Below are 144179 nucleotides of genomic sequence, written 5' to 3'. Positions count from 1 at the left end.
CTATTTTAACTTTTTCATAAAATGAAATTGCCTTCCCATTTTATCAATTGAAAAGGTCTATTTATGCATGTTGAGAACATATCTCTCAGGATGGAGATATGGGAATTAAGCAGATACAAGATTAAGACTCTTGTCTTGCATGTAGCCAACCCCAAAGGAAGTAGTCCCAGAACACTACTGGGTGTGCCCTCAGATACCTAAATGAATAAAAAGAATCTCTCACTGAGCAAATATTAACAACAATGAAGCTTTCCACACAAACATATCTGGTTTGTGACAAGCTATTTTCCTGCAGCATGTAATGAATTTTCCTGTTATGGGTAGTGTCATTTTACATGGAACATTCCCTTGACACTTTAAAGCAAATAGTTCGTCATTACTAATTCATTAAGCATTCACATAGATGTGATTAATCACAATGAACTAATGTGGTATTAATGGGTAGGTTATTAATCTGCAATTACATGCAGATTTCCTAATATACTCAAGTTGCCCAAGTTTTGGAAGAAGGCAAAGGAAAACAAAATGAATAAGTCTTTCAGAAAACAAATTAAGAGAAAGAAATCTCTGTGCTCTGTAAAACATTTAGAATTCTTGTTCCCCTTTTTATACTAAAACCTCTGCATTTGACCAATACCATAATGTTTGTAATATATTTTCATCAGGATTATCTTATAAATTAGCATAAAAAGCAGAATTTCTACAGCAATACACTATACCCTTAGATGTAGTAAAGCTGGCTAGCCAACATAGGTACCCCAGTAATTTGTCAGAGTACAAACTCACTTTGCAGATTTACTGACTCAGAATCTGCATTCTAGCAAGAATTACAGGTGACTCTGATACACATTAATGGTTGGGGGAGGGGCGGGAGCCATGGTACAACATTTCCCTTGCATGCTGCTGACCTGGGTTTGATCCCCGGCATCCCATATGGTCCCCTGAGTACTGTCAGGAGTAACACCTGAGCATTGCCAAGTGTGGCCAAAAACCAAATAAAATAAAATAAAGATTGGGGGAAGGTGCAGTTAGAGGAGGTGGTGGTTAGGGAGTCATTGTATGCTCCAGTCTAGATGTGCTAGGGAGAGAGCATGATGCAAAAATCACACTGAATGTGTTGAGAGCACCTAAGCAAGATGGCTATGGCATGTAGTTGAGCATCCTGGGTTATTCGAAGTACAATTTACATACCATACACCAATTATTTTTCACATCTCAGCATCTCTGAAATTGGAATCTATCTTGAAAGGGTCAGCCAGGCCCAGTCGGGAGTCACTGCCATTGTCTACCTATGCATCAGCTTGATCTAACAGTTCTCACAGTTGACACTCCAAGCAACTTGGTTATATGGCTGGTAAACAGTCACTGAAGTATCTTCAGAAAGATTTTATGACAATTTGTCAATGAAATGACAACTTACTGCATATTTCCAAAGGCAAGCTTGGAGAAAAATCTCTAATATAATTAGGAAGTAGGTTTTCAAGAAATGTCAAATCCCTGCTGTTCGTTGATGAGAAAGAGGGCAATATTAGGTTAGAAAACAAAAACATCGATGACTTGAAATCAAAAAGACTCTGTGACGGCCAGACATGTGGCTCAGTTGTACATGAAACCTGGGTATGTTCCCTGGCCCTGCAGGAAAAAAATAAAACTGCAAAGAAATTTTAGAAATACTTTCAACAATCCCTTTTTTCTTGCATTGTCCTGTTTAATGAATGATTGTCACAAAGCAATGTCTGATGAAAGTTAACATCTAAAAAACTATCTCAGTGAACATAAAAATTCCATGTGATAAGAATGCAGTGTAGAGGCTGGAGCAATAGCACCGAGGGTAGGGCATTTGCCTTGCACATGGCCGACCTGGGTTCGATTCCCACCATCCCATATGGTCCCCTGAGCACTGCCAGGGGTAATTCTTGAGTGCTGAGCCAGGAGTAACCCCTGTGCAGAGCCAGGTGTGACTCAAAAAAGAAAAAAAAAGAAGAATGTAGTGTAGCATAGACTTCAATGCAAACTTTAAACAATAGCATTTCTTCAGCTGACTTTTTTGGGGGTGGTGCCACACCTAATAGTTCTCAGGGCTTACTCCTAGCTCTGCACTCAGGGATAACCCCTGGCAGGGAGGCAGGGACAGGGGACCATATGTAGTATTGAGGGTTGATCCCAAGTCGGGTGCATTCAAGGCAAGTGCCCTACCCGCTATCCTATTACTCCGGTCCCTTCCAATTGATGTTTTTATTCAAGGAAATATGCTATTAATTTTTTAACTTTTTATTGAATCACTGTGAGATAGACCCTTACAAAAATGCTCATGTCTGGATTTCAGTCATACAGTGTTCCAACACCCATCCCTCCACCAGTGTACATTTCCCAGCACCAGTGTCCCCAGGTTCCCTCCCATCACCCCCACCCCCTCTATGGCAGGCCTCTCTCTCTCTCTCTCTCTCACACACACACACACACAAACACATTATGGTTTGCAATATTGATACTGAAAGGTTATCAAGAATATCCCTTATCTACTTTTAACCTCAGACCTTGTCCAGCATGATCAATCCCAGTTATTATTTTCATACTGGTCTCTTCTCTATCTTACCTACCCTCAGCCCCCGCACACTTGTGGTTAGTTCCAACCACTGACCAGTCCTCCTAACTGCTGTTTTCACTGGCCGTGGATATTCTTCTTCTACTATATATACGTCTATATGCCACAAATGAATGCAGTCATTCTCTATCTGTCCCTCTCCTTCTGACTCCTTTCACTCAGCATGATACTCTCCGTGTCCATCCATTTATAGGCAAATTTTATGACTTCATTTTCCCTGACAATGTGCTATTCATTTAGCTAAGGCTATGGGACACTCAGCAGTACTTGCATTCTCTGGCTGAAAATTAAGTCAAATAAATATAACCCCCAAATTACATATTAACTAGAGCCTTACCACTACAAAGAACCAATATTTTTCCATTCTGAGAAATAATAAATGTGTCCAGAATATTAAAGCCATATTTGGATTTCAATAAAAGAAGGCAAAACAAAAAGCGATTCCAAAAGACTCCAAAAGCCTTTTCAGGACAAACGCCCCTCCAGATGACAAGAGTCATTTTTAATTCTTAAATATTGGGTTTCACACACAGTCAGGTCCCAGGGGCAGAAACCCAAGCTGGGCCGAGAGGAGAGGCGGCGTGAGGCCACTGGTGAGGGCAGCTTCCTGGGGATCCTGCCGCCTGCAGACCTCAGGGCGAGCCACAATTGCCTCCTTTCCACACCCAGCTCTGCCCACGACTTCCCCACACAGACATGCTTCATCCTGGCAATGACCCACAGCTTCCAAAGCCCAGCTTCCCTCTCCACGGCATCCAGGCTCCACACGGACAAGCCCTGCGACCTCAGTTCAAAGAACAGAACTCTGGGTCTCCGTCTCCTGCCCCAGCTTGCCATCCAGGCTGGTGTGCCAATGAAGGCAAGGGGGGGCTGCATGCTCCTTTCTTAGCTGACAGGATTCTGGGACTGGGTCAAGCGCTGGGAAAAGGATCTCACTGGGGACATAGTAGAGGTTGGCCTTGCCCAACGGGAGGCCTCAATTTCAACCCCAGCACCAGCACTGGGAAACGGGTCCGGGAGACATCAAGGGCAGGAGCACAAGCTTTGCACGGGGGAGGCGCAGGTTAGATCCCAGGCATAGTTTGTTGACTATCACCCCCTTTGCTGAAGGGAGAAGGAGGGAGAGAGAGAAACTCGAGAAATGTAATTGAGAAAATTGGGTTAACTGAGAAAAAAATAAGATGTGAGGATATTTGAGCTGCAAAGCACGTGCTGTGCCGAGATTTCAAAGTGTTACACCACATGGCCCACAGGTATCACCCTAGAGGATTCTGAGCACCACCTGTGAGTCCCCTGTGCTTCTTCGTACCACAGGGCAAGAACACGGTTTGTCCAGTCAACTATCTTCAAGACTGGGTCCCAGGTCCCCTTAGCACTGCTTTGAGGCTCACGCACATGCATGCACACACACGCACACACACACACACACACACACACACTCACACCCTTAACAGACTACCTAGAACATTGCTTGGCACTCTTTAATGTCAACTAGGAAGCATACTGTTACAGTGATTATTATAATGGCTCTCCTCTCAGAAAACTCCCAGAAACTTCTCCCGAGACCATGGCTCTAGTACTCCGCTCTGTGCGTTAGGCATTGCCTGCAAAAAAGGTTCATATCCTGGACCTCTTATTAGAACTGTGGGCTGTGAAGGGTAAAAATACACAAGCCCAGACCACACCCCAGACCAAACTCATCAGAACGTCTGAGGACAGAGCCAGGCATCTGTACATTTTCAGCTCCCCTGTGTTTCATTGTGCTGAGAAGCTCTGCCTGAGAAGCTTCTGCTCCAAGAACAGGGGCCACACAAGGCCAGGGAGTGCGAGGAGTGTGGCTGAACGATGGAGGAGAGACGCTACACATGTAAGCAACATGAAAAGCACAATGACGTTATAGGAAAGAATGCCAAATGTCAGGCTGGATCGACAGCACAGTGGATAGGGCATTTGCTTTGCACACAGCCAACACGGGTTCGATTCCCAGCATCCCATATGATCCTGTGAGCACCACCAGGAGTAATCCCTGAGTGCATAAGCCAGGAGTAACCCCTGTGCAACGCTGGGTGTGACCCAAAAAGAAAAGAATGCCGAATGTCAAGCGAATTATTTTTTTCTTAGAGTAATTCTATCAAATGACAACATTTGGGATATGGTGAGTTATCTAATATATAATTCCAGCTATTTCCTTCCTACATTCTGAAGGGTGCCACCAGAATGAGTGCCACCAGGTTCTTGAAGGAGTCTTTGTAGGTGACCAGCTGGGTGAATGGGAGCAAAGGACACAGCCTCTTAAGCACTTAATTTGTACAACTGAGAAATGTGATGATACCACTTCCTAGTTTGGAGGGCTTTTATCAGGCAAGGAGGATCCAAGTATCTGAACTCTTTTCCCCTTTCACTTTGCTGTTATGATGACCAGGGGCCCGTACACACTTGTTTCTGGTTATGGAGCTCATGAGCGTTCGCACTCCTTGAGCTGCAGCACTTGCTGGCTGTTAGCACACAGCTTGCCACCTTGGCTCACCTTAGTTTGGGTGCTCACTCATGCCAAGCTGAGCACCGTAGATCACAGACTCTGTCACAGCCAAGGTCCCGACAGCTGGGCTGCTGAGGCTGAGAAGTGTGCTCAGCACACAGGGGCGGCACTAGTGATTGAACTCAAGGCCTGAAGTCTGAAAGACTTTTGCCATGACACCATCCCCCAGACCTCAAAATTATGGGAATTCTAGTCCTTGCTCCATCAACATTAGTTTTCTGATCTGGAGCTGACTGATATACTAACTAGTGCCTCTGTTTTCTCATCTGCAAACTTCAGATAAATCTCACACAGCAAAGGCTTGTTAGTTCAGATTCAAGAGTGCAACATGGTGACTAGGGGTATTAGTAAGCCAGCTCAGCTCTGCAGGGCACCTGACTTGCTAGGCCCTTGTCTGTGTGAGGCAATCTCACTAATGTTTTTGGAACATGTTAAAGTCTCCCTTCACAGTACTGAGTCAAAATGACCATTCATTGTCATACATGGAGGGAAAATGGAGGAAGTCTATTTTTATTTGTTTGGGGGCCATACCCCAAATGTGCTCAGGGCTGACTCCTGGCTCTGTGCTCAGGGGCCATTCCTGGCAGGGTTCCGAGACCATATCATGTGCCAGGGCTCAAACCTGAGTCAGCCGTTTGCGAGGCAAATGCCCTATCCATACGCTATCTCTCCAATCCCAGAAATAGGGATTTTGCCCCATGGAATATGGCAACTGTAGAGTTCCAAGAACTGACATGGCACGGAGAGGCACTCTCAGAAGGGAGCTTGGAAATGCGCTCTTGCATGCAAGCCACCTTTCCATTCTTCTAGCACCTGATATTTGCCATCCACTGATCCAGAGAAAAGGTAAGTGACTGAGGCATGTTTATGGAGAAGGTGTCAAGGCCCAGGACATTGGCCTCATCGACTCCATGGCCCCATCCGGATGAACCCTGGAAGTTCCTGGACAAACCCTGTCTTCTCCATTCCATTATTATTGTGGCCTCTGGCCACCGAGGGCAGGAGCATGTGGCGACTTGGAGGAGTTTCAGGAATCCTTACCACCAAGAGCTCACGTGGGCACGCCTTGGAGTTGGTACCACCAAAGCCAGCTAGATTTTTTCAGCCCTTTCCAAACAGGCATCCTTTGGGAGGAAGTGGCTTTTCAAAAATATGCAAGCCTTCTGAGCAACTGCACAGTAAAATACACTTCTATACCCCAACCATGCAAAACAGCGTGGGCCTGGGTGTGGGTTGCTAGAGAAGTGTCATCGTGGGTGGATGTATGTCTTTCTCAGGACGTGCATATCCTGTGTCATTAGTCGTGTCAAAGAACTTATATTTAGTCAAAAGAACCTAAATTTAGGTGGCAATCTTCTAAAGTAAAATGTTTCTTTCCTCCTACAATACTCAAGCTAACTCCCAGGAAACTTTTCATAACATGTTGCAATATTTACACTACCAAAATGCCCCCTCATCTGCTTTTCCGCTCTTTTTTTTTCAGTCCATATTCGCATGCATAGCATTTTCAGGCTATCACTCCCCTTCCAGAAACCTCAGCATCCTCAGCCACAAATCACAAATCTCACAAATGGATTTCGACATCCTTCACCCGCCCATTTCAATCCTGGCATCGCTCACTGACAGCCTTGTTCTTGCCTTCTTTCCAACAAAGCCAAGTTATATTGATTCGGTCTTCTCTTTTGGACCTTCCCTCACAGATCACTCATCTCCAGACTTCAAGTCCTCCCTCTCCTTCTCCAGCCACCTTTAATCAGGAGCCACAGACTTCAAGTTCAGATGATCAGAGAGCTCCTTCACATGCTACATAATGTGTACTTAGGAATAAAGACTCGACTTTCCATCTCTCTATTTCCTAGCATGTGTACAATGATCGGGAAAAAATTGACCTGCACCTTATCTCCTCTAGTTGGGCATTGGCCCTAACCTCTCCACTTCCATAATTGTCCTGTGGCAATGCTCACTAATTTCATCTAGCAATCGTGTTACTCCTTGGCACAAGTAATCACATAAAACTTGCACTTAATCAGTTCAAGGCACAAATCTCTAAACGCCAATCTCTGGTTTCATCTAATAACCTTATAAACACAGATTACCAGATGGTAATGTCCTCATTACCAGAGATGCTAAATAGGACCTATTCAAAGATTTTAGCAGGAGTAGACCCATGAGTTATATCATAGCCAACTCCTCTCAGAAGGCCTGCAACAAAAGGCTGGGGTTCAATAAACCTTACCTTCCTAATACCTGCCCCAGCAATCCTTCCGTAGGATGGGCAGTGATCTTAGTTTTTGTGTGTGCCCTACTATACTTGGACAATCCCTTTTTTTTGCTCCTTGGGTCACACCCAGAGATGTACAGGGATTATTCCTGGCTCATGCACTCAGGAATTACTCCTGGCAGTACTCTGGGGACCATATGAGATGCTGGGAATCAATCCTGGGTCGGCCACGTGCAAGGCAAACGCCCTACCCGCTGTGTTATCACTCCAGCCCCTACTTGGAGAATCTCTTAACACCTATAAGCCATTGTCAGAATAAATGTTTTTAATTTCTTAAACACAGGCTTAGGAGCAGAGAACAGTAGAGTTAAGGTGCATACCTTGCATGTGACTAACCTAGGTTCAATCCCTGACACTGTCTATAGTTCCCTGAGCACTAGTAGGAGTGAGCCCTGAGCACAGAGGCAGGAATGAGCCCTGAAAACTGCTGGGTGTGACCCAGAAGCAAAATAAACAAGTAAATAAAAACCCACAGGCTTCCAGTAGAAACCAGGAAATGGAGATATAGTAAAGCAGGTGAGGTGCTTGTCTTGCACACAGCTGACCCAGATTCAATCCCCAGCATCCCATAGGGTCCCAGAGTCAACCAGGAGTGACTCCTGAGTGCAGAGCCAGGAGTAAGCCCTGAGCACTGCCAAAAATACAATGTACAAAAATACAATGGGAATCAAATGTCTGAAATGGTTAATAAAACAACATTTTAATATTTGACATTATAATATCTGTGCTATTTTATCAACTCATTAGCATTGGGCCAATGATTTTTGGAATACTGATGTCTATAGATTGTATTTCCAGATATCTATAGTAAGACAGTAAAATAACTGATTTCCATTGAAAACAATGCCATGGGCACTACTAATGATACCAGACTTTGTTGCCTTCTTTCTTAAAGAAAAGGCTAAGGCCAAAGAGATAATACATCGGGTAAGGCATTTGCCTTGCACAGGGCTGACATGGGTTCGATCCCTTGCATCCCATTGGTCTCCCAAGCCCAGCCAGGAGTAATTCCTGAGAGTAGAACCAGGAGTAACCCCTGAGCGTTGCTGGGTATGACCCAAAAAGCAAAAAAGAAAAAAAAGAAAGGAAGAAAAGAAAAGGTTAATATTCTATCAGAGCTCAGTGAAAATAAGGTGCCTTTCCCCCCACTCAAGTAGTAAACTCTACCAACTGCTCTCGTAAGGGTCTATATTCCTAAGAATCCTTTAGGGGGCTGGAGAGACAGTCCAGGAAGTAAGGCACTTGCCTTGCTTGTGGTCATGGCTGTAGCAGCCATGAGCCTGGTTTTAATCCCCAGCACCAGACAGTCAAATAAGGACCACTAGGGGTCACTCCTGAGCACAGAGCCTGGAACAGCCCCTCTCAAATGTGACCAAAACAATATAAAAAATTAAAATTAAAAAACATACTAAAATTGGAACAATGAAAGTTAATATATTTCATATAAAATAAGTGTAATATTTAAAGAATACTTTTTGGGGGGGTCACACCCGGCGATGCACAGGAGTTACTCCTGGCTCATGCACTAAGATATTACTCCTGGCGGTACTCAGGGGACCATATGGGATGCTGGGATTTGAACCCGGGTTGGCCACGTGCAAGGCAAACGCGCTACCCACTATGCTATCACTCCAGCCCCTCAATATTTAAAGAATACTTTAACAATAAGAGGCAAAAAAGAGAATTTGGAAATAATGGGCACAAAATTTTTAAGTGGCCTTCAGACAGAATGAAATTATCTGGAATTATCCAGATCTAGAAAAATTTACGGTGACAATTTCCCCTAATCTTTCCTATGTCCCTCTCTTCGCCTCTCTTTTCCTGTAAGGGTGTGGGGGTGTTGAAAATCACACATTCCCCAAAGAATGTGTTGTCTGTCCCATTACATTATTCAGACTGTCCAGAATATGAGGTCCCTACCAGAGGTCTGGTAGTCAAAGCTGGAATGCTCTGGAATATCCTGAGCTAGTAGAAAAACTCAGGTTTTCTTCTTTCAGAATCAGCTTCCATATTTATAGTCATGATTGGACTCTCAGGGGGAAAAACCTGAGATTTATTTCAATAGTGCAGTTAAAGTTTTCATATCAATTAAAATTGTAATTTTTGTTTGGCTAGGGAAATTATATTTATTCTCTTTCGGGGAGGGCATCTTGGGACCACCCCCGATGGTACTCAAGGGCTATTTCTGGCTCTGTACTCGGGCGCTAAACCAGGACCTGCTACATGGAAGGCAAGCGCCTTAGTCTGCTCTCTCTCTCTCTCTCTCTCTCTCTCTCTCTCTCTCTCTCTCTCTCTCTCTCTCTCTCTCTCTCTCTCTGGCCTAGAAACTAACATTTCTAAGCATCTCAACATCCACTAGGGGCGGGGGGATATCTGTGATAAGTGACTGAAAGCAATCAAAGCCAAGCGTTTCTAGAATGTTAATTTGTAACTTCTCCCCCCTCCAAATTAACAGGAAAAAAATAGATAACATATTGTGGAATATACCTGATGCATCTCACTGAATGCATTCACCAAGTAATAAACAGTTGCAGGTGCTGGAGCAATAGCACAGTGGGTAGGGCGTTTGCCTTGAATGCAGCCGACCCACGTTTGATTCCCAGCATCCCATATGGTCCCCTGAGTACCGTCAGGAGTAATTCCTGAGTGCAAAGCCAGGAGTAACCCCTGAGCATGGCCGGGTGTGACCCAAAAAGCAGAAAAAATAAATAAAATAAACAGCTGCATATGGACATTGTTGGCTCACAGTCACAGTCAGTGGACTGTGGAAGAGTGCAAGAGTCCCTGTTACTCTTCCCGAGCCCAGACTCAAAGACCAGCGTGCAAATTACTTTCTTTGTATCTTGACAGGAAGTCTTGGGGCCCCAGAAAGGGCTCTGGTCAGCTTTACTGAATGTACCCTCTGCCTGCCCTGTCGTTTTAAAGCCTAGGACACCAAAAAGTGTCAGTAGTGACCTTTCTCTTCCCATCAGGGGTAAGCTCTGGCTGCATCGCAGGACTCTAGGTGACAGCACACATGGAGGGAGACACAGGACCAGAGAAAGCCCCAACTAGCCCCACACACAACCATTACACCCAGTTACGTGCAAAGGGAACTCCTTTCCTTTGTCCAAAAAATACTGTAGGCCAGGCATTGCTGTTGCACCACCATAGAGATCACAGGTCAAGGTTCTGTAGTCACAGAGTACACCATCCTCAGAGAGGGGGCAGTAAGAGGATGGATAAAGCAAACAAGCAAGCAACATGATCATTTCACAAAAGACACTAACTGAATAGCAGGATATAACAGGACTATATTTTAGTTTTAATTGAGGCATCACAGTGTTGAATAAGATTAAATCTGTTGGGTTTTTTTAATTGATTTATTTTTTACTTTTTGGGTCACACCCGACGATGCACAGGGGTTACCTCCTGGCTTTGCAACTCAGGAATTACTCCTGGCGGTGCTCGGGGGACCATATGGGATTCTGGGGATCGAACCTGGGTCGGCCACGTGCAAGGCAAACGCCCTACCCGCTGTGCTATTGCTCCAGCCCCAAATCTGTTGCTTTATAGCTATAGAGTACTACACTAATCCTTCCACTCAGGATAAAGTTATCCTCTGACCCTTCTCTTTCACTAAAATAACATATTAAACATGCTTATCTCATATTTGGTTTTTTTTGAATGATTTAAATATCCAGTTAGTGGGGCCAGGGAGATTTTCCAGTGGGCAGAGTGCTTGCCTTGCACATGTCTGACCCAGGTTTGATCCCTGGCACCCTATACGGTCCCCTGAGCACCTCCAGGAATAATCCCTCAGGGCCAAGTGTGAGCCCTGAGCACTGCCATGTGTGGCCCCAAAAACAAAGAAAAGAAAAAAACAGCATGGTCAGAAAAAACAAGGACTCTGGGACTGGAGCAATGCACAGTAGGTCGGGTGCTTGCCTTACATGTGGTCAACCTGGGATCGATTCCTGGTACCTCATAAGGTTCCCAAGCTCACCAGGAGTGCCCCCTGAGCACAGAGCCAGAAGTAAACCCTGAGCACCACCATGTGTGGCCCCAAACCCAAAAGGAGAAAAGGAGGAATCAGTGGGTGCACTCATATAACAGACTCACTAAGACTTACAGAGACTGAGCTCTCACCAATAATAAAAGTTCACCTCAATGGCTAATTGCACCCAAGCATGAGCGCACACAAACACTCACTCACTCACACACACACACACGCACATACACACACACACACAAAATCCCCATTTTGTTATTTCAGTCTGATATCCAGTCTGATCATTTGATTCAAATAATGATGACAAGTACTAAATTAGTACTTAATGATGTCAAGTACTAATTATTAGTCCATGGTAGGAGGAAAATGATACAATTCACTATGTCTTCAACAGTCTGAGCTTCCTAATGATCAAAATGATGTTTCAAAAGCTGAACTGAAGTCGTCATTTTTCCATTATCTCCCAAAGACGGTTTGGCAGGAATCATTTAGAGGGGGGTTATTATGGGGTATGGGGGAGCTATTTAATTAAGAGAACCATTTGAATTTCCGCCAGTAGGTATTTACAAATAAATAACTGACCCAGGAATCACAATGGTCTTTCTCGGCTCACTAATGCACGGGTCCTACTTCATCTTAAGGCTGGACTGGTGCTGTCTGTGCTTAAACATGACAATACACTGCATTTCTTTATGAAATGATGGCCAAAATCGCTATGGTATATCAGAGATGAGCTGGCACTACCTTAAGTCATCTGTCTTTTGCTTGACACAAGTGTTCTATCTCACTCATCACCTCACGTTTCGCAATTGCTCATTTGCAGATTTTTTTTATCTGCTTGTCCAGCAGCAACATTTGCTGTATCATCTTCATGGTCACATGAAGACAAATTTAGGAGGTTCCGTAGAAAGGGAAATTTAAGACTTTCAGGCATATAACTACATTTAGCTGTGGAAACAAAAAAAAATCCTGCTTCTTAGAAAGAGCAAGACATAATTGCATTTTCCACATAGAAATCTAAGTCCTATATGCCATTTAAAGATAAAATTCGTGAATCCAGGTTGCTGACTTGACTCGAGGGCAATTTTTCATCAGCCAGGTCTGTCAAATCCATTTTACTTCACAAATTGGACAGCCATATCTGTGTGTTCTCTATCAGCGATGAGAAAATGGCACTCTTCTGATCGGTAGTATTTGGATTTATTTTTAGATACTCTGTTTTTATCGAGGGTAAGGAAAAATATCTAGAGAGTATTGAATATTTTTGAAGGCATATGATATTTACAAAGGATAAGACCAAAATAAAACTTCAAGCATTTGCTAGATATTACTTCATGAGTCTAAGAAGTACCTTTGAAATGAAATGGAAGCACAAAGACAAATATCTACTGAGGGCCTGCTATGTGTCAGGAAAGAGCCGGACTGGACAACGTATATATGTCATCACCTTTAGTCCCCACAAATCCTATGAAATGGGTATGCTTTTTTGTGCCCTTGGAGAGATAAGAAAACTAAGGTAGGTTAGGCAAGTAATTGGCCAAAAGTGACAGAGGAGAAATTAAAAGGAAGCAGGAATCACATCTAGCTCAAAATGAGATGGCTCATGACTCAAAACACATGCTCTGAGTGTCTTACAATGTGGCAAAAATCTGGAAACAACCTAAATGGCAAAAAAATAATTCATTAATTAAATCCTACTAGATCCATATACAGCAGTCACATAAAGGATGTTCCGGATCTATTTTTATAGACATGAAAACATGTTAACATGTGAAGCATAAAGTTTATAAAGATAAAATATATTGTCCCTTCTTTTTATTTTTTTTTTGCTTTTTGGGTCACACCCAGCGATGCTCAGGGGTCACTCCTGGCTCTGCACTCAGGAATTACACCTGGCCATGCTCAGGGGACCATATGGGATGCTGGGAATCGAACCCGGGTTGGCCGCGTGCAAGGCAAACGCCCTACCCGCTGTGCTATTGCTCCAGCCCCTATATTGTTCCTTCTGAGATATGTATGCGTGTGCACATACATATGTATATATACACATTTATGCATAATTTAAAAGTTATCACTGGGTGGCAGATTTTGAAATAGGTTTCTTTTTGTTACCTATTCATAGTTGATCTACAATAAGCAAACAGAGGATTCTCAAAAAACTTTCCCACTTTTTGAAGTTTGTGCACAAATAGACACATGCATGTATGACTATGCACACATATGTGTCTGTGTATTTAGAATTGCTAGAGACCATAGGAGATGACTCCCCAGAGCCAACTTACATGTTCAAAGGAGTAATATAACAAAAACAAGATCAAAACTGAGGTCTAAACTTGAGGGGTTAACATTTTGTAAATTACGAAACTTCAGGATACCATGAGCAAGTGATGAAGTTTACTCTGAACACAACAAACCAATTAAGTACAGACTTCGTATCTGATATACTCTCAAATATATCAAAGGGTATTGGAGACAGTACAGTCGGGAAGGTTCTTGCCTTGCACACAATTGACCTGGGTTCAATCCCCAACACCACATATGGTCCCCTGAACACTGCAGGTGTGGCCATAAGACAAAAACAAAATAAAGGAAATATAACAACCTATACTAGGCTTGTGTTGAAATCGAGGAAACTAGAATTCTAACTTTTAAGCTTTTCTTTAAGCAAATCTTAGGAATGAACTTAGTCATGTTAAAATGACTAGAGACTGAACACAATGGCCACTCAACACCTTTATTGCAAACCACAACACCTAATTAGAGAGAGAGAACAAAAGGGAATACCCTGCCACAGTGGCAGGGTGGGGTGGGGGAGACGGGATTGGGGAGGGTGGGAGAGATGCTGGGTTTATTTGTGGTGGAGAATGGGCACTGGTGAAGGGATAGGTTCTCAAACTTTGTATGAGGGAAACATGAGCACAAAAATGTATAAATCTGTAACTGTACCCTCAAAAAAATAAATTTAAAAAAAAAAATTAAAAAGTGCAGTCATGGGGCTGGAGCAATAGCACAGCGGGTAGGGCATTTGCCTTGCACGCGGCCGACCCGGGTTCAATTCCCAGCGTCCCATATGGTCCCCTGAGCACCGCCAGGAGTGATTCCTGAGTGCAGAGCCAGGAGTAACCCCTGTGCATCGCCAGGTGTGACCCCAAAAGCAAAAAATAAAATAAAAAGTGCAGTCATGCTTCAAATCCCAAACTATGTGCTTCTCATCAACCACTGCTGTCTGTAGAGTGTATCACCAACCCCCAGCAGAAACTTACCTTTCAACTTGAGATCAACGTTATGTCTCAACCAAGGATAAACCCCATAGCTTGGCATGTCTTCAGGAATTGGATTATTGTTTATCCAACCATCACAAGCAAACCGGAAGAAATTATCACAGGGGTTCACAGACAAGTTTACTTTACTCAAGATGGCAGCAGCTATTTAGAAAGAAAATCACAGGATTAATGACAAGCACTGACTACTGTGTACCATTCCTTTCCAAATTAAACAACGATTTCCTATCAAACAGTTCCTGAGCCTTGGCTTTTACATTTCCCCTCAAATGACTCCCTGAATCAACTTCACTGTATTAAATTACGCCATTCAGAATGAGTGGGTAAAATTTTGGTATAATTGCTATTGGTTTTTACAGAACTGCTCCAAACATCTATGAGGCATGCAATAGAAATCCAAATAGTCAATTCTTTGCAAAGATACAAACAACATTTCCTTGCATCCCTTTCTTCCTTCTACAAAGTTGACTTTGCCACTCTTCTCATCGACCTGTATGATCTATTTTCACAGCCTTGAATCTGACTGGCCTTGGGACTTGATTGACCAATAGAATGTGAGTTTCAAGACCAGGCCTTGAAAGATCCTGCACCTTCCCTTTGAATGGAACCCTAAGAGTGCCCATTGAAGGAGCTGCCTAGTGTGAGGTCACATGGAGAAGAACTAAAGTCAGCACCAAACTAAGACAGGCATGAGGCCATCACTGACCTTCCAAGCCCCGTGACCCTCCACCTGATTGTAGCTGCATAAATGAGCCTCAGGCAATATCAGCGCACGCGTGTGTGTGCACACACACACATACACAAAACTATGGAACCATGACCTTCCCACCATAATTTTAGGCCTTGTGGTTTAGATGACTTGTCTCCCAGCAAAGATTAACTAAAACAGAGGCTCACATATCTACAATTCACCTTCCGAAAGACCTGGAAGGCCGGTTGTTAATTTTTTTTTAATTGAATCACTCTGAGATACACAGCTACAAAGCTGTCCATGGTCGGGTTTCAGTCATACAGTGTTCCAACACCCTTCCCTCCACCAGTGCACATTTCCCACCACCAATGTCTCCAGTTTCCCTCCCACCCTCAAGTCTGTCTCTACAGCAGTCTCTTTCTCCATCCCTCCCTTCCTCCCTCCCTTTTTTGGGGTTTGCAATACAGATACTGAGAGGTTATCATGTTTGTTCCTTTACCCATTTTCAGCACAGAGTTTTTATCCAAAGGGATCATTTCCAACTATCTTTGTCATAGTGGTCCCTTCTCTGTCAGTTGTTACTTCTTGAGCCCCCTGATATTCAGTAACATTCACAGATGAATGACTTCCTAGAAGAGATATCCACGGGCCCCTCTAGAAGGAAATTCTAGGGAGTTCAAGGAGAGAACTACAAGACTCAGCCCCACAGACTCCTTTCTAGGGAAGACACAATAGCATAGGGTAGAGTGGGGACACTTGTCAGGGGACAGGGGCAGAAATGAGTATTTGTATGAGCAAATAAGAAAATACAATACATCAACAATTTTCCCACTTATAAGCACACACACACAATCATCTGTGGAAGATAGTCCATAGACAAGAAGTTTTTGTGTCCATGAGCTATTTGAGAAATATAATTATTTACCACCTGAGATTCTGAATCTCTTCCAACTCTCATAAATAGCTGGCTACCATCTTACCACAAAGGTATGCACCAGTTGATTTTTTAAAGCAGCCAATGTTTTAATGGCATTGAAAAGATGACATACTGGGTCATTTTCATATTTAAATAAATGCCAGAATGCAGTTGTGTTTAAAGTAATGAAAATCCAAACACTTTTTTAATTAAATATGAATCATTTGCCACCCCCCCAAAGTACACTTTTTAAAATTTTTCATACATTTAGATACTGACTTATATGTCAGCTTGGTTACAAGTGTTGTTCCTCCAGGTTCTTAAGTTATGCTAGATAGTTCCCAAGTGTAGACTATGCCAATTTCCAACAACTTTCTGTCCACCACAGTGGACAAATATTCTCTCAGTAGAGAGTTCTTTAGAACACCCTAGAAATTCCAAACTCCACAATTTATACCCACCCCATGAAATGAATGCCAGGGCTTTGGTTTAGAATTTTGATCAATTTATCATCAACTCTAATCTTTCTCTTTCTGAACTCATGCCTTTTCTCAGACAACATACTTCCTGCTACTATGTTACCATTATTACTGTTATTACTCAATAAGCAAATATGCTAATGCAGCCTCAAACTCTTCACTGCCCTTTGTTTCCAGTTATTCTGCCTATGCAGCTATAAAAAAAAACAAATAAAGAACGAGGCTCAGACAAATCCCAGTCCTGCTCAATACTGAGTCACCCTGAGAAACACTTACACGCATTTGTATTCATGTGAGCATATTGTTTGCTGGCTGCCTGCCCAAGACGCCCCGACCCCCCTAATGCATCCTCACCAGTATTCTTGCAAGTTCCTCAAAAAACTGCAAGATCAGCTCTGACCTCAGTCCTGCTAGAAAGTCGTGGGGGGGGGCGGGGAGGAATGTCGCACTCACACAGAATTGGGGAGCCAGCCTGCTGAGTAGGGAAACAAGTTTCAGCTCCCTATTCATCACTCAGGAATCACAGCTGGACCCAGGGCTGCACATTCTGCGGGAGAACTGGGACTTCAAATTGCAGGGGACAAGCGCTTTCAAGACACTGTCACCCCTCTCCCCTTCCGCTCCGTGGAGAAAACCCAGACAGGCTTGTTCTAATTGAAGCAGTATGGGGAGGAAGAAAACCTGTAAAAGGCTTTGTCGCCACATCTACGGGAGACTGCTAAGTGTGTCCCACCGAGCAAGGGCGGAGGGCTGGATCTGGAAACAGCCACATGTTCCAGCCTGAGTTTGGAAGATCAGTCAGGGCTCAGGGGAGAGGGCAGTGGGCATTAATAACAAATGATAATCATCACCAGGTTATCCTGTGACACAGCGGTCAAGCGCATGGCTTGCATGAATGAGACATGGAGTTTTGATCCCCAGTAGTATGGGGAGGGGACACAAAGCCAGACATTTGTCACAGACGTTAGAGCCTTACCAAGGGGGGTTGAAGACGACAGGGAAGCAAGCAAAAATTATCGAAGCTTACACTGCTAACCTAACTTCCCTGTGCCTTCATGTCCTCATCTGTAAACTGGGGATTACAGAATCCCGAGGGATCTTCATGAGAATTAAATGAATAAATCCAGGGGATTCTTTAGAGCCAAGCAAACTGTCTTCCAAATTTTGTTGCCAGCTAGATTACAGCATACTTAGATATCATATAATGATATTTCATATAAATATAAATTTATATTTATAAACAACATCTCATACTCTATGCCACTGATGTACCAAAAGTAGCATGCCACATTTGATGGGGTGTAAAGTAGAAGGCAACTCATCTCAGGGAGAAAAATAGATATACATATATATGTAAGCACACAAGCACAAATATACATACATATACATATAAGCACACAAGGCTCAGCCTTTGGCGTGTTAGCAATCTCTTATACACGCGATTAATGGCTCCAGGGTGAAATACAACAGTCTTCACATACTTTCCTCTAAGGAAATTTGTTTGGATCATTTTTAGTGGATTATTCACAACAAGCAATACCAAAGATATTATTTAGGTATTTAGGTCCTGCTTTGGGGACAGGGTTTGGGGCTCAGGATGGGAACATTCAAAATATGGCGGTGGGAAGGTGTCATGGTGGTGGGATGGGTGTTTGAACATTAAATGTAACAAATTATTGTGAACAACATTCTAAAATTAAAATGACATTTATTGTTAATTTAGTTTACATTTAAATTAAATTATTTTAAAATAAATAGATTAAATTAATTAACATTAATTTATTTTAATTTCAATTAAATCTTGCTACCATTTTCCATATGGTGAAATGAAGGCTTGTCATGGTTATGTGGCCGCAGATCAAGTGGCCTGTAGGTAGTCTTTCCCCATTCATGATTTGGGGGGAAATTAGGAGTGAAGGAAACGGAAATGGAGGGCAAGAGAGGAAAGAAGAGGAGAGGAGGCAGCTCAGACATGGCTGGAATCTTCTCAGAAAACATCCAAAGCTCATCAGACACTTCCCTTCCCCTTTCCTTTCCCCCCCCCCCCCGCCTCTTCCCCACAACGGCTGTTGATGGTGATGACTCACAAAGAGAAGTGCTCTACCACTGAGCTATCCTCCCCTGCCTCACTCCCCTCTTGAACTTTGCTTGCCCCACACTCACATGCCACGCCCCCTTTTCCAGGCCTTCCCTTGGCACAATTCTCCCGTGATATCTGCTCCACAACTTCTCCACAGAACCCCCCCCCCACCACCACCACAACCACCACCACTACCTCTGACACAGGCTCGGGTTACACCACAGAGGGCTGTAGCTGGCAAGCTTTTTGCTACGGAAATAGCAAAGTCAGTTGTTTTTTTTTTCAACACAAGTCAGCCATTCACCAACGTGATAATGTAAAACAGGACAGCAAAGCAAAACACTAGTTGAGGGGAGGTGACATTACCAAATGTGACTGTGAACGTTCCAGGTCTGTGCTCTCATGAAGTGGCCCTCAGAAAAATGAGAGGTCTATGCTCCAACGGAATGGTGGCAGTTCAAAACTTCCCAATTCCCACGTCTCTCAGAACCGCAGCACAGCAGAAACACAGTGCGCCAGGAAGTTTGGAACCTGTGCTCTGAGAGTGCTCCCCGGTGCTCCAACCTGCTACGGACCATGCCCTCACCCCGGGAGAAAATGTCAGATCAACTGTCCTGGCTGGGCAGAAAGGGCCTGGGAACTCCTCAGCCTTTCTTATCCTTCCAGGGATGATCAAGAAGCTAAAGTATTGGGGCTGGAGCGATAGCACAGCGGGTAGGGCATTTTCCTTCCACGCGGCCAACCCGGGTTCAATTCCCAGCATCCCATATGGTCCCCTGAGCACCGCCAGGAGTAATTCCTGAGTGCAGAGCCAGGAGTAACCCCTGAGCGTTGCTGGGTGTGACTCAAAAAGCAAAAAAAAAAAAAAAGAAGCTAAAATATTGGTCCTGTGTCATATTATGAAAACCAAGCAAATCAATGAGATTCTCTCCTTGGCATCGTGGGACAGACGGAGAGGAGTCAGAGCACTTGATTCTTCACCAAGAACTGGAGTTGAGGTGGCTGGAGACACAGTACAGCAGGTCAGGTGCTTACCGGGCACACAGCTGATCTGGGTTCGATCCCTGCCAAAACATATGGACCCCAAGTCCATGAATACAGAGCTAGGAATATGCCTTGAGCACTGCTGGGTGTGGCCCCAAACAAAAACAAAACAAAACAAAACCTTGGAGTTGAAAGAAGTTGAAGCCAAGTGCTGCCGATAACCCAGGATGGCATGCTGGAAAGTCATTCTGCCTCTAGACGCCTGCCTTTCCCCACCCGCAAATGGGCCTGGTCACAGCACCAATTTCGTGGTGCTATGAAAATTTAAATGAGCTGGCATATTTAAGTCACTTTTACATGTGGCACGGTTAAAAAAGAAAAGATATCGGGGCTGGAGCGATAGCACAGCGGGTAGGGCGTTTGCCTTGCATGCGGCCCACCCAAGTTCAATTCCCAGCATCTCATATGGTCCCCTGAGCACTGCCAGGAGTAATTCCTGAGTGCAAAGTCAGGAGTAATCCCTGTGCATCGCCGGGTGTGACCACCCCCCAAAAAATAAGATATCTGTGACTCAAGAATGGGACAAAGGGGCTGGAGGGACAGTATAGCAGGTAAGGTAATTCCTTGCATGCTACCAACCCAGGTTCAATAGAGTCCCTGGCCATGAGCGATCCCAGAGTGCAGAATCAGGGGGAAGTCCTGAGCAATGCCAACTGTGGCCCTGAAACCAATAAAAATAATGGTTTTGGGACCAGAAAGACATGACCTCTAGGAACTGATCTTAGCCACTAATTTTATATTAGGTCTAGGAGTATGTGTGGGGTTAAGGGCAGTTAGGATAGAAAAGGGATCAACATGACAATAATATTTGGAAATGATCATTTTGGACAGGAACTAAGTGTTGAAAGTAATAAGGAGATATACCTAATAAGTTTTGTATTATCTGTATAGCAAACACAAGGCCAAAAAGCAAAGAGAGAGAGATGAGAGATGAAAGAGAGAGAGAGAGAGAAAAGAGAAGTGCCTGCCATAGAGGCCAGCGGGGAGGGGGAGGGAAACTGAAACATTGTATGACTGAAACCCATTCATGAACAACTTTGTATATGTGTATATCACTGTGACTCAATTAAAAAGAATTAATTTTGGAGAGCATCTAGAACAAAATGAAAGCTCTTTAATTTACTACTTCCCCAGCTCCAAAACGCCACCATCTAACAACTACCCCAAGGCTTTACTTTCTCTTACAAGGCTACACCCAAACCTCCAACTAGCAGTTCATCTCCTAAGCCCTCCAGAATCTCTCCTCCTTCCTCATCTCTCTCCTGGCTTATTAAACTTACCTCCAATCAGAGTGACCTTCTTCCCTTCTAGTACCCTTGGATCTCTCCTCCTAGAAAAACGTCCTTACTTCTTGGGCTAGAGCAATCGTACAGCAGGTAAGGCACTTACATTGCAAGCTCGACCCGGGTTCAAATCCCCGGCATCCCACACGGTCCCCTGAGCACCACTAGGAGTAATTCCTACGTGTAGAGCCGGGAGTAACCCCTGAGCATCGCTGGGTGTGAGTGTGACCCAAAAGAAACAAAAAAACAGGGGGCTGAAGCAATAGCACAGCGTGTAGGGCGTTTGCCTTGCACGCGGCCGACCTGGGTTCGATTCCCAGCAACCCATATGGTCCCCTGAGCACCGCCAGGGGTGATTCCTGAGTGCATGAGCCAGGAGTAACCCCAGTGCATTGTCGAGTGTGACTCAAAAAGCAAAAAAAAAAAGAAAAAAGAAACAAAAAACAACTTCCTTGGTCCCAAATCCCTACAAGACTGTGTCCATTTCTGAAAACACTCTGTGGCTTCTGAGCACACTTAGGACCCCCCCCATTTACAGACACCCTGGTTTCTTTTCCCAGAAGGCTCTGCCCTCGGTAGGGCCCTAGCCCCCAGGTAGTGCCCCCGGTACTGCCTTCACCTGCAAAGTCCTGGCCTTCAGCTTCACCAGTACGTGCCCTCTCGTCACCAGTGTCACTACACAGACACTTCCTCAGCCCCGTCACTCTAGCTCCTGTCGTTGCTCTGGTTTAATCTCTTCATGAATCTACTCCAACAAATATGTTTCTTCTGCACTGATTTCCCATGTCTGTCCACTCTCCTGCTTGGTTTGGCTTCACTGCTAGTCCCCAATCTTAAATGAGTGCCTGAGCTCGTTCATTCATGTCTTGCAGCCAAGTGGAAAGCGGCAGGGTCACAGGCTAAATCGCTATGATCCCTTTGGAAAACACACCAACGTCACTGGGTGTCTGGACTGTGACAGGTTTGGTCCCCAGCATTATGTGGTCCCATGGCATTTCTGACGGTAGCCTGTGAGTGCTGCTGAGTCTGAAGCCAAAATCCAAACATAAAATTTAAAAGGAGGTGTGGGCTGAAATTCAGATCCTGCCGATCTACATCCCAGCAGTAATCATGACGGGCATGAATTCTTATATCTGTGGCACAACTGTACAACAAGTCTCACAATGGAGACGTTACTGGTGCCCGCTTGAGTAAATCGATGAGCAACGGGATGACCGTGACAGTGACAATGGCACAACTGAGGCAGCTTGAAGCGATTACCTTCTCCTTAGGGTACCCTCTGATATAGTGCCTGGTGACCTTAAGAAGAGTTTAGATTGTAACGTGGGCTAGGCACAGAAAGACTGCGGAAGAGAAAAGGCTTCAGAGCCCCCAGCTACATCCGGGTCTCCTGAGAGGCCTTGCCAATCTTCTCCGCCCCGCCCAGCGGCCTGCCAAAGACTTGGAATACCACACAGCTGTTTGTGCAAGGAAAAAGAAAACAGGAAACCTTGAGCCCCCTTACCACCTCCCCCCCCAACATACACAGACTTAAAAGTAAACATGAAGGTTGTTTTTTTTAAAAAAAAAATGCATTTCATGCCTGGTAAATCTTAAATAAGGTCAAATACTAAAAATACTACCCTGTTTTTGTTCTTATTCCCCAAGGTACCATAATTATAACTTGACGCAGAGCGGAAGGCAGACTTACCGGCTTCGATGCATGCCGGCTTCAGGCAGTACTCCTGTTTAGCTGGGAAATTTAAGAAACCTTGACTCACTGCAAAAACAGACCAAAATAAAGAAATGACTGGCTTGTAGCAGACCACCAACAGGTAACCAACCGTCAGGCGCGCGCACACACACACACACACACACACACACACACACACACACGAGACAACGGCTGTCAGCTCCCACTTCTTGGCATTCACCGAGAATGCAAAGAGCCAGGGTCACATGGCCCGGCCTCCCTTAGGTTCGGCAAGGGAAGTCAATGCACCAGACCCGGGCTTCCCCGAGAAAGGGCTCTGAGCCGTCCTTGGGCCTCAGAACTGGAATCAGATGCAGTTCCAAAGCCTCGAGTTCAACAATCCCTCCAGGGGGTTCCTTTGGGGCCATGTCCAGCTGTGCTCAAGGCTTCTGGCTCTGCACGCAATCAGAGATCATTCACGCGGGGCTGGGGTGATCGTATAGGGTGCTGGGTCGACCATATAGGGTGCCGGGTCAGCTGCATGCAAAGCAAGTGATCTACCCAGTGTTCTAGCTCTCCGGACCCTCCAGGTGATTTTTATCAATTTTGAGAACCACGGTGGCTGGAGGGGTGGGGGGGCGACTGATCTCTAAAGCCTCCATTGCTGATTATTGAGGGCTTAAGTCTCCTGGTTTCCCTCTTTATGTTCGCAACCACATTAGGAACTTACAGGTCACGTCCTTTGAGCAAATTCAGAATAGAAATGAAAGCCTGGGTGGCACTTAAAGTTCTGAATTTTGTCTTCTGATAAATATGGCCCAAAAGAGGCACCGGTTAAGAAGTTGTACCGGCCAGGCACCATATATGGTCCCCCCAGCACCATCAGGGGTCGCTCCTAAGTACCAAACCAGGAATAGCCCCTGAGCACTGCAGGGTGTGGCACCCAAACCCAAACAAACTGAAAATAGACCAATTCGAGTAGTCATTCAGCAAGAGACTAATCAGCCAGCCCTGTACCCTGTACCCCATCCTCCCACCAGGCCCACCCCAGACCTAGGCAGCCTTAAGACCCAAACTTCCAACAGTTTTCCCCAAAACAAAAGCCCTGTGAGATGGAAGGAGCTTTCCACTAGTAGATTCATTGACTCCATCTGGCTGGCAAGGTCCTAAAGGGATTTCTGCAGAACGGCAAGGTGCCTTATTTGTAAAGGGCGGGTAGCAGCTGCGCATGAGCGGGGCACAGGTTTCAATGTTAGTTTGGGTCACCAAGGAAGTTAGGAGGAATTTATTACTGCTGTTCTCCGAGAGCAGAAACAAGAAAACGTTTGGAGATGCTATTGCAGGCCAGATAAAAACAGGCCTAGGGGAGATTGATGGGGCGGGGTAGCAGAGGGACCAAGACCTTTCCTAAAGTCTCCATCCAGGAGTCAGGAAAGCCTGTCCCGGCCTGTCCAGAGCTCGCTAGTATAGCAATGTCACTGTCACTGTCATCCCGTTGCTCGAGTGGGCACCAGTAACGTCTCTATTGTGAGACTTGTTGTTACTGGTTTTGGCATATCGAATATGCCATGGGTAGATTGCCAGGCTCTGCCGTGCAGACGAAATACTCTCGGTAGCTTGTTGGACTCTCGGAGAGGGGTGGAGGAATCGAACCCGGGTCGGCCACATGCAATGGGTGTTATTGATTAGCCCACATTCTAAGAGCTATTTTCTTTGTTCTTTTCTCTGCTTCCCACCCTCCATATCACTGTCTTTACCTATGTTACATTACAGGTTCAAGGAAATCATTTATTTGGGCCTGAGTGATAGTCCAGCAAGGGAGGGCGTTTGCCTTGCACATGGCCGACCCGTGTTCAATTCCCAGCATCACTTACGGTCCCCTGAGCACCGTCAGCAATAATTCCTGTGTGCAGAGCCAGGAGTAACCCCTGAGTATTGCCAAGTGTAACTAAAAAAGAAAGCCAAAAAGAAACCCCCTTATGGAACCTGGATGTTGGTGAGGCAGAAGCGGAGGCGGGTCTCTGTGTTTGTTCGTGATTCCCAAGTGCTTCAATATTTTCAAGAGTGAAAATATTGAGTAATAAAGATGCTCAGATTCAGAAGTAGAACATTTATTGGGAAGTAGAAGAGAAAAGAAAAAGGAGTTCCCCAAGTGAGGAGGAACTTAGTAAAGGACTAAGTTAAGGGGGGTTTGTGTAGGCCATTTTAAGGGTTCCTGGCAAGTGTTTATACAAAAGATGCCAGAAAATTACAACGATGTCTAGCTGGTCTAAATCTTTTTTTTTCTTTTTGGGTCACACTCAGCGACACACAGGGGTTGCTCTTGGCTCTGCACTCAGGAATTACTCCTGGTGGTGCTCAGGGGACCATATGTGATGCTGAGAATCGAACCCGGGTTGGCCGCGTGCAAGGCAAACACCCCACCCGCTGTGCTATCACTTCAGCCCCCACTGGTCTAAATCTTTCTGGGCATTTTTGTCCCTTACCTTAGTCTCCCTGGTGGCCTAGACTCCAGCACAGAGTTTTATGGTCCTGAAAATCTCTATGCCCGCTGGGGCAGGACTCTGGGAATGAAACGTGTCAGGTACAGGGGGGAAGGAGGCAAGGGGAAACTGGCTTTCTTCTTCACTGGCAAGGGAAAACCAATCTTGCAGGCCTAATTGCCAATTATCTCAGTTTCCCCATCAGCCTAGACTCCAGGATTGCCCATTATCTTAGTTTCCCTGTCAGCCTAGACTCCAGGGCAGAGTTTTATATTCCTGGGAAGCCCCGGGAATGCTGAGAATCTGGGGTGAAATGTTTGTCAAGTTGATGGGGGAAGAGATGGAACATCTGGAGCGAAGAAACTGTGGCTTTCTGTCTCACCAGCAAGGGGAAACTGAGGCTTCCTCTTTCAACATTGAGAGCTATTTTTTAAGAAAAGAAGTAGCACTGTAGCACTGTCATCTGTCCTCCATTGTTCATCGATTTTGTTCGAGCGGGCACCAGTAACGTCTGCATTGTGAGACTTGTCGTTACTGTTTTTGGCACATCGAATACGCCCCGGGTAGCTTGCCAGGCTCTGCCATGTGGGTGGGATACTCTTGGTAGCTTGCCAGCTTCTCCAAGAAGGATGCAGGAATCAAACCCGGGTAGGCCACACACAAGGCAAACACCCTACCCGCTGCTGTGCTATCACTCCAGCCCCAAGAAAAGAAGTAGCTTAGAATGAATGTATATTCTGATTACTCTAAAAAACAAAGAGATGTGGGTCACAGGGATAGTACAGTGGGTAAGGCTCTTGCCTTACCTGTGTTCCACCCGAATTCGAGCACTGTCAGGGGTGATTATTGAGTGCAGAGCAAGGAATGACCCCTGAACATCAATGAGTGCCACCAAAAAATATCGAGGAAAAAAACCCCAAGGCCAGATAGTATAGTGGTTAAGGGGCTTGCCTCACAATGCAGTTGGTTGTGGCTAAGTCTCCAGCCACACATATTGTCGCCCAAGCATGGTCAGGGGTTCACTACAATGCAAAGGGTGGATGTGGCAAAAAATTAAATAAAATGGAAACAAAAAAAATTTTAAAACATGCTAGGTAAAAGTAGATATGTGCAGCATACTGATTAGTATAAAAAGGCTGGTTGGGGGGTGGAGTGATAGCACAGCGGGTTGGGCATTTGCCTTGCATGCAGCTGACCTGGGTTCGATTCCCAGCATCCCATATGGTCCCCTGAGCACCGCCAGGAATAATTCCTGAGTGCAAAGCCAGGACCTGAGCATTGCCTGGTGTGACCCAAAAAAAGAAAAAAAAACGTTGGTTGTTCCTAGGTGGTGGAACAGGGGGGATTTTTCCCTTCATTTTACTCCTATATACTACCAAATATTTTTTCATCAGTACGTTCTTTTATTTTGATGATGCATTTGGTGGTGCTCAAGGGCACCACAGATGCTCCTGGCCATATGTGGGTGGGGGCATCTAGTACTGGACATCAAACCAGCGTCTCTTGCCTGCAAATTCTGCACTCAAGAATCACTCCTGGAGGGGCCGGAGTGATAGCACAGCGGGTAGGGCGTTTGCCTTGCACGTGACCAACCCAGGCTCAATTCCCAGCATACCATATGGTCCCCCAAGCACTGCCAGGAGTAATTCCTGAGTGCAAAGCCAGGAGTAACCCCTGAGCATCGCTGGGTGTGACCCAAAAAGCAAAAAAAAAAAAAAAAAAAAAAAAAGAATCCCTCCTGGAGGTGTTCAGGGGGCCACGACATTGATTATTTGTTTGTTTTGCTTTTTGGGTCACACCCAGCAATGCTCAGAGGTTACTCCTGGCTTTGCACTTAGGAATTACTCCTGGCGGTGCTTGGGGGACCATATGGGATGCCGGGGATCGAACTCGGGTGATCAAACCCGGGTTGGCCGCGTGCAAGGCAAACGCCCTAACCGCTGTGCTATCACTCTGGCCCCGGGGGGTGGGGGACCACGTCATTGAGTTATTTCTCCAGCCATTTGTGTTATTTTTAATGGAAAAATCTATATTATAAATAATAACTATTTTATAATTCTGGACAATATCTCAGTCTGTTTGGTTTTTGCTGTATTGCAGATGGAACCAGGGCCTCAAGCATGGAAGACAAATGGTCTATTAAAGATAGTTTTGAAAAAAGAATGGTCGGTTAAAGAATAAGTCCTTGCATGCACAATTATCTTGAACCCAAACTCCTAAGGATACAGAACTGATGTAGGCAGTTAAAATCAGATATATACCCAATAATGAGTAAAAGAAAGATTTTAAAGAAAGTGATTACAGACCCACACCGTCAAAGAAGCACACTGTATCCTGGAGTTGGGGAGAGTGTTACTTATGAGCCTGAATGAAAAAAATGACAAAGAAAAAACTTTAATTTTTTTTAACTGAAAATGTCATATTTTAACTGGTTGGGAGGTTCTGGAAAAACAAAAAGAACAGTTCAGCTTCTCATTTTAGATTTCTCCATAGAGAACTAATAGAAATGACCTCAGAATGCAGCAGCCGTGACTAAGAATAACTGCAAAGAGGGGTCCATGAAAAGGCCAAGACAATGGGCTGAGTCTGCTCCGTTCCCCATTTCTGTCCGGCCCATTACCGAGAATAGCTTGAACATTTCTTTGTTTGATTGTCTGATTCTTGGCTACACCTGGTGATGCTCAAGGCTGGCGCCTGGCTCTACGCTCAGGAATCACTCCTGGAGGTGTTCAGGGGACCATATGGGGTGCCAGGGATCGAACCCGGGTCAGCCACATGTAAAGCCAGTGCTCTGACCACTGTCCTATCTCTCCAGTTCCAGCTTTCACATTATTTTAAGGGTAAAGGAAAGTGAAAACAAAGAGAGTATTTCCTGATGCTAAAAAAATTCCCTGAAATTCACATGTCACTGCCCACAGTGAAATGTGGACACACAGCTGTGCTCGCTGCTAGCCACCGCAGAGTGATGGCCAGAGTCCGGGGCAGAAAGCTGAAACTATGGCAAGCCTGGCCCTTCGCAGAAGCTTGCCGGCCATGTTGGCATTTGAGAAACAGGCTGTAGGGCTGAGGGGAGAGGAAAGAGACACCAAAGAATTTGAAAATGAACTGGTCATTCCTGCCTCTGGTGCCTCAGGTTCTCACAGACCACCCGGACCAGGGCCACAAGTCAGTGCGGAAGAACAAGGCTTAGGGAAGACATCTTCTCAGAGTTTAAGATGCAAAGCAGAGGGGCCGGAGCGATAGCACAGTGGGTAAGGCGTTTGCCTTGCACGAGGCCGACCCGGGTTCGATCCCCGGCATCCCATATGGTCCCCCAAGCACCGCCGGAGTGGTTCCTGAGTGCAAAGCCAGGAGTAACCCCTGAGCATCGCTGGGTGTGACCCAAAAAGCAAAAAAAAAGATGCAAAGCAGAGGCAAAGGTCACCTAGAATCTCCTGTGTTTACAGGAATGTTCCTGTAGCACTTTCAGATGAGTGAAATCTACCGATTGAGTAAGGGAAGTAGGAGAAGTCGGGTTCAAATGCTCACTGTTTTAGGACATCCCTCCCCTTTCCCTGATGGGTGTATGCTTCGCTATTATGTTACTCTCTGGAGCCATCAGTCTCACCAAGAGTCATGAAAACAACTGAATCACAAGACCAGTCAAATCGTGGGCGGAAACTCCCTGTTTTCCTTCATATTAATTTTCAGGGCCACTGGATTAGAAAGGAACAAATGCCATGAAAGGGACATTTTGTGTTTGGTTTCTGGGCCACACCCAGCAATACTCAGGGGTTACTCCTGGCTCTGCACTCTATACTATACTATACTATACTATACTATACTATACTATACTATACTATACTATACTATACTATACTATACTATACTATACTATACTATACTGCCAGGAACTATACTCCTGGCAGTGCTTGGGGAACCATATGATATGCCAGGGACCCAGCCTGGGTCAGCTGATTGATTGCAAGACAAGCACCTTACCTGCTGTACGCTCTCTAGCTCCGAAAGGGACAGTTTTAAAGACTGGTTTGTACTTGGTGAGCTACTTCATGACTTCAGGCAAAACCAAAATAAAACAAATGGGAAGAAATTCCAGCATGGCATCGGTCACAATGTCAAAGTCTTTTTCCTCATACAGTAAAAGAAAGTGTCTGACTAAGAATTCCTAAACACTCATTTTGCTAAATCTGATACATAAAACATTCTTTTTGCCCAGTGCAACCGAATCCTCCTGCCATCCAAAACCACTTATGCCCACTTTGTATCCTTGGCTGCGCGTTTGGTACTTGGTGCATTTATTTATTTAGCCTCCTAAAGGAAATGCTGCTTTCTATTTGTGGACTCAGTAGATGCCAGGGATGCACCAACTACTGATGCAAACAGTCCCGTACCCACATCCTGCACACAGTTGGTTAGAACCAAGCACAAGGAGACTTCGCTGCCCTTGCTCAGCCAGTTAGTTCCCAGCCTCCAGTGCCCACTTACCTAGAAAGAGGACTGTTCCCAGCACCACAGTGCCACCGACGAACACAGCCAGGACGATTCTCATGCCTCTGTTGGCTGGCTTTCCGGGCTCAGAGCTGCTCCCGGTTTCTGCTTCCATCTGGATGGACGGCAAGGACACGCAAGAAGACAGTCGCCGATTCTGGTTTGGTCGTTGGTCTCAAGAGTCTGCAAGGTGTTGACATCCAAGGCTCTCTGGCTCACTAATGGGCAGATGCAACAAATTCCTATCCGGAAATCTCTCCGCGCCACCCTTTCTCAAAAGAGTTCTTCACACAGGCAGTGCACAAAACCCAAAATATTGGTTGCCTTGGCTTTCCCCCTCACCAGACAAAACAAACAGCGGTTGCTTTATCTTGGGGCTGGTCCCCTTGCAAAGTTCCTCTCAAGCGATATTTGGCAGGCTCTGCTCCCCCGCGCTCCGAGTGTGCATGTTTTACTATGTGGCTGAACAGATGTTTTAGCTATTTAAATGTATAGTCACTTGGGGAGGAGAAAAAAAAAAACAATTACTTTATCAAAACTGGATTCTGGTCAAAACTCCCCCAACCCGTGATCAGAGAGGTGGGAAGCCTTTTCCAGGATCCACTTCAGCATCCCCAGGACTCGCGGAATTCTTTTGCAACCATCATTCTGCCTGCCTGAATGGTCTTCACCAAAGCTAGTCTTTCAGCGTACGAGTCCCTTTTTAAAGCCTGCCACCGTTTCTGGGATCTCCTGGAGCATTTTATTTTAGGAACTTTGTGTATGACAACATGTGCCAAAAGTCAGAGTCAGAGTCCAGCCCCGTGCAAAGTAGCAATTAAGACAACCTACAGAGTCTGATGGTTTGGACTGGAACTTTTTTTTAAGGAAAAAAGAAAAAGCACTTCCTTTCTGTGGTGCTAAGAATTGTGCAAAAGACGGGGGCATGTTCAAATTAAGCTTAGGAGCAACCTCAAAAGATCTGGTGACGGATTTCTGCCCAGTGTGTTTGGATGAAAAATTGCACCTGTGCGTTTTGTCCTCGTGTGCCATCAAGGCTGCCCGTTCTTGTATCCAGAGCATGCCCGTTTCAGCATGTTCCCAGGAGAAATTCAGAGGCCATCGGTTCCACTGGAAGCATTAAGTGATGACTGGGTCTTGGAGTTCTTTAATTACGACAGCAGCTCACGCTATGAAAATTTGCTTTACCTTGGGGAAGGGCAATGGACATTCCAATGCTACTGAAGTCATTGGGCAACCCGATGGGTGACTTATGTGAGGCGGAGAGGAGAAAGACCGTTACTTTCACCCAATCCACATCTGCCACCCTGAGACTGGGACCGCTAAGGAAGGCAAGGACTGATAGTTTTCAATGAGCCCCTTCACAGAACAGACTTTGAGTCCCATCAGCCCCACCAGGTGGCTGTCAAGCTATACCTGAGGCCCGCTTGACCTTCTCAGCTCAGGAGTTAATTCCCACCACCCAATTTCTCGGGGAGCCATGGAGTCAGGCTGGAACAAGGAACTGCTCTGTGCAGAAAAAGAAAGTCAGTCCGAGGCCTTACCCAAGCCTTTTGGGTCCTTGTCTTTCTCACAGAAAAAAAAAAAGTCAGGAGTAGACGAGCAGTGAATTAAAAACAGATTTTATTTGGAGCCTTTGAGGAAGGGGAAGGTGGGAGAGAAAGAGGAACGGGCTCAAGAGAGAATGCGGGCTTCTCCAAAGACAGAGAGAGCCCCAGTCCACATCTCAAGAGGGGAGATGCTGTGACACGTGTGCTCGGGCATCACATGTGCTCGGCCACGTGGACACAAGCTGCGTGTCGGGAAATGCATGCACACACTTCCTTTGTTGACGTTGGCCTTTAGAGAGTTTTTCCCAAGCTGCCCCATGTGGGGCTTTCTACCAAGGTAAGAGTCTGTTTCTAGGGTGGTTGCCAAGGGGGTCGAGTTGGAAATGGTTGATGGTCCTCTTTTCAATTCCTTTCCTGGGGCCTTTGTTCCTACTGGAACTTCTCTGGGTCCGTTGGTACCAGGTGAAGTCTCATTAGGCCTTAGTTCCTGTGTCTGCAAGGTGGGCTTCTTGCAGCCTTGGACTGTTGGTTTTACTACTTCCCAGGAATTTATTTTATTGTCATGGGGACCCTTCCTTGTCTACCTGCCTATATCACTGTTAAAATGACACTGATTTTATTATCCAGTGAGAAAGACATGATTAAATCACAGCACAATTACTGCCAATCTGTTTTGTTCTACTGAGGGTTATGGAACAGAAGGAGCTCAGGAGGCGTATAGCTTTGCTCTCTGGCAAAACTTGTGACCATGGCCTTGGAGGCTGACTACAGAGCTCAGCAGCCATGGATGAGCCCAATATAATAAGATCCCATGGCTGCAGTCCTCTCTGGCTTGTCCTACTCAAGCTTTAGATCTCCCAAGGTTTTAAACTTTTTCTAGAATGCATCCTGCCTTACTTTTTTGTTTTGTTTTGTTCTGGGGGCACATCTGGCAATATTCAGGGACTATTTCTGCCTCTGCACTCAGAAATCACTCTTGGTGGTGCTCAAGGGACCATGTAGGATGCCAGAGATCAAACCCGGGTAGGCCACATGGCTGCCAAGCACCTTACCCATTGTGCTATCTCTGTGCCCCCCCCCAACAGCCTTACTTTCTGCTCCGTTCATATTACCACCAAACTCTGAAGAGCCATTGGCCAAAATATGGCATTATGTTGTAGTTTAGGTGTTTACTATGTGGCATTAAGTGCTCGGTGGTTGTTCATATTGTTGTGTTGCTATAATTCTATAAGACATGCTAACATGTCTTTGACTCTGAGGAAGGGATTCTTTTATGAGACTTGACCCCACAATCCTGTGAGCTAACCAGGAGCTCCCTGAGGTCAGGAAACATGTTCATCAAGTTGAGTGTTGCCCTCCCAGCAACTACGGTTCCTGGCTCGGAAGAATCACGGGATAAATAAGAGCAAGCAATCAAAATCAAACCCCCTCCCCACGTTAGGCGCTGGCATAGCCTCCTCCTAATACCTTCTAAGTGCTCAAATGATAATGGACTTCTGCATAGACCTTCAAGTCACACTTTATTTATTTATTTATTTATTTGTTTTTGGGTCACACCCAGCAATGCTCAGGGGTTACTCCTGGCTCTGCCCTCAGGAATTACTCCTGGTAGTGCGTGGGGAACCTAGGGGATGCTGTGGATCGAACCCAGGTTGGCCACGTGCAAGGCAAATGCCCTACCCGCTGTGCTATCACTCTAGCCTCTCAAATCCCACTTTAACCTCAAGGTAAACCTATATATGTGATAGGCATGGAACTCCCAACTTTCTGTTGCAAATGAAGGCACGGAGACCCAGGGACTTGTCTCAGGTGCTACAGGAAAAGCAAAAAATAGAAAGCTGATGTGTGTGTGGGGGGGCGCTCTGCCAGGCACAGCGACTGTGGCTTGCTTGACAGTGCTGCCTGTACATGAGGAGAGGACAGTCACTAGCTTGACACTAGAATGCCCTTCTTACTTATTCCCTTGCTTCTCCAAATTCTCCCACGCTGTTCCCACTTGCAGACATGGGGAGAAGGCTGTGAGTTATAGCAGGACTAGCTTCCACCAGACTGGAAATGGTGATTGCCCCCAGAGATAAGGGCAATTGGCGTTTACTCCGAAGCATACTACTGCCTCACTTAGCAACTTGCAGCCCATCCCCAACATTTCACTGCTAAGTAAAAAGACTATACAAAACAAGACTTCCATGAATTGTCACGGGAGAAAAGAGCTGTGCACTCTCATCCCAAACTACACCATGCCCATGCAAAAGCAGAGAGCAACAATGCAGTTAACTGAACAATGATAACAAGTCTAGAAAAGTCATGAACAACTTCCAATGCGTTGAACATAAAGATCATGTGTTCATGTACTGTGACGGAATGAGGCGGGTTTACTTACCAAAAGAACAATCATAGGTATGCAAGCATATGAGAGGGGTAGAATAATAGATTCAGTGACTCATTCATTCTACGGTACATTCTTCATTCTGTGCTATTTTCCCTGTTAAATCCTTAACACCACATATGTTCCCCCAGAATCCTCCAGGAGAGATCCCTGAATTCAGAGCCAGCTCTACGCACCATCAGGTGTGGCCCCCAAACTAATAAATAAAATTGAACACAGAAAAAAAACTTTTTAGGCATAGTAAAGAAGCTCGCGTGGTTAAGGGACTTGCCTGATATGGTCCACCACTGGATGTTTGAGCCCTTGCACTAAACCACTGACTGGGTTGAGAATCTCCAGGAGGGACCTTGGGCTTCTGGGCACTGTTTGAGAGACCACACACACACACACACACACACACACACACACACACACACACACACACACACACCACCAGCACCATAGAAAATTTCAAAGCACTGAGAAACAGTAAAGCAAATAATGAAAGCAAAGGTCTGCCGACTAGGGTACCTGAAACAGATCTGGGTTGTTCTGTTTTGTTTTGTTTGGCTTGGTTTTGTTTTTGTTGGGTTTTATTTTTTTTTACCATACCTGGCAGTGCTCAGGGCTAAGTCTGGCTAAGGAGTTTGGCTAAAATATTATAAGCTTTGCGGCCAGAATATGTTGTAAACATACTGGATTCTGACCTTTTCTTTCTTTCTTTCTTTCTTTCTTTCTTTCTTTCTTTCTTTCTTTCTTTCTTTCTTTCTTTCTTTCTTTCTTTCTTTTGCTTTTTGGGTCACACCTGGCAATGCTCAGGGTTACTCCTGGCTCTGCACTTAGGAATTACTCCTGGGGCTGCTTGGGGGACCATATGGGATACTGGGAATCGAACCCAGGTCGGCTACATGCAAAGCAAACACCCTACCTGCTGTGCTATGGCTCCAGTCCCGATTCTTACCTTTTCTTACAAAAATAATTCTTAATAGAACATCAACAAGAGAACGTGATTTTGATCTGGACAAACTTTATTTACAGAAAAGGTGGTGAAGAGCCAGAGAGAAAGTAGAGGGGTTAAGGCACTTGTCTTGCATCCCACCAGCCCCATTTTAAATCCCAGCACATCATGGTCCCCTGAGCATAGAGCCAGGAATAGCTCCTGAGCACCACCCAGTGTAGCTCAACTCTCCACCCCACAGAAAAGGAATAATGGAAAATGTGGGCTCTTGGCCCCACCTGATGGTGCGCAGACCAAATGCTTATCTGCCCTGGGCCTGCGTCTCCAACTACAGGTAAAGTTCTCTGAACAGACTGCTGTGTCAGTGAAATCAGTCCACATATCTTGGCCTGAGGCCATTATATTAACCTGGTAAGCTCTCATTTGGTGTGTTTTGGAGGTGAGAAGTCATTGTTCTGGTATAAGCTGTCCAATAGATTTTTTAAATGACTTCTCAAAAGCTGTGAAAATTTATTTGCTGAAGAGGTCTTCTGCAGCAAATCAGATCCACACCCACCCAACTGCTTCAATGCAGAGCCTCCAGAACTATCCCCTTTTTTTGGGGGGGGAAGAGGGGCACTCAGATGTGCTCAGAGCTGACTTCTGGCTCTGCACTCTAGGATTCCTGGCAGGACTTGGGGGACCATATGGAATGCCAGGGATCGAACCTGAGTCAGCCACATGCAAAGCAAGTGCCCTCCCTGCTGTACTAAACTCTCCAGCCCCGAAGGAAAGTTTTGGTCATGGGTCAACTGCATACCAGAATGGCACATCATGGACACTGGTGGAGCTCCCAGGAGAACTCACAGGGAAGAGGATTTCTCCAGAGAGAATGAAATCCTGCAAGCTCAGGCCACAGAGCCAGGATTTTAAGCTAGCCAGGAGTGCACCTGGCCAGTATTTGGATGAGCAAGTGGAGTCCTCTCGCTCCGGCAGCCTAATCCCGGCTGGGCCATAACTTCCATGAGAAAAATGGAAAGGACTGAAAATCTGGAAAATGTATTCATATAGACACAAAGCAGAGGGACACAGGAGGGCACGGAGAGGGAGGAAGAGCTAAAGTTGGCCAGCTCCGGGCACAGGGAGGCAGTGGAGCCACTCTGGTGTTTGCACGTTCTTCAGACTAGGGCGGGTTCAAATCCCAGCCTTTCACTAAGACTCATAACTTGTATTGTTTCTGATCTTTTCGAACATCTTTCTCAGGTAGGTGGTCTAGCTACTTCAATAGATAAAGAAACAGAGCCGGGAGTTATTAAGTGATCTGCCCATGGTCACATCACAGGTATTTGTCTCTAGGGAGAGGACTTTCTCGAATTCCTGCCTCTTTGCTCTCTGCCAGGTGACTGGATAAATCTGCTTATCTGCCTCAGGTAATTAGCAAAGGTGGTGAGCTTGTGTCAGAGTGATACTGGAGGAGAAAAAAAGCTATAATTCTCCTGTAGGAAACACTCATTATCAGGCTTTGTGTCCTTAATGGGAACAGAAACCATCACTCTTTGGGGTTTGCGGAGGGCAGGTTTTCTTTTGTTGGTTTGGTTTGGGGGCACACCCAGAGATGCCCATAGGATATTCCTGGCTCTGAACTCAGGAATTACTGTGCCCAAAGTATCTGGACTGCAGCAATAGCACAGTGAGTAGGGCATTTGCCTTGTATGTGGCCGACCCGGGTTTGATTCCTTTGTGCCTCTCAGAGAGCCCAGCAAGCTACAGAGAGTATCCCGCCCGCATGGCAGAGCCTGGCAAGCTACCCATGGCGTATTTGATATGCCAAAAACAATAACAAGTCTCACAATGGAGATGTTACTGGTGCCCGCTGAACAACGGAATCGATGAACAACGGGATGACAGTGCTACAGTGCTACAGAGGACTATCTGGGATGCTGGGATCAAACTCAGGTCAGCCTCCTGCACGGCAAGCGCCCTACATACTAAACTCTTTTTCCAACCCCAAATTTGGAGTTTAGGGAATAAAAATGGCTATACCCAAACTAAGTATCTCCTGATTTCTTGCTTCTGGTACTTAGGAGCATTGCATGCCTTTGAACAGCTACTAGCTGTCCCAGTACTGCAGTTGTTTGCTCCCAAGCCTGTCCTGTGATTCATATGAACTCCTTAGTCCTTGATTTCCTCACTTTGATCATTCAGTTATTCCTTCGGGGGTGGGCCATCCCCCTGGTGCTCAGAAGCCACACCCAGGTCTGTATTTGGGGGAACATACACATGCCAGGATTTGAACCTCATTTGAGAGGCATGGTCACACATACACTGGGCAAGCACCATAAAATGTGTTTGATCACCCTGGCCCTGCAGTTACAAATCATTGAACTGACGTGGGATTACCGTCAGCCGTGCTTAGAACTACAGGGCGGGGCCGGAGCCATGGTACAGCGAGTAGGGCGTTTGCCTTGCCAAGGGGCTGACCCAGGTTCAATCTCCGGCATCCCATATGGTTCCCCAAGTACCTCCAAAAGTGATTCCTGAATGCAGAGCCAGGAGTAATCCCTGAGCATTGCTGGGTGTAACACACAAAGAAAGCAAAACAAAAGAACTACAGGGCCTCACCTGGAACTGCTGTGCATGGGGGTCATGCAGTGGCAGGGGTCAAACCCAAGGGCCTTGAACACACAAGCATGTGCTCTATCACTTGAGTTATAACCACAGCCCTATAATGTGTTTTAAGATGTAGCAACTGGAGCAAGAGTGATAGATAGTACAGGGGATAGGGCACTTGCCTTGCCTGAAGCTGACCCAGGTTCAATCCCCAGCACCCCATATTGATGTAGACAGGTAGACAGGAAAAGGCCCTTGGCAATGAAACTTAGGTCAACAGAACTTCTGGGAGGAAAATCCTAAGACTGATACACCCTGTGGATACAGAAAACAGACCTGATAAGACCATCAGCAGACCCTGAGGAGATTGAACCCCTCCCCATGAAGTTCCTCAAACCCTCGGACCTCTCCCTTAATCTGATTAAAATATGATCCAGCTGAGAAGACTCCAGAACTTCCAGATCAGAACAACCCGAGGAGCCTATAAAAGACACCTTGAACAAAGGGAGGGCGCGCATATGCTGCCCGAGCCCATGTGCTGCTTGTGCCCACATGGCCGAGCACATGTGGGGCCTGAGCACATGTGTCGCCTGCATCTCCCCTCTTGAGATGTGTACTTTCATGCTTTCATGTCTAATGCTAGGATGTGTGTAGGGGCTCTCTCCGCCCTTGGAGAAGCCCGCGTGCTCTCTTGAGCGAGTTACTGTCTCTCTTACTCTCCACTCTCCCACTTTCTCTCCCTATTTCCCTTCAAAAAGCCCTCCAAATAAAATATGTTTTACTTCACTGCTTGTCTACTCCTAAAATTATTTTCTACGAGCGAGACAAGAACCCAATAACCCTGGATCCTGAGTGGCAGAGGCGGATCGGGAGAAAGTGACTGTTTTTCTCCTCCCAATTCATGTGAGCCACCCGTGGGGTCCACCTACATCACTAGGATGTGTGTAGGGGCTCTCTCCGTCCTTAGAGAAACCCATGTTCTCCCTTGAGTGCATTATTCTCTCTCTCTCTCTCTCTCTCTCTCTCTCTCTCTCTCTCTCTCTCTCTCTCTCTCTCTCTCTCTCTCTCTCCCCACACTTTCAAAAACCCTCCAAATAAAATCTATGTACTTCACTGCTTGTCTACTCCTGAAATTCTGCGAGTGAGACAAGAACCCAGTAACCTTGGGTCCTGGGTGGCAGAGACGGATCGGGAGAAAGTGACCATCTTTCTCCTCTTCGTTTCACCTAAGTCACCCATGAGGCCCACTGACATCAATATGGTCCCCTGTGAACACCACCCAGAATTATCACTGAATAAGTCCTGAGCACAGCCAGGTGTGCCCCTCCCACAAAATATAAAATGTAATAACTGAGCTGGAGCTGAGGACGGCAGGTAGAAAGGAGAGGCCCATGGAATGGAATTTCTGAGAAGTAATAAATCCAATAACAATAACACTAAAGCTGCAAGAATTAGGGCCTAGGCCTGATAAGGTCTTCCTGGCGCCAGGAGGCTGGGCCCCACAGAGACAAACTTCAGCAGAGAGAGAGACTGCAATTAAGGACCTGAAGATTTATGACAGCTGAACAAACCCACCTCCACCAGAGAAACTCCAGACCAAGGTAGCCCCCCTTAGCCACCACCGTAGCAACGAACTCTTACCTAGCTAGAAAGCCCTATGTGGGGAAACCCTAGAAAAGCCACCTTGAACAAAGGAAGAGCACACATATGCTGTCCGAGCCCATGTGCTGCTTGTGCCCACAGGGCCAAGCACATGAGGTGTCCAAGCACATGTGTCGCCTGCATCTCCCCTCTTGAGATGTGGATTGAGGCTCTCTCCACCTTTGGAGAAGTACATGTTCTCCCTTGAGGGCATTTCTCTAACTTTCTCTCCCTCTTTCCCCTTCCTAAAAACCTCCAAATAGAATCTGTTTTTACTTCACCACTCGTCTCCTGAAATTTCTTTCCGAGAGGAAAATAAGAGCCTATAAATCCTGGGTAAGGCCTGGGACTGACTCTCCTTTCCTAAAAAGAGCAAATCCCGCTCTGACTCTCTTTCTGAAATGAGTCAGAAAGAGAGGGAGAGACATAGAAAGATTGCACTCATTTCTGGAATATAAAGTGCCAGAATGAAGGGCTCCACCCAAGGACAGTAAAGATAAGTACCAGGAGGTTTGCTCCACGGCTTGAAAGCCAGCCTCACATGGTAGGGGAAAAGGCAGCTTAGATAGCGAAGGGAGCACCAAGTAAAGGGTGTTTGGAGGGCCTGCTCGGGATGGGAGATGCGTGCCGAAAGTAGACTATAGACCGAACATGAGGGCCATGTAATACTTGGCAGTGCAGACCACAACACCCTAAAGGAGAGAGAGAGTAAAAGGCAATGTGCCTCTCATTTGTGGAGTGTAGGGTAGCATCACATGAGGCTGACACCCAAGGACTGTAGATACAAGGGCCAGGGGGATTGCCCCATAGCTGGAAGCCTGCTTCATGAGCGGAGGGGAGAAGGCAGATGGAATAGAGAAGGGATCACTAAGAAAATGATGGCTGGAGGAATCAGTCGGGATGGAAGATGCATGCCGAAAGTAGATAATGGAGCAAACATGATGACCTCTCAGTGTCTGTGTGGCAGGCCATAATGCCCAAAAGTAGAGAGTATGGGGAATACTGTCTGCCTTAGAGGCAGGGGAAGGGTGGGGAAGGGGGGGGGTATACCTGGGATATCAGTGGTGGGGAATGTGCACTGGTGGAGGGATGGGTATTTGATCATTGTGAGATTGTAACCCAAACATGAAAGCTTGTAACTATCTCACGGTGATTCAATAAAATTTTAAAAATAAAAAAAGGTAATGTGCCTGTCACAGAGGCGGAAGGGGGGAGGGCAGTGGAGAATTGGGGTGTGGGAGGGATACTAGGAACATTGGTGGTGGAGAACAGGAACTGGTGAAGGGACGGGCACTCGATCCATTGTATGACTGAAATGTCACTGTCACTGTCACTGTCATCCCGTTGCTCATCAATTTGTTCGAGCGGGCACCAGTAACGTCTCTCATTGAGAGACTTATTATTACTGTTTTTGGCATATTGAATATGCCACGGGTAGCTTGCCAGGCTCTGCCGTGCGGGCTCCATACTCTCAGTAGCTTGCCGGGCTCTCCGAGGGGGGCGGAGGAATCGAACCCGGGTTGGCTGCGTGAAAGGCAAAATCCCAACCACTGTGCTATTGCTCCAGCCCTGACTGAAATGTAAGTACGAAAATTTGTAAGTGTGTAACTGTACCCCATGATGATTCACCAGAAAAAAAAAGAAAAGAAAAAGAAAAAAATGTAAAAAAGGGTACTTCTAAATGCCTAGTAACACCTTAAGGCAAAAGTAGGCAAATGTTATAGCCTCCCTTGGACCAATACTGTCAGCACCTGACTTTGTAAATAAAGTTTTATTGAATGGCCAAAAAAAGAGCAAATCCTATCTCCATCCTGAATCCTAGTCTTCCCAGCCGGTCCCAGCATTAGCAGAGGCGGATCAGGAGACACTGACCCTCTCTCTCCCTTCTCTGCCTCACATAAGCCACTCATGGGGGGGGCACCAACGTTATCATGATATCACTGCAGGTAGGGGGTTTGTCTTGCATGTAGCTAACCCAGGTTCCATCCCTGGCACCCCATACACCCCCCTGCGCCAACTAGGGTTGATCCCTGCACACAGTCAGGAGTAGGCTCTGAGTACTTCGAGGTGTGGTCGTAACCCCCAAACAAAACAAAAAGTAAAATGTAATAACTGTTGATCCAGCCTGTTCTTGCCTGCCATGCTTAAACCGATCAACCCATCCCGCCGCCCGTGGGTTAAGCTGCTAACACACAGAAGCTTGCATGCCTTTGTCTGATTCCAGCCAACAGTTGAGGGTGACCCCTCAGATGTTTATGGAAACAACACAGAGAAGCATGCCCTCGGGCACAGGCACTATATGTTCCCTTGGGTTCTCCGCACACTACATGAAACCTCGCCCTGCCCCCTGGCCTTTGCCTTGTGTGTTTTTAACACCAAGGAGTGGTTTTTCGTAAGGGTGTAGTCACAGATGAAGGGGCAGTGAACACTGCCTGTAGAAGTTCAGAATCGCTACACACGCCCCTGGAGACCGCAGCTCTGGATTTTCCCAACGTTCATCAGCGTCCAACCAATGGCCTCAGCCAGACAGCACTGTGCCTGCACCCCTCCTCCCCCGCGGTTCTGATGTAGGCAGGTAGACTAGGGAAGGGCCCTCCCCCCATCGTGACAATGAAATTTCTGGGAAGTAATAAAGCCACTAAGTCTGACTCACCTTGTAGATACAGAAAGCAAGACACGATAAGACCTCCAGCAGGAGACCCTGAGGAGACTGGACCCCCTCCCTACAGAAAGGGCCTGAAGGAAATAACTGGAGAACCTTTAATTCCTTCCTTTAATCCGATTCATAATATTGGTGGTGGGGAAGGTGCACTGGTGGAGGGATGGGTGTTTGATCATTGTGAGATTGTAGCCCAAACATGAAAGCTTGGAACTATCTCACAGTGATTCAATAAAATTTTTAAAAAAATTTTTTAAAGAAGAAAATTCCTAGAAACACACCAATTAAATGGACTCAAGATCAAAGGAACAGACTAACCAGATATAAACCACAGGAAATTTTTAATTGACTTTTAACAGTAGTTAAATTATTGGATATGCCAAAAACCAGTAACAATAAGTCTCTCAATGAGAGGCGTTACTGGTGCCCGCTCGAACATATCGATGAGCAATGGGATGACAGTGACAGTGAAATTGATTCCATAAAAAATAAATAATGTTTTCACTACAAAGGAAAAATCCAATTCACCCTAAACTAGCCCAGAGAGAAGGCTGGACCCACCCTCAGAGAAGATCAACAGGAACAAAGGTCAAGAAAAGGAGTTTCAAAGAAGACCACTTCCACCTCTACCCACTTAACAACCCCAGCAATGGGCTCTTATCTAACTAGAAAGCCCCACACGGGGGCGGCTTGGGAAAACCCTATAATAGTCACCTTGAATAAAGGGAGGCCACACATTTGCTGCCCAAGCCCATGTGCTACTTGTGCCCCCGTGGCCGAGCACATGTGTCGCCCGCATCTCCCCTCTTGAGACGTGTACTTTCCTATCTAGCGCTGGGGCGTGTGGAGGGGCTTCCCCAAGCTCTGTCCTGAGCGCTTTAGTACCCACACTCTCCCTTTCCCTCCTCCCCCTTCAAAAAGCTAACAAATAAAACCTGTTTTACTTCACTGCTTGTCTACGTCTGAAATTCCTTTCTGGGAGGCGAGACAAGACCCAGTCACCCTGGGTCCCGGGTGGCAGAGGCGATTGGGAGAAAGTGACCGTCTCTCTCCTCCCCGCCTCTCCTAACCCACCCGTGGGGTCCACCGACAGCAGACTGACATCAGTTCCACCGCCCTTTTGGTTTCCCCTTTATTTCTCAACAAGCTCTCTACAAATCTCAACTCCCAGCCTTGCCGCAAGAACGGGGCGGGGGAAACCCCCAAGCCCCGCCCTCCTCTCCAGTTTCTAGCACCTGCATGAACTGGTTTTTCTCCCACCAAATCCTGTCTCTCCGGTTTGGGCTTTCAAAGGGACAACCAGACTTTGAATTTGAGACCAATTCCGCAGTGGCGGCACGGAGCCTGCCCGCAGCCGACTCTCCGGGAGGGCTGACCCAGACACATTTCCGGGTTCCACACCTGCCTGGATCCGGTTCAGAAAGGGTGTGAAATTTGCATTTCTTTGGGGGTTTGCATCGGTTTGGGAAACACACGCGCTGGACCCCGGGGGCTTGTCCTTGGGAACTGAGTCGCTGCAGCCCCTCCCAGCTCTCAGGCCCTGAACTTTGCATTTCTAACAAACTCCCAGCCGGTGCTAATGCAGCTTGAGGGCAGAGCTCAGTTTTCTCTGCACCTGGGGCTCTCAATGGCTCTGTTAGAGGGAGGTTAATTTAAGAACAACAAAAAAGGGGCTGGAGCGATAGCACAGCGGGTAGGGTGTTTGCCTTGCACGCGGCCGACCCAGGTTCTATTCCCAGCATCCCATATGGTCCCCTGAGCACCGCCAGGAGTAATTCCTGAGTGCAGAGCCAGGAGTAACCCCTGTGACCCAAAAAGCAAAGAAAACAACAACAACAACAACAACAACAAAATTCACTAAATTTACATAGTAGCAGCCCTTAGGAACTGATAAGCAGCCAGGGTGCACCAGTAATGGAAAGAGAAGTGTTACTCATTTAAAGTGGAAAAATTGAGTGGTTTCCAATGCCACCTGCCAGCTCCTGCCGACCCACAGGAAAAGCACAGGTCGAGGTAAAGAGGGGACACAAGGGCAGCATGTTTCTATTAGTGTCCCCTGGAGTGTGGTGATGTTAGGACCCACTTAGCCGGAGAACCGCCATGACAAACTTTGTGATAGGCGTCTTTGTGATAGGCTTCTCCCAGGAACAAGGAAAGCAGAAAAACCAGATGCTTTGGGGGTTGGAGCAATAGCACAGCGGGTAGGGAGTTTGCCTTGTATGCGGCCGACCTGGGTTCAATTCCCAGCATCCCATATCGTCCCCTCAGCACCGCCAGGAGTGATTCCTGAGCATTTAGGGGTGTGACCCGAAAAGCAAAAAAACAAAAAACGAAAAAGAAACCAAAAAAAAAAAAACCCAGATGCTTTTGTCAAAGATTACAACTCCGGAATAAGATTAGATCCCCAGAATAAGATTAGGTCTCCGGAATGTAACTGTTAGAGAGGTGCACTGGATGTTGCGGGGGGGGGGGGGGGGTGGCCTAAACAACAACAAAATAGATGTGTACGCTGTAGGTAATGGAAAATTGCTGAGTAATGCTGACTTGGCAAGATGAAAGTGTAAGAACTTGCTGAACCTAGTGCTGGGGTCCTTGTTGAAGCCCATTGCTTCCGGCCGTTGGGCTAGCTTGAAGCAATAAATAAACTTTGCTATGTGATTTGCATCGTTGGCTCTGTTCTCTGTACTTGAGGGGTGGTCGACCCCGCCCTCCAACAGTGGCGAGGCCAGGCTGAGGCCAGATCAGTCCATTCCAGGCCTGGAGAGCAAGGTCTGGGTGGGCTCCAAGCAGGGTCTTAAATCAGGCACACAAGGATACAGACACTTAATCACAAACGCTGGCGGGTGAGTGGGATCAGGAACTGAGCGTTGCTGTGCTTCTCGGAGCTGTTATCCAAGCCCACCCTGGGGTGAGTGGGGGGTTGACAAGTCCCCGCCCCCCACGCAGGCCACGTGGCCAAACAAGACTGAGCAAAGCAGCAGTCGCACAGGGCGGCTTAGCTGCTCTCAACACAGCCACTGCCTCTTACTTGCTAAATCCGGTGGGCCCCGAACCCCGAGTACAGGGCGTAAGGGGGAGACTAAGTTGCAGCCAACCCACAGCTGACCCACTGCCAATTAGGAGGCATTGCCACAGCTACGCTGGTGTAAAGCGACAAGGGCCATCCGTGTCCACTTTTCAATGGACCTCAAGTTCACAAACATCAGACTTCACTCAAGTTTCCTGCCTCAGAAAAGACTTCCTTCGTCTGGCAAATCATTTTTTTTGTTTTGTTTTTGGGTCACATCAGGCAATACACAGGGGTTACTCCTAGCTCTGCACTCAGGAATCACCCCTGGCGGTGCTCAGAGGACCATATGGGATGCTGGGAATAAAACCCAGGTCGGCCGCGCGTGCAAGGCAAACGCCCTACCCGCTGTACTATTGCTCCAGCCCCGCAAATCATTTCTTAAGGAAACTCGGGCTCATCTTTTCAATTTCAGTTCAGGGCTAGAAAGATAGGATGGGGTAAAGACACTTGCCTGGCACAGTCTGATCCCCGGTGCCCCAAGCATCACCAGGAGTAAGTCCTGAGCATTCTCCAGGTATGTCCCCACCACCCTCAAACATTAAAAGACAGGGAAGTCCAGGACAAACATGCACCATACGCATACCATAGCTTGTGAGGTTTGCTCAGATTTTACCAGGTCTGCAAGTGGGGTGCACCTTACAATTTGGGCTGTAGCATCATTTGACATTACTTTACATTGGACTGCTGTACACGGCTTCTGGTTTCACCCACAGCTCCTAGAAAACAGTGCTGAGAATGACAGACACGTACAGCTACAGGTCGCCACAGCGCCTAAGGTTTTCCATCAGTGGCATTGTGACTTCTGGAGCACTGCTCATGAGAAGCCTCAAAGCGGCCACAGGACAGGAGAAGGTAGACACCCGGCCAGCGCTTGGTCCCCTTTCTCACTATTCTTTGTAGTTATGGTGAGTCCTCACAAAATATCAATAGGTTCTTGAAAATGGTGACCTAAAGTGAATGACGCATAACAATGAAACCAGGACCTTTGATAATGATATTCCATTCAACATGGTCACGGGGATATTTCTCTCATTGACATTCAAATGAAATGACTTCGATTGAGACCACATTGTTTGGATACCTGCCATGTTAAACTTAGGAAATAACGTCCTCTCTTCACTCCTTTGGAACCAATTTCCTGCATTACTCATTAAAAGATACTCAGAGTGGTTTCCGTGTTCCTGACTGAGCCCTGGCAGTGATACCTTCTTTTTCTTCTAGAACTCTCGTGGTGCCATCAGGCAGATGCACATTTCCATGCTACGAGGCAGTAGAGGCAGTGGTTAAGTGCTTGGACAGGCTTACTAGCTACTACTTCTATCTGACCTTGAGAAACTTGCCTCATTTCTCAGGATCTCAATTTGCCATCTCATAAATGGACATAATTATAGTTTCTAGAAAGAATAATAAAATTCATATATCATGTTTAGCCACCATAGATAGACTCACTGATGCCTCTGAATTAATTTGGGGGGGGGTTGGGGCCACACCAGAGGTGCTCAGGGCTTACTCCTGGCTCTGTGCTCAAGGATCACTCCTGGCCATCTTGGGGCACCATATGGGATGCTGGGAATAGAACCCAAGTCAGCCACATGTAAGGCAAACACCCTGCCTCCTGCACTATTGCTCCAGTCCCATGACTTTTTAAAAATCCTTTATTTCAGAGTTGTCCATCATGCAATGAGAAGTATCCCATGCTGGTTTTTTTTTTTTAAAAAAAAAGGAGAAAAGAACGTAAAGGAAAAGGAAGTGGGAGGGAGGAATGGGGAAAAGAGGGGCAAAAATGTCGTGGGAGGGGCTGGAGTGATATCACAGAGGTTAGGGTGTTTGCCTTGCACGAGGCCGACCTGAGTTCGATTCCCAGCATCCCATATGGTCCCCCGAGAACTCCAGGAGTAAGTCCTGAGTGCATGAGCCAGGAATAACCCCTGTGCATCACCGGGCATGACCCAAAAAGAAAAAAAAAAGCTGTGGGGGCTCAGAGCACTGAGCAATAGAGGTAGAGAATTATGTCAATATTTTTAAAATCAGCATAGCCATACCATATAGGCCATCAGCCCGGCTCCCATCCTCATTCAGAACCTTAAATTTGTACCGATTCCCACTCCTCCCCAGTACAAAATACGCAAAATTACTGCCAAGGGCATTGCTAGTGATGATACCGAGCCTTCACACCCAAACAAAAACAGAATATGTATGAGGCAGTAAGACTGATTCCCGCAATAAAAAAATGGACCAAAGACACTTCAAATGGGGATTATCTAGTGAAAAAACATGATAGGAAGGTCCACTTCATTAGTTATTAAGGAAATGTATATTAAAACTACAACTATCGGGACCAGAGACATAGTGCAGGGCTTAAGGCACTTGCCTTGCACATGGCCCACCCCAGTTCAATCCCCAGCACCCCTAGGTGTGGTTGGTTCCTGATACAACTATGTCCTCTTCTCTCTGGTCCCTGATCTAGCTCTTCCACACATACCATGGCTGGATGCCAATCCTAGCTGCTTTTGCTCCTATCAATAAGAATAGTTGGCTATGAACAAGCACCTGTCTGCTCCTCTCTATCTCTAAGCCATTGACACTGAAGTCAGTATCTGGACACCTTTATGTCCAGACCCTAAGATAGAAGGACCTTAACATTGCAAGCATGATGCCACTGAAATCCCAATGACATGGTAGAACCTAGCCTGAAAAGTTAGTCTGAAATGCAATTTTGCAACTGGAATCATGGGTGAGACAGGAATAGAGAAGTGATTAGGGTCCCTTTCTGTGAGTTTACTAGACATACTCAAGGACAAGTGGGCCATCATTTCTTTCAAGCCAGTGACCACAGAAACTTGCTTATGTCTCCTCTGCCATAAGAACTCACCATAGAGTCCTTTGTGTTAAGTGCTCACTGGGTGCGGAGAGACTGTGTTTTCTCAAAGGCACACCCCCGTTCTCTAGAACTTTCTGCCAGTAGAATGATCAGTGGGAAAAGGAAGAAAATTATGGATGCAAATATAATAATGGAACTAAAATGAGATTTCAAATTTTGACAGCTTATTTTTGCATTAGAATGATTTTGGCTCAGATAAAAAGAACTTGTTCGACATACTAAAATATTTACAATTAGTCTTCCAAACATAGACTAATGAGTAATCATTGCTCATATATTTTTAAGTTATAATATAGCTCCTTAAACCCACTCATGCACTGTTAAGATCTGACAGAGAGAACAAATTCAGGTCTATCCACATGCTGCTTAAAGCTGTAAATCATAAATCCCTATGTTCACTAAGGCATTGTTTACAAAAGCCAAGTCCTGGAAACAACGCAGATTCCCAACCAACAACAGATGGATAAAGAAATTGGGGCATGTGTGTGTGTGTGTGTGTGTGTGTGTGTGCGCGTGCACGCGCGCACAATGAAATGCTAGAAGAGATGAACTCTGCCTTTTGCAACAGCATGGCTAGAACTAGAGTGGTGGCATATACTTCAAAGAGGCATGCAACCTTCCTTTGGGATAAGGATAAAACCCTCATCCTTCCCTTCCACCTGCTCATACTCACACCATCCATACCACCTTGACCAGCTCTTCCGCCTCTTCTCTCCAAGACCTTTGGTTTTGGTTTGGATTTGGGGGCCACACTCGGCAGTGCTCAGGCCTTACTCCTGGATCTACACATAGGAATTACTTTTGGTGGTGCCTGGGAACCATATGGGATGCTGGAGATCAAACCTGCATTTGCCATACCCCTTACCACTGTACTATCTCTCCATGCCCCCTCCTCTGCCCTGCCAAGAGTTTTCTCTCTGGACAATGAGACAATAAACTGAAATAGTGGTGCCCATAGCTCCCTGGAAATGGGCTCTGAGCACTTTGTTCAGAAACTTACAAGCTTAGGGGATATACGCCGTGTCCCCTAGGGAGAGCAGGCACATGCTCTTGGCTCTGAAGATGCTCCAGTCCAGATGAGGTGCACCGTTGGACAGAAACCAGACAGACTCCCTCTTCCCCAGGCTCAGACTAAACAGCAGTGTACCATTTCCATCCTTACCCGCCCAACCTACCCAAATAGATTTCAACTACAAGAATATTTTTAAGCAGAGAAATATAGGTCTGGGATGAGCTATCCACTTAAACTGATGGCTTTTTTTTTTCTTTTTGGGTCACACCCGGCAATGCTCAGAGGTTACTCCTGGCTCTGCACTCAAGAATTACTCCCGCTGGTGCTTGAGGACCATATGCAACAAACCTGGGACAGCCATGTGCAAGGCATATGCCCTCCTTGCTGTACTGTCACTCCAGTGGCTTTGAGAGCTAAAACAAAAAGGGAGGGCTGGAGCGATGACGCAGAGGGTAGGGCGTTTGCCTTGCACACGGCCAACCCGGGTTCGATTCCCAGTATCCCATATCGTCCCCCACACCACCACGAGGAACTCCTGAGTGCATGAGCCAGGAGTAACCCCTGTGCGTCACTGGGTATGACCCAAAAAGCAAAAAAAAAAAAAAAGGGAAAGAACTGGGACCAGAGCAATAGCACAGCAGGTGGGGCACTGGTCTTGTAAGGAGCCAGCCCAACTTTGATTCCAGGCATTCCACATGGTCCCCTGAGCACAGAGCTGAGAGTAAGCCTTGAGCACTGGGTGTGGCTCAGGGCTTACTGGGTGTGACTCCAAACATTGTAACCCCAAAAGGGGAAAGAATTTAGAGAAGCATTCTCAAATAATGGCATTTATGGAAATTAATTTATTTCAGGAGATAATGTTTTTCAAAGTGTCAGACTCTAGGAGGATTTTATTAATATTACATAAAATTCAGCAGGTAATATATGAATTTAAGAATATAATCTATTGGGTCAGGAGTACAGCAAGTAGGGCACTTGCCTTGCATGGGCCTGACCTGGGTTACTGACCTGGGTTACTGACCTGGGTTCAATCCCCAGCAACCCTGCCCCCCTTTTTTTGGCTTTTTGGGTCACAACCAGTGGTGCTCAGGGGTTGCTTGTGGCACTCTGCACTCAGGAGTGCAGTGCTCGGGGGACCATATGAGATGTTGGGAATTGAACCTGGGTCGGCCACATGCAAGGCAAACGCCCTACCTGCTGTGCTATTGCTCCAGCCCCAACCCTGTCCTCTTGAGCATGACCAGGAGTAATTCATTTGCAGAGCCAGGAGTATCCACTGGACATCGCTAGGTGTGTGACCCACCAAAGGAATATATATTTATATACATATGTGTGTGTGAACACAGCATCAGCCTCACAAAAGATATTATAAGCCATGAATTCCATTTGGACGTGGCTGCTCATCGTTCAGGCTTGGCATTTTTTAACTGTAGTAACTCCCAATCATAGCCACTTGGAAGGTTGAGTCTGTATTCTGTTTAGTCACTGATGTTCCTCTAATGGCGAAGAAGCTAGATATTTTTTTCTTGTTATTAAATCACCATGAGATACAAGGTTACAAAATTGTTCATGGTTGGGTACCAGTCATACATTGTTCTAACACCCTTATCTTCACCAGTGTATATTTCCCACCCCCAATGTCCCCAGGTCCCCAGTTTCCCTCCTCCCATCTTGCCTCTGTGGCAGACACTTTTCTTCTCTCTCTCTCTCTCTCTCTCTCTCTCTCTCTCTCTCTCTCTCTCTCTCTCTCTCTCTCTCTTTCTCTCTCCCCTTTTGGGTGTTATGGTTTGCAATACAGGTGCTGAGAGGTTATCCTGTGTATTCCTTTACCTACTTTCAGCACTCAGTTCGTGCGCAGAGTGACCATTTCTTGCAGCAGGCTTCCAACCATGGACCATCCTGGCCTTTGTTTCTATGGTCTTTGGGTATTAGTCTCATGCTATATTTTTGTTTGAAGCTAGCCACCAAGTTCCATGGTATAGTATAATTAAGAACAACTGTTTGCTTTTTCTTAAATCCAACACCCCTCACCCCTACCTCAAAAGCTAGACATTAAGGTACTAAATATAATGATCTTGGTAAACCAAATTGCTATGTTCCTGGCAGCCCTTCCCTGCTGTTTCCCTTAAACATTTCTATCTGAAAGGATGATGAATAAAAAAAGAAGAAGAAAGAATCCTGGAAAATATACAGCTCTCCCACCTAACCATCAGCGTTTCCGCTGGGGTACTGAAAACCGCTCTCCTTCCTCTGTCCCTTTGGAGCCATTTTAGATGGTCACTTGAATTATTTCAAATGTCCAAGGCACACACCAGGCAGCTTCAGAGATACCAGTCCATGATTCTAAGTTCTGGGAGAGTCCCCCACCTCCAGTAGATCGGGGGTATGTCTTTCAAGGTCGTCCTGTGCCTTGGTTCACTCAGAACTCTCGCCAGGGTCTGACACATAGGAAGTATACATGTGTTTTTCCAGTTTGTTTGATTTGGGGCCACACTTGTCTATGCTCAGGGCTTACTCCTGGCTCTGTGCTCAGGAGTCACTCCTGGTGGGGCTCAGGGGAGCATGTGGGATGCTGTGGATCAAATCCAGGTTGGCTGCATGAAACACAAATGCCCTACATGCCGTTCTCTCTCTCTCTCTCTCTCTCTCTCTCTCTCTCTCTCTCTCTCTCTCTCTCTCTCTCTCTCTCTCTCTCTCTCTGGTCCTAGAAGTATACATGTTAATGAGCGAATAAATGATCACCTCACCTCATCTCCCTGATGAACTATGTAGTACTGAGAGCTATTCTGGGTTAATGTCAGAATGAGTTCCCCATGGAAGTCATTTAACCCAGTGCATTACCACTTTAAAGTTCAGAAGCTAAGAATTAGAGAACCTAGCTATAAGATCCTGCATGATTGCATTTCATGATTTGAATGACACATAGAGAACGCCCAGAACTTAAGAGGCAAAGACAAGACTGACAAGGCATGCCCTTGTGAAATCTTTTTAAGATGCACTTTGTTTTAATTACATTTTATAATCATCAGGAGATCAGCTTTGGCTATGCTGTAAGAAACGATGCTTATGGCACCGCATTAAATCCAAGGTTACTTTTTTAGAGGTGAAAATGAAAAGACATCAGATGCTGAAAATGCTTTGAAGGGAATCGTTCTGAATGGGGTTGGAATTAGTGATCAACATACTCTTCAAGTAATACCTTCCAGTCTCTGCTAGCCTCTAAAACAAGTTTTAATGCGGCAAGCTGCATCTGATCACTTTAGGGAATAGGTGAGTTATAAAGTATGAATAAAGACAGATAACCACATGGCTCATTGCTTATCCGAGCACAATTTTGTGGTAATTAAAATTCTAAGTTATGTTTCGTTTTCAAGGTGGTACATAGGGCCTAGTTTAACACATTTGCTGGCATCTGAATCATTCCCCAAACACAGCTTATTTGGGTGGGTTTCACATGCCGAAGTGCTCTGTTCACATCTTAGTTATAAGTTCACATCTAAGTTACAACTGTTACTCATCTCAGTTGTAGCTACCAGATTTGATCAAGCATTTGGCTCATCTCCATCTTTGGCAATGTGTTAGAGTGCAGTTGCTTAGCTTATGATAAGTGATTCCACAAAATTCACTTGTCAATTCAAATGTTTAAGTTTGCTGTTTAAAGCACAGGGGCCAAGAGACATGGCTCAGTGTAAAGCATCTGCCTTGTATATGTGAGACCATGAGTTTGATCCCTGACATCTCCCATTGCTCACTGTTATCCTAGCAGCACTGCCACTGAGATCCCCAGAGCCACAAGTGGGTGCCACAGTGCACCCAAGTGTATATCAGGCTTTGCGTACACCACAAAAAGGGGGAAGGAGAAATAAAATAAATAAGAATAAATTATAGGAGACTAGAGTGATAGTACAGAAGGTAGGGTGTTTGCCTTGTACACAGCCGACCCAGGTTCGATTCCCAGCATTCCATACGGTCCCCCCAGCACCGCCAGGAATAATTCCTGAGGGCACAGCCAGGAGTAACCCCTGGGCATCACTGGGTGTGACCCAAAAAGAAAAAAATTACAGAGGACAGAGCACTTGCTTTGTGTGTAGGAGTCCTGGGTTCAAGCTCTAGCACCACACAGCCCCTGAGCATCCCCACAAGCACTCTCTAAGTACAGGGGCTCAGCTTTGAGCCCCCCTAGTGCATCCCAAATAGGAATAATAAATAAATAAGTAGTAAACCACATCAAGAGTCATCAGAAAAAAAGACTTTCATTTAAGACTGTGGTCAGCACTCTTTTCTCCTTTGGCAACTGTTCTAAGATAATATATGATCTGCTGGCATGCTGAAGAAACCTGTGTATCTAATTATTTTTTGCACAGCCATCAACTATCACTTTCTCAAAGTACAAAAAAATCATTTGCACTCAGAAGCAGGCCCATGAATAAATGAATAACTTGATGTTGGACAGCAATGTATCTCAAAGGATGGGGAAATGAATGGGAAATTTAATCAAGGGTATTGGAGAGGTAGGAAGAGTCCTAGGGGGCCGGGGAGAGAACTACCCTCACAGCTCATAGCACGCCCAGTAAAAGACAAAAACCAAATCAAAGCAAATCCAAACCCTTCCTAACATACTACCAAAACAGGAGAGGAGATGGCAGATCATGAATGGAAAGTAAAATTGAAGATACTGAAAGATGATCAGAGCAATCTTTGGATAGTACTGTCACTGGCACTGGCACTGTCATCCCGTTGTTCATCGATTTGCTCAAGTAGGTACCAGTAACGTCTCCATTCGTCCTAACCCTGAGATTTTTAACAGCCTCTCTTTACTGATCCTTCATAATGGTGCCACATTGGTGGCTCTTTCAGGGTCAGGGGAATGAGACCCATCATTGTTACTGTTTTTGGCATATTGAATATGCCACAGGGAGCTTGCCAGGCTCTCTGAGAGGGAGAACTAGACAATAAGAGGTTGCTTCCAGGAGCTTTGTTTTATAGTATCTGGATCTTGGCCGATGATGGGATTACACGGCTGCTGGGGTCAGTTTGTGGCTGTGACTGCCTAGATACTGGAAAATGGGGGATCTGGGTGAAGGAGGCCCAGTCTCGATCCGAGCAGACTTGGAGATCTCAGCCCCGGGTCCCATACACCTGGGTTCCTCTGCGGGTTCCTTCATGCATGAGGCTCATCCAAACGTGTGGAGAGTGGCCTTGAGCATGGCTGTGGCTGGGTTCCAGAGGTCTTCAGCTGCTGGGGCTCTGCTTGGGGTGGGGAGGGTAACTCAATCCATCCCCCTCTGAGAGGCCCTAGTGAAGATAGCCAGGTGTGGGGGCAGGAGACTGCGTTCCTCTCTCTTTGGATAGTATACAGTGGGTATTATTGCCCTTGCACACAACCAACCTGGGTTCTATCTCTGGCATCCTATATGGTCCCTGAGAGCACCAGGAGTTATTCCTGAGCACAGAGCCAGGAGTAAACCTGAATAAAATAAAATGCTGATACATAGTATCTGTGTGAGTGACAGAGAGAGGAGGGTGAGGGAGGGAATCAGTAGGGAACAGTTTCTAAATAGCAAAACATAGGAACACAAACCATAAAGGAAACTGACAGATTTGACTACACTAGAATAAAAAACCTTCATATGCATCCCAAAATGTCCTTAATGAATGAAAAGACAAAAACACAGCCAAAGCTAAATTTCCTGATGATTATAAAATATCATCAAAGCAAGGTGCATCTTAAAAAGATTTCACAATGGCAGGCTCAAAAGTGATACTGATAACAGTCTCAACAACACAGAATTAGTATCACGAAGGTCTAAACACAATAGATCAATAAGAAAACGAAAACCCAATAGCCAACAGACAGAAGACAGGCATTTTTCCAAAGGAGAATACAGGCTGGCCAATTACCTTATAAAAGTGTGCCCCACCTCATTAGTAATTGGGTAAATGAAAATTTAAACCACAGGAAATTACCATTTCACACCTCCAGACTGGCAAACATTTCAACATCTAACAATGCCAAGTGTTGGCAATGGAGCAATTTCAACGCTCATGCTCTGATCAGAAGTATGCAAATTGGGAGACCACTGCGGAAAACAATCTGGCAACGCCTAACAATGCTGAGGCCCAGAGAAGCAAGCATGTGGGAAGGTACTGGAAGAGTTGCCTTTTTGTTTTGTTTTATTTTTATTTGGGGGCCGCACCCAGCAGTGCTCAGGGCTTACTCCTGGCACTGTTCTCAGGGATCACCCCTGGCAGGTATGGGGGACCATATGGGATGCTGGGGATCAAATCTGCGTTGGCCACATGCAAGGAAAGCGCCCTACCTGCTATACTATCACTCTAGCCTGGGAATGATGGATTTTAAACAATATTTTTGGTACATAGCAAAGTCCCATACTTAAGGCTTTTTTCCCCAACTTGTTCATTATTTTTTCCCAAGTAATGCTATTCTAGCATTCTGAGTCTTCTTGAGAATGTTGCAATTAGTCTTCTAAACTTTTGAAATGCGGGGCTGGAGCAATAACACAGCAAGTAGGGCATTTGCCTTGCACACGGCCAAACCGGGTTCAATTCCCAGCATCCCATTGGTCCCCTGAGCACCGCCAGGAGTAATTTCTGAGTGCAGACCCATGAGTAATCCCCGTGCATTACCAGGTGTGACCCAAAAAGCAAAAAATAAAATAAAATAAAATAAAATTTTGAAATGCGGGGCTGGAGTGATAGCACAGCGGCTAGGGCGTTTGCCTTGCACGCAGCTGACCCGGGTTCGATTCCCAGCGTCCCATATGGTCCCCTGAGCACTGCCAGGAGTGATTCCTGAGTGCATGAGCCAGGAGTAACCCCTGTGCATTGCCGGGTGTGACCCAAAAAGCAAAAAAAAAAAAAATTGAAATGCATATCTTCCATGAAAGAGAAAGCTTGTTCTCATTTTTCCTGTTGGTGATGGGTAATTCTTGCCCCCTATCTCAGTGTCAATTTGAAACATAAATTAGTCATTATTTTACTGTTAAGCTAAATCATCTAAGTTCTCTGTATGTCTCCCATACTCAAAATACCAGAATAGGGACTGGAGTGATAACATAGCGGGTAGGGCGTTTGCCTTGCACGCAGCTGACCTGGGTTCGATTCCCAGCATCCTATATGGTCTCCCGAGCACTGCCAGGAGTAATTCCTGAGTGCAGAGCCAGGAGTAACCCCTGAGCATCACCAGGTGTGACCCCAAAAGCGAAAACAACAACAACAACAACAACAAAATCCAGAATAGTTAACTTTTGGATCACATATGTTTCATATCCACTCTGATCATCACTGTATCACTGTCATCCCATTTTTCATCGATTTCCTTGAGCGGGCGCCCGTAACGTCTCCATTCGTCCCAGACTGAGTTTTTAGCAGCCTCTCCTTACTCCTCTTTCCCAACAATTGGAGGCTCTTTTCAGGGTCAGGGGAATGAGCCTGTTATTGTTACTGTATTTGGCATACAGAATATGCCACAAGAAGCTTGCTAGGCTCTTCCATGCAGGCGGGATACTCTTGATAGCTTGCCAGGCTCCTCAAGAGGAACAGATAGATAGATAGATAGATAGATAGATAGATAGATAGATAGATAGATAGATAGATGCACACACATATATGTGTATATGTGTATATATATATATATATATATATATATATATATATATCACTGTATCACTGTCAGGCCTCGGCCCCACAAAACAGACCAGCACACTAAAGCCTGTCATGCACTCTCTAGTGTGTGGGGGGCATCCAGAGCACTGGGGAAAGACCCACAAGCCTTTGATCATTCATATTTTAATTTTTATTATTGGAAACTATGTGGCCGCTAACCTCTGGGACTATAAAGCTCAAGACAGGCACAGGGCCTAATCTCTAAGCCAGCAGAGTTTACAGAGCCTTGCCTGATTTCACCCTTAATCGAGTCCTTCTAGAACACTGAGGACAAGAGAGAATTCAGGGATTAAGGTGCTTGCTTTGCATCTTGCTGACCCTGGTTCCCCCCACCCCAAACACCACCAAGGGTCACTCCAAACACAAAGACAGAAATAGGCCCATGGGCAACATGTTTGACCCCCCTAATCCAAACAATTAAATGTCTTTACAGCCCCATTTAGTTTTCACTTAATGTATAGCTAGTTCCTTTAAAGACACATAGAAGGGGCTGGATTGATAGCACAGCGGGTAGGGCGTTTGCTTTGCACACGCATCCCATATGGTCCCCCTATGCAAAAGACACTAACTTACAGTACAAATTCAGAGTCCTTAGGGGACTCAGAATAATTCTTGAGTGCAGAGCCAGGAGTAACCCCTATGCATCGCTGGGTGTGACCCAAAAAGAAAAAAAAAGAATAAAGACACATAGAGAAATTGGAAGGGGGAAAGGCATCTAGGAGAATTAGAGCAATGATTTTTAAAAAGTGATGAAAACCAAAGGGAACCCCAGTGTTGTTTCCACCGGGTTTCGAACTGGGGACCTTTCGCTGTGAGGCGAACGTGATAACCAGCACATTACGTGTGTGTTCAGAGTGGAGGGGACCAGCGGGGCTCTATCTCTCCCACCGCCCGTGTTCGGTAGTCTCACGCCGTTTCCCCCCACCCCGGGGAGGCTGATGGAGATGGGCAGGCGAAAGAAGGAACAAGTGCCAGGCTGGTCAGTATCAGTTGCGAGTGCCAGGCTGGTCAGTATCAGCTGCTGTTTATTCCAATGTCCGGTCCCATTCTGCTTCTTTCTCTCACCCTCCCCCAATCTTACAGTCTTGAATTTATATAGAAATCACATAGGGTGGTGACACAAAGGTGGGTCTGAACATTAACAAATCAACAAAGAAGGGTAAGACCATTTCTCGGGGAGATTAACAAAATCTCATCTAAGGAAATCTCATCTAAGGAGATCCGCTCAAGGGTGGCGGTCCAAACAAGGGTGTGTCAGGGTGTGAGCTAGTAATCTGCTTAAATAGTTATAGTAAATCTACTTCTAATATTTCTAGTAAGGTCATTCTGTATGAGCACAGTAAGAGATATAACCTTAAAGTTTGGTTCTTCCTGAGGACATCTCACTACACATTCCAGAACACAGTCCTCAGGCCAGGCTCTAGCCTGAGCAGGGTCCTAATCTCACTGTTACCTTTGGATCATGACAGCATTGTCCATGATCATGCCCTCAACTTATAGTTGAATATTGTGGCGCTTTGGCCTGGCCCATTTCAATGCCAGGGTAGCTCACAGCTTGCCCTGGATCCATTCTGTCCCTCGTCGGGACCCTGCTTTTGGGGTGCTAGGAACTAAGGGCAACTGAGTTGAGAAAGTAGATGCCCAGGAGTAAATATTATTGAAGTCAATCAACTCCCAAGTTACAAAGCATAATATTAACTGTCTTCCTGTGTCCATACAGAAAGGACATTGCTTTAAGGTAAACTATGCAAAAGACACTAACTTACAGTACAAGTTCAGATAACAGAATCTGATTAGGGAAAAGGTGATTAACTGGTTGGGAAGGAGGGTGCAGAGAAGAGTTTACAGAGAAACAAAGGAATGGGAGTGTCTCCATAAACCTAAACTCCTTGTGGCAAGGGAGGAAGGACAAACCAATGTTATCCTACACTATGGAAACTGCCAATTCTGTATAATAGTTGCTGGTGAATCGGGTGAACAGAGATTACAGAGGGCAGGCACATAGTGTGCTTTACGATTCCTCCAACTGATTTCCTTCAAAGGCCAAAGTGGCCCAATGTTATAGACAGTTTTTTGCAACTGATTTCCTTCAAAGGCCGAAGTGGCCCAATGTTATAGACAGTTTTTTGCAATGGTCAAAATTCTGACTTTAAATTCTTTTCTGAAATCTGACACTTGCTAATAAATACTAAAAACTAGATACTAGAGAGATACAAATTCATACTTCGGTGGGGCACACACCCAGCAATGTTCAGGGCTTAGTCCTGGCTCTGTGCTTAGGAATCAGTCCTGGAAATGCTCTAGGGACCATATGGGATGCTGGGGACTAAATCTGGGTCAGCTGTGTGCAAAGTAAGCACCCTACCCACTGTACTATCTCTCTGGCCCCCAAATTCATGCTTTGAACAAATTCAGAACCTAATATGTGCTGATAAATAATCAAAACTAGAGGCAGGAGAGATACTACAGGGGTTAAGTCACCTGTTTTACATCTGGTCAACCCTGGTTTGATCCCTGACACTGCATGGTTGCCCAAGTACCACAGCATGTGAGGCAGTGGTCCCAAGGGCACCTCTGAGTGTGGCTCTGACCATCCCAAATAATAATTGAAAGATAGAATTCGAGTGATTTAAGTAATTTGATTTTTCATGATGATGTAGAAGGAGGCTGCTGTGAACTGAATGTGTGGCCTCAAGTTTATATTGAAATCATAACCCCTAAGGTGATGATATTAGGATGTGGGGCCCTTGGAAGGTCATTAGGGCATGAGGGAGGAACCCTCACAAACAAAGCAGGATTAGTGCCCTTATACAACACAAGGCAGGGGGCTGGAGTGATAGCACAGAGGGTAGGGTGTTTGCTTTACACGCGGCCGACCCAGGTTCAACTCCCAGCATCTCCTATGGAACCCTGAACATCGCCTTGCATGCAGCCAACCCAACTTCAATCCCCAGCATCACATATGGGCCCCCAACCCCCACAAGCACAGTGATCCATGAGCACTGAACCAGGAGTAAGCCATGAGCACCACTGAATGTGGTCCAGAAACAAACAAAAAGATGCGCAAAGATCTTCCTTTCACCGTGTGAAGAAAGAGAAAAAGATTTTCATCAATGAACTAGGAAGCCAACTTTGACCAAACTCAAAACCAGATGGCACCTAGATCCTGTACTTCCCAGGCTCGGAAACTATGATAAGTAAATATCTTCTGCTTCAGTCACCCAGCTCACAGTCCTAGGCTATAACTCCCCAGTCTGACTGAGACAGAGGTGCTTTATTTTGTGTATTTTGCAGCTGGTAGAGAGGGCCAAGGTTCCCGAGCCAGGAAGTAGCAGAGCGAGGATTTGCAGCCAGTACTCTGGGCCCACTGCCTGCGTTCCAAACTGTTTTATATTCTGCATCCTATGAGTAAACAGTGCTGCAGGAATTGGCATTGCTTGCCCCAACTGTGAGGAGTAAATTGCAGCATCAATAAGGTGTGAAGCAACATAGACATATGCCTGCAAATGCAGGCTGGTTTCTCAAGCCAGTCTTGATCCCACCTCGGGAGCCAAGGAGCGGAGTGAAGGAACTGGCTGCCTTGTAACTTATGACTTCCCTACCCAAGGAGCAAAGACAATTCGGGCTCATGCTTCAGGCTCCCTGACTCCCAAGAGAAAAGGCTCACCAAATGGCACCTTTCCTAAATTTCCAGAATAATGTGCCTTCCAGGAAGCCACAAATGTTCCCACACTAGTGCAGGACATCTGTGTCATTTTACTTTCAAAGTGCCTGGGAAAGCTACCCGTGGCTTATTCCATATGCCAAATTTGGCTTATCATATTCAATATGTCAAAAATAGTAACAACAAGTCTCACAATGGAGATGTTACTGGTGCCCGCTCGAGCAAATCAATGAACAACAGGATGACCGGGCTACAGTGCTACAGTGAATGTTTTTGGTTATTTCCCTTAATTGTTTTTTCATCCTGGGAGCGGAGGGCAGGGTGGAGAGATAATAGATCAGGTAAGACACTTGCCTTACACACAGCTTAGACGGGTTTGATCATCGGCATCCCATATATGGTCCCCTGAGCACTGCCAGGAATGATTTCTGAGCGCAGAGCCAGGAGGAACCCCTGTGCACCACTGGATGTGGGCCAAAAACAACAACAAAATTTCTTTTTTTGTTTGTTTCCCCCCCCCTGGCAAGCTACCCGTGGCGTATTCGATATGCGAAAAACAATAACAACAAGTCTCACAATGGAGACATTACTGGTGCCCGCTCGAGCAAATCGATTAACAACGGGATGACAGTGCTACAGTGCTACTCTGTTCCTAGGCATTTCTTGGGGGTCACACCCGGCAATGCACAGTGGTTACTCCTGGCTCATGCACTCAGGAATTACTCCTGGCAGTGCTTGGGGGACCATATGGGATGCTGGGAATTGAACCCGGGATGGCCGCATGCAAGGCAAATGCACTACCCGCTGTGCTATCGCTCCAGCCCCAACAACAAAATTTCTTTTACCTTCTCTTTGCTAATAATAAGAGGCTGAATGCTGACTGGCCCGCAACATCTTGACTCAGAGTGTGATATGGGGATGAAAGTTTCACTCGTCACACACTGTTAGTTAAGGTGGACAATCTATGTGGCCATCAGGAAGACACGCATGATCCTTTATATCAATTCTAAACAGGGGGCATTAAGAAGTCCGTGGATTTTGCATGAAACTTGAAGTCAACTATAGTAGACAAAATTATTGTTCCCAATTCCTCGCTCCTCTCGTCAGTACTCTGCCCTGAGGCTTATGGCTTACCTCAGCCTTGGGTTTCACCTTAAAACAGGTTTTGGCCAATGTGACAGTGATAGATTACAGAGACCAGAAACCCCTAGCATCATTATGCCTGCCCCTCCCCACACTTTTGTCTTTCACCCCTAGAGAATGTCTCTGGGAAACATTGGTTCAAGAACAGAAGTAACGTGGAACAGACCCGCACCCTGTATAAGACTAGCGGCAAAAACCCAGCAGAACCACTTTGAGTCAGTGAACCCCAGGTCCCCCTCATATGGGTGAGAAGGAAATACACACCTTGTGCTATAAACTGTCGAGTTTACTTGTTATTCCGCATTATTGCAGTGAGCACTGACTGATAGAGTTTCCTGTCTGATCTTTTTCTAAAGGCCTTCTGCAGTTACTATGAATGCTGTGATAAAGTTTCACAAATCAATAGGCTAAACAAACCAGTGTTTCTCCAACCCAAGTGCCTAGCAACAGAGGACCTAGAGCAATAGCACAGCGGGTAGAGCATTTGCCTTGCACGAGGCCAACCCGGGTTCGATTCCCAGCATCCCATATGGTTCCCTGAGCACCACCAGGAGTAATTTCTGAGTACAGAGCCAGGAGTAACCCCTGTGCATTGCTGGGTGTGACCCCCCCAAGAATGCCTAGCAACAGAGTAGCACTGTAGCACTGTCGTCCTGTTGTTCGATTTGTTTGAGCGGGCATCAGTAACGTCTCCATTGTGAGACTTGTTGTTACTGTTTTTGGCATATCGAATATGCCACGGGGAGCTTGCCAGGCTTTGCTGTGCGGGCAGGATACTCTCAGTAGCCTGCCGGGCTCTCCGAAAGGGACCGAGGAATTGAACCCAGGTGAGCCGTGTGCAAGGCAAACACCCTATATCGCTCCAGTCCACAACGGAATACTACGGAATACTACTCAGTTATGAGAAAGGATAGAATCTTGCAATCTGCTACAACTTGGATGGAACTGGAGCGAGTAATGCTAAGGAAAGTGAGTTAGAAAAAAAAAAGAAACACCAGATGATCACAGTCATATGCAGAGCATAAAGAAATAAAGAGGGTCCAGAAAGATAGTACAGCAGGTAAGGCATGTGCTTTGCACAAGGTCAACATGGGTTCAATCCCCAGCACCCCATATAGGTTCCCAAGCACCATCAGAAGTGACCACTGGGCCCAGAGCCAGAAGTAAACCCTGAGCACCACTAGATGTGGCCCCAATCCTTCGTTCCAAAAGGGACTAGACAATCCCCATTGGAAATAACTCCTGAAATATGATCAATACCACTGGGAAGTATTGATCTGAGACTAGGAACTCAGCTTCTGAAGCTCTCTCCCTGAACCCCAGCTGCCCTTTGAGTCAAACCTGAGTACATCTAACCCTTGTCACTCAAATAGAAGGACATTTTAGCAATCACTAATCGCTATCCATTGCTTTCCAGTCCTCTCAGTGATACTTAAAAGATTTCAGTTTGGCAGTGCTTCACCCAAAACTTTCCTGCATTTTTTGCTGCGAGGTTTTCAACTTTTTCTCCAAAGCATTTTTCAAGTGGCTTTCCACTTGCCCACCCTCTGGCACACGGATGCTCACTGCAGATGGCTGACCAAATGGTAAGAAATGCCGATTCTTGGGCTGGAGCACAGCGGGTAGGGGGTTTGCCTTGCACGCGGCCGACCTGGGTTCGATTCCCAGCATCCCATATGGTCCCCCGAGCACCACTAGGGGTAATTCCTGAGTGCAGAGCCAGGTGTGACCCAAAAAGCAAAAAGAAATGCCAATTCCTAGGCCTGCCTTAGACAATACCAAAAGAGTCTGTTTAAGAGGTCCTGAGACAACCCTCATTTTTTTTTTCCTCTTTGGGTCACACCCAGCGATACTCAGAAGTTACTCTTGGCTCTGCACTCAGGAATTATTCCTGACAGTGCTGGGGAGACTATATGGGATATCGGGGATCGAACCCGGATAGGCCGGGTGCAAGGCAAACATTCAATCTGCTGTACTATCATTCCATCCTGAGACAACCCTCTTTTTTTTAAAATTTATTTTATTGAATCACCATGTGGAAAGTTACAAAGTTCTCAGGCTTATGTCTCAGTTATACAATGCTCAAACACCTGTCCTTTCACCAGTGCCCATATTCCACCACCACCCCAAAAAAAAAACCAGTATACCTCCCACCCCCACCCCCCACTCCCCCACCTGTATAATTGATAAATTTCACTTAATTTCCTCTTTACCTTGATTACATTCCATATTTCAACACAAAACTCACTATTGTTGTTGGAGTTTCAACACAGAACTCACTATTCTTGTTGGAGTTTATCCCCCCAAAATACGGCCCTATTGACAAGGAAACTTTTGATAATTAGTTTTCCACTGATGAGAATGAAGAGATATAAAGTCTAGGTTTAGGATTTCTGTATTTTAGTAATTAAGTCCAGGGAGATTTAAGTTGGAAATGGCATCATTTCCCTTCCTGGGGCAGCATGGAGCAAAAGCTTAGTTCACAGTCCGGAGACACGGCTGCAAGCACTTGCTGGGACCAGAAGTAGTGTAGCTGGCTCTGGACCTTGGTCGTTCAGCAGCAAAGTGGCCGTGCAAAAGCATGGCCATCCGGGTCGAATCTCGGCGGAGCGTGAGTGAGACAACCCTCCTATGCACCCACATTTAAGAAGCATGGCACTGCTTTTTCTATTCTGTTCCTAAGGAGACAACTACCATTCTGGAAGCACCTCTCTCCGTTGTTTCACACAGCCATGCGGAGGGTCTTCTAATGGGACCTGACTTTCAAGGCGAAACACTGCTAGACAAAGAAGTTAAAAAGAAAGCTTCGGGCTCACTGTGTGCCTTTCAACTGCCACCGACCTGGGCAAAGAAAAGCAGCACAAGCCCTTCCTGCCCCACAGCGTCTTAGCGGTAACTCAGGGGCATGGAACGGCACTGTAGTGGCGGGGTGCTTGGAGGAAGAGCTTTGTCGAAGGTCTTCTGCCTTGAAGCCAGCAGGACTCCTAAAGGGGACAACGGGGGGGGGGCACCTCCTGTAGTCACCTCTGCTTCTGTTGCAGCGCCTGAAAGGAGGGCACCTGGAAAGCCACACAGCCTTCAGTGACCACTAGAATCAGTACTGCCTGCGGCCTCTCGCCTCTCATTCCTCTTGCTCCGAGGTATCCATCCTCACCCCCACTTTTTTTTAGATTTTTGGGTCACACCCAATGATATACAGGGGTTACCCCTGGCTCTGCACTCAGGAATTACTCCTGGTGGTGCTCGGGGGACCATATGAAATGCTGGAAATCGAACCCGGGTCGGCCACGTGCAAGGCAAACGCCCTACCCGCTGTGCTATCGCCCCAGACCCCCATTTTCATGCTGAATGGTGAACCATTTCGAGGTCAGAGAATAGTTGCCAGCAGACCCTTTCTAAATGCAAGGCTGATACCATCTCTGTATGGAAAGCATCGTCGGGCCCTTCCTTTGCTCCTGCCTGCCTTCACTGCAGGGAATGCCAGAGCCCAACACGGCAGGGGCCTGCTGGGTCCTTCTCACATTGGACATCCATCTGCTCCGCCTGAATCTCGATCCCCTGCTCCGGGTTTCCTTTGCAACTGCTCCAGCGCAAAATGTCTCTTTCTCTCGTTCTGTGTGGCAGGATGAATAACGGTCCCCGAGGGACATATGTGCACAGCCCAAATTAAAGACCTTCCACTGTTACTCTATATCACAAAAGGGACTTCACAGCTGTGCTCAGGCTCTTGAATTGGGGAGATTGTTGGGGATTGTGCAGATGGGCCCCAAGTAACCTCCAGGGCAGTCTTCCAACAGGGACCGCAGAGTCAGAGAGCCGGCAACGTGAGAAGGGGGCGGGAGGTTTGGAAGCACTCGGCTGCTGGCGTGCAGACCTGGGTGGGGAGTCCAGCACCAGGGGATGCAGGTGGCCCGGCAGCCTCGCGCAGGAAGCCGATTCTCCCCAGGAGCCCCCAGGAGGAACCAGCCTGCCAACACCTCACTTCCAGCCTGCAAGATGCATCTCAGACTTCTGACCTCCGTCCGCAACTGCCAGAGGATCGTTTCATGTTTGTTTAGGAAACTAAATTTGTTCCAGTGACTCAGAAAACTGATACACAACCTCGAAGCAATCTGTATGTGACACCATGAAGCCATATGTATAGGCTCCTTGGCAAACTTTCTTTCTTTCTTTCTTTCTTTTTTTTTTGCTTTTTGGGTCACACCCAACAATGCACAAGGGTTATTCCTGGCTCTGCACTCAGGAATTAACTCCTGGCGGTGCTTGGGGCACCATGTGGGATGCTGGGAATCGAACCCCGGTTGGCCATGTGCAAAGCAAATGCTCTACCCGCTGTGCTATCGCTCTAGCCCTCCTTGGCACACTTCCGCTCAAGGTCAGTGGATGATGCTTGGCCAATTCAGTGGTAATTCAATCAACCCTGTGATTACAAGATGCTGATTTTGCTCATGTTATAATTCAGTATCCCTTCAAAAGGACAACTCAATGTTTTAAATGCTCATGTCTCATCCCAGCTCTCCTTACCTCTCACCTAGGCAGCGACCAGCTTGCCACGATAGGGCATGTTCCTTATCTATTTCTCTCTCTGGAATCCTCAATTATTTGTTCACTTGTTCTTACACCTTCATCACTTTATATTTTTATCCAGTGGCCTATGCTGCGTTGCTCTACTTGATTATCTCAGCGCATGCACCTTTCCGCTGTTCTCCAGTGCGAGGGCCAGACTTAGTGGACAGTTATCAGAGCCTTGCAGCCTGGCCTCCAAGAAATCCCACCCTCTGGGCAGGAATCACCAGGGCTGAAGTTATTCGAGCAAAATATTGTGGAAACAAAAAAGACTCGGAGCTGGAGCAATAGTACAGCACTTGTCTGTATAGTATAGCACTTGTCTTGCACTCTGAGCAGATCGGGGTTCAGTCTCTGACACAGCCTACGGTCCCCTGAGCCCTGCTAGGAATGATCCCTGGGCACAGAGCCGGGAGTAAGCCCTGAGCACAGCCAGGTGTCACCCCCAAACAAAACCAGGCAAAATTAAAAGAAGACTCAGGGAAATAGCCGCCATTAACGTGAATGCTTCCGCTCCTTTGGGGGCAGGAGGTAGAGGCGCAGACCCCATAGATGGGGCCCCATGTGCGTGAGAGCAGGTGGATGGTCCTGCCGCTCTGAGGCATGGAGAGGCAGCACAGCACCCTGCCGGCTCTGCACACTAGCCCCTTTCTTCCCTGTTCTCCTTCAAAGGGGCAAGTTGAGGGATTCCCTTTTCCAAGCTTTGAACCTCTTCCCAGGTAACAGTTAGTTGTTCAGAGACTCAGAACAGGGCCAAGAGAAACCTATGGCAGCCTTCGCACTTGCGCTTAGTAATGTCTTGCTCCACACACCCCCAATTCAAAAAAGGCCCCATAAAGCAATTTGGGGTTGTATCCTTGCCCACCAGAACAGTCTCTGCAGGCATGAAACATTTCAAGTGTATGAATGCTGGGTGTGGGGTGAAGACTACTGATGAGGCTGAGAAAGTACAGTAGTTCCTGGAATAACGTTGATGAGAAAAGAATCCCAGCCAACACTGAATGAAATGATCTTGCTTTTTTTTTTTTTTGCTTTTTGGGTCACACCCGGCAATGCACAGGGGTTACTCCTGGCTCTGCATTCAGGAACTACCCCTAGTAGTGCTCAGGGGACCATACGGGATGTTGGGAATCGAACTCAGGTCAGCCGCGTGCAAGGTAAACGCCCTACCCACTGTGCTATTGCTCCAGCCCCATGAAATGATCTTCTGAACGAACCAGTTTGCCGTAAATCACTTTGCTTGAAGGTTTCAGAAAGGCAGGAAGCAACCATGAATGAGTACTTGGAAGGTGCTCTGACGGGGATCGGACAAGTAAAGGCCGGCAAAGGCAGACTTGTCTATAAAAGCAGAGGACAGGGACCTGAGAAAGGCTCAGTGGCTAAAACCAACTGCCCTGCAGGCACGAAGCTTTGAGTCAATTCCTGGTGCCATCCCGTGCACGAGGCACAGTTTCAGGGACTCTGTGATCTGCGACCCCCAGCACCAAAGCGCCTTCTCAGCACACAGTCAAGGGGGTGTGAACACTGCAATGGACCCCTGGCAAGCAGAACCACAGAGAAGACGTCCAAGCAGCCAGGCCAGAGTTGTCCCTGGTGAGCACCGAGGCTAAGGGTGCAGCCTCCATCACAATAGCAACACAGAGAGAAGAAAGGAAACACAAAAGCTAAGCTGAGGACATGGAACAGAGTCCAAGGGGCATTTCTGGGAATTTGAAGCCACCAGGACCACGTGGTGAGAACTGAAGCCTCCACCATCCTCACCAAGCCAGACGTACAACTATCCAAGAATGAAATCAGCAAAGCGGGATTTCTAGCCAGATGGAGCTCCGGTGGAATGCATATGGCCCCGAGCTGCACCCCTAGGACCAAAAAATGAAAAGAAAGTGTCCTATTTGGCGGATCTAGGACCCAGCTCTCAAGGTTAGCTCCAGGGTCAAAAGCACACACTCGGGGCTGGAGCAATAGCACAGCGGGGGAGGGCGTTTGCCTTGCACGGGGCTGACCCGAGTTCGATCCCCAGCATCCCATAGTCCCCCGAGTTCCTGAGTGCAGAGTCAGGCAGGAGGAATCCCTGAGCATCCAAAAAACCCCATTGACCCAAAAAAGCAAAAAAAAATTACTCAATTGAAAAAATTGGGCTGTCAAGAATAGTAGTAATAAGTACCAGGAGGTTGACTCCATGGCTTGGAGGCTGGTCTCTCATTCTGGGCAACTCAGAGAAGGGAACACCAAGTAAAATGCGGTCGGAGGTCATGCGGGGGAAGGGTGACGCGTGCTGAATGTAGACTAGAGACTGAACACAATGGCCACTCAACACCTTTATTGCAAACCACAACACCTAATCAGAGAGAGAGAACAAAAGGGAATACCCTGCCATAGTGGCAGTGTGGGGTGGGGGGAGACGGGACTGGGGAGGGGGGGAGGGATGCTGGGTTTACTGGTGGTGGAGAATGGGCACTGGTGAAGGGATGGGTTCTCGAACTTTGTATGGGGGAAACATGAACACAAAAATGTATAAATCTGTAACTGTACCCTCATGGTGATTCACTAATTAAAAAAAAAAGAAAAAATTGGGCTGGAGCAATAGCACAGTGGGTAGGGGCATTTGCCTTGCACATGGCTGACCCGTGTTCTATTCCTCCCTCCTCGGAGAGCCCGGCTAGCTACCGAGTATCCCACCCGCACAGCAGAGCCTTGCAAGCTACCTGTGGCGTATTCAATACACCAAAGACAGTAACAAGTCTCACAATGGAGACACTACTGGTGCCCGCTCGAGCAAATTGATGAACAATAGGACGACAGCGCTAAACAGTGCTAATTAAAAAAAAAATAAAAGTACACTCATGACTCTAGCCGTCCAGCTCTGGCCATTGAGATGGGTCAACTGCCCAGGCCTCACTCTCTGGACATGGGGCCTTCTGTCGAACAGACCCGCTTGCTGTAGCCCACGTGAGGGGAGTACACCTCGTTTATTCTCTAACGCGCCCTGCAGCACTGCAGAGGACGGTGTGGTTTCTGAAGCTGGAGCACACAGGGCTCAGGCACAGGGATGCCTGTGAAACACACGCTCCGCTGGTGTCTGCAGACCCCGCTGTGCATTAATGAGCTGAAGGGGTGTCCCCAAACCCTGATACAGACGATAAACGCACCTGTCCAGTCACATTCAGCTTCCGACTGCCCAGGAAAATCAGATCCAAGAGTATTCAAATTGTTTTTCAAAAGCACAGAGCTATTTCTTGCCCGTGCTCTATATCTCATTGTTGAAATAATGAATAAAGCAGAAATCAGTGGAATGTCTACACTGGGTAATTGAGATTTTAAATGGCTCAGGCCAAGGAGAACTGATCTGCCAGCATCGATTTGAGGCTCTGACAGAAGGGTAGAGGGCCCCAGCTACCCTCCCACTTGCCAAAAGACATTGAAAAAATGGAAACAAAAGCTGGCAGGAAGTTCTTAACCTGGGATCCAGGGGCAGAATTGCGAGTGTCCCTAACCTGGGCTGGGAAAGCATTTCCATTCTGACTTTCACAGAACCTCAAACTGAAATCTAGCACTTCAAGCACGAATGCAGGTGACACATTGGTGCATGTCACCAAGGGGAAACCAAAGTGATCTTTCAGTTGCTGCAGCTTGTCTGAGGCTCGTCACTAGCTCAAAACGATGGCATCTGACCCACCACATAGGCCCAGTTATCTAGTTATGCTCTTTTTTTTTTTTTGCTTTTTGGGTCAAACCCGGCAACACACAGGGGTTATTCCTGGTTCTGCACTCAGGAATTACCCCTGGCGGTGCTCAGGAGACCATATGGGATGCTGGGAATTGAACCCGGGTCGGCCGCATGCAAGACAGCCCCATCTAGTTATGCTCTTAAAGCATATTTAGTACATCATAAATTTTTGTTAAAAAAAAACAATAGCTGGGGGCTGGAGTGATTGCTCCACACGGCCAAGCCAGGTTTGAGTGCATGAGCCAGGAATAACCCCTGTGCATGGCCGTGTGTGACCCAAAAAGCAAAAGCAAAAGTAAAAACCAACAATAGCTTACTTCCTTATAATCCTACTTTACATAAAAGAAAACCAGTGGGCTGGAGATACAGTATAGTGGGTAAGTTGGACTATCCAGATTCAACCGTCAGCGCACAGCCTATGGTCCCCCTGAACTACTGCCAGGAGAAGGAAGGAAGGAAGGAAGGAAGGAAGGAAGGAAGGAAGGAAGGAAGGAAGGAAGGAAGGAAGGAAGGAAGGAAGGAAGGAAGGAAGGAAGGAAGGAAGGAAGGAAGGAAGGAAGGAAGGAAGGAAGGAAGGAAGGAAGGAAGGAAGGAAGGAAGGAAGGAAGGAAGGAAGGAAGGAAGGAAGGAAGGAAGGAAGGAAGGAAGGAAGGAAATCAGCGAGCGGTTTCTGAGGAGGGGCTCAAGGTTTCCCCAGACTGCCTGTCAAAAGACTCTAAGATACTAGAAGTCAAAGTCCCAAATCCAGAACCCTGAAACCCATGTAAAAATTGCAACAGCCAAGGTACCACCCAGGCACATTTCAAATTCTGATTGCTGACCTATCCCAGTGCTATTAACACCTAATTTACGAAGCTATTTTCAGATCGAGCAAGAGAATGTAAATGAGCATAGTATATGAACCCAAAGCACAGAGATGCATTAGATGATCTGGTCCGGAGACACTTAGGAACAGGGTGACAGGAGGTGAAGTGTTTCTTCAGGGCCACATGGCATAATAACAGGTAATCAAATACGGGTTCCTAACTGGCCTCTCGAACAGGCTTGCTGACAGGGGCTGTCCCAAGACTGGGTACGGAGCTTGTGCTCGGGCATAAATCCATACGCTGCTTCCTTCACTGACAGAGGTTCACTAAGAAAAAAAAAATCACACTGGAATCAAGAGTCAAAAAATCAAGGCAACTATTAAAAGACCGTACTTGGTTGAGTGGCACAAGTCTTGAACCCGGGCTCACGACGTATAATTTTTTTTCTTTTGGGGTCACACCCAGTGATGCACAGGGGTTACTCCTGGCTCATGCACTCAGGAATTACTCCTGGTGGTGCTCAGAGGACCAAATGGGATGCTGGGAATCGAACCCGAGTCAGCCGCGTGCCAGGTAAACGCCCTACCTGTGTGCTATCACTCCAGCCCCCACGACGTATAATTTTATGTCTGACCTTAGTGTCAATTTCTCCCAATGTCTCTCTAACCTACGCTCCCACTCTCATCCCCACATCCCAGGTGTCACGGGAACAAAATGAAATGGACCAATTTCCAAGCCCAATACAAATTCTTGTCAGCAGAAGTTAGTACAAGTAAGGAGGCTTTTTGGGTCACACCCAGCAATGCTCAGGGGTTAGTTATCCTGGCTCTGCAGTCAGGAATCACTCCCGGCAGTGCTTGGGGACCATATAGGATGCTGGGCATCAAACTTTGGCCGGCTGTGTACAAGGCACATGCCTTCTCCGCTGGACTATCCCTCCAGCCCCACAGCAGCACATTTTATTTGGGCATCAGCACCGCTGGACCCTGGCAGAAATCGCTGTCAACACAGGGTCCCTCCACGCCCCGTTTGATGACTATTAATCAGGTCTTTAAAATAATCAATCACAGGGGTTCAGACAGGAGGCCACAAATCATAGAAGCAAATACATACATACATATTTTTCAGACATATGTACCGAAGCTCACATCACCCAAACTTTAACATGTTAGTAATATCCTATAGCACGTAGCACTCTCGCCCCATTGTTTGATTTGCTCGAGCGGGCACCAGTAATGTCTCCATTGTGAGACTTGCGACTGTTTTTGGCATATCGAATACGCCACGGGTAGCTTGCCAGGCTCTGCCGTGTGGGCAGGATCCTCTGGGTAGCTTGCCAAGCTCTCTAAGAGGAATGGAGGAATCGAACCCTGGTTGGCTGCGTGAAAGGCAAATGCCCTACCCGCCGTGTTATCACTCCAGTACGAGTGATATCCTACAGAATGTCTTAATGGCTCCTGCCAAAATAGAACAACCTTCACAGTTTCCTATATGAACACTTTTTTGTAAGCATGTTCAGCAGTTCTTCATAACAGACAATACAAAATATATTATTTTGGTTGTGCTTTGGGACAGGGCTTGGGGTTTGGGATGGAAACACCCCGAATTTGGTGGTGGGAAGGTGTCATGGTGTGGGATTGGTGTTTGAATATTAAATATTGTTAACTTACAAAATAAAAAGAATTTAAAAAATAATCAATCACACTTTCCAAAGAAAGCAGCATTGCAAGGGTTTGCCTTCTCTCGTTATTCGCATTAAGAACACATGGTGAGCATCTCAGAGAGACTAATGCAGGCGGAACACAGACCGTCACACACCCACGCAGCTGCTGAAAATGATACATGACGGCTCCGAGTAGAAATAGACCCTGTGATAAACAGGGCTGGGGGGAAAAATGGCCTTTTTTTTAACAAGCTAATTCTTGGGATCGGCTGATGCGCTGAATAGAATTTAAATGACAACCATATTTGTCTTGTCTTTAATGAAAAGAGTAACTTTATGGGGCTGGAACAGTACAGCAGGTAGGGCGCTTGCCTTGCACACAGCAGACCCGGGTTCAATCCCAACACCCCATATGCTTCCCTGAATCCTGCCCGAGTGATCCCTGAGCACAGAGCCAGGAATAAGCCTTAAACACAGCCAGGTGTGGCCACAAACAAACAAAAAACTACCCTCTTTAAAAATTTACCGCTATGACTAATGCCTACCACCATTAACGTAAAATAATGCTTAGCTTTTTTTTTTTTAACATTTTCCCTTAAAATGCATCCAAAGCAGAAGCTGTTTTTAGTTATCTGAGATCAGTTTGCAAGGTTTTATTAATAAAACTATTATTACAAAGATGTTCAAGACAATCAGAATTCAAGACTTTCTCCAATACAGAGAAATGAGAATCATCAGAATTGAACTTTACCACCCAAATCATTGACACTCCCATTCTACTTTTCCTTAGAATTGTCCTAAATACGCCTTGCCTAGCCGGACACAACCAGCTCCTCTTCATTCTAGCATCAGTTAGTGCCTTGGTGGGATGGGGGTGTCATCAGAATTAGCAGGAGTTGTTGAGTCTCCGCCCCAAGCTACAGTTCAAGTGCATGTAAGTAACGTGTAGCTATATGGCAAATACACCTGGTTTCTCTTCTAAGAGGGGAAAAAAGAAACAGATTCTACTAACAGCAAAATAGCGTTCCAACAATGATAGTATCATGTTTTAGTTGTTTGGGGGCCATACCCTGCAACGCTTGGGGGGCATGTGGAGCCAATGATTCAACATGCGGCTCTTATATGCAAAGCAGGTGCTACAGCCCCATGAGCCATCACCCACCCCTGGCTCAGGACCAGCATTTCAAATCTCAGACAGCATGTATACGAAGCACTGCAGAACATTCTAGAAGACTATGAGATGGTACACGGGATTGAACGTCTGCCAACCTCTTTAGAGAAGAAATGATCGAAAGCCTATCTATCTCCTCAGAACATGACTCCTTTCATTCAGTTACTTCTGTGGCAATCCAACAAAAAGCAGGGGGGGACAATAGACATTCATTTTCATTTATCTGTTTATTTATTTTGGGTCTTGGGTGCTACATCCAGCAGTGCTCCGGGTTTACTCCTGGGTCTATGGAAGCAGAGAGATAGTACGGGGCACTTGGGTGGCCAATCCCCACACTTCCAGGCTCCTAAGTACAGAGCCAGGAACAGCCACTGTGTGGATGGCACAAGAACAGTAAGAGAAAAATCCAAGAAGACTGTTACATACCACGAACTGATGTTAGGACAAAGACTCTTAGACTGAGCACATTCTATTTAAGAATGGACACCAAGCGGTCAGAGTGATGGTACAGTGGGTAGGGTGCTTGCCTTGCAAGTGGCCGACCCAGGTTCGATCCCAAGCACCCATATGATCCTTGGAGCACCGCCAGGAGTGATCCCTGAGCACAGAACTAGGACTAAATCCCGAGTACTGCTGGGTATAGCATCAAAACAAAACAAAAAACAAAAAAAAAGATTCCAAATATATATATATTTGCATTCTGGGTCACACCCGGCGATGCACAGGGGTTACTCCTGGCTCTGCGCTCAGGAATTACTCTTGGCAGTGCTCAGGGGACCATGTCATGTTGGTAATTGAACCCGGGATGGCCGCATGCAAGGGAAACGCCCTACCCGCTGTGCTATCGCTCCAACCCCCCAAATATTTCATTTTTAATGCTGCAAATTCACCATATAGAAAAACTGATTCCAGTAGTAGAAGCTTAAATCTTTAGAACACAATAATAGAACAACCAGTGAAGTGTGACAACACGTTACTCTACCCTCTCTGTAGATGTGAACTCAGCGACACGCACTTCCCTGGACAGGCATTCCTGCTGCTCTTGGTCTGGGTTTTATTGTCTCTTTCTACGCAAAGTCTTTGCAAAAAGTTTCACAGTAGGGATGCAAAGTGAACTAGGCGTTCATATCTAATATACAGGTAAGACTAGGAGCAGAAATAAGCTTTTGACTTTCAAGTGTAAAGAAAAGCCCAACCTTCTCTCCCCTCGGGTCAATTTTAAAAAGGAGATTCGGTGAACGAACAGGCTGTGAACCGTTGAGCGTGGATGTGAATAAAGTTGTTACCGCTGTTCAGAATAGGCCCTAATCCGGAATGATGATGCAGCGGATAAGGCGTTTGCCCTGCGTACAGCCGACCCAGGTTCGATCCCCGGCATTCCATAGGGTCCACCCGAGCACCTCCGGGAGTGATCCCTGAGTGCAGAGCCAGGAGTAACCCCTGAGCACTGCCCGGTGTGACCCCCAAACCAAAATCCAACAGAATAGGCTCCTCAGCTATCTGGTTAGAAATCAAGAAATGGCAGCCAGAGGTGGGCCCGAACAAAGACCAGGAGCGCCCTAGTTCCGTGAGATTGGAAGTGGGAAAGAAGGCACCGGGCTGAAATAAAACAACAGACACACGAAATTTCTCTTGTAATTTTAATTGAAGCACTGCTATTCATTTTTTAAAATCTTTCTTAAAAGCACCAAATTTTAACATCTAAGTCAATTTGGGCGGGGGTGGGGGGTGGTAGGGAGAGCTGGGGGAGGTGGGGGGGAGAAACACCATCAAGAATTTTCCTCCAGAATAAAAACAATGATGTTCATTCCTCCGAACAACCAAATTTGAAGTCTATCAAAACAAACAAAAAGAGAGAGAGAGAAAAAAAAACCCACACAGAACAAAAGTAACAAAAATCACATTCTAGGGGTTCAGTGCATGAGCGGCTCTTGCGGCGCTGCCTAGGCATCCTTCAGCTGACGTTCGAGAAACAACACCCTAGCTCATCAAAATAGACATTTTCCATGTGTTTTTTTTTAATTAAGAATAATTAAAAAAAAAACTTGAAGGAATTCACCATCAATTGCCTGACTCGTTTTGATGGCATGTACAGCATAGGAAGGTCAGGAAGGCTATTTGCAGCACATGTGCTGAGGGTCAAGCTCTTCAAAGTTTAGCTTTCTTCCAGACAGTGTAAAATACCCACCTGGACAGTGAGTCAAGGAAAGATAACGGATCACGCGCGCGCGGGAAACCAGGCATCCCTCACAGACACGTGGGAAGATGGGTGAGCGCTTCTGGCTCACGGCATCTGGCATGGGCTGCGGATGGACGGGCTGTGGGTGGCCAGGAGGCGGACACGACATCAAGCTGCTCTCACGGGGCACCGAGTCCAAGCGCTCTGAGATGGTTTCGGAGATCAGAACAGGAAGGGCAGAGAGAGGGAGCCCCGGAAGGGGTGGAGGGCGGGGAGAGAGCTGCAGGTGGAGAGGGCAAGAAGGAGAGAGGAGAGGAGAAGGAGCAAAGAGGGGAGAGCAGAGAGAGGGGATGGACAGGCGAGAGAAAGCAACAATGGTGGAAGGATGGAGGCAGAGACCAGCCAGAAGGTAGAGGCCATTTCTGTCAACGCTACCCATCAAGTGATTCCTAAACATCTCAAAACATGTCGCACCAAGCGACCTGGGGAAATATGGAGGAGGGGGCATCTGCCAGGGGTGCCCAGTGGTCGGAGAGGGGTGGAGCGCGTTCCTGTCCCGGGCTCACAAAGAGCCAGGCCACCCCCACTCTGAAGGATGCCCGCTAAAGAGCACAGCAGTCTGGAACACGCGGCGCGTGTGCAGACTAAAGCCCCTTTCAGAAGCAGGAAGCTCCTTCTCCAGTACCCACTTCCAGCATGGCACTCCCCTGGCCGTGTCCTCCAGACTGTCTCGGGTTCTTTGGGCCGTTTTTTAGGGGGGCGGAACTCCCAGAGACGCTAACATTAACACTGCTGCTCACTCTCCACTGCAATCAGGAGCAAGCGGAGTATGGAAAGGAATTAGCAGATTCAATGATCAGATTCAGATTTTTTTTTCTTTTTGGATCACACCCAGTGATGCTCAGGGGCTACTCCTGGCTCTGCACTCAGGGATTACTCCTGGCAGTGCTTGGGGGACCCAATGGGATGCCGGGGATCGAACTTGGGTCGGGCTGCCCTAACCGCTGTACTGTGGCCCCGGCCCCCAGATTCAGATTTTCATACCAACGGCCAACGTTAAATTAGGGCAGTGACCCAGAGCAGGGTTTCTGAAGCGCTTGGGTGTGCATCAATCCCTCGAGGGTTAAGTAGGCTCAGGACCTCCCGGGGCCAAGGAGGGTAAGAAAACGCGCCCATCTCCATGATTAACCCATTCTGGCCAATGCCGAAGATCTCAAGAGGTGCTGGGGCATGGAAGTCCCCAGGGGAGCGGTGACAGACCACACCCAGTTTCTGAGGGGATCGGGATACGGACAAGGCCCCAGGACTCCAAAGTGCAGCCAGGTTTGAGATCCAGCATCTCCTATATGCTAAGCAGCAGCTTTCTACCTCTTCGCCCCAGTCACTAATGACGGAAATGCAGTGCTGGAGGCATATTCCGTCTGCAACTGGGATGGAACAGGTTAAACTGGCAGGGCATTTACTCAGGTCTTCCGCTCTGGCCCCACAACGGTATGGTCCAAGGATACAATTCCAAGTATGAAGGGACACAGACGATTTCCTTTGAGAATTCCACAGGACAATACAGGCGCCCGAGCTGTTCTTCATAGAGTGACAGGGCTTCCGTCAAATTGACGCAGTTGCCCTAAATCAAAGAGAGAAAAGCAAACAATGGGATCGTTGAGTTCCACCGAGAGGGGCTCGCTCGCCGGAAGGTCTCTCACAAATGAGAACACATCAGCGCTCTAGATAAAAGTTCAGCTCTGAAAATGAGATAAGGCTTTCGTACGTTCACAAATTGCTTTGAATTCTATTTATAGATCCATTAGCTCATTATCCTGCTACCTCATTTACCAAGCCACTGCAAATTATCAGAGTATGAAGCAATAGAAAGCAAGGAGACCAATTCCTCATTAGTGACGCAGTCACTGTCCCAGCACCGTGCAATTAACCAAGATTCATCCACATAATCCACTCGAAATACATTTTCCCACCAAATCACTATTGTGTTGAGAAACAAATACCAAAAAGATGCTCTTAATTTCCAGAACAGCTGCAAATCATGAACCTCCCAAGAGACACGCTGACACCAAACTATATTTCCTCCCCATGCTTTCCCCAAATCTGTGACTTATTTATTCTTTTCCCCCCTCTTAAATGGATTTATCAGTGGCTTACAATCTGATGGAATTTCTGGGCTCCACCAAGCTTTATATATCTGTGACATATTGATTTATTTTAAGGCATAAGAGCAAAAACTGAAGCGAGGGATGTGGCCCAGTGGTAGCACTTGCCGTGCATGTACGAAGCTCTGCTACAATCCCCAGCTCTGCAAACAGCAATCATTAAAAATAAGTAACAGGGGCCGAAGCAATAATACAGCAGGGAGGGCATTTGCCTTGCATGCGGCTGACCTGGGTTCAATCCCTCACGTGCCATATGGTCCTCTGAGCAACACCAGGAGTAATTCCTGAATGCAGAGCCAGGAGTAACCCCTGAGCATTTCCGGGGTATGACCCAAAAAGCCAAAACAACAAATAAACAAACAACAGGGGTCGGAGAGATAGCACAGCAGGCAAGGCACTTGCCTTACACATGGCCAACCCGGGTTCAATCCCTAGTGTCCCTTGAGCAATGCCCAAAGTGATTTTTTCTTTTTTTTCTTTTTTTTTTTTTTTTGCTTTTTGGGTCACACCTGGTGATGCTCATGGGTTACTCCTGGCTCTGCACTCAGGAATTACCCCTGGAGGTGTCAGGGGACCATATGGGATGCTGGGAATCGAACCTGTCTCAGCCGCGTGCAAGGCAAACACGCTGTGCTATTGCTCCAGCCCCAGGAGTGATTTCTGAGTGCAGAGCCAGGAGTAACCCCTGAACATTGCTGGGTGTGGCCTCCAAACCAAATAAATAAGAAAACAAAAGTTCATTCAGAATATACATACTACAGAAACACCCTAGGTTTCACTTCATGCTAAGTGCTTTTTTTTTTTTTGGCTTTTTGGGTCACACACCAAAATGCTCAGGGGTTACTCCTGGCGGTGCTCAGGGGACTGTATGGGATGCTGGGAATCGGGCCAATGGCGTGCAAGACAAACACCCTACCCACTGTACTCGCTCCAGTCCCCCATGCTGGGTGTTTTCTCCTGACGTCACTATATTCTAATTTTTCTCCCTTTCTTGCCACTACTCGTCCAGCCTCTTCAGCATCTAGGGTTGGTCAGTGAAACGAGTGCCAGGAAACATCTGGATTTGAAACAGTTCGGGATAAACCAGGACCACTGCAGTAGCAAGCAGCCACTCTGGAACCAAGAAGGAATAAAGGTGAAGACGAGACTGAGCACAGAAGCTCAGTGTATGGGGGGCTGGAGCAATAGCATAGTGGGTAGGGCATCTGCTTTGTATGCGGCAGACCCGGGTTCAATTCCCAGCATCCCATATGGTCCCCAAGCACCGCCAGGAGTGATTCCTGAGTGCAGAGCTAGAAGAAACCCCTGTGCATCGCCGGGTATGATCAAAAAAAAAAAAAAAACTCAGTGTGTGGATACAGGACCTGCCCATTCACCATAATACTTCTCTATATTCTTTTGTACTCTCAAGTCAGAAGGGGAATCTGCTTTCAAAGACCGCTGTTTAAGGAAATCTCCGAGACTCTGAACATTGGGAAGAGTACTGAATTTTATTTTGTTGGGGGGGGGGGCACATCCGGCGATGCTCAGGGATTACATCTGGCTATGCACTGAGGAATTACTCCTGATTTTTTTGGGAGACCATAGGAGATGCCAGGGATCGAACCCAGATGGGCACATGGCAAGGCAAACACTCTTATCTGCTACACTATCACCCCAGCCCCAGAGTACTTTTTTCTTTTTTGTGCCCAGCAAAATATCAAGTATAATTTATTAAGAATTGTTCTAGAAAATAAAGAAACCTAGAAAACCTAGAAATGTTGTTTCTGTGCTGACTGCATTTCTGTGCTGACTGCATTTCACCGCAGCATCGGTGAGTTAACACAAAGGCTAGAGCGCATGCTTGGCCCGCAAGAGTCCCAGGGTTGGATGACTGGTACCCAGGGTTGGTTTCCGGAGTGCCCCCAAACCAAGCCCCTACCTGCCAAAAAAACAAACAAACAACCCTTCACCATCAATTTGCCTCAAAATAGTCAGGTACACACGCGAGAAAAAACGATTTAGAAATGAAGGCAAGCTGTACCACATACTCCAGAGACTGGCGTCTCAGAGCCAAGCAGCCAAGAAAGCCAGCTTGCACAGTGCAGTAGGGAGGTAGTCGAGAGCTAGCCCAGGTGGTTTGAACTCAGCACGTATGCACAGCATGACATCTGCCTCTGAGGGCCAGCCTGTTTAGTAACCCATCATCTAGGGTCCTAGATGGGCTTTAGCCCAAATGCCCTCGGCCAGCATATAATTTGCTTTCGACATCAAGTTCACCATGAGAGTATATAAACACCACATGTGTAATTTAAGATTCACAAATAGCAAAGACCGCCTGGTTGTTTTTAGAATATATCACCACTGGCGAGGCTATAGAATGGAAATGCCACCAAGCTGCCCAGCTGGCTGACTTGCTCTCCTCGTCCTCCAACACCGGCGCCATGCACACGCTCCTTCTGGGGAGGCGCTCTTTCCAGAGAAATGGCAAGGAAACAGGAACGTTCCCGTTTGTTCTTCCCACAGGGTCCAAAAAAAAAGTAGTTAAAAAAAAAAACACCAGGGGCTGGAGCGATAGCACAGCGGGTAGGTTGTTTGCCTTGCATGTGGCCGGCCCGGGTTTGATCCGCAGCATCCCCTATGGTTCTCCGAGCACTGCCAGGAGTAATCCCTGAGTGCAGAGCCAGGAGTGACCCCTGAGCATCGCTGGGTGTGACCCAAAAAGAAAAAACCATTTTCCACAAACAGAGATCTTCTCCAATAAAATGACGCGACACCTTTCCAGTTCCTCTGAATGGAAGTGGAACTGAGCGCATCCTGTACAAGCAGGACACGCGAGTTTGGGCCCTGACCAGGGACTCCCCTGAGTACGGCCAGGAGCAACTCCTAAGCCCTCAATAGTGTAAGGGGCGAAACTGACGCCATGACAGGCAGCAGAAATCAGCAAAACCAGCTAGGTCTCAGCTGAAGGAACTGAAGTTCCTGGAACTGGAGCAGTCTCGGTTTCCCAGCGATGAAACAGCGTGTCACTAGCCCACCTGTGCCCACCTGGGGAAGTTCCTGGGCCCAGCAAGTGGGCGCAATCAGTCAGGCACAGTGCCCCAGAAATCCAGAAATTGCCTTCTGTTAACCCTAAAAGAAGGGGTACCTTATGTAACCATCCACTGCCAGTGGAAACTAGTTTCACTATTGCCTGACCAGTGTTACTCTAGACACTTGCCCAAACACCCTTGTTTGGCAACTAAGTAAGATTTCTTTCTGAAACAATAAGGCCTGGACTGCTTATGTCATCCAACCCTATATAGGCTGCTCGCTGCCTGAAGTCGGGGTCGCTATCAAGAGACCACTCTGTGGGTGCGATAGTGGACCCCAGTCTACTGGAATAAAACTCCTACTGCTTTTGCTTTATCGAGCTAGTATCTCCCTGTCCGTCTCGCCGCTTGGGAACCCAGAAGTCTGGGCTTAACGCCAGGTGTGGCCCATCCCATCCCCCCAAAAGGGCAAAACCTGGAAGATGCAGAATGAGAGTCTAACAGAGGGAGAGAGCCAGAAAAGGAAACAACTCCGAGGGTTGAAATCCCTTCAGTTGGGGACTGGCGAGCTAGAACAGGGATTAGGGCGCTCGCCTTGCGTGCAACCAGCCCAGGTTCGATCCCTGAGCACAGAAACAGGAGTAAGCCCTGCTGGGTATGCCCCCCCCCACACACACACACGGAAAAATCAATCCCTTTAGTTCTAGAAAACACTTCTGCTCCATGTTAGGTGTGAGTGGGTGGGTGTTCCTGACTCTCACTTTACAGATTTCTGCATACTTGGGGCATCTGAAAAAGTACTATCAGTGGGGGCTGGAGCGATAGCATAGCGGGTAGGGCATTTGCCTTGCACTCGGCTGACCCAGGTTCGATTCCCAGCATACCATATGGTCCCCTGAGCATCACCAGGGGTAATTCCTGAGTGTAGAGGCAGGAGTGACCCCTGTGCATCGACGGGTGTGACCCAAAAAGAAAAAAAAGAAAACATACTGTTAGTATGTATATCTGTACAGGTCCAGAAGAATTGATCTCTAACAAGGCTACTTCTATCAAGTTCAAAATCAAGAAAAACTAGAAATAGAAATGGTTTTGGGAATCTCACATGTGAAGCATCTATAAAGAAAAAACACGGGAGTAGAGGAAATAACACTACAAATGGTTACTTCTAGCAGGTGCACAGGGCTGAGGGAGCAATGCAGTGGTGAACAGTACTGGTCCAGTTCTCAAACAAAATTTTCATCTCCATGGACAAGAATGCCAACAACATAGTTCTGTGTCTACTAGACTTTTGAAATGAGGGCGGAAGAAGGAGGACACGCCCCAGATCTGCTTCCTACTTCTCTAGGAGCAATTCCGGGTGCAAATTCCCAGAGCTCAGCCTCAGCCCGGCAGCTCAATTCCCCCGCATGCGCAACAACTTCCAAGTTGCAGTCACCGTGAGCGACATCCTGAACGCACCACTGGGAAAGAAACAAGTTCAAGCAGGAGTGTTCAGGCAAACAAGTTTGCCAATCATTGAATCACAGGCCAAACCGTTTCCTCTCGTCTTCCCCCTCACTCGCAGGTAAGAGGGGCAGGCAGGCCCACCCCGGAGAGAACTCCTAAGGGCACTGCTACTATGAAAGTAGATCGGAGACACGGGTACAGGTACACAAGTTCACTCAGTTGGTCATTTGAAATCTCACCTTGCGAAAAGACAGCCTGTGAAAACGCGTGACGGGATGCCGACAGAAGAAAGATAGGAGGAAAAAAGGAGTCCCTACAGAGCTGGCAATAAGAGAGTGGGGAGGGTGCTTGCCTTGCATGAGGCTGACCCAGTTCAACTCATGGCACCCTAGAGGGTCCCCCACACCCACCAGAAGTGATCTCCGAGCACAAAGCCAGGAGATAAGTCCTGAGCTCAGCCGGCTGTGACTCCCAAACTAAATCAAAAGCTAATAATAAAAAAAAAACAAATAGGAAGCCCCTAAGCAAGCAGCTTCTCTTTGCTCATTCATGCGTGTCCAGACAGCTGGCATGATGGCAGAGGTTGTCACCCATGTGCACCTGGGTGTGGCCAGAGACCAAGAAAAGCCAAGGGCACAGGGAGGCGTGGGATCACGGCCCTCGAGGAGCCCAGTGACAGACTACAGAGTAGCAAGAGGCCCCAGATGACAGGGTCCCAGCAGATCTCAGACCAGAGATGCACACACAAAGCAGAATGACGCACTGGGACCGCGATGCACCGGAGGAGGGCAAATGGCATGAGATGAGACCGAGACGTGGCAAAGGAGACCAGACACTGGGCAACAGGACAAGTGATGTTGTACATGAGCAAAAGGAGAGATCTGGACATCGGGGAGGCGCCTGGACCCATCTACGGTAACTGTACAATCGACTTGAACTTCTTATGCCTCTCAATTCGGCCTGCACATCTTTCATTCGATTCTCAAGGACCCACACGCTCAGGACTAAATCCACTTTTGTGGTAGCAATATCAGAGGAGTCGAAAAAGCCTTCACTGGCAACCCCTGCAGGAACCAAACCACCAGACCATGCTATCTCCAGCGGCCTATAGCCACCAGTGTGTCTGAACGGCCCTGTGTGACACCGTCAAACTATACGTGTACGATGGGAATTATAAATGAGTTCACCTTGAGCTCCCCACAGTAATGCATGCAGACACAGGAAAGCAGTCCTTTTGGACAATTCCTGGCAACGAGCACAGCTCTCTCTATATATATATAAAACTTGGAAAAATAGCTTGTCAAGGCAAGTTGTCAAGGCCATGATTTAAGACATTTAAGAATGGACCGGCGCCCTCCTCCCAGGGAGCGTTTCAATTAGCCTTCCCAACTGAGCTGGTACTTCCCCGAGAGACAGTCTACCAGCCAATATTCAAAACTACAGTCACCCTTTCTACCCAACTCCACCTGGTGTCTACTACAAATTAATTGGTCTACGTCAAAGCCAAATGGCTTTTAAGTTTTTTTTTTAAAAAACCCAACGTCGGGGCTGGAGCAATAGCACAGTGGGTAGGGCATTTGCCGTGCATGCAGCTGACCCAGGTTCGATTCCCAGAATCCTATAGGGTCCTCTGAGTACCGCCAGGGGGAATTCCTGAGCGCAGAGTCAGGAGTAACCCCTGGCATCACCAGGTGTGACCCAAAAAGAAAAAAAAAACACCAAAATCTCACATTTTCTACCTTGGTAAGGTGGATGATACTTCCTTCTATTTGCAGAAACATTAAAAGAATCCAGGGGGTGGAGCAATAGTATAGCAGATAAGGTGCTTATCTTGCATGAAGCCAACCTCGGTTCAATCCCCAGCACCCCATAAGGTCCCCCAAGCACTTCCAGGAGTCATAAGCCCAGAGCAATGCAAGTGTGGCCCCAAAACAAACAAAAAGAATCCAAGTCTCCTCTTCTTCACTGCTGGTGGGAATACCGACTTGTTCAGCCCTTTTGGAAAACAATATGGACGATTCTCAAAAAATTAGAAATTGAGCTTCCATCTGATCCAGCAATACCACTCCTGGGAATATATCCCGGAGAGGCAAAAAGGTATAGTAGAAATGATGTTTGCATTTGTATGTTCACTGCAGCAATGTTTACAATAGCCACAATCTGGAAAAAACCAGAGTGCCCAAAAACAGATGACTGGTTAAAGAAACTTTGGTACATCTACACAATGGAATACTATGCAGCTGTTAGAAAAGATGAAGTCGTGAAATTTGCATATAAGTGGATCAACATGGAAACTATCATGTTGAGTGAAATGAGTGAGAAAGAGACAGACATAGAACAATTGCACTCATATGTGGAATATAATGTAGCAGAGCGGTATGAGCTAGCAATGATGCAACTTCTGGCAGAAATTTCTCTGGACTTAGTTACTAAAATACTAAAATACAGAAATCCAAAATCTCGCAGCCACTATTGTGGCTACACAACCTCATATCTCTTCATTCTCAGCAATGGTAAACAAATTATCAAATGCTTCCTTTCCAGCAGGTCTGACTTTGGGGGGGGGGGAACTCCAAACAATAATAGTGAGTCTTTTGTTGAAATATTGAATGTAATCAAAGTAAAGAGAAAATAAAGTGAAATTTATCAGTTACACAGGCGGGGTGGGGGGTTGGAGGGTGGGGGGTGGGAGAGAGGTTTACTGTGTTTTTTGGTGGTGGAATATGTGCACTGGTGAAGGGACGTGTGTTTGAGCATTGTGTAGCTGACATTTAAGCCTGAAAGCTTTGTAACTTTCCACATGGTGATTCAATTAAAAAAAAAAAGAATCCAAGTCTCCAGGCGTGCTTGGTTTGAGACATGTCCACTCCTGTCCAACCTAATCCAGTGCACGTGGGTTACATTTCCGTGAATAAGATGTCTTGGTTTGAGCAGGCTTCATCTGCAGGTTTCCTACAAAGCCCAGGTCAGACGCTACCACACCTATGAAGGGCCAAAAAGGGCTTTCAGTTTTGCAGATCACGACATCTGCATTGCTACATTGCAAGGGTGCCACTGCAGCCAAAAGGCAGTAAACGGATATGGTCATGGGCCGTGAAAACCTTTACCAAACCGAGTGAGTGGTGAGTAAGATTTGGAACACAGTTTGCAGAAATTGCTTTTTTTAATTTTCCCCTTTGTGGTTCCAAGAATGAAACCCAGGGCCTGACACATGTAACGCAAGTGTTCTACCATTCAGCTGCATCGCCTGTTCCACAGCCTTGCTTTACACAGTCAAGTCTAGAGTGTGTAAATAACGATGTGTCAACTCCAGGGAGAAAGAATCCACTCACTGGCACTGGCGTGATCTCTGCGTAGGTGTGTGGGGGCTAAGGGGCCGGGGTCAGGGATCCTTCTCCAAGCAGGGGGAAAGAAGAAAACAAAACCAAGGAGTCTCTTGGGCTGCTAAGTTGTCTGAAACACAGGCCAGGAGCTCCTCTGGAGAATCACGTAAGAACTCTTGGTTACTTCTTCACATTAAAACACTTTAAAAGGGGTGGGGGGGGGAGCGATCATACAGCAGGCACAGCATCTGACTTGCACACAGCCCACCTGGGTTCAAACATCCCATACAGTCCCCTCAGCAGAGGGCAGAGCCAGGAGTAACCCCCGAGCATTGCCAGGTGTGACCAAAAAAAAAAAAAAAGTCACCTCCCGATGTCGCAGCCCGGTGTGTGTGATAGCCCCACAATTAAAGGCTGTGAGCTCCAGAGAGCACTGCAAGGACAATAAGATGTGCAAGCAGACAGCCAGGAGCGTGAGCCCCAGGATGCCCTCCACCCAGCACGCGCACATACCCCAACTAGAGAAGGGGACAAGTAAGCACCACTGAAAAGAGTGCAACTTCCCGCAATGCGTCGCAGCATCAACGTATGTGGTATGGGCCTTGATCCTCAACAACATCATCATCGGGAGAAGGGAGGGAGGAAAGAAAGAAAATGTGCAGGGGCCGGAGTGACAGTACAGTGGGAAGGGTGTTTGCCTTGCACGCAGCCAATCTGAGTTTGATCCCCGGCATCCCATAGGGTCCCCCTGAGCACCGCCAGGAGTGATTCCTGAGTGCAGAGCCAGGAGTAACCCTTGAGCATCGCTGGGTGTGACCCAAAAAGAAAAAAAAAGGAAAAAATGGTAATGACCCTAAATAGCTCTGACAAACAAGTAAGAGAAAGCTGCTGGAAACAGCATTTCCCGGGAGGAAGGGAGGGAAGGAGGGAGGGAGGGAGGGAGAAAGGGAGGGAGGGAGGGAGGGAGGGAGAAAGGGAGGGAGGGAGGGAGGGAGGGAGGGAGAAAGGGAGGGAGGGAGGGAGGGAGGGAGGGAGGAAGGAAGGAAGGAAGGAAGGAAGGAAGGAAGGAAGGAAGGAAGGAAGGAAGGAAGGAAGGAAGGAAGGAAGGAAGGAAGGAAGGAAGGGTGCAGCTAGAGAGGCCAGAGTCCAATTCTACCAAAGAGTTTGTCTCTTTTGCGCTAAGGCAAGGGGCCTCTGTACCAAGCAAAGAGACTGGATTTCTTTGTCATCATCTCCTCTGATGACATCCGCAGGATTTTAAGACCACGTGCAGGTTATACATGGCAGAATATGTAACCTCTTATCGAGAAATAGAAACTTCTCGTTTCATTTTAAAATGAAGGAATCTGGGGCTGGAGAGAGCTCAAGGGGTAGGAGTGGTACCTGGTATATGACAGTCCTGGGTTTGACTCTTGGCAATTCACATCAGCACCGAGGCCAACGCCAGAGGGAACCGGCTCAGGGCTTCCTCAGCAAGGCTCGGGAGATACCCCATCCCCGCCACCCGCCCATCCTCACCCAATAAAAAAGAAAGAAAAGGGAATGTGAAAAAACACAATTTACTTCCACCTTGTGGCACCAGCTCCTATTACAGCCAAAATAATTTTCTCCCGCTTTAAGTGGATTCCTTGGCTTTTCAAGAGCCAGCGGGAACCAAGGAGATTCGCAATCGTCTATCCCCATCTGGTGGCGGCGGTGGATACTACAGCCAACGCGAAGCCACGGGAATGGTGGTGGGACAGACAGGCCCGCACAGAAAGCTTTGACCCCCAACACATGAGAAGTCAGTGATTTTAGAAACCTTTCTGCCGAGAGAGACGAATCGAAGCCTGCTGCTGATTTCCTTCACAGACAGAAGCTTCAAGAACATGCATTCAAGTTTCAAGAGAGAAACTTCTTACTGAAGAGCGGCAGGCTGAGTTAAGTGGCCTACCTGTGTAAAATATTTCCCGTCTTGTTTCAGTACTTTCATGGAGAGGTCAAGAATCAGTCTCAGAAATTCCCATGTGGAATCTGGATTTTGAAAGAATGAAGCGCTGTTAGTGTGGATTTTAGGCATTAGAAACAGCATTAAAAAAAAAAAATCAAGCATTCCCATTAATAACCCACAAGACCAAAAGTGGAAGACCCAGAACTCAAGAACTTAAGAACCCCGGGGGGCCGGAGCGATAGTACAGTGGGGGAGGATGTTTGCCTTGCGTGCGGCTGACCCGCGCTCAATTCCCAGCATCCCATAGGGTCCCCTGAGCACTGCCAGGAGTAATTCCGGAGTGCAAAACCAGGAGTAACCCCTGATCGCTGGGTGTTGACTATCCCCACCCCAAAAGAACTTATGAGCGAGCCCTAACAAGAGTGTTGGATTGGGGGGTGTGCGCCCACGCAGGCGCGAGGGAGGTCGGAAACAAGTGTCCGGCCAAGAGCAGCCCTCGCATAACCAACGGTTCCACCCAAAGCAGTGGTTGACATGTGAAACAGGAAAACAGCTGAAAAGGAAACAAAAACATGCCAAGTAAGAAACCACACTGGCCAGAAGGTGGGGGGGGCACAGAGTGTGCCGGAAGGTGAGTTTATAGAAAACAGGCTAGTACAGCGCGCAGGGCGCATGCTTTGAATGCAGCTGACCTGGGTTCGATCCCAAGCCCTGCCAGGAGTGACCCCTGAGCAGAGACAGGAGTAACCCTGGAAACCGACGGGTTTGGCCCCAAAACAAAACCAAAATCGAAGGAACTTGGCCAGGGGATACTGCTCAGTGGGCACGGTGCACCAGGTTCCATCTCTGGCACTACCAAGACAAAGGAACTTGGAATTTAACAGTCTCTAAGGTCTTTTTGCTCCTTTCATCCTCACGTGGTGCTAAGAGAAATATGTCCACAAATGGAGTCTTTGGGAAAGCAAAGTAAGAAAAAATCTACCTTCCTCGGGAGCCGTGGAGATGGGAACAGCCGTCAAGTCGTTGATCACGTAGTCAAACTCCCTCCCTTCTTTGGCGTACCTCTTCAGTACTGGAATGCAGTCTTCTATGAGAACCTTGAAGAGGGGACAGAGCGGAGGTGCATGAGCTCAGAGAAGGTCGACGTAGCCCTGGCGCTCCTGCCAGAGAACGGCGCCTCCATCCACACCTGGAACAGCTCAACTTAAGAACTTTCTGGAACTGTCTATCCTTCTTCCTTTCTTTCTTTTTTCTTAAAAATACACATATTTATTGACTTTGGCGGTGGGGGTAGGGGGTATACCTGGCAGTACTCAGGGCTTACTCCTGGCTGTGATCAAGGTTCCATATCTGGTGCAGAAGATCAAACTGGGGCCAGCAACATGCAAAGCAAGTGTCCTGCCCCTGTACTATGTCTCTGGCCCCGTACCATCTCCTTTATTCCAAAAAACTATTCCACAGCGACTATTATCATGCCTCATGGTGCAAATGCAGAAGCAAATTTGAGAGATAGCAAACTTGTCCCAAAGACCCCCAAAAGTGAGTCAGGAAGTCTAGGAAGGGAATAGTGCCACAAAGCCAAGTTCATACTTTCTACCTCTGCTCAGTACTGCCTCTCCCATGGCTATTTTAACCTTCCACCTCCTGGCCTGCTCTGGTAATCACCGACTAGCTCTCATTGCATACTGATTTACATGTGCGTGTCACCTGCATCGCATGAACTGAAGGCTTCCCAGCATCTGCAAAGACTTAAGAGTGTTGCTGCTAGGCTGGAGCGATAGCACAGCGGGTAGGGCGTTTGCCTTGCACACGGCCGGCCCGGGTTCGATCCCCAGCATCCTATATGATCCCCTGAGCACCGCCAGGAGTAATTCCTGAGTGCAGAGCCAGGAGTAACCCCTGTGCACCGCCGGGAGTGACACAAAAAATAAAAAATAAAATAAGAGTGCTGCTGCTAACGCTGTGATGCGTACCCGCCCCCATAAGCAGTCATGGACCCAAGCAGCAAGATCTGCACAGCTCGGGCCTCTCGGCCTTGACCAGAAGTGGCGGCCAGTCTTCGAAGACTGTGACCCCTTCACCCGTGGCATCTTATGTCTCGAGAATGTCAGACTTGAACTGAGCAGTGTCCTTAACGTGGGGCCAAGACCAGGCACCCCACAGGCGATTTCAAGGACTCGCACAAGAGACTCATAACACCAGTGGGGAGGGAACTGATTACTCAGAAGTGGTCCAGGATCAAATGTCCGTGACTGACACAGGAACCTGGCTGCCACCTGGGGGACGTCAGGAGCGGCTGGGTGCTGCTGCCGCTTGCACAGTGCCCCATCAGGAGCACCCACTGACCCACCGAGAGCAGCCTGTGCGGTCAGCGGGTCCAGGGAGAACAGAAAACCTCCTGCAGGGGAGATCACCGTTGGCCTCAGAGAAGGTGAAAACAAATTAACCGAGCGGTCGGCCGGGATGCTCCTCCCTCTCAAGGCCCCCTGATGTGAGCCCCCCCCTGCACAGAGAGGAGCTGGATGGAACCCAGCGCTTCACCCCAAGCCCCGAAAGGTCAGGATGAACTAGAGTGCCTGCCGACGCAGAGACAGAGACTGCATGGGGCGGGGGGTGGCAACTTCCGGGGGAAGGCCGCCAACTGCAACTGAAGCAGAGAACTATTATTATTCTCAGTGATAATAACAGCACTATCAGGAGAGAATCATGATCTGCAGAGGAAGTGAATGCTCCAGACATCTAGAAAGCAAGCAGAGGGGCCGGAGCGATAGCACAGCGGGTAGGGAGGGCGTTTGCCTTACACGCGGTCGACCCGGGCTCAATTCCCAGCATCCCATATGGTCCCCTGAGCACCGCCAGAGGTAATTCCTGAGTTCAAAGTCAGGATAACCCCTGTGTATAGCCAGGTGTGACCCAAAAAGCAAAATAATAATAATAATAATAATAATAACTAAATTAAAAAAATAGAAAGCAAGCTGAATTCAGAAGATTTTGGTACAGTGAACAGGTTAAGGCAGATTAACGCTTTTCGGGGACTGAAGAAGATGGTATAGGGGTTAAGGCACTCACCATGCATTGGCAAAGCCAGGTTTAAACCACAGTCACCAGATCACTGCCAAATGTGACTCTGAAGCAACACCAGGCGCGGCCCAACCACCCCCCACACACACCAAAGAAAGGTCCCTTTCAAACAAAGCTGCTTCTGTTGGCTAGGAACCCGGCAAGGGAACACCTGGGAGCTCCTGTCCCTCTCTCAAGCTTGTGTCTTCACCCACAGGCAGAGCCTGGGCCCCTCCCCAGGCACTTCCCCAAAGTGGCCTTCATTTACCCAAGTCCAGTGGTGCAAAGGGGCTTGTTAGGAATAAGACACGGCTCTCACTTACGGCTCTGCCGTGTTTTCACAATCGCAGGACAGGAGAGCAAACATTCTACCAGATGCTCCTTTGCTGTGAAAGCTCAGGAAAGTGCAAGGGTTTGGGTGCTGTGAGCCAGGCCGAGATGGCAAAATATACTTAGCATTATCCAAGTATTATTGTAGCATTTGTTCTAAACCACACTGCTGCTCTGGATTTGCCCCTTTCTGGGTAATGAAGTTTTAAAATTTATGCACTGAGCTTTACAATCGTGGTCATGTTTTCCTAACTGAAGCCCAAAGGCTCAGCCTCACAGGGATAGCAGAACAAATGCTTGTGTCATGGGGGAGCATATTGGTTTACTGCTGGCCTTAATAGTTGAAGACCTGGGTACTTGCTAAAAAATGATCTCAAGGGGCCGGAGCGATAGCTCAGTGGGTAAGGCGTTTGCCTTGCACGCGGCCGACCCAGGTTTGATTCCCAGCATCCCATATGGTCCCCTGAGCACCGCCAGGAGTAATTCCTGAGTACATAAGCCAGGAGTAACCCCTGTGTACCGCTGGGTGTGACCCCCTCCCCAAAAAATCTCAAACATGCTATTGAAAATCATGATAGGTTTCTTCAGAGTGGTTCTGTCTGCGACCCCTACAGATCATCTGATGTTGGCAAACTGTCCTCTGGGTCACCTCAAGTCACCATCTTCCCCACATCCCCCATTTAAGTAAGAAAAGCTGTATGGGGAACCAGAATGACAGTAGTGAGTAGGGCATTTGTCTTGCCTGTGGCTGACCAAGGTTCAATCCTCTGCACTTCTTATAATCCCTCAGTACACCAAGAGTGGACTGAAGCGATAGCACAGCGGGTAGGGTGTTTGCCTTGCACGCAGCCGACCTGGGTTTGATTCTTTTGTCTCTCTTGGAGAGCCCGGCAAGCTACCGAGAGTATCCCGCCCGCAAGACAGAGCCTGGCAAACTACCCGGGGCGTATTCAATATGCCAAAAACGGTAAGAACAAGTCTCACAGTGGAGACATTACTGGTGCCCGCTTGAGCAACTCGATGCACAATGAGATAACAGTGCCACAGTGCTACACCAAGAGTGATCCCTGAGCACAGAGCCAGGAGTAAGCCTTGAGCAGCTGGGTGGGTGTGGCCCTAATACAAAACACACAAAAGCTTTATGAAAATGCAGCTCTCTGGTTTATTTCCTATTGCCCTTAGCGGCAGAGCTGGTGTTTGAGAGAGACCTGCAGGCCTGAACTACGGGCTGCCCCCTGGAGAAAGGTTTGCGGGACCCGGTTAAAGGGCAGTGACATGGACCTTATTGATAAGCACCCACTGTTCAATAACTTCAAGTTAATCTTGAGAAGTCATTAAGGATCTCTATTTTGTAGAGAACTTGAGTTTTTTTTTGGGGGTGGAGGGGGCCAGGATCCAGTCCTGAATCTCTGCAGCCCAGAACTAACCCCACTCCCAAGCACATGCGTGTTTCAGTTTCCTGGGTCTTCTTTTGAATCAGCTTTTTCATGCTGCTGCTCTCCTCATTAATGAGCTAAACAAACCGTTTCCACAAACGGCCGCTACTGAAGCACGCCCGCCCTCCCCTTTGGCAGGCACTGTGCTTCCGGGCCGACTCGCAAGACAGGAGTTTGCGTCCCCGTTATAATCGGGCCTCTGATTACGACCGTTACAACAGCTAGCTTGTGCTTCTGTTTACATTTGACATGCATGTTTTCCTCAACCCACATAAAGACCTCGAGAGACGTCTACATCACTTCTGTAGACTTACTTATAACCTCGAATAAATGTCCTTTCAACTCACTAAACTGAAACACGAAACTGAAAACTTCTTCATCCACCAGCTAGAAATCCCCGGGCAGGGAGACTGAAACTCTGCAGGCGCAAAAAGGCTGGATCACGATGGAAATGTGTCCAAAAGCAATGGCAAGGTGTAGCTAATCTGAAACAAACTTAATGAGCCCTGAAGCACCTCACTCCCTGCCCGTTCTAAATCTCTCAAATGGTATCCTTTATGCCTGAAAACAATCACAACTATACTCTAATGTAAATATGCTCCTGACATCCTATAAAAAGCTAACATGATAGGACGAGAGATAGATTAATAGGGGGAGCCTATGTTCTGAAGCAGGAGACCCCAAGGTTTGAACCTGGTTCCCCACTTGGCCCTTGAGTACCACCAGGGGTGGCTCCCCCCAACCCTGAAAAAAATAATCAAGCTGGACCCCAGGTCTGATCCTGGTTCCCCAAACACTTGGTTAGCCCTTGAGTACCATGAGGTGTGGCTGCCCAACCCCTAAAAAATCTAACTGAATGCATACACTTTAGCAAAGTGTGGGGTACTAAGTATTAACTTAAGCTGCCAACAAACTTAAGTACCATTAAATGGGGTCTCCCCAAAACATGCACTTTGATTGCAGCACTTACTAAAATAGCCACTTGTTTATACCTGAACATATAAGATTTTATGCAAACAAGCTAAATTTACGTAGATACCTCACTCAGTGAACACTGAGTATGGGCAGTCAAGAAAATGATACAAAAAGTAGAGCGAGGGGCTGGAGCGATAGCACAGCGGGGAGGGCGTTTGCCTTGCACACGGCCGATCCGGGTTCGATTCCCAGCATCCCATATGGTCCCCTGAGCACCGCCAGGAGTAATTCCTGAGTGTATGAGCCAGGAGTAACCCCTGTGCATCGCCGGGTGTGACCGAAAAAGAAAAAAAAAGTAGAGCGAGTGCAAAATATACAAACAGTAGAATTTAGGAGAGAAATTAATTAGCGAGAAATTATTTCTCTTAAGTCAAACATTTTAATCATCTACGCCACTGTTCCCCCCAAAGTCGGCAGTACCATTCTACACTGTGCCAAAGTGGGGTGCTTCTTGTGTCTCCTGTTAAAGAATATAGATTAACAGAAGCAACAGGGGACAATCAAGTATTGTTTTCTGAAAATGGATGGTACATCAAATCAACCTGGGTACCTCTGTGATGTATGCTTTCTAACGCACCCGAATTCCCTCTGAAGGAGATCTAGGTCAGGTTTAGAGGCAAGAGGCAATAGGCCTGCCAGGTCAGAAAATGATACATTTTTTTTGGCTTTTTGGCTCACACCCAGCGATGCACAGGGGTTACTCCTGGCTCTGCACTCAGAAATTACTCCTGGCAGTGCTCGAGGGACGACATGGGATGCTGGGAATTGAACCAGGGTTGGCCGAGTGCAAGGCAAATGCCCTCCCGCTGTGCTATTGCTCCAGCCCCAAAATGATACACTTTTATGGAAGGACATGACATCTTTTATGAGAGGTTAATTAATGTCCTTAAATTCAAAATCTCGCACTGGCTGTTCCTAAATGGTTTGTACACACAAAGCATTTTCTGTGTACAGATAAATCAGAGTTAAGATACATATAAATACATGATACATATAAATCAGAGACAGGGTCTCCCCAAAACATGTGCTTGGACTGCAGCACTTAGTATAATAGCCAGGATCTGGAGGAAATCCAAAAGCTCAAGGACAGATGAGGGATCAAGCTGTGGTATGTAGACACAATGGGATACTATGCAGCTGTAAGAAAAGCCCAAAGCTGGCAGTCTGCTGAGCCCTGGATGGAACTGAGGGGAAAAAAACCAAGATAAAGACAAACAGTGGATGATCCCATTACAGAGATACAAAGACAAGGGACTAGATAGTACTGAATGATGCCAAACCGTTGGCTTACAAAACTGAAATGACCAAGCAGAGGGGGCAAAGACGGGTGGGAGGTGACGTGGACTGAATACCATAGCGACACGGGGGGAGAGTGCTGGACACTTTGGAGGTGGTAAGGAAGAGGAAAGGTACATCAAGACCATACGCAACACGACTTGTAAAAAACCTTACCTTAACTAGAACAGTAGAAACATTTCAAAAAACAAAAGAAAAGGAGGGGCTGGAGCAATAGCACAGCAGGTAGGGCGTTTGTTTGCCTTGCACGCGGCCGACCCGGGTTCGATTCCCAGCATCCCATATGGTCCCCCAGCACCTCCAGGAATAATTCCTGAGTGCAGAGCCAGGAGTAACCCCTGTGCACTGTTGAGTGTGACCCAAAAAGCAAAAAAAAAAAAAATGTGCTTTGTTGGACCCTGCTGAAGGCTCTTTTATCAGCTCCCCTTTATCAAAGTTGGCTGGACTCGGGAGCCCCAGAGAAGGACAGGTGAGAGCCCTCCCCGCCCCACGGGACGCAGCCCCAGCAGCCGACCTCCACAACCCAACTGCCGCCGTGCTCCAGGCCACTCCCCACACGCTCAGGCTGAGCCTCACATATGAGCGAACATATTCCTGGACTGCGCGACACATCATAAGACACTCTCTACCCATTCTCTATAATTACCACACCATATTTGATGGGGTTCAGGCAGTAGGCAACAAATCATAGAGCAAAATATATATATGCATATATACATAGTTTCAGACATATATACCAAAGCTCACATCACCCAACTTTAACAACATGTTAGTGATATCCTATAGAATGTCTAAATGGCTTCTGCCAAAAACAGAACAATCTTCACGGTGTTTCCTATATGAACATTTTTTTGTAAGCATGCTCAGCACTTTTTCATAACAGATAATACAAAATATATTATTTCGGTTGTGTTTTGGGACAGGGATTGGGGCTTGGAATGGAAACATCCCAAATTTGGTAGTGGGAAGGTGTAATGGTGGTGAGATTGGTGTTTGAATATTAAATGTAATCAAATATTGTAAACTAACTTACAAAGTTACAAAAAAAAAAGTCGGCTGGGCCAGAGCGATTGTACATCGGGGAGGGCGCTTGCCTTGTACGGGGCCAACACAGGTTCAATCCCCGGCATCCCGAATGGTCCCCTGAGCACCGCCAGGAGTAAATCCTGACTGCAGAGCCAGGAGTAAGCCCTGAGCATTGCTGGGTGTGATGCAGAAAGCCAAAAAAAAAAAACAAAAAAAGGTTGGCCTTCAAAAAGACCTCAACTATCATAGATCCTGTCCCTAGGGCATGCAACCAGAAAAGACTGACCATACCCAAACGTCATCTCAAACTCTCAAAGCTTCCCTCTGTTCTTCTAAAGACCAATTTATTTGCCTGAGCACCAGCTAGGAGTCATATGGAGCAACTGCGTACCAAACAAAAGAATCCAAGCATCTCTCCTGCATTAATTCTCTCCAAGAAGCCAATGTCCCTGCCTATTAAGGTACTTAAGTATATATTCTAAATCTCCTTCAATTTTCTCTGGGTATTTCCAATGTGGACATGGTAATAGACATCTATTTCTCTTATTAATTTCACTAATAAAAATCTTCGCCAGGATCTAGAGGGGTAGGGGAGAGATGAACATATTTAAATTAAGAGTATATATTTCTTTGATCTTTTAAAATTAATTTATTTTGGGTGGGCATACCAGCAGTGCCCAGGACTTATTCATGGCTCTGGTCTCAGGGATCATTCTGGGTGTAGTCAAGGGACCATATAGGGTAGTAAGGTTGAAGCCCAAGGCCAGCAGAATGCAGGACAAACACCCTACCCACTATACAATGACTCTGGCCCAAGGATCTACTTATTTTAACCAGTTACACTTAAGGCTGCTTTTTTAAGATCCAGTTCCCACAAATAACATATCGATTATTTTATCAGTTGACTTCAAGATGTTTTATGAAAACAATTACCTGATAGCAGTCTCCTTTAAGATTGTCTAAGACATCACCACACGTTTTTCGCATGAACTTCTTACATCCATCAATCACCATTTGGTCAATGTTCCAAACAGGTTAAAGAGAAATTTCCCTTGAAATTGAATATACTAACTGAGATCATTGGTGGTGGAGAATGGGCACTGGTGGAGGGATGGGTAACAGATCATCATATGACTGAAACACAAACACGAATGTTTGTAAGTATGTAACAGTGATTCACGGTGATTCACTAATAAATTTTAAAAAAAGAAATTAAATATACTACAGACTTCTGAAATAGTGTATCTTTAATGAAAAGGTTAACTCAAATGCAAAGCTCTGTCACACTAATTTCAAAAATGATGAATGTGCAAAGAATGGTTTCATTTTGCACCAAACACAGAAAACGGCCCAAATTTCATATTTCTGGTCAAGAAGAAGCCACCAGAGGCTCTGCTGAGCAAACACAGGACAAGGACCAAGTCCCGACTAGATCATCTCTGCTCTGTTAGCACTGACATAAAAAGGCCGGCACTAAAATGAAGTGTTGGGGCTGGAGCAATAGCACAGCGGTTACGGCGTTTGCCTTGCACTGGGCCAACCCGGGTTCAACTCCCAGCATCCCATATGGTCCCCTGAGCACCGCCAGGGGTAATTCCTGAGTGCAGAGTCAGGAGTAACCCTTGTGCATCACCGGGTGTGACCCAAAAAGCAAACAAAAAATAAATAAAATAAAATAAAGTGTTTGGTCAAGGGAGTTTGAATGCACATTTGCCTCCTAACAGGATCATGCGTGTTCAGGCAAAAGAGGAAGAAAGCAAAAAACATTTATGAAACTTTTTCTTTTTACAGCAAAGGATATCTCTACCATAGTGACCATCTTTGGTTTCAGTTTGACTATTTCACATAAAATGCCCCCGTCTCCGCCTCCCAGGATCAGGACATCTTTGCCAGTGTAATCCTCTTTGCCACTGCCCATGATGGCTCGGGTGTATGCCAAATCACTCTCTGCCAAATCTAGGGAGGAAAAAAACAGAGATCTCAAACGGTGAACTCCATCCAAAGCCCAATATCCTCTAACTCACTGTCCTCTAGAATGTGCTGGACTCCAGCCTAAAATGGAAACTGCATTCATCTTCAATCTTTAGGCACGGCCAATGTATGAGGAAATTTCACTTTTTGAACTGTAGGTCTTTTTTTTAATCAGTGCCATCTACCTGGCACTTAACACAATCGATGACACACATATATCTCCTAATGGGGGAAAAAAATCAACCTTACAAGTAATCCTGATATGCTCAGTAATTAAAAGCTATCACATCTCCTCAGCTGGAGGACTGTATCATTGATCTTTGCTTCAAAAATACAAGGACTCTGCATGTGAGAGGTCCAGATTCAATGCCCTCATCGTCACAGGGAGGGTTTTCCTCACCCCTGCCAGTTTCTTAAAAGACAAGCAATTATTTTTCTCTTAACATACAATCTAATCATCCATAAACTAAAAATGTAGAAAAAGAAATGTAAGGAGAAAGTTGTCATGGCTTTGCTATAATGCATAAAACTCTCAGCAACCCACAGGTGAGTACGATGCAAAAGTCTATTTCAAAAAACAGCAACACCAAGCGGGGATTTGGGAAGCTACACAGCAGTGGTACCCAGCAGGAATATTGTTTTGCCCATAGGGAAGGGTCTGGAATACTTACTAACATCCCCACTAAGGATGAGGATATTCCCAAACTGCTTAGAGTGCAGAATTTTAATGTTCTGATAAGGTGAGTCTTCATCATACACCACTTCATCTATGTCATACTCAACCAGGCGGCCATCAGCGGTGGGCCAGTATCTGTCGATGGCACCTCCTCGAACTATGGGTGGCAACCTGGAGAAAAGAAAAAGCAAGACAGGAATGTGCCAGATGAGAAGCTTGCTTCTGGTGAGGCTACCAGAAACACAGACCCGGATCTGAGAGGAAGACCAGGCTGTGTTTCACTGGTAGAGTGGCTGCCTCTCACAGCCCATCTGACACCAGTACCACACAAAAAAGTGCACTCAGAAGGGAGTGCCCAGAAGCAAACCCAAGGACACCCTGCCTCCCCATCAAGTTTCCTGAATGGTGCAGTACGTAGCCACACCATGGACTTTCTAAAACATGTGTTTTTTAAATTGAATCATTGTGAGATGCAGTTATTACAAAAGTCTCATGATTGTGTTTCAGTCACACAATGTTCAAACAAACATCCCTCCACCAGTGTGCATTTCCCACCACCAATACCCCAATGTACCCTTCCGGGGACCCCCCATCCCCAGCCTGCCTCTATGTCAGGCCTCTCTATATCTCTCTTTTCAACCCTCGCTCCCCCCTCTATGCTTTTTGAGGTCACACCCAGGGGCTACTCCTAGCTCCACATTCAGGATTACTCCTGCCAGTGCTTAGGGAACCATATGAGATGTTGGGATGGAATCCAGGTCAGCCAAATAACACCCTCCCCGCTGTACTATCGCTCCAGCCCTCTCCACTTCTCTTCCTTGTTGTTGCTATAGTAAAAGGCACGGGGCATGATCACACACTCTCTTGTTTGTGGTATTCACTGGAGGTGGGGGCACTCACAGCTGCAGCACCTGCAAAGCTAATGGGAGGTGAGGGATGTCACATACTTTCAGCTGCATTGATTGCACACTGGGCCATGGTGAGCTGGAGACCACATGCTTTCCTGTGCACCAGAGAACCCAAGCATCCACATTGCCAGGAGTCTGGGAAGCATCAAGGACCAAACTCTGGGGCCGGAGACTCACAGATCTCGTAAGAGAGCCACAAGCTGCAGAGACGCCCTCAGACCCCAAAGTCACTGTCCAGTTAAAAATTTATTTCCTGGGGCCGGAGCTATAGCACAGCAGGTAGGGCGTTTGCCTTGCACACGGCCGACCCGGGTTCGATCCCTGGCATCCCATATGGTCCCCCAAGCACTGCCAGGAGTAATTCCTGAGTGCAAAGCCAGGAGTAACCCCTGAGCATCGCTGGGTGTGACCCAAAAAGCCAAAAAAAAAAATATTTCCTGCTCTATTAGCCTATTTAAATTTTAGAATTTCTGGAGCGTGTGGCCGCCTTTGTGGCAGCGCAGCATCTCATTCTCTATGCCACTGATGTACCGGGAGTAGCGCACCACATTTGATGGGGTGTAAAGTAGAAGGCAACCAATCTCAATAAAAAAAAATACTAGCACACAAGGGTCAACCTGTAACAACATGTTAGTAATCTCTTACACAAGGGCTTAATGGCTCCAGGTTAAGCTACAACAATCTTCACACACTTTTCTCTAAGGAAAATTTTGATATCCTTTTTAGTGGATTACTCATATGAAGCAATACAAAATAAATAATTTAGGGCCTGCTTTTGGGGCAGGCTTGGTTGTTGGTGGGAAAATTCAAAATAATGGTGGGAAGGTGTTATGGTGGTGGGATTGGTGTTGGAATATTGAATGCAATAAATTATTGTCAACAACTTTATAAAAATTTTAAAATAATAAAATTTAAAAGAAATAAACTCTGGGGCCCACACTTGCAAACCAGCTGCTTTCTGCCGCTGAGCCACTCCCCGAGTGCCACAATCAAGTGTCCCCAGGTGGCCCAATAATATCTTTTTACAGCTGTAATGTTTTTGAATGAAGGAACATACACTGACTTCTTTTTTCCTCTGGCATGTTTCATGATACGGAAGTACAGGGCAGGTGCTCTGCCTGAAAATCTCCTTGTCTGTAAGTGAGGTAATATAAGCTGGATGTCCTATCAGCTGCACTGCTAAGTGTGTCCACTGGTTACAGCAGATGCCACCAGAGCTCTTCAGTGGCCAAAGTGCCTTTCTTCCCTTTGAGGAGGATACTAAGCCTATCCCATTAGGGCGACCAGATGAAGGTCCTAGCTCCCCAACCAACCTTCTCCAGTAGGAACCACGGCGATAGTACAATGGGGAGGGAGTTTGCCTTGCACAGAGCGGACCCGGGTTCGATCCCTGACATCCCATATGGCTCCCCAAGCACCACCAGGAGTAATTCCTGAGAGTGCAAAGCCAGGAATATAACCCCTGAGTGTCTCCAGTGTGACCCCAAAAGCCAAAAAAAAAAGCTTCACCAGTAACACTGGCACATAGAAGAGTCATTTGTTTTTCTTTTGATGCCACCATACCTGGACATGATCAATGGAGTGTTGGGGTCAAACATGGGTTGGCAGAATTCAAGGCAAGCACCCTACCCACAGTACTATTGCTCAGGCCCCTGGCACCTAGAAGATTCTCAGCTGAGTCACGTATTGCTGGAATGGCAACAAAGCACTGCTTTTCTCATATTGGTCTCTTGTACATGTGAGATTTAAAAAAAAAATTTTGTACTGAATCACCGTGAGCTAGCCCATTACAAAGCGGTTCATGATTGGGTTTCTTACAAAGCGATTCATGATTGGGGTTCAGTGTTCTAACACCTGTCCCTCCACCCGTGTACATTTCCCGCCACCGGTGTGCCCAGTTTCCCTCCCACCACCCCCAACTTCCCCCATCCGACCTCGCCCCGCAGCCTGCCACTGTCTCTCTCCTCTCGCTCTCAATGTGAGATCAGCCTGCCACTCTTCTCGGCTCGCTCTGTCTGTCTCTCGACGTGAGGTATTTTTGATGACAGGGTGAATATACTAGAAACTACCAGCAGAGGACACTAAGAGATGGGAAAATACACCTGGCAAAGGGGTGTGGCCCGTGGAACCAGAATACAATGTAGGGGCTGCCAGCCCTGCTCCCAACACAGGTGGCGGCACAGTTACCAGCCAGGCTCTTCCGGCTCACGTGCTCGCCCGAGTCTTTCCCTCCACACTCATTTCCAAAAGCACAGCCCGGACCCTGGCACAAAGGACTGGGGCTTTCTCCAGTGAAATACTAACACCGGGAAAGAACGCTGAGATTTGCACAGCAAATTCCCTGAAACGGATATACTCCCAACTGATTCCTCCCTCCTGATTTACCCAACTCCTCACTCAGGTGACTAAGCTTCGAGGTGGAGGGGGGCTTTGAAGACCCGGCGCCCCAATCGGGACAAGTCCCAGGCAGCAGGCAAATGTCAACCCTGTGACAGTGGATGGAGGGGACACAGAGAGTCACTGGCGTGGGCTCTCAGGGGGCAGATCCCATGGAGGCAGCTAGGGGCCACCACAAGCCCAGCGAGCAGTCGCACTGCTCAGTCCCTGCTGTGCTCACAGCCCCCCAGTGGAGGTAAAGTGGCTCTTTCCTTAGCCACAGCTTTACGCAGCTCAGCAAAGGGACAAGAACCTGCCACAGGGCAGGGACATCATTGAGGCACCGAAACCGGCGGTGGGGCTGAGACTGAAAACTGGGAAAATTGGTTTTAATGAGGAATTTAATGGCGGGGAGCTGCTTTGCCCTGTTCCTTTTTCTTTCGTAAAGCAGTACCAAAGCTTCCCACAAAGAATCCCATCGTGGGGCTGGAGCGAAGCAGAGTGGGTAGGGTGTTTGCCTTGCACGCGGCCAACCCAGGTTCGATCCCCGGCATCCCATATGGTCCCCCAGCACTGGGTATGACCCAAAAAGCAAAAAAAAAAAAAAAAAAAGAATCTCATCCTTTGTTAGTGAAAAGCACAGGTTTCCAATTCACTGGTCACAAAGGCGGGTCCGCTCTGCGGGTGGTAACGAACTTACTTGTTTATGGTTACTGGTGACAATGTCATTCCTGGACGGAACAAAAGCAGCAGCAACATTTTGATGCTGGCAAATTCATGATTGCTGAGTTCCGAAAACATGTTATGACCTAGCAGGAGCCTGTGTGCCTGGCTGCAGACACGGAAAGCTCTGCAAGCAGGAAACCAGGATCAGGACAGAATAGGATGTGGATACGGCCAAGTCCTGAAGGCTGAGGAAGAGGCCGAGGACTTCTAAACTGAACTTGGATGAACCTCAGTTTTCTGGCAGATTTTAAACACCGCTCAAGTTCTGCACTGTGTCACATTCTTTTCACTGGCCCCTTCTGGTTTTCGAAGCAACTGGGTCAAACAACTCTCTTGCTATCTTCCATCTGTCCCAGAGCTTTTCCTAAGGATGCTCAAATTAAGCATGCTGATTTAAACGCCCTGGCTCTTGCTGATAAGGATTCTCCCATCTGTTTGTTTGTTTTGCTTTTTGGGTCACACCCGGCGATGCATAGGGGTTACTCCTGGCTCTGCACTCAGGAATTACTTTTGGTGGTGCTCAGGGGACCATATGGGATGCTGAGAATCGAACCCAGGTGGGCCGCGTGCAAGGCAAACGCCCTACCCGCTGTGCTATTGCTCCAGCCCCAGGATTCTCCCATCTGGAGAGTGCTGTCAGCTGGAGAAAGCTCTATTTCAGTCAATTCCATTTTGAGGGAACAGGGCAATAAGGGGCAAACATTTTATACACTATGTCTTGCTTGAACAGTTCTCACTAGCTCTGTTAGTGAGAAGATGAAGATGACTTTTAAAGTTTCCATATCTGCTTTGGTTTTGGGGTTGTTTTTTTTTTTTTTTTTGCTTTTTGGGTCATACCCACTGATACACAGGGGTTATTCCTGGCTCATGCACTCAGGAATTACCCCTGGCGGTGCTGGGGGACCATATGGGATGCTGGGAATCGAATCTGGGTGGGCCGCGTGCAAGGCAAATGCCCTGCCCGCTGTGCTCTCACTCCAGCCCCGAGGTTTCCGTATCTGAAGTAGGTAGCACTCAGGGCCAGACCCAATACTGGTTATTTTCTTCATGAAAGAAACACAGAAGGATGTGTGTAACACAGACTTACCTCTTCACCCGTTCAGTACAGTCCTGACTCAGTTCTCTCATTCTTTCTTCGACTTTGTTCAAAAGCTACAGTGAAGAGAAAGGAAATCAATAGGCTTACAGATTCAGCTCAGACGAACAGCTCAATTACTGGCCAGGAGCTTGAGGCCGTGTTGACAGAGCTGTGTGAGGCTGGCAGATGCCCAGATACACCTGTCCTCCCCCGTCCCTACCGCAGTCTCCCGGCTTGGCCCAATTCCACACTCCCACGCCAAGTCTCCTGCATGGTGTGGACATACCCTCAGTCTAAATTGCCAATAAAAGTCAGGGCCCGAGCAAGAGTCGAGCAGGGAGGGCATTTGCCTTGCATGAGGCTGGCCCGGGCTTTGATCCACCGCATCCCACTAGGTCCCCCATGCACCACCAGGGGTGATTCCTGAGTGCAGAGCCAGGACTAACACCTAAGCACCACCATATGTGGCCCCAAAATGAACCCCAAAAGGTACCAACAAAAGAATAGAAAGGGCAGAAAGGGCAAGCCTAAAGAATAATGTAGCTATAACCAGATGTGTCATTCTGGCTTAGACATTTACAATAAAACCCCTACTCAGACTCAAGCCGTCTAGGGAAATACGGCAGCCAGATCCCCAACAACTGGGTAAACTGTTTTTCTTCTAAAGTTACTCATCTCCAGGGAGAAAAGTTCCCAATTAACCAGAAATTCAGCAAGTATGTGAAAGGAAGTTTGAACATTAAACTAGACAGAGCTTATGCTCCGCGAATACTTAGATAGAGCTTATGCTCTGCGAATACTTAAGTATAAATACAAGTGGGACACCAACGCCGTCAATTTCTTCTTTCACGCGTCCATCACCGTCGTAGCTCTGAAGATCCAGTAACACCAATCCATGTGGGTAAATTCTCAAGTTAGCAAAGCTACAAAGGAAAAGATACTGCGAGGTCAGGAATGGTCTCACAGCCCCTGAAAGAAAAGACCCGAGGCAGGTAGGAGGCCCCTTAACAATGAATACCAGGAAGCTATAAAATCAAGAAAGGTTGGGAGGGACCTGGCGCTGGGCCATCATCAGGAGACCTTCAATAGGAACAAAGGCCTTGCCAGGCTGAGAGAAAACTCTCAGCGCTCCAGTCCTTTGCCTTGATGAGCTCTAGTAAGGGCCTCCACGGCAAAGAAAGTCCCAATCCAAGGGAACTTGGAAAAGGCAATCAGAATCATCAGCCCTACAAGACAAGGGCGGAAGGCCATTCTGCTCGGCTGGACCCCCCTACTCTGGGTGGGTTATGTCTCCCTTCACTTATGGGGCACTGCATTTTACAGTCACCTGCACTTTGCCACTCAGACACAAAATCCCACGACCCCCCCCCCGACTTTTTAGCTTTTTATAAGTCTGTCTTCGCTCTCTCACAGATGTTCTGGGATGTTTTATTTTGGCCTTTGGGCCACACCAAGCAGTGCTCAAGGGACCATAAAGGGCAGGGGATTATTTCCAGGCCTCCCGTGTGCAAGTTATGTAGCCTTTTCATTTTTTTCCCAACTAAAACAATCCGGCTTCAGTCTTCTCCTGAGATTCCTTTCTGCTAAATGAAATCTGGGTGAAGGAGATCGGGGCTGCCCTTTTCTTCTTAAGCAAAGAACACAGTCTTGCCTCGGCCTGAGCGCCACGGCTGCCTTCAAATTCGGGCAGCGAGGATGAGCCCCCACGCCATGGGGACGGAGCAGGTGTGAGGGACAGCCTGCCAGTGACCTAAGTGGGGCCGGCAGGACTTGGTCACATAGACTCCAGCACTATCACGGTGTCACGTAACCCACACTTGAGTGTGAGCCCCCAGTGGTGCATGTCAACACGCTAGTGAACACACCGCACCTTGTACAGACTTCTTAGTTTGGACCAAACCAAGCAGTGCTCCAGGGCTATTCCAGCTGCCACTTGGGAGTCCAGGGGTTGAACCAGGGGGGCCCCCTCATGCAAAGCACGTGACAGCCCTTGGAGCTGCCTCTCCAGTCCTCCGTGCTGTCTTTTATGAGTCCTCCTGTCACCAGGCCCTGGTGGTACTCACCAGAGTGTGTACTCCCTCCCTTGAGTCGCTTCTAGAAGGCTCGGAAACCAACATCTATTTTAGGGAAGATTTAGAGTCAAAAGCTAAAGTTCGCAAAAGAAGGTTCTTAGGCCTGGGAAAGTGACTTCAGCACCAAGCACTGAGAACTGAATTTTAATTTTTTTTTTTATTTTTGGGTCACACCTGGCAACGCACAGGGGTTACTCCTGACTCTGCACTCAGTAGTTACCCCTGGCGGTGCTCAGGGGACCATATGGGATGCTGGGAATCGAACACGGGTCAGCCACGTGCAAGGCAAACACCCTACCCCCTGTGCTATTGCTCCAGTCCTGAGAAGTGAATTTTAAGATGGCACCCTAGCAGGTGACTGCACTAAGAGAGGAAGGGCAAACTGGGTTTTCTGAATAACCTTCAGAATTCGAAATAGCCATAACAATGGCTGACTGCCAGCAGGTTTAATTGGCTTGGTTCCTTGCAAGCCTGCAAGCCAGTTCCAGCCTGTAGCTTCAAAATGGTTTTAAATATTTTAAAAGTTGGATTTATTTTAGGGACAAAAAGTGATAGGGGTATGTGCCTCCTTTTTTAAAATTTTCTTTATGGGTCACACCTGGCAATGCACAGGGATTACTCCTGGCTCTACACTCAGGAATCACCCCGGTGGTGCTCAGAGGACCCTATGGGATGCTGGGAATTGAACCCAGGTCGGCCACGTGCAAAGCAAACGCCCTCCCCACTGTGCTATTGCTCCAGCGCCGGTATGTGCCTCCTTACAGAAAGAGCTCCCTGCACTCATCAGTGGGTGTCACCAGGTTCCCACCTTTTAAATGAAACATATAACTGCATGTGGCATGCAGTAAGGGTGATGCTGCATGTATAATCTTATTACGTCAATAATAAAATATATTACTTAATACATTTGTTTATTTTAAATTAAAACAGTAACAATAAGTCTCTCAATGAGAGACGTTACTGGTGCCCGATTGAACAAATGTTAAATGACTTAAATATGAACAAAATTACTTCTATGTGGCCAATCCCAGTTTGATCCCCAGCACCGCATATGGTCCCCCTGCACTACCAATTTGGACTGACCCTTGAGCACAGGGCAGGACTAAGACCTGAAGAGTCTGGTGTGTTCCCCACAAAACTAACCAACCAACCAGCAAAATAACAGAACCCAAGCGGTCACTTCTAACGATAAGCCATGGTTTAAAAAAAAAACCCTTGAAAAAGATCAAATTATAAGAAAAAATCTGTAAGAATATATAGGCAGTAGGCATGAATACATAGCCAGAATAAAAGGGGGAAAACGAATAAATAAAAGCAAAAATAAATAAATACAGGACCAGAGTGCATGTTTTGCAAAACATGTATCTGCTAGGGGTCAGGGCTAAGGCTCAGGTGAGTTAATCCATCCCCCCCTCCAGCACTGCCTGTCCCCCCCTAGCACATGTGACACCTCATCCCAACCCTGGGGTGACCTTTCACCTAGCTTCAAAATGAAGCTCAGGGGGCTGGAGAGAGCTGGAGATAGTACAGTAGGTAGGAAGCTTGCCTTGCACATGGCTGACCTGGGTTCAATCCCTGACAGCACATGGGGTTCCCCTGAGCCCTGCCAAAAGTGATACCGGAACACAGAGCCAGCAGTACGCCCTGAGCACCTCCAGATGTGTCCCACCCCACAGAAGTCCAGGCCCAAGCCCCCTGAATGAGCTGATAGTATCTTCTTGTCTGCTAAACCAGCAACAAACGGAGAGGGGCCCGGGTAAAGGAAAAATGAGAACTGCCCCCCTTTTAACCACCTGGGTGGTTCTGGTAAACAGTTCCACCAGAAACACACAAAAATCAAGACTGCTAGAAGGCACGGTGAAGTGCCAACTTCAAGGTACTGGAGCCAGAAATCAAGACATACCTTGCCAAGGGCAAACAGGAAGAGCTTAGGAGATCAGACAAAGGGCCAGAGCCCATGCGGGAGGCCCGGGTTCCATGCCCAGCACCGCATATGGGCCCTGAGCACGGCTGGGAGAGACCCCACACACCCCACAGCAGGGCGTGTGCGGAGAGACAGAAGCAGGGGGGCAGGGAGGAAAGAAAAACAGAAAAAGGAAAGAAGAAGTAAAATTGGCAAGGACCGGACCAGGCTCTCAGCCTCACAGACAGGCCATAATCAAAGAGAAAGAAAAAACGGCAGCTCTGAGAAGTGAGGCTGACCCGGTAACAGAAGAGGGGCGTTAGGGGCAGGGGAGCTAGTGCGGCCGACTCGGGTGCGTCCCTGATCCACCAGCAAATTAAAATTAAGAAGTAAAGACTAGGGCTGGAGCAATAGCTCAGCGGGTAGGGCGTCTGCCTTGCACGTGGCAGACCCGGGTTTGATTCCCAGCATCCCATATGGTCCCCTGAGTACCACCAGGGGTAATTCCTGAGTGCAGAGCCAGGAGTAACCCCTGTGCATCGCCAAATGTGACCCAAAAAGGAAAAAAAAAAAAGAAGTAAAGACTAATGTGGAAAGCTTTTAAATGAAGCATGTTAATTTGTATTTTTTCTGCCTTCAGAAGCAATTTGCAAATAGCTCTTGTCAAAAAATGCCTTCGGGGATGTACGTTCTAAACACTCCAGACAAGTGTTTTTCATCCTTCGTCCCAACACGATCCCCTTCTTCCCAAGCCTGCTTCTCTCCTGTGGCCCTCTGTCCTACCAGTTGCCACCGCCAAACCCCCCCACCTCACCTTGACCCATAACTGCTTCTAACTGCTCTTAGAAGACTAGAGTTGGCCTCTAGGGTAGAAAATTCAAGAACTGCAGAGAAAAGGAGAAGGAGGGTTCCTCTGAAAAGGCCTCTAAGAAAATATAAGCGTTCAGGCCAGAGAAACAGTATGCAGTTGGATGGGGTCGGGAAGGTGGGGTAAGATGCTTGCCTTAGATGGCCTCTGTTCAAGACCCCTGGTGCCACATGTGGACCCCCAAGCACTGCCAGGGATGATCCTCAAGCACAGAGCCAGAAATAGTCCCTGAGAACCACACCCCCCCCCCGCCTTGCGCAGTGGGAGCCAGGTAGGGGCCCTCGGGAACACCTCACCTGCCATTTTTGCTGATGTATGTCGCCAAGTAGCCGTGGTCTTGCCAGGTATGCACTGACTCGGTCATGCCCTGCTCCTGGAAAATGGACTGCAGGCCTTTCAGAATGGTCTCACCGTCAGCTGCGGAACAAGGGCAGAAGGCAAGAGGGTCAGGAGGCAGCAAGCTCAGAAAGTGAGGGAGGCTGTCTGCCTCTAACCGTCCTGTAAGACCGTTGGAAGCAGGATCACTTGCTCCTTGTGAGCTAAAAACATTCATTCTCAACCCAGGGTAGTTGGGGGGAGGAGGGCGGGCAGGTAACTGTGAGAAGAGCAAAGGCGCAGAAGCCCACCACAAAACAGCTGTGTCAAGATATCTCCCATGCCCCCCAGCCCAGAAAGCTGAATGAACTATTCCACAGACCCAGACATCAAAGAACGGCAAATACCACGAGGCTGCTTCAGGGTAAATAAATCATGAGGCTAGTCCGTTGAGAACAAGAAAGGCATGTCCACCCATGGCTGATGGACATTCCCAGGTGTGTGGCAAGAATGAACAAGTTATTTTCTGATCGGGAAAGTAGGAACTAAAATGGTGCCGCTCATACCAAGGTCACTAAGAGGGAGAAAGGGAACAAATTCCGCCCGGGCCCAACTGCTAGGCACATCCGGGGAAGCCCTCCTCGATCCAGAGACCTCACCAGGCCCCGTCCAAAAAGGGCTCAGTGTCTGGGTCCCAATAAAAAAAAACCCAAGATTGGGAGAAGTTTAGCTTCCTCTAAACAATGAGGGCTGCACGTTTGCAGGCAGAATGGAATAGGCTAGAATAGAATGGGCTGGAATGAAATAGGAGATTAAAAAATAAAATAGATTGCCCTATTTTCAATGCTATGCAGTCAAGTCAACTGCTGATAATTGCTTAGCACCCAATGGGCACAGATCTGTGAATATCCCGGCCTTTGTAAAAAAATGGTCCTTCTTTATGTGGGTGGGGCGGGGGGAATAAGCCCAAATTTCTTCAGAAGGGTTGCAGAGAGCCTAGCTTGCAGCCCTGAGGTCACTATCTGTCTCACTCTTTGAGAGAGACTGTGGGATGAAGTGCTGGTTCCACCGAATTTGTAGAGTCTGCAGTCAAGGGCCTGGATTATGAAATCGGCATGGACCGTTCGCTAAGAAACCCCCATGAGACTCAGAGGAAAATCAAATTACTCCCTGGGTCTAACTCCAGAGCCATCCTTCCCTGAGAAAGGCAGCACCCCTGAGACCTGAACAGGTTAAACAGAAAATCTCCCCAGTTCAGCTGAATCGTACGGTTTTGCAAGGTGACAGTGGAATTCATTGCAGTCACGAAATGGACGCTAGGGATTTTTTTTCACTGTTTTTTAAAATTGGGGGCCAGGCCCAGCAATGTTCAAGGATCACTCCTGGCTCTGCTGTGTTCAAGGGCAAGCGCCCACATTCTGTGCTATCACTCCAGCCCCATTCCCCCCCCACTCTTATAAAGTCTATCTCCAGTGACATTTGACCATGTTCCCAAGTCGAACTTGTGCCCAGTGAGAATGAGGGCGATGCGCAGTTGAGGCCAAGCTGGACAGTCTGTGTCTTATTCTGGATGACACAAATCTCTTTAAAATTTTATCTGCAGGGCTGGAGCAATAGCACAGCGGGTAGGGCATTTGCCTTGCACACAGCCGACCCAGGTTTGATTCCCAGCATCCCATATGGTCCCCCAGGACCGCCAGGAGTAATTCCTGAGTGCAGAGCCGGAAGTAACCCCTGAGCATCGCTGGGTGTGACCCAAAAAGAAAAAAAATACGTTATCTGCAGGCCAGAACAGACTGTGCATGCACAGAGACTCAAGTCACATCCCCAGAACTGCAAGGTTACCGGAGCACAGCTGAGTAGCGCCCCATACACTGGTGTGGTTCAAAAACTATACACACAACATAACTAAGTTGCCATTTGAAATCAAAATTTCACTCCTTCTCCCTGGAGGCGGTAGGAGGATGGGTCCCCAAAAGACCCGCCTACATCCAGAAGCTGGGAAGGTGACTTTATTAGGGAAAGGTTGTTGGCAGATGGAATTAAACCAAGGATCTTGAAATGAGATAATCCAGGGTGATTTGGGCAGGTCCTAAATCCAATTACAAGTGCTCTTCTAAGAGACCAAAAGAAGGCAGAGAAAGGGGCCTTTGGTGTGAAGACAAACGTAGAGGTTGGAGTAATAATTGGAGTAATAATTCCTTAGCCAAATGCCAAGGCATGGGGGGGGGTGCAGAAGGCGGTGGAGGCCAGCAAGGACTTTCCCTTAGTGCCCAGAGGGAGTTGAGCCCTTTTTTTCTCTTTTGGGCTCACACCCGGTGATGCTCAGAGGTTACTCCTGGCTCATGCACTCAGGAATTACTCCTGGGAGTGCTCGGGGGACCATATGGGATGCTGGGAATTGAACCTGGGTTGACTGCATGCAAGGCAACGCCCTCCCCGCTGTACTATCGCTCCAGCCCCGGGAGTTGAGCCCTTTATCACTTGAGTGTTTGGGATTCGGAATCCCTAAACACAGAGAAATTAGAATATTTCACAGGCAACAATTCGAACCAAAGTCAATGATTGACTGACAGAGTGTACCTCTCCCCGCACCCCCCCAAACACAAGCAGGGAGACACAGCAGGTCACAGCACCTAGACTCTCTCGTGTGCTACCAGCACGTGTGTAAGAAGTGAGAAAACAAAGGGACTTCACGGGCCTCGCAGCAAAATATTAACAGAGGGTGGGCCGCAACTGAGGAGGCTCTTGGGAAAAGGCAGTGCCCAGCGGCCCACTGCGAAGGAGCGGGGGCTTGTGGAGGGGGCCCTGGAGAGGCTCACACTCAAGAGAGACTGGCACGGAATCCACAGCCCTCACCCACTGCAACCCCGGTACAGACGAACAGAACAGTAACCCGCATTGCATTCTTGCTCGTTCCCAGCAAAACTGCTCTGGGAAACTCATCTGGCAGAAAAAACGATCTAGTTAGTTGGTGGGGCCTGAAGACAGCAGGCAGGGGCACTTGCCTCGCATGTAGCCCACCCAGGTTTAATCCCCGGCATCCCATATGGTCCCCGGAGCCTGCCAGGAAATTTGTGAATGCAGATCTTAGCATCACCAGGTTTGCTTCTCCCCCCTCCGCCCCCCCCCCAAAAAAAAATCTAGTTGTCTTTGCTGCATTCTGAGATTCACGTCAGGAAAGCAGAAGGAGGAGAAGGCTGAACAATACTATTCCTAGAAGTGTGGCTTTGATTGTTCTGGTTTTGGGGCTTCGGCGCCAGGGATGGTACCCAGGGCCTCTCTTGGCAAAGGCTGCACTTTCCCACTAAGCCACATATCCCCCAGCTGCCTCGGATGGCAATGTTAAGACCCCCACCTCAAACACGGAACTTGCTAAGAACCGGCCTTGCTGGGTCTGTGCGCGCCAGTGAAGTATGGTGGGGCCAGGCCGCAGTGGGAGTGACCGGATGTGCAGGGCGGGGCGGGCGAGCAAGCGTGCCCAGCCGGCCAAGTTCCAGCGAGCTCCACAACACTGCCCCGGGACGAGAGAGCCGCTGTGCAATTATCCAATCCCTCCTTGGCGAGAGCAGATGTTTTCTGTTCTGCAAGTGTATAAGACAAATCATCACCCTGGGAAAATGGCCTCAAGACTGGGTTCTGCTGGCACGACGCAAATCCCCCGGGCGGATGAGGGGACAATCCAGACAGGGCCACCCTGCGTGTCACTGGCCAGGCTGTGCAGCAAATGGCCACGGGACTGAGCTGGGGCCAACCCTGTCCCCCCAGGAGAAGAAAAGGGGGTATGTTTGCCTGACACATGCAGAGCCCTCGACTGCTGGCCGAGCCCCTTTTCTTCTGACTGGTGCAATTAGCAGCAAGGCGCTAGGTGGGCTCCGGGAAGGCCCTCCGGCAAGGAGTCAAGGGAAAGGAAAACACATTAGACAAAAGGACCCACCCGGTCACGAGCGGCAGCTCATCCTAGAGGTTTAGCCCCAGCGCCCAGGACAGACGGTGGGTCTGAATGTATTTCCTGGCTGTGGCCAGTATCTAGTCCCCGTGGACACTCACTCCCAGGCTGGCCAGGACTGTGGGAAACATGCCATGTTGCCCACTGGCCACCGTCATTCACAGTCACCTGCTCGTGGCCTGGGAACACTGCTCCCAAGCCGGGGTTAGACTGCAGAGAGCGGCGAAGGCTGAAACACGCCCAGGACCTCTTGCTCCACATCAACACTTGCAAGTGCAAACCAGAAGCAAAGGCCTGAGCCGCAGCTCCAGCAGGCAACAGGGCAGCTGGCTCGGTCACCTTGGTCTCAGGTGCTTGGTCAACGTTCGTCCGGGAAGTGGCAATGATTTTGTGAGATTAACCATTCTTATGACGGTGTACCTGATGTTTCTAGAACACCAAAACACAAGGGTTTTTCAATCCAGAATCTGCTCTCCAGTAATCGGGAGAGGTTTTAAAATCTCTGATGCTACATCCCGTAGCACTGTAGCACTGTCTACAGTGTCCCGTTGTTCATGGACTTGCTCGAGCGGGCACCAGTAACGTCTCCACTGTGAGACTTGTTGTTACTGCTTTTGGCATATTGAATACACCACAGGGAGCTTGCCAGGCTCTGCCGTGCGGGTGGGATACTCTCGGTAGATCAGTTAAAAATCAAATCCCTGCCTAACCATAGCCACAGGTAGCATATCAAATACCTTCAGAAAAATGCCTTAAAATTGTGACACAATTTCAAACTTTACACACATAAGCAGCATGCACAACAAAATATACCTGAATTTCTCGGGTTCCTCGATTGAGGTATGGTATGAAGGAGTATCCTGCCTCTGGTCCTTCAGCAATCTGATCATACTCAGTAAAAATGTGAGTATCAATTCCTCCTTGTCAAACATGGCCCCATACTCCAATTAATTGCCCAGGGCAAGGGGAAGTAGGGAACACCCTTGGGTGAAAATGAGCCCAGGTTGGAGCGGAAATACAAGAAAACAAGATAGCAATGTCGGGGGCCAGAGTAATAGCACAGCGGGTAGGGCGTTTGCCTTGCACACGGCCGACCCGGGTCCGATCCCCGGCATCCCATATGGTCCCCCAAGCACTGCCAGGAGCTGAGTGCAAAACCGGGAGTAACCCCTGAGCATTGCTGGGTGTGACCCAAAAAGCAAAAAAAAGAAAAAAGATAGCATTGTCCTAAATGGCTACAAAGAGGGAAGCCGGAGATTCCAGTGTGAAAGAAAACAATACAACCGTTTTTAGGACACATCAGTGGAACAAACTACATGGGGAAAATGTTTCCAGTTCTTTAAAATTTCCCCAGGCAGGGGCTGGAGAGAATAGTCTAATAGCACCGGTCTGACCCCAACACAAACAAGAAATCAAGACTTCCCTGAAAGTAGCAGATGCAGCTAACTGCTCAGAAACCAGCCATCGCTCCCAGGGCGAAATGTTCTTTGTCCACCGGACCACTCGATGTCCCCAATTCCAGATCACTGCCTGCCCTGTGTTTGCTTAGCCAACAATAACTTTCAAACAATCGACTTTGCCAGGTTTGGTCAAAACAAAGGAAGCATCCCGCTCCGGTAAGTGGAACGGGAGACCCGGGTGCGAAACCGGGCCAATGAAGGCCCAGGATTCTCCCGGCAACCATTTACAAACGGACCATCGGCTCCACAGGGCTGAACCCCAAACCTCTATCGGCAGCGGCCACCTGCTACCTGTCCAACTGCTCACAGGTCTGACCTCAAAATCGGCCTCCCCCCATGTCGGTTATACTCCCGTCGCTGCAGATCCCCCAGAGGACTCAGCCACTGTCACATCCTGAAGAACTTGAGGCTGCCCCCAGCTGTGACCCAGTGGCTCAAGCATCCCTCCATCGAAGTGGTTTCCGACTTCACCAACCCAAGAAGCCAAAGCGGAGGGGGCGGAGCAGGAGTCCAGCGGGGAGGGCGTTTGCCTTTTACACCGGTGACCCAGCTTGGGTCCCCGGCATCCCAGAGGGTCCTGCAACATTGCCAGGAGTAACTCCTCAGGGCATCGCCAGGTGTGACCCAAAACTACAAAAACAATAAACAAAAAAGAAGCCAAACTGGAGACACTCAGGCCGCTGTGTGGGGTCGCTCCCTACTACACACTGGCGAGGCGCTGCTGCCTGTGTGTGTGGCCGCTCGCGACACCAGCCTTGGGAAATCAGGAGACGATTTTCAACTCTTGCCAAGAACATCCTCAGTCATGCCGGCCAGAAACCCCACAACTCATCAAGCTCCTGCTCCCCGATTCTCTGCCAACCACATCCCTCTCCCACAACAGGCTGGGAGAAATACGTATTTCAATCCCTCTCCCACATTCATTCTTCATTCCTCCCGTCACTGCCCCGTGGCCCTCTCCTGCCCCCAGGCCCTCCTCCTCCTCGTTTCCAGAGACCCAGACCCCCGGCTCATCCTCAATTCTGCTCTCTGCTTCCCAGCCGTGGTCAGGGACTGCCCTAACTCCCACCCGCGCACGACGGCCAGGAAGCTGGCTGCAGAGCCACCACTGCCCTAAGCCCCCAGCTCGAGACAAGGTCAAAGAACCTACGAGTCACACCTGGCCTGAGCCGAGTTCTCCTGCACACAGAAACCCGTTTCCTGGCTTTCTTAACTGATTCTCCACACCTACAAGCACTGTAGCACTGTCGTCCTGTTCATCAATTTGCTCGAGCGGGCACCAGTAACGTCTCCATTGTGAGACTTGTTACTGTTTTTGGCATATCGAATATGCCACGGGGAGCTTTGCCAGGCTCTGCCGTGCGGGCGATATACTTTTGGTAGCTTGCTGGGCTCTCCGAGAGGGATGGAGGAATCGAACCCGGGTTGGCTGCATCCAAGGCAAACGCCCTACCCGCTGCGCTATTGCTCCAGTCCACACACCTACAAGAAGAAATGGAAACTGGGTTCCAGCTGTATCCGGAAGTCTTCCAGGTGCCTCATTTGAAACCCTGCTGAAGGGGCTGGGGTGAGGAGGTTTGAAGGACTGGAACACGTGTTTCATATGTGGAGATCCGGAGTTTGATTCCCGGGACCATATGCCCCACCCCACTCCCACCCCAAACGCTGTCAGGTATGGCCCTGGCAATGCCCTGTGCCCTAAATATCACTTCGCATATCCTAACCTTTTTGAGTTTTTCCAAGAGGGGAGTCTGGAACACACCTAGGAAGTGCTCATGGGGTTACTCCTGATCTGTGCTCAGGGGCCAATCCTAGCAGTGCTCAAGGATCAAACCCAAGACTCCAACAGGCAAAGTGCATGGCTGTCCTGGCAGTGGACATGTCAGAACTAAGAGCTGTATGCTAACGATCACTTTTTTTTTGCTTTTTGGGTCACACCCGGTGGTGCACAGGGGTTACTCCTGGCTCTGCACTCAGGAATTACCCCTGGCGGTGCTCAGGGGACCATCTGGGATGCTGGGAATTGAACCCGAGCTGACCGCGTGCAAGGCAAACACTCTACCCACTGTGCTATTGCTTCAGCCCCGCTAACAATCACTTTATGTCAAGTTCAAGGTGCAAACACATCCGTTCCAGAGTTCCCACCTTCGCCATAGCCTTCTGTGCGTTCCCGAGACAGTGCATGTATTCCTAGCGGGCTTGCTCTTCTTCAAGCCAGTTGTCACTGCTTGTCCAAAGGCTCAAGAACAGCTTCTGGCCTCACTCGGACACGCTAGATGTGATAAAGGACATGAACACTGACAGCTGGCAAGTCCACAGCACTGAAGTCAAGCGATCCACAGAGAGCCTTCCTAGTTCACCATCAAAGGCATAATCTCAACAGTTCTAAGGAAATCACTTCTAGGTCCAGTGTAACCAAAAGGCCATGTATCAGGAGACTTCTCAGACCCTCAGAGCCCAAGTGAAGCCCCCCTCCCCAGATTAGCAGCGAAGGTAAGACAGGTGCTGTCAGCCCGTCACACTCGGCCAGCTTGGCCCGTGTCCATCCAAGCTTTGCACAGCAGCTGCAGGACGATTAATCTCCTGACTTGAAACCCAAGCCAACACGAATGTTCAGAGCAGTATGACCAAAACAAAAGAACCCCCAACCATCCATCGAGGTACAGAAAGAACAGCGGTGTGCCGTCACAGAACCAACGGCCGTCCCGACCAACACAGGCTGCCTGGTGGGCAACTCTGGAAGCTTCCACGCCCAGTGCAAGCAGCAGCCTCAGAGGGGGTGATCCCGCCAGGGGAAAAGGCCAGCAAAGGCAAATCCCTAGAGATAGAAACGGATTAGTTGTTGTCAGGGACTGGGAGAAACAGGAGAGCGAGAGATAGGAGTTTGTGGGTTTTTTTTTTTTTTCCAGGACAAGAAGAGTGCTCTGAAATCCATTGTGGTGGTCACACAACTCAGTAAGTGCACTGCAGGCCACTGTTCACCAGCTGTACCCTCAAAACAGAGAATTGGGGGGAGGTGAGAGTCCAATGGGTAAAGCACTTGCCTTGCACGTGGCTAACTGAGTTGGATACCCCGGCCCACAGATGGTCCCCCTGAACCCCTCCATGGGTGATCCCTGAGCACAGGGCTAGAAAGAAGCCCTGAACACCACCAGGTATGGCCCATGACCCCCCAAAGGGGAACTGTATGACATGTGAATCATTTCAATAAAACTCTCTCCCCAAAGCTGAAATTTTTTTGGGGGGGGTCACACCTGGAGAGGCTCATGGGTTACTCCTGGCTCACGCACTCAGGAATCACCCCTGGCAGTGCTCAGGGGACCATATGGGATGATGGGGATCGAACCTGGGTCGGCTGCGAGCACGGCAAATGCCCTACTCACTGCGCTATTGCTCCAGCCCCCCCAAAGCTGAAATTTTAGAGCCTGTTTCTGTGAGGAAACAAACAGATGCAGATGTCAGTTTCTCCCCTGCAATCACAGATACCAGATTAAAAAGGACTCTAAATGGTGGTCATTTCTACCCATTTCCCCCAGCCACCGCCACTGCACAGCAAATGCCCGAGTGACCGTCCCATGCAGACACAATCTTCATCCCAGGCCTAAAGCCACCTGCAGCCAATCTCAGACACAGCAGCAAGATGTGTGTGTGGGGGCGGGGGGGTCACAAAATACACGAAGGGACCATGACATCAATCTGGAGGGCTCTTCTTCGGAGAGCCAGGGAACACCAGGAAGAGGAGGACATCCAGAACCAAGTCTACTACGGAACAGGCTGGGACGGAACGCCCCGCTCAAGGCCCTGGGGTCCACACTTCCACGGCCCTCCCGGCCCAGCCTGCTCTGTGTGCGGTGTGTGAAGGCAGAGCAGATGGCACTGTTTACAGAAGCCAACGCTGCGATTCCCCGAGCAGGCTGACATTCGGGTGCACTTGGGGTGATGAAAACACGGTGCTAATTATTCCCCTGCCTGCTCGCCCTTTCCCTCCCCAGGAGAGCAGTTAAATGGGTATTCCCCTGGGGGCTGGAGCGATAGCACAGCGGGTAGGGTGTTTGCCTTGCACGCGGCCGACCCAGGTTCGATTGCCAGCATCCCATAGGGTCCCCTGAGCACCGCCGGGGTAATTCCTGAGTGCATGATCCAGGAATGACCCCTGTGCATCACCAGGTGTGACCCAAAAAGTAAAAAAAAAAAGGGTATTCCTGCACACATGTGAGGCCAGCTCTGTCACCCCTACTGAAAAGGGGGGCGCCGAGAGCCGTGCTCTACTTTCGAGGAACACCAGCCCCGGTCTTCTCTCTGGGAGCGCATCTGCATCGGGACTGAGAAGGGGGCTCACAAAACACACACCCTGGACAGCGTGCGAGCCCCTCACACATCCTGTCTCCTTCCCGCCGGGCTACCTCCGAGAGGCCCCGGCAGCAGGCAAGTCAGGGAGGCACCGGCCGGTCCAGAGGCCGCAACAGTCCCGTCCCCTCTCGGGGCCTCCGGAGAAGGGGGTCCCAGGAAGGGGAGGAGGGGAGGCGAGGTGATCGCTCTGTCACCGGGCCACCTGGCTTCCCGGAAGGAAGCCCTCACGCTCCATCAGGCGACCGACCTCTGCCTGAGTGGGCTCTGCAGGGGTGGGAGCACGCTGGGCAAAGCACCCCCAAGTGGGGCCGGAGAAGAGAACTCGGCAAAGAAGCCCTCATGGGCGGAAAGGTAACGGCGGGGCGAGAAGCCAGGCCCAGGCGCGGGGACGCAGGAAGGTTCTGGAACAGTACAAACCCCCAGGCCTGCAGTGCTCCCGGCCACCGGTGGCCTCCTGTCCCCTGCAGAGCAGCGTTTCCTCCCGGCCACCTCCCACCAATACCAACACCCGCCCCCCCACGAGGTGTTTCCAGAAGCCAGCGGGAGGGTCTCTACGCACACGGCAACGCCGGGCTGTGAAACAACAAAGAAACAGCAGCTCCACAGATAACGCACTTTGGACTCGGGGACGTCCCAAACCACGTGTGTATCGGGGTCCCTGAGGCAGCCCTGGCATCTTCCTCCAGCTCGACCTCCCTGGGTACTGAAAGAAAAAAAAAATAGTCCCCTCCAGAATGGATGGCAAGAGACACTCAGCCACCGAGGAGGCACTGCCAAGTGTCAGCGCCACTGGGGAATTGTACAGAGATGAAAGACAAAGGCCACCAGCCCAACACCACAGAGGCGGGCTGGGCACTGATGGATTCCAGATGACGAAAGGAGGGAGCCTGGGAATGCGAGCTTGCAAAGTTTCCTGGATGGCTGTGAAGCAAGTCACTAGACACCCTCAGATCTAAAGTCCCAAGGCGGGGAGGGGTGAAGTCGTCTGTGAAAAACCATGAGGTTGGGGCTGGAGCAATAGCACAGCGGGGAGGGCATTTGGCTTGCACGTGGCCGACCCGGGTTCGATCCCCGGCATCCCATAGGGTCCCCCGAGCACCGCCAGGAGAAATTCCTGAGTGCAGAGCCAGGAGTGACCCCTGTGCATTGCTGGGTGTGACCCAAAAAGCAGCAGCAGCAGCAACAACAACAAAAACAAAAGACACCCACAGTTAAGGCTTCACAGGCCAGGCCCTGTCTCCGTAACAAGGATGTCGGTTTGGTCACCCTTTCAAAACGGGAAAGTCATTCTCCGCCAGAGAGGTCCCACAAAGAGACTCAGTCCAGAAGAGCTGGAATTTCGCGCCAGAGCCTCGGTTTCTTGGCCCCTAAGTCTAAGGTCTTTCCCAGTTTGAAATTCCTGACTGAGAGGGACACTCAGCTGTAATTCCACAGCCCGAATCGGAGGTTCATTTCCAGAAGCGACCGTCTCCGAATATTAGGCTAGAATCATCTGAGGAATAGTACCCATATTCAAGTTAACAGCAAGTTAAATGCTGGGAAAACAAGCAAACGCTGAGGCCAGAGCTAGTACAGAGGGTAGGGTGCTTGCCTTGCGTGCGGCTGACCTGGGTTCAGCATCCCAAAGGGTCCCCCGAACCGCACTCGGAGTGATTCCTGCGAGCAGAGCCAAGAGTAAGTCCTGAGCATCACCAGTGTTGCCCCAAAGTAAAATAAGCAAATAAATAACAGTAACTTATCCAACCCAGGCCCTTGCTTTCCAAGGACTACGCTGAAGTAGTATGTAGCACTGTAGCACTGTCTTCCCGTTGTTCATAGATTTGCTAGAGCGGGCACCAGTAACATCTCCATTGTGAGACTTGTTACTGTTTTTGGAATGAGATACCAGAAATAAGCTCCAGAGACTGGTACTTTTTAAATTCATTTTATTTTTAAGATACTGTTTTACAATACCGTGTTCGATTCCTCCTCCCCTCTCAGAGAGCCCGGCAAGCTACCAAGAGTATCGCGCCCACACGGCAGAGCCTGGCAAGCTACCCGTGTCGTGTTCGATATGCCAAAAACAGTAACAATAAGTATCATAATGAGAGATGTTACTGGTGCCCGCTCGAACAAATCGATGAGCAACGGGATGACAGTCACAATACTGTTCATGATCAGTTTTCCTGTATAACACAAATAATGACACTTTTTTAAAGGTTTATTTAAACTTGGCATTCTAGAGTATTAGGGCTTATTTTTATTTATTTTTCTTTTTGGGTCACACCTGGCGATGCTCAGGGGTTACTCCTGGCTCTGCACTCAGGAATTACTCCTGGCAGTGCTCGGGAGACCATGTGGGATGCTGGAGATCGAACCCGGGTCGACCACGTGCAAGGCAAACGTCCTACCCACTGTACTATATCAATCCAGTCCCACAATGACACCTTTTAAGTGTACCAGCTTCCAGGGCATGAGATAATACAGCTAGTAAGGCGCTTGCCTTGCACACAGCTGACCCAGGTTCTATGACTGGCACCCTACATGATTCCCTGAGCCCCGCCACGTGTGGCCCCCAAGACAAAACAACAAAAACCAGGGAGAAACAATCTTCATCTCAAAATCTCAAGCTCCCACTTCAAGATCTGAGAGAAAAATAAACAAGCAGAATGAGGGGGATATGGATAACAGCAGAAATCAATATTTTTTTTAATTAGAGAGAAATCAATGTAGTAAAAAGCTATTTCTTTGAAAAGATCAATAAAAGTGACAGCCCCTAGCAAAACTGAGAAGGGAAAGACACAGATGGTCGATTAGGCTTAAAATGAGCTACTGCGGGCCTTGCAGACATCCAAAGGGTAAGAATTATACTTTTCTAAATGTTTTTCCTCATTGATTAACCATTGCTCTACAATATCCACATCGTTTTGATGGAGTCTTGGAGTTCTGTTGTGATATGTCAGCAAACAGCCTTCTGAATGAGTATTTCCATGCCCTTTGGAGACACGCCTCGGAGTGGTATTGCTGGATTACTGGAATGTACATTTCTCTATTATTTTTTAAATGAATGAGGTAGCTTCAATACTGTTAAAGAATTGTTTAAAAATTACGTATTGGGGGGGCTGGAGCAATAGCACAGTGAGTAGGGCGTTTGTGGCAGACCCGGGTTCGATCCCTGAGCACCGCCAGGAGTAATTCCTGTGCATCACCGGGTGTGACCCAAAAAGCAAAAAAAAAATTATGTACTGGGGGTGTGGAAGACAGGTGGTGGGAGGAATGCTGGGACCATTGGTGATGGAAAATGGGCACTGGTGGAGGGATGGACACTTGACCATTGTATGACTAAAATGCAAGCACGGAGGCTTGTATGTCTGTAACTGTACCTCAGGGTGATTAATAAAAAAAATAAAATTTAATTTAAAAATAATTTAAAATAAATTTTAAAAAACACATATTGATATACAAAAGTTACTGCACACCGCCATCACCAAAGTGACCCTCCACCACTGTCCTTTTGGGACCCTCCCCCATATGCTCCACCACTGTCCTTTTGGAACCTCCAATCTGCTCTTCTTCCCTCACCCCTTCACCCACTAAGTGGCCTTGGCATCCAAGGCCAAGGCTGTGCCACTGCTCCATAGGTGTGAGAGACTCCGGTGTTTGTTTGTATCATTTTAAATTGTTGTCAGGCGTCTCCAATCCTCTGAGTTAGGCCATTCTCACTCCATGAGGTACAATGACTTTGCGGTCTGTGTCAGCATTTCCTGAATAGGTGACACGGAGCATTTCCTTCAGTGTCTCTATGTCTTTGGGGAAGTATCTATTGGCATCTTGTGCCCATCTGGGGAAAGGAATGGTAACTCAAGAGAAGTCACAAAAAGGACTCTCCCCTTTCTTTCCCTGACTGGTTCTGTGCCGCCTGGGGCCACACAGTCACCAGAGATGGGACCAAGATTCCACAGCTCAGTGCCACCGAGACCCCACTCAGGCAGGCACTCTACCCTGAGGCAGCCCCAGGCCTGCAGAAGACGCTCGACCAAAACATCAAAGCAGCTCACTTGCTGGTAGATGATTATTCAAAAACCTGGAACCTTACAACAAAATACTATTTGGATACTGAAGACAGAAGGTGTGGGGCTGGGGAGATCGGACAGTGGTATGGGGTGTATGATTGCGTGTGCAGGAACCCAGGTTTGATCCCATACAGCATGGCCCCCGAGTGTGGCAGGTGTAGTTCTGAAGGGCCCCGAACACCGCCAGTCCATGCATTTTCCCATTCAGCCTTCAACGGTCAAGTATATCTGAAAGTGGCCCTGGGCCTTCTTCCCACTACTTAAGAGTACCCTGACTCCCCCACCCCCGGGGGGGGGGTGGAGAGGTGCACTTTTCCCATGCAAACAAATTGGGGTTCAAGGGGTTGGAGAGATAGCATAGCAGGTAGGGCATTTGCCTTGCACGCGGCCGACCCAAGTTCGATTCCCAGCATCCCATATGGTCCTCTGAGCACCGCCAGGAGTAATTCCTGAGTGCAGAGCCAGGAGTAACCCCTATGCATCGCTGGGTGTGACCCAAAAAGAAAAAAAAGAAAAACAAATTGGGGCTCGAGCAAATTATGTGAAGTAAAGTAAGTTCAAGGGACTGAACAAGTTCTGAGTTCGCCCACATGGGCAATATAAGGACATAAAAATCAATGGCCCTGAAAAAATGAAAGCTAACCCAGTGGACACTGATAATTGAGCTACGGTGAGGGAACGGGAGGGAGACACAATAGATAGGGGTAGATTGGCAAGTCACAGGATTGTTTTTCCAGGGGCGAGGGTTGTAGGTCACTGGTAGAGTGCAAACTTCACCTGTGAGAGAATCTGGGTTTAGAGCTTGTTTTATTTTTACGAAAGTACTATCACATCCCTGCGTCGCACGCTAAAGAGAATCGATGGCAAGTTCTTTCCTCTCTCCAACCTAGCTAACGCCCACTTTAAAATATCAAACACCAATTAAACCAGGTTAATCAAGGGCTGAATAAATAGCAGTACTCTTACATTAAAAAAATAAAATATCAAATACCTGGGGGCCAAAGCGATGGTACAAGCAGGTAGGGCAGTTGCTTTGCACGCAGCTGATCAGGACTCGATCCCAGACACCCCCATAAGGTCCCTCAGAGCCCCACCAGGAGTAATTCCTTGGTGCAGAGCCAGGAGTAGCCCCTGAGCATCAACGCATGTAGCCCCAACACAGCAAACACTAGGACCAAGGGACCTAGACCTCGGACTCCTTCTTCAAAGTTCTCCAACTCTTGAGCCAGTTAGCTCCCTTTTCAGTCTGCAGTCAGTTGCAGAATCAGTGTAAGCCGTTTCCAAAATCTATACAAAAAGTTCCTCCACCCAATGTTTACCTGTGCTTCCTTTTTAATAACTAAAATAAAAAGGTAGGGGCTGGAGTGATAGCACAGCGGGTAGGGCATTTCCCTTGCACACAGCCGACCGGGGTTCGATCCCCAGCATCCCATATGGTCCCCAAAGTGCTGACAGGAATAATTTCTGAGTGCAGCGTCAGGAGCAACCCCTGAGCATCACTAGGTGTTACCCAAAAAGCAAAATAAATAAATAAGATGTTTTAAAAAGAAAAATCTTTAAAAATAAAATAATATAAAATAAAATAAAATGGTAGCCAAAGGGCCTGCTGATACATGACTGGGCAAAAATGTGTCAGATTCATATAAAGGACCTAGAATTCAGGTAGAAACGAAGGTGAAATTTTGCCACGTGTAGAAAATGGAAACCACAAAACATTATGATTTTCCAGAGCATGATCCCAGACACTGGTCACAAAAAATACTCTTTTTTTAAAACTTTGTCACAAGGGGGCTGAAGCGATAGTACAGCGGGTAGGGTGTTTCCCTTGCACGTGGCTGACCCGGGTTCGATTCCCAGCATCCCATATGGTCCCCTGAGCACTGCCAGGGGAAATTCCTGAGTGCAGAGCCAGGAGTAACCCCTGTGCATCGCAGGGTGTGACCCAAAAAGCAAAAATAAATAAAAAATTAAAAAGTAAAATAAAATAAAAGTTTGTCACAAGGGTCTGGAACGATAAGACATTTGATAAGGCATTTGCCTTGCACACGGTCGACCCGGGTTCGATCCCCAGCATCCCATATGGTCCCTCGAGCACCGCCAAGAGTGATTCCTGAATGCAGAGCCAGGAGTCAGACCTGAACATTGCCGGGTGTGACCCAAAAAAGAAAAAAAAAAGAGTATTTTTTCTTTCTTTCTTTTTTTTTTTCTTTTTAGGTCACACCCAGTTATACACAGGGGTTACTCCTGGCTCTGCACTCAGGAATTACTCTTGGCGGTACTGGGGGACCATATGGGATGCTGGGAATCGAACCCGGGTCAGCTGCGTGCAAGGCAAATGCCCTACCCGCTGTGCTATCGCTCCAGCCCCACAAAAAATACTCTTAAGAAAAAGGGCATCCGTGGAACAGAGCAACATGCTACAGACATGCCTCCAGACCCCACACCAGGCTGTCTTCACCAGGGAAACTTGGGGGGGGTGACTTTCCCTCCCCGCCCTAACAGAGCCCTGGCAGTCGAAACCTCCAGAACTCAAATGCGGCCATGCTCACGGCTCCTCCCACACGCTCGGATAGCCTCACCCCTGCGTGAATCTGCTGGATAATCGTATTTTAAATTTTAGAATTCCTGGAGCGCGCTTCCGTGAATTTGATACTCTACACCAATGATCTACCAGGAGTAGCACACAACATCTGATGGGGGGTGACATGTTACTAATCTCTTATAGAAGGGCTTAATGGCTCCGGGATGAAATGCAACAATCTTCACACACTTTCCTCTAAGGAAACTTTACTGGTCCATTTTTAGCGGATCATTCATAACAAGCAATACAAAATTAATTGTTTTGGTTCTGCTTTGGCGGGGGGGTACAGTTTGGGATTTGGGGTGGAAACATTCTAAATATGGTGGTGGGAAGGTGCAAGGGCCGTGGGATTGGTGTTTGAATGTTAAATGGAATCCATTATTGTGAACAACTTTATAAAAATGAAATTAAATTTTAAAAAGGAGTAAGGAAATTCCTCAAGAGAAAAAAAAAAGAAAAAAAGGCATGCGCTCCACACCCCCCCGAGCCCACACCGAGTGTGAGATGCTCAAGTCTCAAAATTCCAAAGCAATGGGGCTGGAGCGACAGCACAGCGGGTAGGGCGTTTGCCATGCACGAGGCTGACCCGGGTTCGATTCCCAGCATCCCATAGGGTCCCCTGAGAACCACCAGGAGTGATTCCTGAGTGCAGAGCCAGGAGTAACCCCTGAGCATCACCGGGTGTGGTCCCCCCAAAAAAGAAAAAAAAATCCAAAGCCTTGTTTGAGCTACTCTGATCTACAATTCTTTGGAAGAGAATATTTTCTGTTAATAAATCTGACAATGTCCTCAAATTGTTTAGGACTCTCAAAGGAGAAAGCGGTACCCTGGGGGAAACCGGGCAATGCAGCACTAACTCTTGGAGGCAATATGCTGAAAAATGAGAATGTCTGGCCCGTGGCCACAGCTCAGTGGGCTCCTGGGTTCAATCCTAGGCCCTGTGTGGTCCCACAATCACCACCGGGAGCCATCCAGCACACCCAGTGTGGCCCAAAGCAGAAAAAAGAATCAGAGAGTCTTAAAACTTCTACTGTAATAACTTAAAGAGGTTCTTTAAAGGCAACTGACCTTCAAATCTATGCCAACACATTATTTTCTGCTTCTTCTTTTGCCAGCACAATCTTCTTTATCTTTCAGTTCACACCTCTTTATAACTGAGTATCTTTATCCACTGGCACAATTTCAAAGTACTGAGCCCTAAGTAACGCAATTAGTGGTAAGCATTTTATGTATCACTTGACACGCTTCCAAACATTTTATTGGACATCCCACCCAACAACACAGTGTGTGGGATTTGGGGATCATTAGCACCTTCATGCAGAGGGGAAAATTAAGGTGCGTGGGAAAGTATCAGAGAGAGAGAGAGAGAGAGAGAGAGAGAGAGAGAGAGAGTCAAGTCGGCTCAGGAATTTCTAACATGCTACCATCCCTTTCCAGCAGCCCTGGAGTTTGTGGCTTTGCACAGAAATAACTGCATTTGATCACAGGTACGGCCGCTAGCTCCAGGGCTCCTTCCGGAATACAGATGACAGTATCAGTTTAATGAAACGCAGGCTCCACCACAACCAAGGGCCCCAGAGTTGTTTTTCCTGGGGTCTGGAAGAGTGCCTAGTCATAAGGAGCATTTGTGCAATGGTTTACATACTTGGTTTGCAGATTCAATTGAGGAGGTTTCCCGACTTTTCAAAAGAACCGAGCCTGTAATTAAACTACCATGAAATGGTGGTTGAAGCCGCAGCACACACCAGCAGGCTTGGGTTACAACTGCAGTGAAATGGTGGATTAAAATGCCCAGAATATGCGTGACTCCAATAGCTTTATTGAACATGTTTTTAAATAGACCCAACCACATTCGAGTAAGCTTCTAAATGATCCTTACCTGCCAAGAGTTAGTCTAACAGTGGGGATCTAAGTCCAAATTATAAAGCTCGTAATTCCCAGCACTACGTGACACACCAAAAGCTCTACCTTGTAAAAGCCACGAGAACGGGGGCTGCAGAGATAGCACAGTGGCACAGAGGGTAAGGCGCTTGCCCTGCCTGCAGCCGACCAGGTTCGATCCCTGGCATCCCATGTGGTCCCAGAGCACCACCAGGATTAATTCCTGAGTAGGGAGCCAGGAGTAACCTCTAAGCATCACCGGGTGTGACCCAGAAAGCTCCCCCCAAAAAAGCTATGAGGACACAGCACTTCAGTCTGTCTGACCTGTCAGTTTCAATGTATCATTAAGAGAATGAAAAACAAAAATCCAGTAACTCCTCTCCACAACAGAACACAACTGTGATCCAAAACAAATCATCTAAAATTTCTTAAATTTAAGAAACGCTTTCCTTGAGAAGTTAGGGTTCGAGGAGAAAGCTCAGTGGTGGTGTGCCTGTTTCAGCTTTGTGAGGCCCTGTGTTTGACCTGCGCCAAAAGCTAACTATGGACAGATACATACATAGGTAGGTTGCGGACGGAGAACGTAAAGCCTCATATTATTTGAAAAAGTAGCTCCTCTCGGAAGGTAAGAAACGCTCTTAATGCTTGGTGCTTCAACACATGCTGCCCAGCGGCATTCAAACCAGACACAACCATAAAGCAAGAGCTTGAGGGGGCCAAAGTGAAGTACAGCAGGTCAGAGTATTTGCCTTGGGGGCTGGAGCAATAGCACAGCGGGGAGGGCGTTTGCCTTGCATGCGGCCAACCTGGGTTCGATTCCCAGCATCCCATAGGGTCCCCTGAACACCGCCAGGGGCGATTCCTGAGTGCAGAGCCAGGAGTAACCCCTGTACATTGCCGGGTTTGACCCAAAAAGCAAAAGCAAAAAAAAAAAAAAAAGAGTATTTTCCTTGCATGCAGCCAATGCGGGTTCATTCTCTGGCATCCCATATGGTGCAAGCACCACCAGGTATAATTCCTGAGTGCAGCCAGAAGTAACCTCTGAGCATTGCTGGGTGTGGCCCAAAAAAAACATGATTTAAGAAAATGACTGGAATGACAGTGCAGTGGGTAGGGCGCCTGTCTTGCATTCTGACAACCCAGGTTCCAGCCCTGGCATCCCATGTGGTTTCCCCCAAGTAGATCAAGAGGAACCCTGAGCATCGCTGGGTGTGGTCCAAAAATGTAAAAAAAGAAAAAAAAGAGAACTTGATGAGGCTTAAAGGCATAAGCTCATTTTTCCACATACCACCTCTTATATATTTTAACGAAACGTAAAATATTTTCAACTAATTCCCAAAGTTTTAAGTAGCCTTTGGAATGAGACTCTGAAAAGAAATGTTATGGTTTTAAACATTTTTTTTAATGGCAAGCTCACAAAACAAATTCCGGGCAACGTGCAATTACTCAGCCTGGAGTCAAACAGAGCGCAATCAAGTGTAATTAAGAATCTTGTGCCGAGTTGAGTAAAAGTTTTTTTCCCCCTCTCATCACAAAGCAAAAGACTTGCCAAGTGGAGGCATACTCCAACAAAGGACCACTCCAAACAGCCCATAAGACAAATTAAAACACACTTGAGCTCTGAGCTAATACTTAGGGAAGGAACAAAAAGGGCCTTCCCTGGAATTGGGGGACACAGCTCAATAGTAGAGACCTGAGGTTTGATCCCCCACACCACACACACACACACACACACACACACACAGGAGTGTGAGACTCAAGTGTGGATGTAGGGATGTAGGGAGAGGGGGGGAGAGGCAGGCAGAGCCAAGCATGGAAGTGCTAAAAAAAGAACCTTAACTTTATTGGCAGGATAAAGAGGAGGGTTTGGGAATGGGAGAGTGGGGGGGGGCGGGGGAGATGGCCAGAGCGCTAGAGCTTTGCCCGGGAGAGCCCGGAGCTGACTCCCAACTCCGTGAGGTTCCTTGGCAAAGCTGGAAACAATCCCAAATACTGCGCTGGGAGCAGCCCCCCCCCCTGCACGGGGCGTGTCCGGCGCGCGATAAAGAAACGGGCCAAGGAGACTGTCCAAGCGTGTCCCTAAATGGGGCGAGGGAACGAAAGAGACTGTGGCGGAGGAAATGTAGCCAGGAAACAGGTGAGCAAAGACTTGGGAGCGAGCGCAGAACACGCGGGACAGGCGGCCTCGCTGAGTGAGGGAGAGACACAAAAGCCTTGGACCCCAGAGCTTTGGGTTTGGGGACCACACCCAGCAGAGCTCAAAGCTTACACCTGACAGGGTTCAGGGGACCATATGGGGGAACTGGGGATCACACAGGAACTGGCCATGTGCAAGGCAAGTGCCATCTCTCAAACTCTGGCTTTGAGTTTTGAAAAGGGTCCTACTATGGTGGGTTCATATTTCACCAGGTACTGGGGTTAAAAAAAAAAGCAGTTCCGGACACTCTCCCGATGGCTCTATACAATGGAATACTATGCAGCTGTTAGAAAAGATGAAGTCATGAACTTTGCATATAAGTGGATCAACATGGAAAGTTTCATGCTAAGTGAAATGAGTCAGAAAGAGAGAGACAGACATAGAAAGATTGCACTCATCTGTGGAATATAAAATAACAGAGTAGGAGACTAGCACCCAAGAATAGTAGAAATAAGTACCAGGAGGTTGGCTCCATGGCTTGGAAGCTGGCCTCACATTCTGGGGAAAAGGCAGCTCAGATAGAGAAGGGAACACCAAGTAAAATGTGGTTGGAGGCCACGCGTGGGAAGGGAGATACGTGCTGAAAGTAGACTAGAGACTGAACACAATGGCCACTCAACACCCCTATTGCAAACCACAACACCCAACTGGAGAGAGAGAACAAAAGGGAATGCCCTGCCACAGAGGCAGGGTAGGGTGGGGTGGGGTGGGGGGGATGGGATTGGGGGGTGGGAGGGATGCTGGGTTTATTGGTGGTGGAGAATGGGCACTGGTGAAGGGATGGGTTCTCGAACATTGTATGAGGGAAACACGAGCACGAAAATGTGTAAATCTGTAACTGTACCCTCACGGTGACTCACTGATTAAAAAAAAACATTTTTTTTAAAAAGAAATAATGAAAAACAACAACAACAAAAAACAGTTCCAGTGGCTCCCGGGCTGATTCGAACTCCAGCAGGGGGGCCCAAACTTACATTTCCCTCGTTCCCAGTGGATTCGGATTTGCTGGGAAAACACTGTGTGAGTCGGGGGCTGGGTGGGGTGTAACAAAGGTAGAGAGAAGGCTGGGCCACACCTCAGGGAGAGCAGTGGGAAGCTTCTGGTCTCTGGAACCAGAGCGGGAGATGCAATCAAAAGTGCATTGTTTAGCATTAATGCTCGTAGCAGCGGTTCCCACACTGGGCGATCCCGGCTCCCCTCCTGGGAGGCCAGTAGTAGCCTGGGGTACAATTGGAGGGTGTTCTGCATTTGTTTGCTTAAAGAAGGCAGATTTCCAGGGGAGCGCTGAGTGATTTTTTTTTCTTTTCCTGACAAGAGGGCAGTAAGCCAAGTTAAGTCTGAAACCTCTGGCTTATGTTTAATAGACCTTCAAAAACACAGAGAGTAGGGGCCAGGCAGATAGCCACTGGCCAGCACTGACCATCTACGTGCATAAGGCTTGGGTCCAAACCCAGCCCTGCCGTGTCCTAAGCAAAGCACCCGGAGCAACCTCTGAGCATCACTTGGGTATAGACCCCAAGTCCCCCCAAACAAAATAAATTATCAAACGCACGGTCATGCACCGTTCAGAAAGTGACCCAACAAACGTGCCAGGGACTGGGGGGCTGGGGGGGCTGGGCAGAAGGCTCAGGAAACCAAGGAAGGAAGGGTGTCACCCAAAGACAGAAAAGGGGATGGAGAGCTAAGTGCTGGCCCCACCCCAATGCAAAGAGAGGGTGAAGGAAAGGCCCATCTGCCCTGGAACTAATGATTCATGCAGGGTGAATGCTTCCAAAACGAATCAGGGAAAGTTTGCTTGATGACTCCTCACACATAATGTGTCAACGGGCAGCCTCCAGAGAACTGATGGCAGGATTCTCCACCCCTTCTCCTCCCCCATCTGGGGGGCGGTCAGCGCACTACAGGGGGTCCAGCAGGATCTCTGGCCCCCTAGACCGGCAGCACCTGCCCAGTCGTACCCATCAAAACTGCTTCCAGACACGGCCCAAAGACCCCAGATGTAGGGGAAGAAGGGGGCTGGGCTAAGGGGAGTTAGCATCTTTGGGGGGGTTGTTCTGCCCATACCCAGTGGTGCTCAGGAGGCAATATGGGGGGGCCAGGGATCGAACCCAGGTCGGCCGCATGCAAGGCAAGGGCCCCACCCACCCCACTCTAGCCTGGGAATTACTGTGGGAAACTAGAGGCGTCCCAGTGGCGTGCCTTCAGGGTTCTGCCATGGACAGCTGCAGCCGCGGCAAAGTGACGCCCAGCTGCCACGGGCTCTACGCAGAGACAATCCCAACCCTACCGTCTCGGTTTGCACATGGGGATCGCAGGGTCCTTCCGCAGAATTAAGGATCACATCATACACTAAGGACAACACCCAGGCCCAGAGACCGTAGCGGGGACAAAGCAGGCAACTGGATTCTCCAAAAAGAAACGACACATGGGCCAGAGCGGATGGTACAGCGAGGAATGAACAGCAGGCAAGGCCTGGCACGGAGTAACAGCATTGCCTAGAGTGAGGACGGACGGAAGGAAGGAAGGAAGGAAGGAAGGAAGGAAGGAAGGAAGGAAGGAAGGAAGGAGGGAGGGAGGGAGGGAGGGAGGGAGGGAGGGAGGGAGGAAGGGAAGGAAGGAAGGAAGGAAGGAAGGAAGGAAGGAAGGAAGGAAGGAAGGAAGGAAGGAAGGAAGGAAGGAAGGAAGGAAAGAAGGGGAAGGAAGGAAGAAAGGAGGGAGGGAGGGAGGAAGGAAGGAAGAAAGGAGGGAGGGAGGGAGGAAGGAAGGAAGGAAGGAAGGAAGGAAGGAAGGAAGGAAGGAAGGAAGGAAGGAAGGAAGGAAGGAAGGAAGGAAGGAAGGAAGAAGGGTATTGCAGGGTGTGGTCCAAAACGGGGAGAAACAGGGGAGAGGGGAGGGGAGCATAAAGAGGGGGAGGGGAGGTAAACTGCCAGTACCAGTTTTCTGTACAAACCAGGGCGGACCCTTAGGTGTTTGAGCTCTCAAGGGACCAGTGGATACCTTTCATGGAAATCGTATCTGAAAGGGGAAAAAACATGAAGCCTTATTTCCACCCACTGAAATGTAGCTCTATCCTGGAGCCACACACCACCCCTCCCTGGTCACTGTCTCCAGCGAAAGCCGGCGTGTCTCGGGCTCCTCCCCGGAGGAACGGCGAAGCTCCACTCCTGGCTCGGCTTCAGCAATATGTAACCTAGCAGCCCCGCGGCTAGCCTCGCTTCTTTAATGTGTTACTAAGGACTCACACATCATTATGCCACACATGTGGGGGTTCATTTTGAAATTGGATTTTAAAGAACTGATGTGGCCGGCGATACAGCTCCGAGGTACAGCCCCTGCTTCCGGGCGGGACGAGGTCCTGATGCCAGAAACACGCGCGGCCGCTGCGCTTGGCGCCTCTCAGCCTACAGCCGCGCTCCCCGGATCCAACTGCCCAGCAGCCTTTTGCTCCTGGATGCAGAAGGCTTTGCGAAGTAAGACTGCGGCTGCACAGTGAGAGCGGTTGACTCTGTTTCCCTCTCTAAGCGGCAGATCCAAAGACAGACAAGCCTCATCCCCTGCGTAGGGTTCTCCCCCTTTGGACCCCTCCGCTGAACCCCCAAGGGAAACGCACGGCAGACAGGCAGGAACTCAGGGGCTCCGGGGGACTGCCCCCAACTCCTTCCACAATGCCACCCACGTGGGTCCAGGCTGCTGCTGCCTAAGACCAGCACCCCTCAGCCAAGAGTGGGACCCCTGGGGAACACCGTGTTGGGCACTGCCATTCCAAGGTGCATGAGTGCCACCAAATGAGCGTCACTCCTGCCGGGCACACAGACAAGCAGCGAAGCTCAAGTGTGCAACGCCCTTCCCGCGCCACGACCAAGCAACGGTCGCCACAACAAGGGAAGAAAGGGAAAGCAAAAATAGAACGCAAGGAGGGAACTGAAGGCCCAGGGTCTCCCCGATGTGCTCAAACCGGCTTCCCGCCTTTACCGTCATTTCAATCAGAACCACTTTCCCAGCATGGACAAAACTTGGTGGTCAGCCTTTAAAGACGCCCCAAGGCCAGGGGTGGGAAATGGACAGAGAAAGGAGGACTACGGGGATGGGAGTCGGATAGTGCAGTGGGTAAGGCACTTGCCTTGCGTTCGGCTGACCTGGGTTCTATCCCCAGCCCCCCATATGGTCCTTGAGTGGTCCCTAAGCGCAGAGCCAGGACGAAGTCCTGGGTACAGCCGGGTAGGTCTAGGAACTAAGCACCAATCCTCCACCGCCCAGAGGTCATCATGAACAGGTAAGAGGTTTTGCTAACCAGCCTCCGGCTAAGACATGACAAAGTCCTGGGCGGGGCAGAGGGTAGGGCGCTCGCCTTGAGCCTGCCAGAAGTGATCCCCAGGCCCCAGCGCAGAGCGAAGAACAGACCCTGAGCACCGCTGGGTGTGGCCCCCGAACAAACAAACAAAAGAAATCACAAAGTGCTTTTCTGGGCTAGAGTCCTCAGAGTCCAAGCCTTCAATGACAAGATAATTTTATTTTAAATGTTACTTTATGGACGGGAGCGATAGCACAGCGGGGAGCCTTGCACGCGACTGACTCCGGGTAGGATTCCTCCATCCCTCTCGGAGGGCCCAGCAGGCTCTCCGTGGCATAGTTGATATGCCAAAAACAGTAACAAGTCTCACAGTGGAGACGTTACTGGTGCCCACTGGAGCAAATCGCAGATTTGTGAACAACTGGAAGACAGTGCTACAGTTACTTTTGTAAGAGCCTGTACACATGTGACCTAAACTAATTAAGTAAAAAAGAAAAATTGTTCCGGGTGAAAATTACTATGGAACATGACAATAGCGCACATTTCATTTTACAGAAATGAAAGCTCTTCTGGGGGGTCAGAGAGATGACAGGTCAAGCTGAGTACGTACTTTGCATGCGGGAAGCCGGGATCTGATCCCCGGCACTGCTCGATGCTACCCGCAAGCATAGTCCGTATTCTTTAAGGGCCACCGGGTGTGGCCCCAAACCGAATGTCGAACATTCTAAGAACACAGTTGAAGGTCACGCCATAACATTTCGGTCTGTTCAAGTTATTCCACTGTGCAAACCTTGAGAATCGCTGAGCTAGAACTCCAACCAGATACTGTCAGGTGCGACCTAAAAGTGGCCCTAGTGGACCCCAGTGGCTGTGGGGACTTGCACTGTAACAAAGTTTTAAGGGAGAGCAACATAATAAGGGGAATTAAACAATCCAACTTTAATTCTATTAAAATAACATCAGGAAACTGGAGTAGTCCCCTTCCTGACAAAAGGGAAAAAAAAATGAATTCCAAGTTCCATCACTATTTGCTTCACTCTTGAGTGGCATCCAATAAACACATGCCAAGAGAAATGCCTTTTGACTCATTATTATCAATTAAATGTTTCAGGAGACCTCACAGGTGGTAGATTTCTCAGCAGATACCCCTGACTTTTGAAAAGCAAAAGCAGAAGATTGGAGTCTCTGCAGATCCCTTTATTTTACCTTTTAGATCCTCGGGGCAAGTCAGGGTGAAGTACCACACCCCCCTATCAAGACACGGGGAAATGCAGTGAAGAACAGGTGATGGGGGGCCCCCGAGAGATGCTACAGCAGGTAGGGTACTCAGTTTCCATCCCCAGCACTCCATAAGGTCCCGGGAGCACCGCCAGGAGTGATCCCTGAGGCCTGGGGCAGGTGTGGCCCAAAGCACAAAAGGCTCAGGAACGGGTCTCTGGTTTGAAGCACATGCTTATTCACGGTGTCTCCCTGACCAGGATCAGATTTCTGAGTTGCAAACCCTTGAGTAGGGGCTGAGATCTAACACAAACGCTCCATCCGCACCGCCCTGTGTGTGCTCTCTCTACCTCGCCGTCAAAACTTGCCGACTTGGAGGTGAACAGGGCTGGAAGTGAAGAATAAGTGCCTTGGAATCCTGAGACTGCTTTCGCTTTGGCCAAGTGCGTTTAGATGCCCCTCCCATACCTTGCTGGCTCAGAAAAGCGCCGTGTTCTCTGATCCCTTCCACACAGCGGCCCTTTCTCCCGGGCCAAATACTGGGAAGGGAGGGAGGGGGCGGCCGAACCCTCCAGCCTCAGCCTGAGATAAGCCTTGGAGACCGGGAAAGGCGGGCTCAAAAGGGACCTGAGCTCACCGCCAGGGGACAGCCCCTAGGTGCACCTCTTTGGAGCTGGGTGACCTTGAACCACTTACCTCTTCCTCCGAGCCTAATCCTCCTCCTCCTCCCCTCTCCACTGAAAAGCCTAGAACCTTCTTCCCGAACCACTAAGCCCCAAGCTGCCATGACAATTACTCAACAAAACCGGAGCCGGCTCACCGTCTAAAGGTGGCGCGACAATCACCGTTTCATCTCCGGGTTCGCCCCGGCCGTGCCCCCTCCATCCTCACCTCAGACACGTGCGATCTGGAAAATGCTTTGTTTTCTCCCAGTCGCTTCCGGACCACCCTCAACCTGGGTGGTTTTCCTCAACGCTGCCGCGTTTCACAGCAACTCCCTTCGCATGCAAAGCGCTCGGGGTGCACACTTTCCTCTATAAACACGGGGGCGATGGGGTTCGGAGAGGTTGAGAAATCGGGCCAAAGTCACAAGCGGGGGGCCCGTCAAGAGAGCAAGGGTGCAAGCACAGCTCTGGTTCCAAACCCCGATCTTTTTTTCTTTTTTTCTATTTATTTTATTTTTTTCAAATTGCATCCTTGCCTTCGGAAAGCCTTTCAATTCGTAAGGGGAAAAAATGCCACGTGAATGCTCACAAGTTCCCCCAAAAGGGGAAGAGCAAAAGTCACGGCCGCCCCAAACGCTAAGCGGCACGGGCTGTTTCATCCTCCTCGGAAGGAAGCAGAGGAGGAAACCAGCGCAGGGAGCGGCGCTCCCAACGCGGCCAGCGGGAAACGCAGGTTCGAGCCTGCGGCACCCACGGCTTTACCAGAACCCACCCCACCCCCACGGCAGAGGCACCCAGAGAAAAGCCTGCACATGCCCACCCACTCCCCACTCCCCTGCATCCCCGCGGCTCGCCGCCCCGAGCCTCCTGTGCAGAGCAGATAGGAGCCCATCAGCCTTTTCCATTCGGGGCGTCCCGGTTCCCGCGCCCAGACCTCATCCCTCCCCACCCCCCACCCCAGCCCTAATAATCGCTTCCTTTTCCCGTCCCGCTCCCTTTCCGGAGGCTCGGTCTCCCGCACCACGGCTGGGTCCGAGCCCGGCTCCCCCTGGGGTGCCCCCGCGCCTCGGGGGGTGCATTTCCCCGGCGGGCGGCCGGACAGAGGTCACGCGGGGAGCCCCATGTGGCGCACACCCCCTCAACGCGCTTCCCGCCACCGCCCCAGTACCCCGGGATCGGCGTGCGTGCGTGCGTGTGTGCGCGTGTGTGTGTGCGTGTGTGTGTGTGCGCGCGCGCGTGTGTGTGTGTGTGCCGGGGTGGGGGGGTGCGCATTCCGCCAGCGCTGGGGTGTGCGTAGGGGATCCCGAAAGGAGGGGGGTGTCCCCGGCGAAGGGGGAGGGGAGGCGCGAAGGTCGATCCGGTGCTCGCGGGCGGCGTGGCGGCGGGGCAGGGACCCGGCGGGTGGGGACCCCCCACCCCAACCCCCCCACCCACCCCCCGCAGGCCGCGCGCCGCGGCCCGGACGGCGCGTCTCCCGAGCGAGGCCTCCGGCCGGCCCCGAGCGCACGCGGCCCCGGCGACACCCCGGGACGGGGCCGCGCGGGCGCCCGCATTGTTCGGGCCGGGGCGGCCGCGGCGGGGCCGGGCAGGTGGCGGCCGCGTGCCCTCACCTTTGGCGCCGAGCATGAAGTCGAGCGTGCTGTGCCGAGCTGCTGCCATGGCGAGGGGAAGCCCTGGGCCATGCCTGGGGGGCCGGCACGGGAGAGCGAGCGGCTGCGGGCGCCGGGAGTGCGGCGCGCCGGGAGGCGGCGGGGACGAGGTGGGAGGGACCGCGGGAGCGACCCGGGGCGCGGGGGCGGGGTCGGGCCCGCCTCCGCGACGAGGAAGCGCGGCCGCCTGCAGCCCCGAACTCGGAGCGCGGGGTGGCAACGTGGGCGCCGCGCTCCCCGGCGTGCGTCACCAATGGCCGCGCCCCGCGCCCGCCATCCGTTAGGTCACCTTAGCTTGAAACGGCGGCGCCGCACGACTTCCGGGGACCCACCCCCTACGCTTCCCCCCGGACCCCCTCCCCCTCCCCCCCCCCCGGCTCCCCACCCCCACCGCCCGGCCCCTGCGCTTTCCGGGCCCTCGCCGGGAAAGGGATCGCCGGGGGCCACCCCTGCGGCCGCCCGCGGCAGAGCCCTGCCCGCGCTCGGCTGACCCCCCCCTCCCCGTGCCCTCCCTCCCTCCCTCCCCCCCCAGCTCGTAGGGGGATGGCCGGGCTCAGAGCTGCCCGGGGTGCAGCCGAGCTCCCGGGCCTCCGAAGTTCGCCCGCTTTCCGTGCAAAATGGAAGTGGGGGCTGCAGCCCGCTGGAGGGTCGCGTCGCGGCTGCTGCGTTGGGAGACGACAGGTGGCTCCTGTCATCAGTGGCACGCATCCTCGGGCACGGACGACAGCCCCCCCCACCCCGCCGCGCGAGCGAGCCTCTCCCCGGGGGTGCTTGGTCTTGGGAGCATGGCAGCTGCGGAGCGTTGGGGGCCGGGTGGGGGGTGGGCAGGGGGGAGGCTGGGCGCTGGGGACTTCCTGAAATGCCCCATCCTCTCACCAGCCTCCTGGCCTCTCCCGCTGTGCCGCCGCGCCACGGGAATCGCGGGAGCAAGTGCGGTCCGGGAACCCGTGGGGCTCCGGGAAAGCAGAAGACCCGGCCCCTGAGCGTCTCTCCCGCGGGCCTCCCTCCCCAAGGCAGGCCACCTGTTTGTAGCTCTGCACGTTTTCTCGGCAGCGTCTCCCTGGTTCTCAGATTGCTTTAAGCTAGCCTGCTATTTCTATCCTTCAACCCTCGGCCCCTTCTTCCTTTCTGGGATGTTCTCTGGTTCTCGAGCATCGAGGGGCCCTGGACCTGGCTTCATTCACCGCTGCCACTGTCTGGAAACTCGGCTTTGTGGCCTGCAACTTCTGCGCCAGGTTCTGCACAATCTTGTCCCCTGCAATGTAGGCAACAGCTCGCCTTGCTTCTGCAGGGCACAGAATAGCTGAGGGAGGAGAGCGCGACCGAGTTCAAATCCCAGGACAAATCACCAGGGTGGCCCTGAGGGCCCCAAAGCAGCAGTGGGCCCAGTATTTCCAAGAGTGGCCTCTGCACTGCCTGGGTGATCCCCGAGCACAGGCTTTGCTTGATGCCAGCAGAGATTCTATCCTGGCACTCTGTGTGGCCCCCAAACAAAACCAGTGATGAGAATTCTTGAACTTCCTCACCTTGAACTGATCAGATAGCCAGAACGAAAATGGAGTTTCACAGAAAGACTCGATGATGCCATCGAAATGTTGGGCATAAATGGGCCTCGATCTGGAACCAACGTTGTAATGATGTTTGCCAAGTCAGTTTTATCCATGAGACACAATCCTGGTAAGACAGTTCAGGGTGGGACATGGGCGGGTATCAAGCTGAAGCCCCTTTCAACGCGTCTGGTTAAGCTATAAGTAGACACTTGATGGGGGAACCTATTCTCAGGGCCTGGGGCTGATCATCTAGGCCCCTGGCTTCGGGCCTGGGGCTAAAATAGATCATCATGTCTTGTGTGGGAATTGCTTGTGTTACATCTGCGCGATGTATCCAGTGCAGCTGTTGTCCAGCTATTTCACCAACTCCTAACAAAACAAAAAAACAGTAAGCGAAATCTACCTAATTATAGCCTACATTCTTGAAAAAGAACTAGCTACTCAACAGAATCTTGGCAATGATGAAAATGTGGATAGCAGGGGCTGACGTCCTCTGACCACTCGTGTGTTCTTGGCTGAAAGAGAGGATTGAACCAGGGCTCCGGAGAAAGCTCAGTGCGCTGAAGCACACGCTTTATGCGCAGGAGCAAATTCAATTACCAGCATGGCACGGTCCCCTGAGCACCAGGAGTGACTTCCGGTACCACCAAACAGATCACTGCTTCTTAAAAAGTGGAGTGGGATTGTTTGTTTTTAGGACGCAGACTGACCGAGAGGGGCCAAGACAAAGACAAGGCCCCTTAGTTACCGCCTCTGAACACAGAGCACGAACCTTGTGCATCCCACAAGTCACCCAACACCCTCCAATCGCAGCCAATCTCCCCCATCACAGTTACAACAGGGCTCGAACTCCCTTGCAAGACACCACCCAGTCTTCACCTGATGGTGCTGTTACCCCGACAGCACACCTGGACACCCCCCACAGTACTTACGCTGCCTCCCCTTTGTTTTTTGGTTTTGGGGGGCCGCACCCAGCAATGCTCAGGGCTTCCTCCGGGCTCTGCGCTCAGGCTTGACTCCTGGCAGGGCTCGGGACATCACAGGTAATGCCAGGGACTGAACCCGGGTTGGCCACATGCAAGGCAAACCCCCTATCGCTTCGGCCGCAGCACCCCTTTCTGTGTGTGGCCCGGCCTCACAGTCTCTGCTGCGGTGCCCACAACTCCCCTCAGTGGGCAGCCCGCTCCCCTCTCTGCCAGAGAAGAAAACTGGCGAGCTGCACTCTGGCTGGTGCATGGGCTGGAGAGGAATGACAATGATGGTGAGAAAATGAAGCCGATGCTTAGACGAAGAAACCAAAATTGACCCTCTTAGCAAAATACCACTGAGTGTTAGGAGTTACTCTTAGACAAAACTTACTGTCTTGGGCCAATCTGGGTAGCTATAGTCATTTTTCATTGCGTTTTGTCATGTTTTTGTCATACCTGGCAGTGCGCTTTGCTCAGGGACCACTCCTGGGTGGCACAGGGACCCAGGTCAGCCACATGCAAGGCAAATGCCCTACCTGCTGTAATATCACTCTGGCCTTGTTTTTTGCTCATTTTTATATGGGGGTGTGAGTTGGGGACAGGGGATTGGGGGATCCTCTTGGTTCTGTACTCAGGGACCACTCCTGGAGTGTTCAGGGGACTGGCCATATGGGGTGCTAGGGATCGAACCTGGGTCAGCTGCATGCAAGGTAAGCACCCTAACCACTGTTTCACTGTTCCGGACCCACATCTTTTCTTTCTTAAGTTCATTAGAGAGCAGGGCCAGCGTGCAGTCACCAACAGTAACTACCTATTGGGAAGAAGGAGGCTTAAAGGAAGAACCCTCTGTTGAAAAGGAGGTGACAATGGGTCTCTGGAGCTTTTGTTCCACTACTGTGTTCTTTGCTTTCTCACTGCTTCACTCAGGACCCTTGTAAACGCTCTGCCTCCTATTCACAGCTCTGTGGAATCATTTCCTCTCAGAAATGCTGGCCTTTACTCTTAGGGTTAGCATGGCTGACAGAAATCTGGATCGCTCCCCTGCCATGTTTCAGATGAACGTGAACCTCACCCAGCCAGTTAATTTTCACAAAGTGTGTAACCAAGAGGGCCCTGGGCTCATTGACGAAGTGATTCTTGACTTCAGCTACGCATGAGATTACCTGGGGAGTCTTCAAACGTACAGCTGCTGAGTGCTCGGCCCTGACCCAGCAGCGGCCTGGGCACAGGGATTGGTAAAAGATCTACAGAAGCAGAGGCAGGAGATTACAGGGCTAGGCCAACATGTCACTGCCAAACCCCAAAGCAGTAGGGCCCGTGAGAAACACCATTTTGCTTCGTACCCACCAAGATGGCTTTCATGCAAAGAAATGAATTTTTTAAAACCTCCAGATCACAGTTGTTGGCCAGGATGCGGAGAAAATCAGAACCCTTGTGTTTTTATGGCTGGAGATGCATGCAGCTGCTGTGGAAATCAGTTTGGCATTTCCCCAGAAAGTTAACCATATGGGGGCCGGTGGCACTGCTCAACAGACAGCAGTGTATGCTCGCCCGCAGGAGGTTCGGGTTTGGTCCCCAGCACTGCCTGGATTCAGTCCTGAGCACAGAAGTGGGAATAGCTCTTTACCACTATTGGTTGTGCCCCCCAAACCGAAATAAAGCAACAACAACAAAAATAACATGTCAAGTGTCAGCAAAGGTGTGGAGAAAGAGAATGTGAGGAGGCCAGAGAGATAGAACAAAGGATCAGGGCACTTGTTTTGTATGCTGCCAACCCGGGTTCGATCCCTGTCATCCCATATGGGCCCTTGAGCCCACCAGGAGTGATTCCTGAATGCAGAGCAAGGAGCAAGCCCTGAGCCCTGCCAGATGTGGCCCCAAAACCAAATAAAAAGACAGAAAATTTGAAGACAGTTTAGAATGTTTGCTGGTACATCCATTAATACAAAGTCATAACCAATTCCTTAAAACATTGACAAAAGAACTATTGTATGAGACGGAAATTGTACTTCTAAGTGCATATATAAAGCAAATGAAATATGTTTTTATGCTGCGGGGTAGCTTGGTGCTTGGGGTCAAGGGCTTGAAGAGACATCTATTCTCTCAAGCATATCATAGCATTATTCGTAATAGCCAAGATGAGAAAATAACACGTTTTGACAGAAAACAACCCTAGCACGAGAATGGATGAAGACTTTCAGAGTGCAATACTACTCAACCACAAAAACAAAAATCCTGCCTGCTGGGGAGCCAGCTTAAGAGGCTGAGTGAATGCTTCACATACAAGAAATCTGGATTTGGTCCCCAGAGGCACCACATGGTCCCCAGGAATGATTTCCAAGCTGCTGAGCACCAATGGGTATGGCCCCAAAGCAGACGAGCAGAGGATCCTGGAGGATATTATGTTAAGTGATATAAACTAGACACAGAAAGACAAAGACTATCTGATCGATCTTATATAGAGAATCTAAAAAGTCAACTTTGGCTATTCAGGGTGGGGTAAATGGTGTTATTGTTCCATATGAAGTTCAGGAATATCTGATCTATTTATTTAATAAATGTGATGAGTATCCTTATAGGAACTGCATTGAATGTGTACAATGCTTTGGGGGAGTATTGCCATTTTAATGGCAATCACTTTTCCCAACTTTAAAACTGTACTACAAAGGGGTAGTAATTAAAATAACATGGTAGTGGAATAAAGACATACCCTCTAATCAATGGGATACCATTGAATATCCTGAGACAGACCCTCAGGTCTATGATCAGTTAATCTCTAATAAATAAAGGAGCAAAAATACTCAGTGGAACAAGAAAATTCTCTCCAACAAGTGGTGATGGGAAAACTGGCGAGCTACATGCAAAAATAATGAGCTCACCCCTCTTTCTAACACCATGCTCAAAAGTCAAATCAAAATGGATTAAAGACCTGGCTAACATAACTAAATCTGTAAATTATATACAGGAAAACATAGGCAGTTCTCTCCATGACATTGAAACTGAAGGAAACTTCAAGGACGAAACCCCACTGACCAAGCAAGTGAAAGACAAATGGGACTACATTAAATCCAGAAACTTCTGCAGGTGACTCTCAGTGCCCTCCTCCCCGGCATCATGCCAGTTCCTGCTTGGATTTATTTTGGGCAACATGGTTGAAATGTTTCTGACACAGAATTGTGACATGCCAAGCCTGGCTAAAATAGTTGAAGACATTAAAAGTGGCTTGGAAGACCAGAAGACGCCCCTCGATCATGAGGGCCGTCCCGGCACTGTCTTCTGGATCTGATGACTCAGCTGCACTGGAGGGCTCCCTTTACTACCTGAACCAAAAGCTTTTATTTCTGCCTCTAGCTTTCATGACTTTTTTTTTACCTATACCCTACAATATTCAGGGGTTATCCCTGGCTCTGCACTCAGGAATCACTCCTGGTGGTACTCAGGGGACCATATGGGATGCCAGGAATCGAACTCTGGTCAATCGCATGCAAGGCAGACACCCTCCCTGCTGTCCTATCGCTCCAGCCCCATTTTTTCAGGATTTTCTTCTTTGCTAGTCCTTGTGTTGACTTAGAGCACAGCGGGGCCATGCGGGCACCAAATCACCCAGGTTTCTCCCAGTGACTTCACATTTTCTGGTCCTCCCCCGCCCCGTGCTTGGGAGCCTCAGACTGGAATTCTAGTGCTAGATTAGTGAATGTGACCATTAACAGTAATTTCTCCCTTGTTCTTTGGGATTTTACTACTTTTTTCAGAAGAAAAAAATTGATAAGCTTTACGTTGCTGATGATCAGATAGAAGTAATGCAGGTTTTGGAGTTTGGCCACTGTAATGGGTGTTTAACCAGTCAGTACTAAATTATGTCATTTCACAGTAATTAAAATAGAAACCTAGAAGCCATTTTCTGGTGGATTATCCATTTATATTGTCAGGCAGTTTCCTAATTGCTCAGTTAACCAGTAAGTCAATTTGCTGTTCAAAAACTGGGGAATTAAAAATACGTTAAAAAAAGAAGTTTCTGTACCTTGAAACAATGACCAGGATACAAAGACAGCTCATAGAATGAAAGAAATTATTTACCCAACACTCATTTGATAAGGGATTAATATTAAAGATATATAAAGCACTGGTAGACCTTTATATATAAGAAAAAAATCTATATATAAGAAAAAAATCTACCCCTATTTAAAGAATGGGGAAAAAGAACTAGAACAACCAGTGCTGGAGCAAGTGTGTGGGGAGAAAGGGACTCTCATTCAATGCTGCTGCAAATGCCAACTGGTCCAACGTTTCTGGAAAACATGGGCATTCCTGAAAAATCTAGGAATTGAGCTTTCATTTGACCAGGCAACCCCACTTTCAAGAATATACACCAAGGGCCCAGAACCAAAATGGAGAAAAGACATTGGCACCCTTATGTTCCTTCCAGCTCTATCCACTATAGCCAAAATCTGGAAACAACCCGTGTCCAAGATTAGATGACTGGATAAAGAAAATGGTGCATTTACACAATGGAATACTACTCAGTCATAAGAAAAGTTTTTAAGGTCACAAAACTTGCTGCTACATGAAGGGACCCAGAGAGTGGCAAGCTAGTCAGAGGGAGAGGCTCTCTCATTTGCGGGACAAAAGGAAACATAATGGGGGAATAACGCATACCCAAAGGCAGTGGAAACAAAGAACAGGAGAACTGGTATTCAGTAGGAGACATGCCACTTGAGGGGGTTGGGGGAGAGGACAGGAAGGGGACAATGACTTGGGGGAGGAAAGCGTTCAACTGGGAGGAGGAGGTGGTGCTGAAAGGAGACAAAGTACCATGTATTACACAACATATATGTGTGTGAGTGTGTGTGTGTATATATATGTGTATATATATACATATATATATATCACTGTCATCCCATTGCTCATCAGTTTGCTTGAGCGGGCACCAGTAATGTCTCCATTGTGAGACTGGTTGTTATACGCCACAGGTATCTTGCCAGGCTCTGCCGTGTGGGCGGGATACTCTCGGTAGTTTTCCAGGCTCTTTGAGAGGGACGAAGGAATAGAACCTGGGTCATCCGTGTGCAAGACATATGCCCTTACATTGTGCTATCCTTCTATCTATCATCTATCTATCTATCTATCTATCTATCTATCTATCTATCTATCTATCTATATGTATGTATATATATATATATAGAGAGAGAGAGAGAGAGAGAGAGAGAGCTTCTTGCAAGGAGACTGTTGTGTGGGAGGCAAATGGAGTGGGGGCATTGGTGGCGGGCACTGGAAACTGGTGAAGGAAGCAATGTTGAAACATTTTATGCCTGAA

At 48.2% G+C, this 144179-nt stretch overlaps 2 protein-coding genes across 3 annotated transcripts in view; both read right to left on the bottom strand.

Moving 5' to 3' along the window:
- The window catches only part of PHEX (phosphate regulating endopeptidase X-linked), a 256340-nt gene extending 226389 nt beyond the window's left edge, over positions 1-29951 (bottom strand). For both annotated transcript variants that reach the window (XM_004612239.3, XM_012933584.2), the window contains exons 1-3: positions 29831-29951; positions 22881-22949; positions 14680-14841 (exon numbers count right to left, since the gene is read on the bottom strand). In XM_004612239.3, coding sequence (XP_004612296.1) covers positions 14680-14841; positions 22881-22949; positions 29831-29948 — 349 coding nt within the window. In that variant the 5' untranslated portion in view covers positions 29949-29951. The remainder of the gene's footprint in view (positions 1-14679; positions 14842-22880; positions 22950-29830) is intronic.
- A 44665-nt stretch (positions 29952-74616) lies between these two features.
- Positions 74617-136663, bottom strand: SMS (spermine synthase). Its single transcript, XM_055121415.1, has 11 exons — positions 136309-136663; positions 108036-108156; positions 103726-103819; positions 102906-102970; positions 97804-97979; positions 96963-97117; positions 96095-96184; positions 88021-88135; positions 87042-87121; positions 76672-76787; positions 74617-75172 (listed from the first exon to the last, which is right to left on the bottom strand). Exons 1-11 carry the CDS (start codon positions 136355-136357, stop codon positions 75133-75135), a joined length of 1101 nt encoding a protein of 366 aa, XP_054977390.1. The 5' UTR covers positions 136358-136663; the 3' UTR covers positions 74617-75132.
- Between the last annotated feature and the right edge of the window lie 7516 nt (positions 136664-144179).

Source organism: Sorex araneus, chromosome X (assembly GCF_027595985.1).
Source record: "Sorex araneus isolate mSorAra2 chromosome X, mSorAra2.pri, whole genome shotgun sequence".
NCBI lineage: Eukaryota > Metazoa > Chordata > Mammalia > Eulipotyphla > Soricidae > Sorex > Sorex araneus.
The sequence above is the reverse complement of the archived record's forward strand: the minus strand, read 5'-3'. Positions and strand labels throughout refer to the sequence as shown.

Bases quoted from the DNA above. Each gene is read 5' to 3' on its own strand.
- SMS (XM_055121415.1), bottom strand. From the start codon at position 136,357: ATGGCAGCAGCTCGGCACAGCACGCTCGACTTCATGCTCGGCGCCAAA. The intron at 97,980-102,905 runs GTAAGTCTGTGT...TCTTTTCTCCAG, and splicing joins TGTACTGAACGGGTGAAGAG to GTTGCCACCCATAGTTCGAG. The intron at 97,118-97,803 runs GTAAGTATTCCA...TTTCCTCCCTAG, and splicing joins CATCCTTAGTGGGGATGTTA to ATTTGGCAGAGAGTGATTTG.